This window comes from Ranitomeya imitator, chromosome 2, assembly GCF_032444005.1.
Source record: "Ranitomeya imitator isolate aRanImi1 chromosome 2, aRanImi1.pri, whole genome shotgun sequence".
Taxonomy (NCBI): domain Eukaryota; kingdom Metazoa; phylum Chordata; class Amphibia; order Anura; family Dendrobatidae; genus Ranitomeya; species Ranitomeya imitator.
The window spans coordinates 441,298,960-441,443,138 of NC_091283.1; the positions used below are offsets into that span (position 1 = coordinate 441,298,960).

At 44.3% G+C, this 144,179-nt stretch overlaps 3 protein-coding genes across 7 annotated transcripts in view; 2 read left to right on the forward strand and 1 right to left on the reverse strand.

Moving 5' to 3' along the window:
* The window catches only part of CASS4 (Cas scaffold protein family member 4), a 107,414-nt gene extending 52,628 nt beyond the window's left edge, over positions 1-54,786 (forward strand). Inside the window, exons 1-8 of one of the 2 annotated variants that reach the window (XM_069750937.1) lie at positions 18,689-18,805; positions 42,884-43,309; positions 49,540-49,650; positions 49,826-49,954; positions 50,061-51,398; positions 52,139-52,216; positions 53,296-53,364; positions 53,689-54,786. In XM_069750937.1, coding sequence (XP_069607038.1) covers positions 18,794-18,805; positions 42,884-43,309; positions 49,540-49,650; positions 49,826-49,954; positions 50,061-51,398; positions 52,139-52,216; positions 53,296-53,364; positions 53,689-54,105 — 2,580 coding nt within the window. In that variant the 5' untranslated portion in view covers positions 18,689-18,793 and the 3' untranslated portion in view covers positions 54,106-54,786. Of the gene's footprint in view, positions 1-18,688; positions 18,806-42,883; positions 43,310-49,539; positions 49,651-49,825; positions 49,955-50,060; positions 51,399-52,138; positions 52,217-53,295; positions 53,365-53,688 lie in introns of those variants that run through there. The other variant, XM_069750938.1, reaches the window with a different exon arrangement.
* Positions 54,787-60,324: 5,538 nt separating this feature from the next.
* RTF2 (replication termination factor 2) lies at positions 60,325-120,997 on the forward strand. 4 transcript variants are annotated; one of them, XM_069750939.1, is made up of 10 exons: positions 60,325-60,401; positions 70,652-70,884; positions 73,363-73,457; positions 73,845-73,938; positions 74,276-74,412; positions 85,088-85,166; positions 105,981-106,094; positions 107,602-107,659; positions 109,823-109,906; positions 120,404-120,997. In XM_069750939.1, the coding sequence occupies exons 2-10, from the start codon at positions 70,816-70,818 to the stop codon at positions 120,577-120,579; spliced, it is 906 nt and encodes a 301-aa protein (XP_069607040.1). In that variant the 5' UTR covers positions 60,325-60,401; positions 70,652-70,815; the 3' UTR covers positions 120,580-120,997. The 4 variants fall into 4 exon arrangements, with proteins under 4 accessions (XP_069607040.1, XP_069607043.1, XP_069607042.1 ...); XM_069750942.1 differs by lacking the exon at positions 60,325-60,401 and having other exon boundaries at positions 70,688-70,884; positions 109,829-109,906; positions 120,407-120,997; XM_069750941.1 differs by lacking the exon at positions 60,325-60,401 and having other exon boundaries at positions 70,689-70,884; positions 109,829-109,906.
* Positions 91,327-96,371, reverse strand: LOC138667466 (beta-1,3-galactosyl-O-glycosyl-glycoprotein beta-1,6-N-acetylglucosaminyltransferase 7-like). The gene is made up of 3 exons (XM_069755660.1): positions 95,354-96,371; positions 94,624-94,719; positions 91,327-91,953 (listed from the first exon to the last, which is right to left on the reverse strand). The coding sequence occupies exons 1-3, from the start codon at positions 96,318-96,320 to the stop codon at positions 91,733-91,735; spliced, it is 1,284 nt and encodes a 427-aa protein (XP_069611761.1). The 5' UTR covers positions 96,321-96,371; the 3' UTR covers positions 91,327-91,732.
* Positions 120,998-144,179: the final 23,182 nt, after the last annotated feature.

A 144,179-nucleotide genomic window follows, 5' to 3' on the forward strand; every position in this document is an offset into this window, starting at 1 on the left:
CAGGCACTAACTGCAGGGAGTAAGGAGCGGCCATTTTCTTCCGGACTGTGTCCGTCGCTGATTGGTCGCGGCAGCCATGACAGGCAGCTGCCGAGACCAATCAGCGAATGAATAACCGTGACAGAAGGACAGACAGACGGAAGTGACCCTTAGACAATTATATAGTAGATGGCTGCTATATACTACGTAAGCAGTGTTATATACTACGTGGCTGTGTTCTATACTGCGTGCTATATATTACGTGGCCAGTGTTACTACGTGGGCTATGTTATATACTGCGTGGCTGCTATATACTGCGTGGCTGCTATATACTGTGTGGGCTGTGTTATATACTACATGGGCTGTGTTATTTACTGCATGGCCTATATTAACGCATCGGGTATTCTACAATATGTATGTATATAGCAGCCACATGGTATATACCACAGGCCACGTAGTACTCCTATATACTACGTGGCCTGTGCCATATACTATGTGGCTGCTATATACATACATACATATTCTAGAATACCCGATGCGTTAGCATCGGGCCACCATCTAGTTGACAATAAGCTGCTTATCAGAGGAGGGAGGAACAAGGCTGGCCAGTGACTATCTCCTGGTCATAAAACCTTCATTGTAAGTAAAACAATAGCACACAGCCTAATAAATGAAACATCGCTGAAAACAGTGTCTCAGCCTCTACCTCATACTATATTCAAATTACATAGAAAAAGCCTGCTGACAGATTCCCTTTAAAGGGAAACATTTTAATAAATCTTGTACATAAATGATAAAAAGTACCTCAATGTCACTTGCCCGATATAAAACATGGCAACATTATAAATATATGTTCTGCAAATGACAAGCAAGACAGAAGGCACAAGACAGCTTCCATTCCTTACAAAGTATTGATGTCCATACAAAACCCAACATGACACCTTTATACAGTGCCGCCTCTTTATTTGGTGCCCAGTTTCCCACTGTAGAACATGAATAAATGATTAGATAAATCAGCCTTGGAAGAAAAAATGTTATCTTTCCTTGTACACAACAGCCGCAGCTTTATTATTAGCCTCTAACTTCCTGTGTGAGTCTGCATCCAACAGCAGCGGGCAACCGAGCAGATATCTCCAGGGTGCAAGCAAAAAACAGAATGTTCTGTGGGTGTCCACATACCCAAGGAAGGAAAAGAACAGATGAGCCACAGTAAAATACACAGCATTTAGTCTGATATAGAAGTTATATTCTTATACCTAGGGGGGCAGTATTATAGTAGTTATATTCTTGTATATAGGAGGCAGTATTATAGTAGTTATATTCTTGTACATAGGGGCAGTATTATAGTCGTTATATTCTTGTACATAGGGGCAGTATTATAGTCGTTATATTCTTGTACATAGAGAGTAGTATTATAGTAGTTATATTCTTGTACATAGGGGCAGTATTATAGTAGTTATATTCTTGTACATAGGGGCAGTATTATAGTAGTTATATTCTTGTACATAGGGGGCAGTATTATAGTAGTTATATTCTTGTACATAGGGGGCAGTATTATAGTAGTTATATTCTTATACCTAGGGGGGCAGTATTATAGTAGTTATATTCTTGTACATAGGGGGCAGTATTATAGTAGTTATATTCTTGTACATAGGGGGCAGTATTATAGTAGTTATATTCTTGTACATAGGGGCAGTATTATAGTAGTTATATTCTTGTACATAGGGGGCAGTATTATAGTGGTTATATTCTTGTACATAGGAGCAGTATTATAGTCGTTATATTCTTGTACATAGGAGCAGTATTATAGTAGTTATATTCTTGTACATAGGAGCAGTATTATAGTAGTTATATTCTTGTACATAGGGGGCAGTATTATAGTAGTTATATTCTTGTACATTGGGGCAGTATTATAGTCGTTATATTCTGGTACATAGGAGCAGTATGATAGTAGTTATATTCTTGTACATAGGGGCAGTATTATAGTAGTTATATTCTTGTACATAGGGGCAGTATTATAGTCGTTACATTCTTGTACATAGGAGCAGTATTATAGTAGTGATATTCTTCTACATTGGGGCATTATTGTAGTAGTTATATTTATGTTCAAGGGGCAGTATTACAGTACTTATATTCTCTTACATAACAGGCAGTGTAAGGCTATGTGCACACTTCTTTGAAATCCGCAGCAATTCCGCACTGATTTTTCCGCACCGTCTGCACATCTTTTTTTCCCCATTAACTAACATTGTACTATACATAACAGTGCGTTTCTGCGCGGTAAAATCCACTGCAGATGCAGCAAATCCGCTTGTGTGCACATACACTTAGTTATATTTTTTCTACACAGTGGCAATGTTATAGAAGGTACATCCATTTCTGGAAGGTAGAAATATACTCAGAGTTGTCACTTTCTCCGCTCTGCTTTGCATCATACACAGCATATTGCTTATCAGGGGTTGACGCTGGACAATGAAATATGCGCTTCCTCTGGAGGCACGATGGCAGGAACATTTAGAAACCCCTGCAAAGAAAACATTAGGAACTAGTTCTTATTATACTTTCCTTTTTAGAATTTATTTTTTTTACCTCTTCTGAGTTTCTTCATCCCCCAGTTGTACTCTCCTCCATGGGTTTGGGTCATAGAGTAGCCTACTGGTTGGAGTTTTGTGTCAGGGGACATTCCTGGAAGTGAGACCCTCCATTACCTCGCTTCCCCTCACTGCCAGGAATGCCTGTAACCTGTCAATCTGCAGCCATGTGTTTGTGCTTAGCTGGGAATTAGTGACCTGTGAGGAAGTTACCGAATATGATTACCCTGGTGATATTGTGAACACGAATCCTGGTGCTTGGAAACCAGCAAACAATCCACGATCACACAATCACCCTGTAATTTATTATTTAGATTTTATTATCACAGGTGACGTGTTATGTAATGTCAATGATTATGGGGAGCAGGCACACTTGGTCATTTCTGTTGTGTCCGTTCGGTCCGAGGGCTTCTTGCACGTGTGCTGTTTTCGGCTGCATCTGGTATTTTGTATCAACTTTATTTAGGCCTTAACAATGCCACTGAGAACAAAATGGTGGACTCCAGTTATTGCGCCTCCCGCGACTCTCTATGTCTGATAATCACTCATTGTGTACAGCATATATACGGTACTTCTTTGACAGATTATATGCTCATATTACCCCTGAGGAAGCCACAAAGGGTGGGGCGAAACGCGTGTGGTCCTCTAGTCTTCCGTCACCTATTTGTTTGACTGCGTGATCTCTCTTCAATCCCCTTGCGGCACATCTTTATGGGATGGTAACTTTTTTAGATGGCAGTTATAGGCTCTGGATTAGGATCTGTATTTTACTTACTTGTGCGCAGGAATTTACTTAAGGTACCGTCACACTAGACGATATCGCTAGCGATCCGTGACGTTGCAGCGTCCTCGCTAGCGATATCGTCCAGTGTGACAGGCAGCAGCGATCAGGCCCCTGCTGTGCTGTCGCTGGTCGGGGAAGAAAGTCCAGAACTTTATTTGGTCGCTGGACTCCCCGTAGACATCGCTGAATCGGCGTGTGTGACACCGATTCAGCGATGTCTTCGCTGGTAACCAGGGTAAACATCGGGTAACTAAGCGCGGGGCCGCGCTTAGTAACCCAATGTTTACCCTGGTTACCATCGTTAAAGTAAAAAAAACAACCGCTACATACTTACCTACCGCTGTCTGTCCTCGGCGCTCTGCTTCTCTGGTCTGGCTGTGAGCACAGCGGCCGGAAAGCAGAGCGGTGACGTCACCGCTCTGCTTTCCGGCTGCCCGGCGCTCACAGCCAGACCAGAGAAGCAGAGCGCCGAGGACAGACAGCGGTAGGTAAGTATGTAGCGGTTGTTTTTTTACTTTTTAGGATGGTAACCAGGGTAAACATCGGGTAACTAAGCGCGGCCCTGCGCTTAGTAACCCGATGTTTACCCTGGTTACCGGGGACCTCGGGATCGTTGGTCGCTGGAGAGCTGTCTGTGTGACAGCTCTCCAGCGACCAAACAGCGACGCTGCAGCGATCCGGATCGTTGTCGGTATCGCTGCAGCGTCGCTAAGTGTGACGGTACCTTTACTTATCTGATGCTCATTACCATTACCCTGTTGAGCCTAGCACCATCTCTTTACATCTTTAGCATTTTTTGCCTGTGCCACAAATGTATTTCACCTTGCCATTCCATTGGTAAAGATCCGCATTGCATGGTGCATTTGATTCTCATATAGATAGTTGGTGTTTATTATTAACTAGATGGTGGCCCGATTCTAACGCATTGGGTATTCTAGAATATGTATGTACGGTAGTATATTTATGAAGTTTTCAGAATAATGCAATTTATACACAGGATTCATCCGGCCGGCCGCGATCAATTAGCAAAGCGTGGTCAAATTCCGCGCCAATTCGCGGGCGGACTGCGCCTGTTGCTGAATGTTCGTGGCCGGGCGTGACCAATCAGTGAAGCCAGGGCGGGCTCCAGGTTTTTGAGGGTCCCGGGCAAAAAAGTGTCAGTGGGCCCCCATCTTTAACACATACCACGATTCATGATGCACAGATACAGCAGAGAAATATAGCACAGCCAAGCAGCGTATAACACAGCCCACGTAGTATATTGCACAGCCACGTAGTATATAACAGCCCACGTAGCATATAACACAGCCCACGTAGCATATAACACAGCCCACGTAGCATATAACACAGCCCACGTAGCATATAACACAGCCACGTAGCATATAACACAGCCACGTAGTATATTGCCCAGCCACGTAGTTTAACCTTCGTCCGGCTGAGTAGGTACAATTGTAACTATTCCTTTTTAAAATTGTAATAACTTTTTTTTTCGAAAAGCCGTAGGGGGCTGAAATTTTGTGACATCTTTGCTGTTTTGGTCCAGAATATATTGGCCAAATTTCAATAAAATATATATGAAGGTACAATTGTACCTCTGCAGCCTGTAAAATTATGCAGCCTGACGAAGGATATAGCACAGCCCACGTAGTATATTGCCCAGCCATGTAGTATATAGCACAGACACGTAGTATATAGAACAGACATGTAGTATATAACACAGCCACGTAGTATATAGCACAGACACGTAGTATATAGCACAGACACATAGTATATAGCACAGACACGTAGTATATAGCACAGACATGTAGTATATAGCATAGACACGTAGTATATAGCACAGACACGTAGTATATTGCACAGGCCACGTAGTATATTGCACAGGCCACGTAGTATATTGCCCAGCAACGTAATAAATACCACAGCCATGTAGTATATAGCAATGTGGGCACCATATCCCTGTTAAAAAAGAATTAAAATAAAAAAGTTATATGCTCACCCTCCGTCGGATCCCCGGATCCAGCCGAGGTGTTTACCGATGCTTCTCGCGACGCTCTGGTCCCAAGAGTGCATTGCGGCCTCGCGAGATGATGATGTAACGGTCTCGCGACACTGGTATGTCATCATCTCGCAAGACCGCAATGCATGGACCGGTCACCGGAGCGTCGCGAGGAGCATGAAAGGCCTCGGCTGGATCCGGGGGCCCACGGAAGGTGAGTATATAATGATTTTTTATTTTTTTTAATTATTTTTAACATTAGATCTTTTTACTGTTGGTGCTGCATAGGCAGCATCAATAGTAAAAAGTTGGTCACACAGGGTTAATAGCAGCGTTAACGGAGCGCGTTACACCGTAGCAAAACGCTGCCTTTAACCCTGTGTGAACGCTGACTGTGGGGGGGAGGGGGGTATGGAGCGGGCACTGACTGCAGGGAGTGGAGCGGCCATTTTGCCGCTGGACTGCGCCCATCACTGATTGGTCGTTGCCATTTTGCCGCGACCAATCAGCGACTTGGGATTTCCGTGACAGACAGAAAGACAGACAGAAGGACAGACAGAAAGATGGAAGTGACCCTGAGACAATTATATAGTAGATTGCCACCTTGCATTTTTATTACCACAATATGGGGGTCAATTTTGGACATTGTGCCTAGAATCAGAGACACATGTCTATGTGATTTATTCATTTTTGCATGGCTTGATTATCAGACTTTATCATATGACGGCTCTTATGTGTACCATTTAAAGGGAACCTGCCACCAGGTTTGGCTGATATGAGGTAGACCTTTCAGGCCTGATATACAGCATTCTATAATGAAAAAAAAAAGAGCTTTTATTATGCTCACCTGCGGGGTCCGGTCAGAGGGACGTCGCAGGTCTTGGTCCGGCGTCTCCCTCCTTCTTGCGATGACGCGTCCACAGTCCCCCCGGCACCGCGCTCCTGCTTAGGCGGACTTCTCTAACCTTACTAGGGCAGAGTGAAGCACAGAGTAAAGGTACCTTCACACATAACGATATCGTTAACGATATCGTTGCTTTTTGTGACGTAGCAACGATATCGTTAAGGAAATCGTTATGTGTGACAGCGACCAACGATCAGGCCCCTGCTGGGAGATCGTTGGTCGCTGAACAAAGTCCAGAACTTTATTTCGTCGCTGGATCTCCCGTGGACATCGCTGGATCGGCGTGTGTGACACCGATCCAGCGATGTCTTCACTGGTAACCAGGGTAAACATCGGGTAACTAAGCGCAGGGCCGCGCTTAGTAACCCGATGTTTACCCTGGTTACCAGCGTAAAAGTAAAAAAAAAAAAACAGTACATACTTACCTACCGCTGTCTGTCCCCGGCGCTGTGCTCTGCACTCCTCCTGCACTGGCTGTGAGCGTCGGTCAGCCGGAAAGCAGAGTGGTGACGTCACCGCTCTGCTTTCCGGCCGCTGTGCTCACAGCCAGTACAGGAGGAGTGCAGAGAAGCAGAGCGCCGGGGACAGACAGCGGTAGGTAAGTATGTAGTGTTTTTTTTTTTTTACTTTTACGCTGGTAACCAGGGTAAACATCGGGTTACTAAGCGCGGCCCTTCGCTTAGTTACCCGATGTTTACCCTGGTTACCGGGGACCTCGGGATCGTTGGTCGCTGGAGAGCTGTCTGTGTGACAGCTCTCCAGCGACCAAACAGCGACGCTGCAGCGATCCAGATCGTTGTCGGTATCGCTGCAGCGTCGCTTAATGTGAAGGGGCCTTAAGGCAAAGCACATCTCACACATCAGACCTTCTCTTCCATATTACTGGCAGGCGACAATCCTCTATCTATAGTAATGCACCCCCAGGACGGAGGGGGTGACAACTTTATTATTGCACACCTGTATACGGTAGTCACCATTCACCTTTATGCTTGTTTATTCGGGATAATTATAAGGGTCTGACATCTCCCCTGGCCCTGTGCATGGGGTAGTAGCAAACAGTGGTGGAAGTTCTTGTGTAGTGGGCAGGTTGTTTTAAAATGTTCGCCCCGCAGCTACACTTTTTGGTCTGGGGGAAGGTGTCAAGTCTTGTTGTCAAACCTAATTGCATTATTAGAAGAAACCATGAACATGGAGGACACAGGAAATACTGTTTTTCATGGCTTTAAGCCCCCTCCTCCATAGGCACTTAGCTTTCTAGAGTTCTGATTGGCCCGCTGATTAGGTACACAGTTAATAAATGCCATAAAAACCACTGCAGACGGTGCCATAGTCAGTCCGCTGCTTGACCACACATCTATCTTCAGTCTTGAATCTTCGTTGGATCGGTCATGATGGATGGTTATCAGCTTTCCCCAATACATATAAAATATATTAATAGGATTTCTATGGGAGTGTGATTATTTTTGCAATCGAACCCCTGCAGTACATAGAAGTTCTTATTGGAGGAGAAGAGCAATAATGCAGTATAAAGAACATGGATCCAAATTGTCTAATGCGGAACAGATATGGGCTGAGGATGACAGAAGATGGAGCAAGGGGCTGACTGTGTGGGGTGATTAGGTGTCTATCCCCCTATGTGTAGCTCATACACTGTGCACAGAAATATTGGGAGGCTCCTCTTACTCATTGAATTAAGGTATTTAGCTCAGTCCTGTTGCCCCCGTATATCACATCCAGCCCCTCACCATGTCGTCTGTCTTTACTGACATGTTACTGACATGGCTGGTGGTACAGAGCTCCCTGATACCAGCCCGGTCCTGTACTATGTGTAACACGTCAGCTCATGACATTTCTTCACTCCTAAATATTCCGCCATCAGCTGTGAGTGAAATTATTGAGAAGTGGAAGGAACCGCAGCAACTTGGCCACAAAGTGGAGAACACGTAACATTACAGAGCAGGGTCACCGAGTGTTGAGGAGCAGAGAAGTCACCAATGTCCTGCTGACTCCATAACTGTCCAAACTTTTACTAACATCAGCACAAAAACTGCCCCGTCGGGAGCTTCATGACGGAGCAGTTACGTGCAGCCTTACATCACCAAGCACAATGCCAAGCATCATATGAAATGAATCTTAGTGATGGTGGCTTAGTTATGCTGGCTAACAGATGTAAATCATTCAGCTGCAGCAAGAAAAACTAAAACTCCGAGCACTAAAAAATACTCGGAGATCCGCGAGCGTGCTCGAGAAATCTCGAGTAACGAGTATATTCGCTCATCACTAGAAATGATATAAAGCTGTCACCATGCTGTGGAGCATTGGGAACACATTCTGTTCAGTGATCTCATTTCTCTATATGGCATCTGATGGACGATTCTGGGTTTGATGAGTACCAGAAGAATCTTACCTGACTGCATTCTGTCAGCTAAATAGTTTGGTGGTGGAGAGATAATGATTTGGATTGGTTTTTCAAGGCCTCTTAGTTTCAGTGAAGGGGAATATTAATGCTTATAAGGCAAACTAGATGGTGGCCCGATTCTAACGCATCGGGTATTCTAGAATATGTATGTATGTATATAGCAGCCACATAGTATATAGCACAGGCCACGTAGTATATAAGAGTACTACGTGGCCTGTGGTATATACCGTGTGGCTGCTATATACATACATACATACATATTGTAGAATACCCAATGCGTTAATATAGGCCACATAGTATATAGCAGCCATGTAGTATATAACACAGCCCACGCAGTATAGAACACAGCCCACATAGTATCTAACACTGGCCAGGTAGTATTTAGCAGCCACGCGGTATCTAACACAGCCCACGTAGTATTTAGCAGTGTGGGCACCATATCCCTGTTAAAAAAAATAATTAAAATAAAAAATAGTTATATACTCACCCGCTGGGATCCAGCGTAGATCCAGCGAACCTCTGGCGATGCGCGTGCGGCTGCCGCCATCTTTCGTTCCCAGGATGCATTGCGAAATTACCCAGATCCCTTAGCGGTCTTCTGGGTAATTTTGCAATGCATCTCTGGGAACGGAAGCTGACGGCAGGCGTGAGCGCATCGTCAGACTACGGAAGGTTTTATTATTATTATTTTTAACATTAGATCTTTTCTGCATAGGCAGCATCATTAGTAAAAACTTGGTCACACAGGGTTAATAGCAGCGGTAACGGAGTGAGTTACCCGCGGCATAACGCGATCCGTTACCGCTGGCATTAACCCTGTGTGAGCGGTGACTGAAGGGGAGTATGCGGGCGGGGAGTATGGAGCAGGCGCCAGGCACTGACTGCAGGGGAGTAGGGAGGGACTAATCGGACTGTGGCCATCGCTGATTGGTCGCGGCAGCCATGACAGGCAGCTGGCGAGACCAATCAGCGACTTGCATTTCCATGACAGACAAAGGCCGCGACCAATGAATATCTGTGACAGACAGACAGAAGGACAGACAGAAAGACGGAAGTGACCCTTAGACAATTATATAGTAGATGTAGCTTCCAACTTTAAGGGAACAGTTTGGGAAGGCCCTTTTCTGCTCCCCATGACTTGCCACAGTGAGAAAGCAAAGTCCATAAAGACATGGTTGGATGAAGTTTGGTGGGAAGAACATGACCGACCGCATAGAGTTCGACCCAACCCAACACCTGTTGAAAAGATCTATAACCGAGATTGTGAGCCCGGCCTCTCATCCAACACCAGAGTCTGATCTCACAAATATTCTTCTGCATGAAAGGGCAAAAATATAAAAATCTTCTACAAATCCTTCCCAGAAGAGAGGAAGCTGTTATACCTGCTGTGGCTATAGAATGGGAGGCCTTAAAGCTCCGGTACGTGTAATGTGGAGGGGGCTCAATACATTTGTCCTTATAGTGTACATTGGTAAAGGATAATCGTGTTGGAAAATCTGTCATTCAGTTTTCTCTCCTGACAAATACACACATTATTTGCCTGCATGCACGTGTTTTCAATGGGGAGAGACACCTTTGGCGGTTGCCAACACATGCACGGCTCATACACATCAGTTCATCGGTCTTCACCGAAAATGGCTGGTGCAACCAACTTTAACTTTTCCACTAAGTTTGGAAGCCTTCACTGTTTATTTTTTCCTAACAGTCATTCTTGAACCCTTAGGCCACGTTCCCACGATGAGCTTCTGGTGAGTTTTTGATGTTGCAGAATTTCTTCTGGTTACTTGCATTTTTTAATTGTGCTTTTTTACATGCGTTTTTATCACGTTTTTGATGCTGTGTTTTTTTTTGTCCCTCATGTTTTAAATAAAGCTGCGTCGTTTGCCCTGTTTCTTATGTTTCACGAGTCCATTTAAGAAAAAAAAACAAAACACAAAACTTTTTGTCTACAAAGCTGGTATTTGGTTTTGATAAAACTTTTTCATACAGTCATGTGCGGATTACATGCATTTTTACACGGCGGAAACGCTCTACAAATGCATGTGGTTTTTTACCTGCAGATTTTCTGCAAGCCTAGTGGAAAATCTGCACAGAAAACTCAGCGTACCCACAAGGGAAATTGTCAGGTTACGGATTTGAAACGCGCGTCGCATGTCAGTTTACACGTAGTTAAAAAAAATATCACAGTGGGCAGAAGATTTCCAGAAATCCCATCCACTTTGCTATAAATGCAGTACACTACGTTTCTGGAACAGCGATAATACGGAGCATCAAAAAGTTATCGTGGGCGCACAGCCTCACTGTTGGAGCTTGCAATCTAATATAGTCCTGTTGCTATAATTGTGTACATTAATCAGACAGTCCTAAGATGGAAACATATTAGATTTACAGGGTTATGAGATGGCGGTTTGAAGGAATTGAAATAGGTCATGGCAACAAATCAAGCACGACAGCGCATCCGATATGCACAGTAGCGTAGCTACCCGAGGGGGCCATCGCCCCGGGCCCGGTGCTCAGAGGGGGTCCACCCGCAGCTACGCTACTGTAACTGAATCGATGTCCCTGCTCTGCCGCCCGCTATGGGGCCCCTGTGGTGGGCCCCCGCCCATCACCGCACTGATGAGGGAAGAAGCGCTGCGCTGGCAGAAGATAAGGCGGAGGTCGGAGCACCGCTGGAACAAGGAGGAAGAGAGGTGAGGATTTATTGTTTTTTTTCTGGGAGCTAGTTTATACTTCAGGATCTGCCTATAAGGCGTCTGACGTCATTGTCAGTTGCCGGCGAGTGCACGCTGCAGCTGCGTGGAGAGAGCAGGAGCGCGGCAGGTAAGCAGAACTTGTTGTTTTTTTTTTTTTTGAGAGCGGCGATCCGGGGGGGCCCAGGGCAGTAAAGCTGGACACAGGGAGGGCAGAAAGCTGGACCCAGGGAGGGCAGAAAGCTGGACACAGGGGGGGCAGAAAGCTGGACACAGGGAGGGCAGAAAGCTGGACACAGGGAGGGCAGAAAGCTGGACACAGGGGGGGCAGAAAGCTGGGCACAGGGGCAGAAAGCTGGACACAGGGGGGGGCAGAAAGCTGGACACGGGGGGGGCAGAAAGCTGGACACGGGGGGCAGAAAGCTGGGCACAGGGGGGGCAGAAAGCTGGGCACAGGGGGGGCAGAAAGCTGGACACAGGGAGGGCAGAAAGCTGGACACAGGGAGGGCAGAAAGCTGGACACAGGGAGGGCAGAAAGCTGGACACAGGGAGGGCAGAAAGCTGGGCACAGGGGCAGAAAGCTGGACACGGGGGGGCAGAAAGCTGCACACGGGGGGGCAGAAAGCTGGACACGGAGGGCAGAAAGCTGGACACAGGGAGGGCAGAAAGCTGGACACAGGGGGGGCAGAAAGCTGGGCACAGGGCCAGAAAGGTGGGCACAGGGGCAGAAAGCTGGACACGGGGGGGGGCAGAAAGCTGGACACGGGGGGGGAAGAAAGCTGGGCACAGGGGGGGGGCAGAAAGCTGGACACGGGGGGGCAGATAGCTGGACACGGAGGGCAGAAAGCTGGACACAGGGAGGGCAGAAAGCTGGACACAGGGGGGGCAGAAAGCTGGACACAGGGGGGGGCAGAAAGCTGGACACAGGGAGGGCAGAAAGCTGGGCACAGGGGCAGAAAGCTGGACACAGGGGGGGGCAGAAAGCTGGACACGGGGGGGGGGCAGAAAGCTGGACCCAGGGAGGGCAGATAGCTGGACACAGGGGGGGCAGAAAGCTGGACACAGGGAGGGCAGAAAGCTGGACACAGGGAGGGCAGAAAGCTGGACACAGGGAGGGCAGAAAGCTGGGCACAGGGGCAGAAAGCTGGACACGGGGGGCAGAAAGCTGCACACGGGGGGGCAGAAAGCTGGACACGGAGGGCAGAAAGCTGGACACAGGGAGGGCAGAAAGCTGGACACAGGGGGGGCAGAAAGCTGGGCACAGGGCCAGAAAGGTGGGCACAGGGGCAGAAAGCTGGACACGGGGGGGGCAGAAAGCTGGACACGGGGGGGGCAGAAAGCTGGGCACAGGGGGGGGCAGAAAGCTGGACACGGGGGGGCAGATAGCTGGACACGGAGGGCAGAAAGCTGGACACAGGGAGGGCAGAAAGCTGGACACAGGGAGGGCAGAAAGCTGGACACAGGGGGGGGGCAGAAAGCTGGACACAGGGAGGGCAGAAAGCTGGGCACAGGGGCAGAAAGCTGGACACGGGGGGGGGGGGGCAGAAAGCTGGACACGGGGGGGGGGGGCAGAAAGCTGGACCCAGGGAGGGCAGAAAGCTGGACACAGGGGGGGCAGAAAGCTGGACACAGGGAGGGCAGAAAGCTGGACACAGGGAGGGCAGAAAGCTGGACACAGGGGGGGCAGAAAGCTGGGCACAGGGCCAGAAAGGTGGGCACAGGGGCAGAAAGCTGGACACGGGGGGGGGGCAGAAAGCTGGACACGGGGGGGGCAGAAAGCTGGACACGGGGGGGCAGATAGCTGGACACGGAGGGCAGAAAGCTGGACACAGGGAGGGCAGAAAGCTGGACACGGGGGGCAGAAAGCTGGACACAGGGGGGGGCAGAAAGCTGGACACAGGGAGGGCAGAAAGCTGGACACGGGGGGCAGAAAGCTGGGCACAGGGGCAGAAAGCTGGGCACAGGGGCAGAAAGCTGGACACGGGGGGGGCAGAAAGCTGGACACGGGGGGGCAGAAAGCTGAGCACGGGGGGGGGGCAGAAAGCTGGACACAGGGAGGGCAGAAAGCTGCACACAGGGGCAGAACGCTGGACACAGGGGCAGAAAGCTGGACACGGGGGGGCAGAAAGCTGGACCCGGGGGGGGGCAGAAAGCTGGACACGGGGGGGCAGAAAGCTGGGCACAGGGGGGCAGAACGCTGGACACGGGCAGAACGCTGGACGCGGGCAGAACGCTGGACACGGGCAGAACGCTGGACACGGGCAGAAAGCTGCACACAGGGGCAGAACGCTGGACACGGGCAGAAAGCTGCACACAGGGGCAGAACGCTGGACACGGGCAGAACGCTGGACACGGGGGGGCAGAAAGCTGGACACGGGGGGGGGGGCAGAAAGCTGGACACGGGGGGCAGAAAGCTGGACACAGAGGGGGGGCAGAAAGCTGGGCACAGGGGGGGGCAGAAAGCTGGACACGGGCAGAACTGGACACGGGCGGGCAGAAAGCTGGGCACAGGGGGGCAGAACGCTGGACACGGGCAGAACGCTGGACACGGGCAGAACGCTGGACACAGGGGCAGAAAGCTGCACACGGGCAGAACGCTGGACACGGACAGAAAGCTGCACACGGGCAGATTGCTGGACACAGGAGCAGATTGCTGGACACAGGGGCAGATTGCTGGACACGGGCAGAATGGAGAAACGGGGCATGATTGGAGACACAGGGGGCAGGATGACAGACATGGCGGCATGACTGGAAACACTGGGGCAAGACTGGAGACAGATGGGGCAGAATTGAGACACAGGGGGCATGATTGGAGACGGGGCAGAATGGTGATACGGGCATGATTGGAGACACTGGAGGCAGGATTGGAGACAGATGGGGCAGGATCATGGGGCAGGATGGATACGATGGAGACAGATGGGGCAGGATGGGGAGATCATATGGGGCAGGATGGATACTCATTAGGGCAGGATGGGAGAACATGTGGCTGACGCCAGGAATGAGACACACGGGGGCTAGGATGGCGAATATTATTACCATAGGGGCTAATTAAGGGATGTTATTACTGCAGTGATGTATTTATTTTATTTTTTGAGTATACTGTTCTAAATGGGGGGGCGGTCCTATTACTGTGTAGAGTGATACTATGTCGCCTTCTTCATGTGGTGTAATGTAGAAGTTGGGAAAATTAAGTAATGTGTTCTGCAAGTGGAACTCGAGATAACGGTGTTATTTCCTGCAGAGACGAGTCCTGGCTGGATGAAGTGATGGCGGTCTGTGCTGGATGAAAGATGAAGGATTTCACCTAGAGACGTCACTGGTGAGTCAGTGTGTTACCTATACACTGACACTATACACTGTATACTATATACAGAGGTCCTGTGTATAATGTCACCAGTGATCACTGGATTACCTATACACTATATACAGAGCTCCTGTGTATAATGTCACTGGTGATCACTGTATTACCTGTACACAGACACTGCATACTAAGTACAGATCTCCTGTGTATAATGGCACTGATGGTGATAGTATTGTGTTTTTTTTTATTATTGATCAGTATTGTAGTATTCAGTCACTATGTGGTGGTGGTAATATGTGGTCTGGTCATGATGTTGTGGTATTTGTTCCTTGTATTTGATATTATTCGATCACTGTGGTGGTAATATGTCATCTGGTCATGGTGTGGCGGTATTTGTGCCTTGCAGATAGTATTATAGGTCACTGTGGTGATAATATGGTGTCTGGTCATGGTGTAGCGGTATTTGTTCCTTGTATGTGGTATTATAGGTCATTTTAAAAATTGAAAAATAAATAAAAATATACCTAAATTGTATTGCATATTTTAACATATATTTAATAGGTTACAGTAGAGTAGGGCCCGGCCAAAAGTGTCTACCTTGTCATTTTGGTGGCTTAAAAAATCTTTTGGCCAAAACCAAAGCTGCCGGCTATATGTGTGATCTGGTGATGGGAACTGTGAATGTGTGATAGGTGAGAAGTGGAGTTTTTCCAAGAAAGAGTGGTGGGACTGTGGACAGTTTGAGGGGTGGAGCGTGGAGGCGGGGCTGGGGTGGAGCCTGGGCGGAGTCTCAAGGGGGCCCCGGAAATTTTGCCAGTATGGGGCCCTGAAATTTCTAGTGGCAGCCCTGAGCATTATACTATATGGAGTCCTATGGGGAGTGCATTATACTATATGGAGGCTTATGGGGAGTGCATTATACTATAGGAAGACCTATGGGGAGTGCCTTATACTATATTTCGGATGATCTGGTGCATTATACTATATGGGTGCCTTCTAGTGGGCCATCATACAGTGTGGAGATTACAGTGAAGGGGCCATCATACAGTGTTGGAGCCATCAAACAGTTTGGGGGCTACTAAGGGGTCAGTATACTGTATGGATGGTACTATACAGTGAGGGGGCATTATACTGTATAGGGGAGCTGTACAGGGAGGAGACTCTGGACATTATTAAATGTAAAGTGGACACTTCTTGTTATAGGGGATCTCAGGTTACTGTCACTATGAAAGGGGCACACAGAGCAATATTACTTTCTAGGGAGAAAAATGTAGGCACTGTTTTCTAGGGCACTTGCACCCGGCATTACTATATAATAGAGGGGTTCTTTAGAATTTTAAAGGCACAGAGAACCACACAGTAGGTGCAATAATAGGGACACATACGGCAGCAGCGGCTCAGTATTGGGGTATCAGGTGCAGTAATAGGGACACATACGGCAGCAGCGGCTCAGTATTGGGGTATCAGGTGCAGTAATAGGGACACATACGGCAGCAGCGGCTCAGTATTGGGGTATCAGGGGCAGTAATAGGGACACATACGGCAGCAGAGGCTCAGTATTGGGATATCAGGTGCAGTAATAGGGACACATACGGCAGCAGCGGCTCAGTATTGGGGTATCAGGTGCAGTAATAGGGACACATACGGCAGCAGCGGCTCAGTATTGGGGTATCAGGTGCAGTAATAGGGACAAATACGGAAGCAGCGGCTCAGTATGGGGTATCAGGTGCAGTAATAGGGACACATACGGCAGCAGCGGCTCAGTATTGGGGTATCAGGGGCAGTAATAGGGACACATACGGCAGCAGAGGCTCAGTATTGGGATATCAGGTGCAGTAATAGGGACACATACGGCAGCAGCGGCTCAGTATTGGGGTATCAGGGGCAGTAATAGGGACACATACGGCAGGAGAGGCTCAGTATTGGGGTATCCGGTGCAGTAATAGGGACACATACGGCAGCAGCGGCTCAGTATTGGGGTATCAGGGGCAGTAATAGGGACACATACGGGAGCAGAGGCTCAGTATTGGGATATCAGGTGCAGTAATAGGGACACATACGGCAGCAGCGGCTCAGTATTGGGGTATCAGGTGCAGTAATAGGGACACATACGGCAGCAGCGGCTCAGTATTGGGGTATCAGGTGCAGTAATAGGGACAAATACGGAAGCAGCGGCTCAGTATTGGGGTATCAGGTGCAGTAATAGGGACAAATACGGCAGCAGCGGCTCAGTATTGGGGTATCAGGGGCAGTAATAGGGACACATACGGCAGCAGCGGCTCAGTATTGGGGTATCAGCAGGATGAGGAGTTTGTGCAGGTTGGGAATAGATGGTGATGGGGCTGGAATACGAGAAGTGAAATGTGTCTGTTGTATACTCTGCAAACAAGTACTGGCTGGAAGAAGTTGTCATGGCGGTCTGGGCCAGATGGAAATGACGTGAAAAGTGAACGATTCCATTAGAGAATATCAGCGGTAAGTCATTATCTGTAACTGTGCTGTGATCTCTTAGGGTACCGTCACACTATAACATTTCGATCGCTACGACGGTACGATTCGTGACGTTCCAGCGATATCGTTACGATATCGCTGTGTCTGACACGCAGCAGCGATCAGGGATCCTGCTGAGAATCGTACGTCGTAGCAGATAGTATGGAACTTTCTTTCATCGCTGGATCTCCCGCTGTCATCGCTAGATCGGTGTGTGTGACACCGATCTAGCGATCTAGCGATGCGATCCAGCGATGCGTTCGCTTGTAACCAGGGTAAACATCGGGTAACTAAGCGCAGGACCGCGCTTAGTTACCCGATGTTTACCGTGGTTACAAGCGTTAAACTAAAAAAAAACAAACAGCACATACTTACATTCTGGTGTCCGTCAGGTCCCTTGCCGTCTCTGCTTCCCGCACTGTGACTGCCGGCCGTAAAGTGAAAGCAGAGCACAGCGGCTGTGCTTTCACTTTCACTTTACGGCCGGCAGTCACTGAGTGCGGGAAGCAGACTGCAAGGGACCTGACGGACACCAGAATGTAAGTATGTGCTGTTTGTTTTTTTTTAGTTTAACGCTTGTAACCAGGGTAAACATCGGGTAACTAAGCGCGGTCCTGCGCTTAGTTACCCGATGTTTACCCTGGTTACCCAGGGACCTCGGCATCGTTGGTCGCTGGAGAGCTGTCTGTGTGACAGCTCCCCAGCGACCACACTACGATTTACCTACGATCACGGCCAGGTCATATCGCTGGTCGTGATCGTAGGTAAATCGTATAGTGTGACGGTACCCTTATATGTTCTGTAGGGCTGGTATCTACCACTGACCATATGGCGGTAATATCCATATTGGTCTTTATATAGAGATTATCTTCAGTAACAGCGCGGTCATCTGCTGAGGTTCTCCTCCACTATTAGGGTGCGTCACCGAGTTGTAATCAAGGTTACCTGGTTAGGGGCCCACTCAGAAGCTTCACCCCCCTGAACCAAAACCCTAGCTACACCTCTGGATATGCAGTTTAGTCTCAGCGCGTTTCGACGTTTCGCGTTTCAGACTTATTCAGGAGAACCATAAGGATTGAAGGAATTCACTTTTACATAATATTCTAGATCAGTTTTCCCCATCCAACTTGTGGCCCTTCAGCTCAGATGTAGACATATCAATAATGCAACCTGTAGCACAGGGGCCCAAGAGGTAAGGGGGCCGCATCCATCTCCAAAGCAGGTGGGATTGTGCATTATGATGAGCTATTGGATTGCAAAGGGCCCATGTTTTGTTCTTGTTTGTGTCCACCACTGCTTCAACCGTTATATCCTGGGAGTTGTAGTTGGCCATGTTTAGCAGTCATGGGCTACCTAGGATTGCAATGCTGTTCAGCTATATATGATCATTTAGCATTTAGAGCGCAGCATGGCATTGTGTGTCCACAGGCAGGGGCTTCCATCTACATCATAATACAGGGTCCTGGGCCAATGGCTGGCGGTGGGAGGGGGGATGCTGGAACTCTATCCCATTCATCTCTGAGTGAGTCTCAGTCAGGACAAAGCTGCAGCTCCAAACACTTCCCACAACCTCACACTATTACAATTAGATACAATTACCTCCCCTGGCATGGACTACTAAACCCCTGGGCAGAAGATGAAGGTTACAGTAAGTGCTGAACTTTCTGATTCATAGCGACATCAATAATTAATATCCTGGGGCCTCTAGAAAAAAAGGAACAAACAATAATCAGGACGGGGGTCTAATAGTTTGGGAGAATTTTTCCTTTAAGGTGGCAGAATTACATGCAAAGAAAGTTTATTTTATTGACTTTTGTGCATTGTAACATTTTTATATATATATTTTTGCAAATATTTACATTTGTACTTTAAATATTGTTTTTAGAAGTTTTTACTGATGTAATTTTTTTATGATGATGGCTTTTTTTACATTTACGTGACTCTTATTATTTATATATCTTATTTATTGTATTTATTATTATTTGGACTTTTGAAGCAATATCCACATTGATTTATTTTCTCCCTCTATAGTCTATATTTCCAAGTATATCCAGACAGTCAGAGCTTCCTGAGAGTTGTAGTTGCCTAACCGCCGGAGTCGCAGGTTACAGATTAATGATATATCAGTATCAGGTTGAAATGATATGAACCCGAGCGTTGATACACGAACCTTACATTGCGTATTCAGTACGGTCAATATAGTAAGACCAGACCAGAAGGTTTGGTGTAGGTTTTTTGGGAAGATTAGAATGACGGAAAAATTGGCACCAAGAATTAAGAAACAAATTTCCACTGGTTGCAATAATTATATTGTCACTATAGTGCAACTTTGTATCATCCACCTCAGTCTATTGCTACAAGGTGACTTGTAATGGCAAAGGGGTCCCTAAGGTACTTTGCCCCTATAACAGGGTAGCAGTACTATAAAAAATATGTAAAATTTGGATGTGAATTTACATAGGGATCAAGTTTTCCTTATGCTTCTTTTTTTTATTTTTTGCATTTTTATTTTTTTAATATATTTGCATTGCATGGTGCTGGCAAAGAAGGGTTAAAACAGATGGACTCGATCCCAAGTTCCATTTTCCTGCGAGAAAAAATGTGCTTTTTTTTTTTTTTCCTTTTCTGTTGCACAATGTTTGAAAATGAAGATTTCAGATTTTCTTGAAAAAAAAAAGGGAAAAGGTCATTTCAATACTTTATTTATGCAAGTGAAGCAGAAAGATCTTTATAGTTAGAGGAATGAGAGCGGTGACACATGCAGCTAGATCCTGGAGGAACTGCCACATACCTGACTGGTGAGTACAAAGGCTGACTCACTGGAGGGTGACGGTGCCACTGGGCACACTGAATAAATGTCACCGGCCAGCATAATGCATTTATATATCCTCTGAGCAATCGAAACCAATGCGTGGCAGTGACGTGTTCTGGTATATTTATGAATAATACCTGTAGGATAATCGTCACCCTCTATGCCTTTCTAAGTTCTTCATTGTGTTTTGGAGAAGATGGTGCAGTGGCCCTTTAAATGGTCACATGTTTTGTGTCAGGCATACTCTATAACAAACCATGTGTCACCCATGTACAGCTGTCATATTTAAAGGGCCGTGGTTTAGGTCAGATGATCTCACTCTCCTTGTGTCCGACCAGGTGGACGCGCAAAGTCTGCACAACAGGAAACCATTACTAGATGATTAAATGAAGAAATGTCCTTTTTTTTCCCCATGTTGTCCGGGTGCGGGTTGCAATATGAGTTCAAGGCATGACTGAGGATGGCAGGACCTTCATAAGGTGGAGTGATTTTTGTATGACTCATATTACCATAAGGGTTAATTCACATGATCTATATTAGTCCTATTACGGCCACAATTTCCGACCCGATCACCGGTTCGTTGACCTGAATTATCATGATCATATCCACTCATGGTCTGGTCAGTAGACCAAAATCAGATCCATCAGCTCAGAATGGCTGCCAACAGAGGTTTATGGGAGCAGAACAGTAAGGCACTGTGGACTTTATTGACCTGGCAGTGGGGTTGTTGTGTTGGGGGCCTCACAGGTTTGACAACTGGCAATGGAGTATTGTTGGGACAAGGGCTGACAACCAGTTTAGTACATGATGAGAGCATTAATATGGTAATGGCATCTATGCACTATGTACATATCACATATATGCACATATCCAAACCCTTTCCACTTCCTGCCGCCTCCAACTCAAAAATATTTCACGGATCCGCACATTCCTAAACCAAGAATCTGCAAAGACCCTAGTCCATGCCCTCATCATCTCCCGCCTTGACTACTGTAACCCCCTGCTCTGTGGCCTCCCCTCTAACACTCTTGCACCCCTCCAATCTATTCTAAACTCTGCTGCCTGACTAATCCACCCCGCTATTCCCCGGCCTCTCCCCTCTGTCAATCCCTGCACTGGCTCCCCATCACCCAGAGACTCCAGTACAAAAGCCTAACCATGACATACAAAGCCATCCACAACCTGTCTCCTCCATACATCTGTGACCTCATCTCCCGCTACTTTCCTGCACGTAACCTCCGATCCTCACAAGATCTCCTTCTCTACTCCCCTATTATCTCCTCTTCCCACAATCGCATACAAGATTTCTCTCCTGCATCCCCCCTACTCTGGAATTCTCTACCACAACATATCAGACTCTCGCCTATCATCGAAACCTTCAAAAAGAACCTGAAGACCCACCTCTTCCGACAAGCCTACAACCTGCAGTAACCACCGATTGACCAAACCGCTGCACGGCCAGCTCTACCCTCACCTACTGTATCCTCACCCATCCCTTGTAGATTGTGAGCCCTCGTGGGCAGGGTCCTCTCTCCTCCTGTACCAGTTGTGACTTGTATTATTCAAGATTATTGTACTTGTTTTATTATGTATACCCCTCCTCACATGTAAAGCGCCATGGAATAAATGGCGCTATAATAATAAATAATAATAATAATAATAATGTATACATTTGAAATGATCTGCACTTTGGGTGCTCCAGGAGGTCCATGCATGGTGACTTCTTGGAACAGGTAGTCACAATCACTACGGTATATGGAGCGCAGAATGAGGTACAAGCATTGCAGCCAATAAGTGTCTGTGTATAAGGATTTTAAGGGGTTGGCAATGGGACTGCAATTCAATACATGGTGCTATGGAGCTGATACTGGATTGTAAGAGGAGGCCAGTAATGTTTTTGTACATTGTGGCTAGATGGAAACGCTTTTGTGTGTCCTAGGCCAATATGCTAATATTAGGAATTCACAAATAACCTAATTGAGGCAGGAGGCACTTGATGGCCTCATACTTCTGTTCGCGGTTCTTCATACTTAATGATCATCGGTTCTCATTTTCTCGAGACTTTTTAGCTCTGTTTTCCAGCACATAATAGTGAAGTCCCCTCCCAAAGTATGAGGAAACCTCCACAATCCTTTCAATTGATCTCTGTGATCTTTAGGAGAGCTTCCTGGTCACCCCTGGGGCACCATAAATTGGGGCAGAAAGTTATTGTTTCCGACAGTAGCACAGCGCCTATGTGCTGGGATGGAGCACAGGTGTAATAAAGGGTACTTCATGCGAAAATCCCCAAATTCTCAGTGAGTCGTCCGCTTGCATAAAATTTTAAGAACATAGTTCCTATAAATGAAAATCGAGTGACAACCCACATAGCCTCACTGACTGATCCTACAGATGCATTTCAGCTTTCCTACTGTCCTGGAAGGGTAAAACATGGTTTTGTGGCAGTTTAGATTTTAGGAAATGTTCTTATGGCTCCTAGTACTTAAAATTGTGATAAAAACTGATACTGCATTTCTTGTTTTTGTTTTTTTTCCTTATATAAATTAGTTTGGCCATCTAATTTCTATGGGGGCCCAAGACCATTCTCTATCCGACATGTCCAATTTCGGACAGTTGATGTTTTGTGCTCTATTGCTGAGCTGCCACCAGAGATGTTTCGCAGAAGCTATCGCAAGGCGAGCACTCCTGGGTATGGGAGATTCGGATGTGAGCTTACGCGCCTGGGTCTGCCGAACCCATTCTTTGGCTGATAGCCATCTGAAGTGTATAGGGGGCTTTAGTCATCACACTGCAGAGATAAAGGTGACACCAGAGCTGTTAATGGCTACTCTGGTTGAGTGATGTTCCAATCTGTCCTGTGATGACCTCAGGTGACCAAGACTAGTTGCCACCAGCTTCTACAAGGGATTTGGGGGAAGGGAAAGGGTGAAGTGACTTCTGAAACAAAATGCCTTTATGACCTAAATGAGCTAATACTGAGTACAATGCATCTCCAAACATCCGGATATAAAAGCAATGAGGGCACATTGCAACAATTTTGGTAGGATCAGTCAACAATTTAATGGGTCTATGGGACCGGTCGGGGATGCGTGGATCTCAGAACCTGGAATTTTCATCAAAAGACCAGTTTCAAAAGTCACGATAATTCATAGTCTAATAAGTATGAACTATAATGTCCAGACTAGAGGTGGGTTTCAACACCCTCATAGGCATATATACTGAACAAAAATATCAACGCAACACTATTGTTTTTGCTCCCATTTTTCGCGAGCCGAACTCAAAAGATCTAAAGGTACCGTCACACTCAGCAACTTTGCAATGAGAACGACATCGATCCGTGACGTTGCAGCGTCCTGGATAGCGATCTCATTGTGTTTGACACGAAGCAGCGATCTGGATCCCGCTGTGCCATCGCTGGTCGGAGCTAGAAGGCCAGAACTTTATTTCGTCGCCAGGTCGGCGTGTATCGTCATGTTTGACATCAAAAGCAACGATGCCAGCAACGTTTTACATGGAGCTAACAACCAGCGAGAATGACAAGTGAGTCGCCGTTACGTCACTGGATCGCTCCTGCATCGTTCTGGAGCTGCTGTGTTTGACGTCTCTACAGCGACCTAAACAGCAACGCTCCAGCAACCGGCTCGTTGTCTATATTGCTGCAGCGATTTGCTGAGATAATCCGTCCACCTCCCAGGTGTGGCATATCCAGATTCTGAGTAGACAGCATGACTATTGCTCAGGTGTGCCTTAGGGTGGCCACTCAAAAAATGTGCAATTTACAGTATTGGGAAGGTGTGGGAGTAAGAGGGGGTCAGAAAACCAGCCAGTATCTGGTGTGACCACCATTTGCCTCACACATCTCCTTCGCATACAGTTGATCAGGTTGTTGATGGTGGCCTCTGCAATGTTGGTCCACTCCCCGTCAATGGCTGTGTGAAGTTGCTTGATAACGGCAGGAACTTGAACACACAGTCCTAAAAGGCGATCTAGAGCATCCCAAACATGCTGGCAATGCTAGACTTCGCACAGCCATTGAAGAGGAGTGGACCATACAGCACACATAGCTGGTTACTATGGTTTACACATGGTCAAAATTAATGGTTCGCTGGTTGCTGTGAGCTTCAAATTGTGTTACTTGCTATTGGTAAGTGATCACTAATGACTGTTTGCTATGTATTACAGAACCTGGATACTGATATATTACTATGGACATTTGCCCCCCATTAATCTGTGTTACCAATGTTATGCAGCAGGATGCAGCACATTTGTTAATATGGAGGCCTCCTCCTCTTCCTTATTAACTTTGCATTGGTGGCTGCAGCACTCAGGGCTTGGGGTCATGGAGAGATGGCCACATTCGTATGCAGATGGCCACTCTTGTAGATAGGGAATCTTCTATTGTTCCTCTCCATGTGGGGGCTGACTGGTGGTGATGGTGCTGATTACCATCTCAAACACAGATGTTCTACTTCCTCTCCCAGGACTCCATAAAAAAGTATAAAAATCTTTTTTTTTTTCAGGAGAAAGCTGAATGACAACCAATATGGCTGCCACATTCAAATGTATGGACATGAGGGCAAAACAATCTGGGAGAAATTTACTGCTTCAGATGTAATGGCTGCCATATTCTGGATCCAAAAGTAGTTTGTTGTTGTTTATGTAATAGGGCTAGTTTGACCCCAATATATATTAGACAAACGTCAGCCGAACCCAGCAATATTCACTGACAGGATAGAGCACACAGGAGCACTTGGCAGAGTCTGTGCTCCTCTCTCCACGGGAGAATCTGATGAGATAGCTGCCAGACAATCGATTGTATGGAGGCCGACTGCTACAACTCCCAATTTCTCCATACAGAGGAACGCTTTGCCAAGCACACTGTGGTCCCTTTGAGGTAGTACGCAGCATTACCTCTTTGAGCACTGATAATGTAGTAGGTATTTTACAAGTATTTCAGAAGATTACAGAATCTACCTACACAGATTACACAGTATGCCGAGGTAGGACTCCCATCTTTAATGCACTCCCCCACTCTTACCAAATACGACATTTTATTGCTCCTAATGTAAATACAGATGTAGTAATCTTTTAGCTTTTCAAATGGTATTACTTTATTAACTTAAGGTACCTTCACACTGAACAACTTAACAACGATATTGCTAGCGATCCGTGACGTTGCAGCGTCCTGGCTAGCGATATCGTTGTGTTTGACACGCAGCAGCGATCTGGATCCTGCTGTGACATCGTTGGTCGGAGCAGAAAGTCCAGAACTTTATTTCGTCGCTGGATCTCCTGCAGACATCGCTGAATCGGCGTGTGTGACGCCGATTCAGCGATGTCTTCACTGGTAACCAGGGTAAACATCGGGTTACTAAGCGCAGGGCCGCGCTTAGTAACCCGATGTTTACCCTGGTTACCAGTGTAAATGTAAAAAAAATCAAACACTACATACTTACATTCCGGTGTCTGTCGCGTCCACCAGCGTTCTGCTTCCCTGTACTGTGTCAGCGCCGGCCGGCCGTAAAGCAGAGCACAGCGGTGACGTCACTGCTCTGCTTTACGGCTGGCGCTTACACAGTGCAGGGAAGCAGAACGCCGGGGGACGCGACAGACACCAGAATGTAAGTATGTAGTGTTTGTTTTTTTTTACATTTACACTGGTAACCAGGGTAAACATTGGGTTACTAAGCGCGGCCCTGCGCTTAGTAACCCGATGTTTACCCTGGTTACCAGTGAAGACATCGCTGTTTTCTCTACTTTCTTCCCACTTCAAATTGTCTTTTCTCCAGTTTCCCCTCATACTATCGCTATCTCCATGTTGCCCCTCCTCAACACTGTGCCCATCTTCAGTGTCGTCCCATATTGCCCCTTCTTCATACTTTGCCCTCAAACTGCCCCCCCCATGCTGCTATTTCTCCATACTGTGCCCCCCCCCAGTTCACAATGCCTCTGCTTTATATTGTTCATCCTCTTCACAACCCCCCCCCCCCCATACTCTCCCTCCATACTGTGTCTTAACAATAATAAAAGTCCCTTGAATCTTCGACTCCACATGGATAATTTATCATTGCCATCGTTTTCGCTGCGGCACTGGAGCAATGTCAGCAGTGTGATGATGTGACAGCATCATGGCGCGGCATATTAGGATAGGGAGATTACTACGCTCTTCTACCCCTGGGGTGTCAAGGCTCATATCTACTATTGTATTCGCATCTTACATACGCAGATAATACTGAATGCAGAAACCGGCTAAGCAGGGTAGGCAAACCGTTCGGAACCTGCCAACCCCCCAACTTTGGGTTTGTCAAACATTGGTCTAACGTATGGGGGGGGGGGGGATGGGGGCGCTTTAACATTTTAGCAAGCTAGCACCCTCCAAATGCTACCTTGCCCTGTAATGATACTGTAGGACTACAAATACATCACCATATACCCAAATAGCATACATATGGCTTGTCAAAAACAGATCTACTCTTTACATTTTCGTGCCTCTATCTTACAAGTCTTCTCTCGTCCAATCAGGCTGCAGCTTTTATAACTCGTTAGGTTTTAATTTAGCAAATTGCGGGCAGATTAAGTCATTTTACAGATATAACTCTTTGTAGGGAGAGTAGTGACTGTGCATGACAATGAGATTAAAGGATAATTAATGTGAACAAATGCTCAGTAATGAGGCAGGGTGTAGGGACCGGGACCAGCACAAAGTCACTGATTGTCACATTTCATCAGGCCCGGAGGGCTGTGTGACCTGCTGAGTCCTAGGTGTTCATTATGCCGCGGACACATGTTTTCCACAAAGAGAATGTAATTACAGCTACCGTAATCGTGCGGTTCTATTAATCAGCTCAGATTCATGGCTGACTATATGGATACCAGTGGAGGAAATGGAATTTTGTGAGTTCCAATGCAAAATCTCCCAACAGGTCCCCCAACGATCACAGCCGGGTCTTTAATGGCATTGGTCTTTTTCAAATGAGCCAAAGTGACCTCTTGGGACCTCAAATCCGGCACCCAATATAGTTACACCCCTGCTGGCTATACATGGAATAAATGTGGAGAAAACAGTGATCTCTCCCCTGGCATGGGCACCCTGGGCATTTTTGGGCAGCACGGTGGCGCAGTGGTTAGCACAGCAGCCTTGCAGCGCTGGAGTCCTGGGTTCAAATCCCACCAAGGACAACATCTGCAAAGAGTTTGTTCTCTCCGTGTTTGCGTGGGTTTCCTCCGGGTTCTCCGGTTTCCTCCCACATTCCAAAGACATACAGATGGGGATTCTAGATTGTGAGCCCCAACAGGGACAGCGATGATAATGTGTGCAACCTGTAAAGCGCTGCGGAATATGTTAGCGCTATATAAAAATGAAGATTATTATTATAAATAAAGATTATTATTATATTTTTAGATTCTGAAAACCCGCTCTGACCCAAGACTGCTCACAGCTGAGGGTTTGGTACAGCTAGATTCTAGACAAAGCTCTGTGAGATACTGTGACAATCTTGAACTCCAGCCTGATACATATAAATCGCACTGATACAATGTAACAAGTGATCAGGACAGGAAAGAGACTCTGCTGCTGACCTGTTTAGCTCCAAGAGGATTGTATAAGCCCCTTTCACACATCAGTTTTTTTTGCTATCAGTCGCAATCCGTTGAATTTTGAAAAAAACGAATCCGGCGACTGATGCCACCGGATCCTTTTTTTTTCTCATAGACTTGTATTAGCGAGGGATGACCTCACGTTTCATCCGTCGTTCGCCGGATCCATCGAAAATTGTCCGGCGGCCGGAGACAACGGACAAAGTAATGTTTTTTGTGTACGTCGAAAAAACGGACAGCAACAGATCCGACGCCGTCTGTCGTTTGCTCGAATGGAAGCCTATGGGCGCCGGATCCGTCAAATGACAGCATCCGGCGACAGATTCTGTTTTTTTTAACTGAGCATCCTCCGATCTAATTGGCCAGATCCGCTAGTCGGATCCTTCCAAAAAAGGATCCATCGCATCAGTTTTTCACAATCTTTCACGGCAAAAAACTGATGTGTGAAAGGGGCCTAACCTGGATACAAATGTAACAAACTGATTTCAACTAGATCTGTTTTTTTTAACATTGAAGTCTATGGAAAACGGATCCATTGATAAGCCATCCATTTTTCTTTCGTTTGAAATGGACCCGTTTTTTTCTCTCACTGGATCAGTTTCAAATGGAAGAAAACTGATGGCAAATTAATGGATCGGTTTTCCATAGACTTCAATGTTAAAAAAAACAGATCTAGTTGAAATCAGTTTTTTTTTTAAGCTGGACAAAAAAGTAGTGTCTGCTGGATCTGTTCTGATGGATGATTACTGGACATGTGAACATAGCCTAAGACCGTTGATGGGTTCATCCGACCTTAATCCAGTGTGTATGGTCAGCTGAACAGTGGCTATCCTCTGCCCAGGAGTGGTGGGCAAATCCCCCCTTATATTTCATACGATAGACACGTTTTCAGTTTCTGGTTATGACACGTTTTGCAGCTGTGGGGCGCAGAGTCAGGATCTGCGGGACACTCTGACTGTGGGATTCTCAGAGTGAGCGGAGTTCCACACAAGACCCCGGGAACTTAATATTTGTGGTAAGAGGACACAGGAAGTAGCCGCGATTCTTCCCAGCCTCGGAGTCCTGTGAGAGCCGGGATATTTACACAAACACATGTGTTCTGGAGATGTCAGCTCCGCTCTGAGGACCACTCGCCATCTGATGATCCCCCAGCAGAAGCAAGAAATGTAATTTTTTATATATTTTTGGTGGTGGAGAATGCTTTTTTTTTTTTTTGTTAAGTAAAAGGAGAATTGCACATTAATAAGGTACAGTACAGACCAAAAGTTTGGACACACATTCTCATTTAAAGATTTTTCGGTATTTTCATGACTATGAAAATTGTAAATTCACACTGAAGGCCTCAAAACTATGAATTAACACCTGTGGAATTATATACTTAACAAAAAAGTGTGAAACAACTGAAAATATGTCTTATATTCTAGATTCTTCAAAGTAGCCACCTTTTGCTTTGATTACTGCTTTGCACACTCTTGGCATTCTCTTGATGAGCTTCAAGAGGTAGTCACTGGGAATGGTCTTCCAACAATCTTGAAGGAATTCCCAGAGATGCTTAGCACTTGTTGGCCCTTTTGCCTTCACTCTGCGGTCCAGCTCACCCCAAACCATCTCGATTGGGTTCAGGTCTGGTGACTGTGGAGGCCAGGTCATCTGGCGTAGCACCCCATCACTCTCCTTCTTGGTCAAATAGCCATTACACAGCCTGGAGGTGTGTTTGGGGTCATAGTCCTGTTGAAAAATAAATGATGCTCCAACTAAACGCAAACAGATGGAATAGCATGCCGCTGCAAGATGCTGTGGTAGCCATGCTGGTTCAGTATGCCTTCAATTATGAATAAATCCCCTACAGTGTCACCAGCAAAGCACCCCCACACCATCACACCTCCTCCTCCATGCTTCACGGTGGGAACCAGGCATGTAGAGTCCATCCGTTCACCTTTTCTGCATCGCACAAAGACACGGTGCTTGGAACCAAAGATCTCAAATTTGGACTCATCAGACCAAAGCACAGATTTCCACTGGTCTAATGTCCATTCCTTGTGTTCTTTAGCTCAAACAAGTCTCTTCTGCTTGTTGCCTGTCCTTAGCAGTGGTTTCCTAGCAGCTATTTTACCATGAAGGCCTGCTGCACAAAGTCTCCTCTTAACAGTTGTTGTAGAGATGTGTCTACTGCTAGAACTCTGTGTGGCATTGACCTGGTCTCTAATCTGAGCTGCTGTTAACCTGCGATTTCTGAGGCTGGTGATTCGGATAAACTTATCCTCAGAAGCAGAGGTGACTCTTGATCTTCCTTTCCTGGGGTGGTCCTCATGTGAGACAGTTTCATTGTAGCGCTTGATGGTTTTTGCAACTGCACTTGGGGACACTTTCAAAGTTTGCCCAATTTTTTGGACTGACTGACCTTCATTTCTTAAAGTAATGATGGCCAATTGTTTTTCTGTTTTTCTTTACTTAGCTGCTTTTTTCTTGCCATATTACAAATTCTAACAGTCTATTCAGTAGGACTATCAGCTGTGTATCCACCAGACTTCTGAACAACACAACTGATGGTCCCAACCCCATTTATAAGGCAAGACATCCCACTTATTAAACCTGACAGGGCACACCTGTGAAGTGAAAACCATTCCCGATGACTACCTCTTGAAGCTCATCAAGAGAATGCCAAGAGTGTGCAAAGCAGTCATCAAAGCAAAACGTGGCTACTTTGAAGAACCTAGAATATAAGACATAATTTCAGTTGTTTCACACTTTTTTGTTAAGTATATAATTCCACATGTGTTAATTAATAGTTTTGTACTGTATATGGGAAGGATCAAAAACAATATGGTGATAAATGTGTGATCGCTGACAGTGGTCACGCATGCGCAATAGTGCTCCGTTCACTGACTATAGGACAGGCAGAGATCTGAGCACTGGTTGGCCAGCTCCACCAGTCCCAGAGTCAGTACTACACCCGCACAACCACCGCTCCGCTCGAATAAAGGACACAGGCTCCACACTTGGTGGAGCATCAACATCAGACATTTACAATCGATGAACTTTGGAGAATCCCCAAAGTCTTTGAGGAAGTCGTAGTGACCAAAAAACAAGAACCACATTAAAGGATTTTGAGTATTTGACCTAGATTTATGGCATCTTGGTCCTGAAAATTAGGTCACAGTCGTCCTCCAATGTGTTCTTAAAAGTGAATAAATAATTAAAGGGCATCTGTCCGTAGGATCAGCCCAGCATGTAGGGCATAGGAAGCTGAATAAAATGACACCTTGATATCTGCGATCCGATGTCTTATTCCTAGAGAAATCCACATTTTTGTTAATATGTAAATTAGCTGTCCTGCCCATAGATCTTAACAGCTATTTTACATATTAAGAAAAATGTGGATTTTTCGTACATCAGATTGCAGATATCAAGATATAATATTATTCAACTTTTTATGACCTACATGTCCATTTAGATGGCTTAGGGGTGTTGATCCTACTGACAGGTTCCCTTTAAAAGTGGAGTTGCCCTTTTAAATCATTCTGACGATAAACTGATACTTCACAGTCTATGGCTCCTCTGCTGACAGTGCTGGTAACATAACCAGATCCCTTCTTGACATTTCCACTTTGTCCTGGGGTGGCCATTTCCATGGCCGGCACATGGGTTGTCACTTATACGAAATGGATATAACTCGGTATCTCTAGACTTAAAGGGCCGATGTCTCAAAACCTATTTTTATTATTGATTTCTTTTAGCACATCCATTTTTTTTTTCTTTACGGAAACCAAACAGGGAAAGTTTTATTATTGGCGGAGTTACCCTTTAAGGAGGAGGCGGAGGTAAAAATCCCAGTGTTGTGTTATGTCAGGCTACACTTCCAGTTTATGTATGAGACTAAAACATTTCTCTGACACGTCCAGAAGAATGTGACCCCGGGCCACAACAAGCAGGGGATGTTTAGATTGCAGAGGATTCTGGGATGGGACAGCCCCCCTGCTTGCCCTCTTTGTGGGTACAGCCAGAGGGTCTCTCCCCTCCATACTTGTGCCTAGCTCCCTCTTTGTACTCGTGTCCTTTTAGGTTTTCTTCAGCACAGTTTTCTATGGCGGCAGGCCATTGTATTCCTGCTCTGTTTACTAGAGGACAGGCGGAAAAAGTCCAAACTTTCCTTCTATTTCTTGGATCTGTGAAGTCTTAAGGCGGACTGTAGGAATTCAGAGAAAACCATCTGCCCCAGCGGAAAGATCTGGAGAAATTATTAATGGCAACAACTACTGTAGGCAACATCAAAGCCCCAGCAGGTTGTCACTCAGGTTATTGGACAGACGGATCATTTAGGACCTGAGTATGCCAGCTCTGCAGACAGTATCACACATGATGGGCTTAGATACACAGCTCTGCAGACAGTATCACACATGATGGGCTTAGATACACAGCTCTGCAGACAGTATCACACATGATGGGCTTAGATACCCAGCTCTGCAGACAGTATCACACATGATGGGCTTAGATACCCAGCTCTGCAGACAGTATCACACATGATGGGCTTAGATACCCAGCTCTGCAGACAGTATCACACATGATGGGCTTAGATACACAGCTCTGCAGACAGTATCACACATGATGGGCTTAGATACCCAGCTCTGCAGACAGTATCACACATGATGGGCTTAGATACACAGCTCTGCAGACAGTATCACACATGATGGGCTTAGATACCCAGCTCTGCAGACAGTATCACACATGATGGGCTTAGATACACAGCTCTGCAGACAGTATCACACATGATGGGCTTAGATACGCAGCTCTGCAGACAGTATCGCACATGATGGGCTTAGATACGCAGCTCTGCAGACAGTATCGCACATGATGGGCTTAGATACGCAGCTCTGCAGACAGTATCGCACATGATGGGCTTAGATACGCAGCTCTGCAGACAGTATCGCACATGATGGGCTTAGATACGCAGCTCTGCAGACAGTATCACACATGATGGGCTTAGATACCCAGCTCTGCAGACAGTATCACACATGATGGGCTTAGATACGCAGCTCTGCAGACAGTATCGCACATGATGGGCTTAGATACGCGGCTCTGCAGACAGTATCGCACATGATGGGCTTAGATACGCGGCTCTGCAGACAGTATCGCACATGATGGGCTTAGATACGCGGCTCTGCAGACAGTATCACACATGATGGGCTTAGATACGCGGCTCTGCAGACAGAATCACACATGATGGGCTTAGATACACAGCTATGCAGACAGTATCACACATGATGGGCTTAGATACGCAGCTCTGCAGACAGTATCACACATGATGGGTTTAGATACGCAGCTCTGCAGACAGTATCACACATGATGGGCTTAGATACGCAGCTCTGCAGACAGTATCACACATTATGGGCTTAGATATACAGCTCTGCAGACAGTATCACACATAATAGGCTTAGATACACAGCTCTGCAGACAGTATCACACAAGATGGGCTTAGATACACGGCTCTGCAGACTCACACATGATGGGCTTAGATACACAGCTCTGCAGACAGTATCACACATAATAGGCTTAGATACAGCTCTGCAGAGAGTATCACACATGGGCTTAGATACAGAGCTCTGCAGGTAGTATCACACATTATGGGCTTAGATACACAGCTCTGCAGACAGTATCACACAAGATGGGCTTAGATACACGGCTCTGCAGACTATATCACGTATAAAAGGCTTAGATACACAGCTCTGCAGACAGTATCACACATAATAGGCTTAGATACAGCTCTGCAGAGAGTATCACACATGGGCTTAGATACAGAGCTCTACAGGCAGTATCACATGATGGGCTTAGATACACAGCTCTGCAGACAGTATCACACATAATAGGCTTAGATACACAGCTCTGAAGACAGTATCACATATTATGGGCTTAGATACACAGCTCTGCAGGCAGTATCACACATGATGGGCTTACATACACAGCTCTGCAGACAGTATCACACATAAAAGGCTTAGATACACAGCTCTGCAGACAGTATCACACATGGTTGGCTTAGATACACAGCTCTGCAAACAGTATCACACATAATAGGCTTAGATACACAGCTCTGCAGACAGTACTGTATCACAATAATAGGCTTAGATACACAGCTGTGCAAACAGTATCACGCATGATAGGCTTAGATACACAGCTCTGCAGACAGTATAACGCATGATAGTCTTAGATACACGGCTCAGCAGACAGTATCACGCATGACAGGCTTAGAAACACGGCTCTGCAGACAGTATCACGCATTATGGACTTAGATACACAGCTCTGCAGATAGTATCACACATGATGGGCTTAGATACACGGCTCTGGACAGTATTACACATGATAGGTTTACATACACAGTTCTGCAGACAGTATCACACATGATGGGCTTAGATACACAGCTCTGCAGACAGTATCACGCATTATGGACTTAGATACACAGCTCTGCAGACAGTATCACACATGATGGGCTTAGATACACGGTTCTGGACAGTATTACACATGATAGGTTTGCATACACAGTTCTGCAGACAGTGTCATACATAATAGGTTTAGATTCACAGCCCTTCGGACAGTATTACGCATGATGGGCTTAGACACACAGCTCTGCGGACAGTATCTACTATATAATTGTCTAAGGGTCACTTCCGTCTTTCTGTCTGTCCTTCTGTCTGTCACGGATATTCATTGGTTGCGGCCTCTGTCTGTCATAGAATCCAAGTCGCTGTTGGTCTCGCCAGCTGCCTATCATGGCTGCCGCGACCAATCAGTGACAACCACAGTCCGATTAGTCCCTCCCTACTTCCCTGCAGTCAACGCCCGCTCCATACTTCCCGCAGTCACCGCTCACACAGGGTTAATGCCAGCGGTAACGGACTGCGTTATGCCACGGGTGACTCACTCCGTTACCGCCGCTATTAACCCTGTGTGACCAAGTTGTTACTATTGATGCTGCCTATGCAACGTCAATAGTAAAAACATCTAATGTTAAAAATAATAAAAAAAATAACAAATCATTATATACTCACCTTTCGCGACGCTCCGGTAACCTCCGGCAAGTTCCTGTGCCAAGGATGGTATGGGAGAAGGATCTGCCATGACGTCAGGGTTATGTGACCGCGACGTCATCACAGGCCCTGCGCGAGAAGGACCTGCCATGACTTCATGGTCATGTGACCGCGACGTCATCACAGGCCCTGCGCGAGAAGGACCTGCCATGACTTCATGGTCATGTGACCGCGACATCATCACAGGCCCTGCACGAGAAGGACCTGCCATGACTTCATGGTCATGTGACCGCGACGTCATCACAGTGCCTGCACGAGAAGGACCTGCCGTGACGTCACAGTCATGTGACCGCGACGTCATCACAGGCCCTGCGCGAGAAGGACCTGCCATGACTTCATGGTCATGTGACCGCGACGTCATCACAGGCCCTGCGCGAGAAGGACCTGCCATGACTTCATGGTCATGTGACCGCGACATCATCACAGGCCCTGCACGAGAAGGACCTGCCATGACTTCATGGTCATGTGACCGCGACGTCATCACAGTGCCTGCGCGAGAACGATCTGCCGTGACATCACGGTCATGTAACCGCGACGTCATCACAGGTCCTGCGCGAGAATGACCTGCCATGACGTCACGGTCATGTGACCGAACTACAATGGGCCCTCGGAAGGTGAGAATGTTTATTTTTTATTTTTTAACCTGTGACATACGTGGCTGGGCAATATACTACGTGACTGGCCAATATACTACGTGGCTGGGCAATATAGTACGTGGCTCTGTGCTGTATACTACGTCACTGGGCAATATACTACGTCACTGGGCAATATACTACGTCACTGGGCAATATACTACGTCACTGGGCATTATACTACGTCACTGGGCATTATACTACGCCACTGGGCATTATACTACGTAACTGGGCAATATACTACGTCACTGGGCAATATACTACGTGACTGGACAATATACTACGTGACTGGGCAATATACTACGTCACTGGGCATTATACTACGTGACTGGGCAATATACTACGTGACTGGGCAATATACTACGTAACTGGGCAATATACTACGTCACTGGGCAATATACTACGTGACTGGACAATATACTACGTGACTGGACAATATACTACGTGACTGGACAATATACTACGTGGCTGGGCAATATACTACGTGAGTGGGCAAAACACTACGTGACTGGGCAACATACTACGTGGCTGGGCAATATACTACATGACTGGGCAATATACTACGTCACTGGGCAATACACTACGTCACTGGGCAATATACTACGTCACTGGGCAATATACTACGTGACTGGGCATTATACTACGTCACTGGGCAATATACTACGTCACTGGGCAATATACTACGTGACTGGACAATATACTACGTGACTGGACAATATACTACGTGGCTGGGCAATATACTACGTCACTGGGCAATATACTATGTAACTGGGCAATAGCAATATACTACGTGGCTGGGCAATATACTACGTCACTGGGCAATAGCAATATAGTACGTGGCTGGGCAATATACTACCTGACTGGGCAATATACTATGTGGCTGGGCAATATACTACGTGACTGGGCAATATACTACGTGGCTGGGCAATATACTACGTGGCTGGGCAATATACTACGTAGCTGGGCAATATACAGTCATGGCCAAAAGTATTGACACCCCTGCAATTCTGTCAGATAATACTCAGCTTCTTCCTGAAAATGATTGCAAACACAAATTCTTTGGAATTATTATCTTCATTTAATTTGTCTTAAATGAAAAAACATAAAAGAGAATGAAGCAAAAAGCAAAACATTGATCATTTCACACAAAACTCCAAAAATGGGCCAGACAAAAGTATTGGCACCCTCAGCCTAATACTTGGTTGCACAACCTTTAAGGGTACCATCACACAGTGCCATTTCGATCGCTATGACGGTACGATTCGTGACGTTCCAGCGATATCGTTACGATATCGCTGTGTCTGACACGCAGCAGCGATCAGGGATCCTGCTGAGAATCGTACGTCGTAGCAGATCGTATGGAACTTTCTTTCGTCGCTGGATCTCCCGCTGTCATCGCTAGATCGGTGTGTGTGACACCGATCTAGCGATGCGATCTAGCGATGCGTTCGCTTGTAACCAGGGTAAACATCGGGTAACTAAGCGCAGGGCCGCGCTTAGTAACCCGATGTTTACCCTGGTTACCAGCGTAAATGTAAAAAAAAACAAACAGCACATACTTACATTCCGGTGTCCGTCAGGTCCCTTGCCGTCTGCTTCCTGCAGTCACTGACTGCCGGCCGTAAAGTGAAAGCAGAGCACAGCGGTGACGTCACCGCTGTGCTTTCACTTTACGGCCGGCAGTCACTGAGTGCAGGAAGCAGACGGCAAGGGACAGACACCGGAATGTAAGTATGTGCTGTTTGGTTTTTTTACGCTGGTAACCAGGGTAAACATCGGGTTACTAAGCGCGGTCCTGCGCTTAGTAACCCGATGTTTACCCTGGTTACCCGGGGACCTCGGCATCGTTGGTCGCTGGGGAGCTGTCTGTGTGACAGCTCCCCAGCGACCACACTACGATTTACCTACGATCACGGCCAGGTCGTATCGCTGGTCGTGATCGTAGGTAAATCGTATAGTGTGACGGTACCCTAACCAAAATATCTGCGACCAACCGCTTCCGGTAACCATCAATGAGTTTCTTACAATGTTCTGCTGGAATTTTAGACCATTCTTCTTTGGCAAACTGCTCCAGGTCCCTGATATTTGAAGGGTGCCTTCTCCAAACTGCCATTTTTAGATCTCTCCACAGGTGTTCTATGGGATTCAGGTCTGGACTCATTGCTGGCCACCTTAGAAGTCTCCAGTGCTTTCTTCCAAACCATTTTCTAGTGCTTTTTTAAGTGTTTTGGGTCATTGTCCTGCTGGAAGACCCATGACCTCTGAGGGAGACCCAGCTTTCTCACACTGGGCCCTACATTATGCTGCAAAATTTGTTGGTAGTCTTCAGACTTCATAAAGCCATGCACACGGTCAAGCAGTCCAGTGCCAGAGTCAGCAAAGCAACCCTAAAACATCAGGGAACCTCCGCCATGTTTGACTGTAGGGGCCGTGTTCTTTTCTTTGAATGCCTCTTTTTTCTCCTGTAAACTCTATGTTGATGCCTTTGCCCAAAAAGCTCTACTTTTGTCTCATCTGACCAGAGAACATTCTTCCAAAACGTTTTAGGCTTTTTCAGGTAAGTTTTGGCAAACTCCAGCCTGGCTTTATTATGTCTCGGGGTAAGAAGTGGGGTCTTCCTGGGTCTCCTACCATACAGTCCCTTTTCATTCAGACGCCGACGGATAGTACGGGTTGACACTGTTGTACCCTCGGACTGCAGGGCAGCTTGAACTTGTTTGGATGCTAGTCGAGGTTCTTTATCCAATATCCGCACAATCTTGCGTTGAAATCTCTTGTCAATTTTTCTTTTCCGTCCACATCTAGGGAGGTTAGCCACAGTGCCATGGGCTTTAAACTTCTTGATGACACTGCGCACGGTAGACACAGGAACATTCAGGTCTTTGGAGATGGACTTGTAGCCTTGACATTGCTCATGCTTCCTCACAATTTGGTTTCTCAAGTCCTCAGACAGTTCTTTGGTCTTCTTTCTTTTCTCCATGCTCAATGTGGTACAGACAAGGACACAGGACAGAGGTTGAGTCAACTTTAATCCATGTCAACTGGCTGCAAGTGTGATTTAGTTATTGCCAACACCTGTTAGGTGCCACAGGTAAGTTACAGGTGCTGTTAATTACACAAATTAGAGAAGCATCACATGATTTTTAGAACAGTGCCAATACTTTTGTCAACCACCTTTTTTATGTTTGATGTGGAATTATATCCAATTTGGCTTTAGGACAATTCTTTTTGTGTTTTTTCATTTAAGACAAATTAAATGAAGATAATAATACCAAATAATTTGTGTTTGCAATCATTTTCAGGAAGAAACTGAGTATTATCTGACAGAATTGCAGGGGTGTCAATACTTTTGGCCATGACTGTACTACGTCACTAGGCAATATACTACGTGGACATGCATATTCTAGGATACCCGATGCGTTAGAATCGGGCCACCATCTAGTCATACATAATAGGTTTAGATGCACAGCTCTACGGACAGTATCACACATGATAGGCTTAGATGCACAGCTCTGCAGACAGTATCATACATAATAGGTTTAGATGCACAGCTCTGCAGACAGTATCATACATAATAGGTTTAGATGCACAGCTCTGTGGACAGTATCATACATAATAGGTTTAGATGCACAGCTCTGCGGACAGTATCATACATAATAGGTTTAGATGCACAGCTTTGTGGACAGTATCATACATAATATGTTTAGATGCACAGCTCTGCAGACAGTATCATACATAATAGGTTTAGATGCACAGCTCTGTGGACAGTATCATACATAATAGGTTTAGATGCACAGCTCTGCGGACACTATCATACATAATAGGCTTAGATACACAGCTTTTCGGACAGTATTACACATGATGGACTTCGATACACAGCTTTGCAAACAGAACTACACATGATTGGACTTAGCTACACAGCTTGCACACAGTATTAGACATAACAGGCTTAGATACACAGCTCTGCAGACCGTATTACACATGATATGCCTGCTTGGCAGATATTAGTTTGCGTGATAAGCTTAGATAAGCAGCTCCGCTGGCAATATTACACTTGATGGACTTCGATATACAGCTTTGCAGATAGTATAAATTAGCAGATTATACATTCCGTTTGGCAAGCAGTTATTTGGCTTAGATACACTGGAAAAGCAAATAATCACACATAGTTTTTGAAATATATTGGTTTACCAAGAAGTAGATTACATAACAGTAGCACACATGAGAGGCTTGGATACAGCAGTCCAGGTGATAGTATCCCTCAAGATAGGGTTAGATGCACTGCTGAGACTGTATCACACATTATAAGCTTAGATACACAGGCCAGGCATCACTTAATCCTGGATACTATTTCCTGATTACATTAAGTAACATTACATGATGGGGGTTGTAGTAGTCAGTTCTTATAGTGTGGGTGTCAGGGCAGTACCCAGCACAGCGAGGGTCCTGCCAGTCATCACATCGGTGGCACTGTTGCTGTATGTGACAGCTGCGGCTATGGGACCTGTGCTGGCCCTGTGGCCTCTATGAAAGGCTCATTGTTCTCCCTGGGATGCACACACCATGTTATCAGCTGAGCTGACATGTCCATGTCCCTTTAAACCAGCTGCTCCTTCCAGCAAATGCTCAGGATATAAATACTCAGGCTCCAGTTACCTTCCGCGTGTCCGAAAACAACTTTCATTTTATTTTTGCTTTCGGTGACAGGAAGATGTCAACTGCCCAAATAGGAATTTATCAGCGGACTTTTATTAATGGCAGAGGAGCAGTTTGTAGCAAGTCCAAAACTTTTTCCCAACCGAATCCTGATAACGGGGAACAACAGATTGCAATTACCAATACTATAAAATTGAGAGGAGAATGTAGGGGTATTGTCCCTTTAATTAGCCCCTTTAATAAATGCAAAGTGCCCCCATTAAATGGAACACCCCAAACTGTCAACAAAAAGAAATGGGGGCTGTCAAAACAGCAGAATTATGGGACAAAAGATCTAAAATTCTGTGATGGATGTGCAGGATGTTATAGTATTCTTCCCATTTCTCCAGGCAATTTTTCCAAAAATATAATTACAGAATTGCTGCAGAGATCATATTCTAATAAAATTGCTCTTTCCCTTGGTATAAAAGCTAGATAAGTCGCTCTACTACAGTGGTAGCATTTTTCTATCATTAATCCACTTCTTTTACTAATTATAAGATAATATGGTAAGTCTTTCACAGCAGGCTGTAAAACGACATGGTCTGACTTTACTACTATACTGACCCCTAGTGGACAATATGAAAAATGCCAAATGTAATCACTATTTAATCTGCATATAATTTTTATTATCTCCCAGCTGCACTGTACTAAAGAGAGGAAAAGTCAAACCAACTTCTAGTAATTAATATTTCTAGTATTTATCCCAGCACAGGGCCCTCTAGGGGCTTGTGGTTGTCACTGCAGGTGAGTGAGATTTGACGATGACAATTCTTGCGTAACCTTTGAGATGGGATTGCTTTCCTCTCCATCTGTTAATAATTATTCATCTCTTCAGTGCATGAGACTGGTTTCAGTATTTCAGTAGGATGCTCACGTGTGTCCACACATTGTATGCCTGCTTTCATTTATCTTACCCTTTGGTCATGGAATTCATGGTTGGGGTCTTCCTATATTAATAACATAAGGCCATATCTTTGTTATATTCTTTTTCCTGCAGTGAGCTGTAACATATTCCTCTAGCGGTTATGTCAATGATTATAGAAGTGAGTTTACCAAGAAAGAGGTGGGGGAAGGGTTTCAGGTTATAGCAGGGATTCGTTTTTTTTTTTTAATTCTCAGCACTATCTTTGCATTCTGAGACATCCGTGATGAAAGGATAAAGTCAGATTACACCAAAAGTCTATTCTGTGCACAAAGTGAGCAACACCACGTACAACTATTAATCAGCAATAATGATTCATTGCATATTTGTAATAATAGGTCTTTATCAAATTCTTTAATTTTATATTAAATGTACCTGCCTTTTCCTAAGCTAATTGTCACTCCCTCTAAGTAATGTATTTTATATGTGCTGCTACTTTAAGAGCAGGAATATATTTACTATAATACTGCTCCCTGTGTTCAATAATATAACTACTATATACTGCCCCCATGTACAAGAATATAACTAGTATAATACTGACTCTATGTACAAGAATATAACTACTACTAGATGGTGGCGCGATTCTAACGTATCAGGTATTCTAGAATATGTAGGTAGTATATAGCACAGGCTACGTACTATATTGCACAGTGATGTAGTATATACAACAACCGACGTAGTATATAACATAGCTACGTAGTATATAAGAGAGCTATGTAGTATGTAACACAGCGTACGTAGTATATAGCAGAGCTATGTAGTATATAACACAGCCACGTAGTATATAACATAGCCACGTAGTGTATTGCACAGGTATGTAGTATATTGGTCAGCCACGTAGTATATAGCAGAGCCACGTAGTATATAACATAGGCACATAGTATATTGTAGAGCCACGTAGTATATTGCACAGGCACATAGTATACTGCACTGCCACGTAGTATATAACACAGTCACATAGTGTATTGCACAGCTACGTAGTGTATTGCACAGCTATGTAGTATATTGGTCAGCGACGTAGTATATAGCAGAGCCACGTAGTATATAACATAGCCACGTAGTATATTGTAGAGGCACGTAATATATTACATAGCTACGTAGTATATTGCACAGCCACGTCGTATATAACAGAGCCACGTAGTATATTGCACAGTCGACGTAGTATATAACAGAGCACGTAGTATATTGCACAGCCACGTTGTATATTGCACAGTCACATTGTATATTGCCCAGCTACATAGTCTATAGCACAGAGATGTAGTATATAACACTGCCCACGTAGTACATAGCAGCCATGTAGTATATAACGCAGGCCACGTAGTATGTAACACAGCCCACGTAGTATATAGCAATGTTCGCACTATATGCGTGGTTAAAAAGACTTAAAAAAAAAATAAACATATACTCACCTTCCGAAGGCCCCTTGCAGTCCTGGCGCCTGTGTGCGGTGCACGCGGCAGCTTCTGGTCCCAGGGTTGGTATGAGCGCAGGACCTGTGATGACGTCGCGGTCACATGACCGTGACGTCATGGCAGGTCCTTCTCGCATAGCATCCTTGGCACTGGAACCTGCCGCTTGCACTGCCGAGGACAGGGCGCGACGTCGGATGGTGAGAATAACCTTTTTTTTTTTATTATTATTATTTGTAACATTAGATCTTTTTACTATTGATGCTGTATACGCAGCATCAATAGTAAAAAGTTGGTCACACAGGGTTAATAGCTGCAGTAATGGAGTGCGTAACACCGCGGAGTCCAGGGGTGGGTATGCCTTCTTTTATTATTTTATCATCAAGACTTGATGCTGTTAAATTTAAAAACAGAGCAAAGAACTATATTATAATAAGTTTGGGACTAAATATTTTCTGGTCCACTGTGGTTTACAGTCACACATAGAGGACGAGCAATAGTAGGCTCAAAAGACTGCTGACCCTTTGTACTACCTTATAATAAGATGTCCTAATCTTCATGTCTTCTTTGTTTTGTAGAACATGTTGGCCAAAGCACTGTATGACAACAAGGCAGAATGCCCGGATGAGCTGGCCTTCCGAAAGGGTGACATCCTGACCGTGCTAGATCAGAATATCTTGGGTAGCGAGGGCTGGTGGAGGTGCTATCTACATGGACGACAAGGTCTTGCTCCGGCCAACCGGTTACAACTGTTGACCATACCCCAGAATGAGTCCCCAGTAGCACAGTTAAACTATAACTCCCTGGGCAGGAAACAATCTTCTCAGAACATCTACCAAGTGCCTACTGCACCCAAGACTGAGGTGGCATCCATGTACGAGAGGATGGAAAACCTATACCTCACTCCGGAGACACAGAAGCCTATATCTGGGGACATCTATCAGACTCCTACTTGTTCTCCTGCTCAAGTCTTCTATGAAAGGACGAACAGCTCCTCCAGCCAGGTAAATAATCATCGAGAACATGAGGATTCCCAGTCACTAGAAGTTCTTTAGTTACCCCTATTCTGTTCAGTCTCAGGATCGTTTTTTTTTTCTTTTAAATGTGGCCAACTGATATAACCACCCTGGAAATTTGCATTCACAGATTTTTCTATTTTTACCATTTCAGTTTGTGAAGGTTCTTTCTCAGAACCCTCCCCTCCCCCCATAAAAGTATGTAGGAATTGTGCAATTTCCTACAAATGTATAGAGCAGGCACTGGAGATATGTGTGAAGTTGTATGTAAGTATGTTGTCTTCTCCCCAACATTTTAAAAACAGTGAGAGAACCCTTATCAAATCCACAGAGCAGTATCGGTAATCAGACGGTCATGCTGTTGACATGCTTAAAAATTGTGATGATCATTATAAAGAGTTATTTTCAACAACTGTATGGAGAATTTTACAGAAGTCATTACCTTAAAGGGAATCTGTCAGTAAGATCAGGCCTCCTATGCTGCCTATGTGGGCATGCAGGTTATAGAAAGTTGAATAAAATGATACCTTGCTATCTGTGATCCAATGTTTTATTCCAAATAAATCCACATTTTTATTAATATGTAAATGAGCTGTTAAGATCCATGGGCAGGACAAAGATTTCCCTGAGAATCTGCCTCCAGATATTATTTTAAATGAAAAGGAGTGTTACCAACTCGAGACACGTAGATCAGGAGAGCAGACTGTCAGTCAGCACATGTCTCACACTGGTAATGCTGCCTTTTATTTAAAATAAGCTATGGAGGCAGATTCTCACTTGCAGTTAATCAAGGCTGTTAGACAGGGCAGGAGACAGATAAGACAGTCAAAGAAACCTATTCCCAGTACATTTGTATTGCATCAAATATTCAACATATGCATGTGTATAATTTATATCCTAGTTGCTGCAGTCACTCACATCCGCCGTTCTTGCACTAACTCTTTACACTTCATCTTTATCAGCCTCTCAGTCCTCTCCTCTCCTATATATAGCACTCACGCTCTTTTCACATTGCTAAACTGCACAGATCCATTCCGTCCCACCATCCAACACCAGAAACGCTCTCACAAATCACTTAACCATCTGCCCACTCTTTCTATCCTCCTTCTCCTAGTCGCAGGAGATATCTCTACCAATCCTGGCCCCTCAAGTTATAGTAAGTCGAACCCCTCAACTACTACACTCAGAAACCCCTCAAATTTCATTAATATTCCCTGCATGCCTTATGTCTCTTAATTGTGCCCTCTGGAATTCTCGCTCAGTGTGTAATAAACTCTCCTTCATCCATGACTTCTTCCTTTCTGATTCTCTTAACCTTCTGGCTCTTACTGAAACTTGGAGTCAGACACCACCGCTGCTGCTGCTCTTTCATATGGTGGACTACACTTCTCTCATACCCCAATATTGGACAACACAACAGGTGGAGGCGTTGGTCTGCTCCTATCACCCAAATGTACCTTTCAGGTTATCACCCAAGTACCCTCACTTATCTTCCCTTCTTTTGAGGTCCATGCTGTCAGACTCTACATCCCCTTCTCCATGCGAGTGGAGGTTGTGTATCGTTCTCCGGGCCCCTCCCGTCATTTCCTGGATCACTTTGCCACCTGGCATACACATTTTCTCTCCTGTGACATCCTCACCCTCATCATGGGAGACTTTAACATCCCCATTGCTTTTCCCCTCTCCCTATCTGCCACTCACCTTTTAGCTCTAACCTCTTCCTTCATCCTTTCGCAGCTTACTAACTCTCCTACGCATGAAGATGGAAAATCCCTCAACTTTGTCTTCTCCCGGATTTGCTCAGTGTATAATTTTTACCAACTCCTCTCTCCCGTGCTCTCCTTCCTTCATTCTCTGTCAAGAACTGTTATCCTGCTGAGGACACCCCCACTTTCCACACTTATAGAAATATACGGGCCATTAACACCCAGAAACTGCTGAAGAATTTACAGCCTTCATTGGCCCCAATCTCCTCCCTCTCATGTCCTGACTCTGCACTGAAACATTATAATGAACACCTGCAAAGTGCCCTGGATAAAGCTGCACCTCCTATACATAGAACAACTTGGCACAGATGGCAACAACCCTGGCACATGCTGCAAACACGTTTTCTACAGCGGTGCCCCAGGTGCGCCGAACGTCTGTGGAGAAAATCTAATTTGCCCGAAGATTTCATCCATTATAAGTTTATGCTTAAAACATACAACTCTGCCCTTCACCTCTCTAAACAAACCTATTTCAATACCCTCATCACCTCACTATCCAATAATCCTAAATATCTCTTTGACACTTTTTATTCCCTACTCAACGCAAGAGTGCAGGCCCCAACCACGGATCTCCGTGCTGACGATCTGGCCAATTATTTCAAAGAAAAAATTTACCATATCCGACAGGAAATTTTCTCCCAATCCCCTCACATCATGCGCTGTCCCCCTCCCCCACTGCATCTAGTTCACTCTCGGTCTTTGAACTAGTCACAGAAGAAGAAGTAATCAGGCTCCTTGCCTCTTCTCGCCCTACTACTTGCACCAGTGACCCTATTCTGTCACATCTACTCCAGTCACTTTCCCCTGCTGTCACCTTTCACCTAACAAAAATATTCAACTTCTCTATCCCGGTATCTATCCCTCTTGATTTAAGCATGCCATCATACACCATTACTTAAAAATACCATCCCTCGACCAAAACTGTGCTGCTAACTATAGACCTGTCTCTAATCTTCCCTTCATCTCTAAACTCCACTCCCGTCTAATCCGATAACTCTCTTTTTGACCCTTTTCATTCCGGTTTCCGCTCTTTACACTACTGAAACTGCCCTCATTAAAGTCTCTAATGATCTACAAACAGATAATTCTAATGGTCACTATTTCAAGCTAATTCTCCTGGATCTCTCTGCAGCATTCGACACTATGGATCAGCAGCTCCTCCTGACTATGCTCCGCTCCATCGGCCTCAAGGACCCCATTCTCTCCTGGTTCTGCTCCTACCTCTCTGATCGCTCCTTCACTGTATCTTTTGCTGGTTCCTCCTCCTCTCATCTTCCCCTTACTCTTGGGGTTCCTCATGGATCAGTTCTAGGCCCCCTCCTCTTCTCCTTGTATATTGTATGCCCCTATTGGCCAATCAGTAGATTTGGGTTCCAGTACCATCTCTATGCTGATGACACCCAGTTATACACTTCTGCTCCTGATATCACACCTGCATTATTACAAACCACCAGTGATTGTCTGACCGCTGTCTCCAACATCATGTCCTCCCTCTATCTGAAACTGGACCTGTCAAAAACTGAACTCCTTGTGTTTCCTCCCTCTACTAGCCTGCCTATGCCCGACATTGTCATTTCCATGTGTGGTTCTGCCATTACTCCCCAGCAACATCCCCGCTGTCTTGGGGTCATACTTGATTCAGAGCTTTCATTCACCCCTCCACAGCCGATCACTGGCTCATTCTTGTTAAAGCGACAACTTTATATTTTCTAGCTGTTGCTACATTCCTGATAAATTAATATTTAAATTCATATGCAAATGAGGCACAAAGTGCTTTGGGCGTAACAGAACAGTTGGACAAGTATCTGCCTCTTTAGGTTATTTCCTAGCCTAGGATCAGTCTCTTTAGCTTGATTGATAGATCACTGTCTGATTTCCTTGCCTTTCGCTTAATGTCACACAGACAGCTAATCTTGGAGGTGCTGGATGAGGAACAAACTCTGGAGGCAGTGGCATGTTAAGTGCTTTGACACGCCCAGAGAACTTAATGCATCATTTGGATATGATTACAAAAGCGAATTCCTAGGGAATGCAGCAACAGATAGAAGAAATAAAGTTGTCAATAGATTTACACTTCAAAAAGCTGCATGCCCATTTATGCAGTGTGGTGTGGGGGAGGGTAATCCTACTGACAGATTCCCTTTAAGAAGCCTGGTGAAAGGACAACTTCAAAAAGAAAAAAAAATAGAGCCCCATTTTTGATAACTACATCCTGAAAAATGACATCATGCCTGAAGTAGAATTATTTATATTAATTGAAAAGGGATTTAATAAAAGAACATTCAGCCTGGGCGCAGATTTAAAATTTTGGACCGCACTACGAAAGTGCTCTTACGGAGCCATATGCCCACGGTCAGTATTTGGTCAGTATTTTACATCGGTATTTGCAGCCAAAACCACTAGGGGGTGATAAATACAGAAGTGGTGACGTGTTTCTATTATACTCTTCCTCTGATTGGTCCACTTTTGATTTTTGCTTGCAAATACTGATGTAAAATACTGGTACTCACCGAATACTGAACGTATGACTGTGGCTTTAGGCTGACCTTGGGTTCCAGGTCCAAAAAGGTATTATTTTAATCAGTATAACGGCGCAGACCTGACACTGTCTGTAGGTCACTGTGCACAATCCTGCCGACAGGTTAATTTAATGCAGCACCTTCTGGTCTGGAACGTTTTTTTATCCAACATCCCTTGAAAAATCCTAATCATTTTTACCTGGAGCAACAGGTAATTCTGAATTTTCACGATTCAGACGCCTTGGTTGATGAAATCCGTCTTGTGGTTGTTGTGTATTCATGTGTATGGCTACTGCCAGGTCACTAATCCCTCAATGACCTGCCCCCTAGTTTACATAATGAATATTATATATACAAAGTAAAAAATATAAAAACCCTTCTGCAAGCAGGCGCTGGCCGTGGCACCTGCGCTGCAGCATAATCACACGAGTAACATGCATATAATTAATATGTTTGAGGTTATCCTAATATTTACAAAAAATAATCCATTTGAATATAGCGCCCGCCGCGCCTGCGCAGTAGCAGCTATCAGTGTATATAGAGAATTCAATAGCTGCTATTGCGCAAGCGCCAACGGCGCCATCTTGCTAGAGAAGAAAAAAAAATCCTCCAAGATGGCGCTGAAGGAGCATGTCCAGTAGCAGATATCGCCGATAGCTGCTACTGCGCAGGCTCGGTGGCGCCATCTTGGAGGAGGAATTTTTTTCTTCTCTAGCAAAATTGCACCTCTGAATACACCAATAGCTAGCGCACAGCCACCCCGTAGCATGAGCATATCATTAACTCAAAACTGAAAATAAAGATTAAACAACAACCACAAGACTGATTTCATCACCAGGTATCATTGTAATCAGTATAACAGCGCCGACCTAACACTGTCTGTAGTTATTGTGCACAATCCCGCTGACTGATCTCTGATGAGTTCTCTTCCTTATATTGTACAACACAAATGTTTAAACTCTCTACATAGTCAGCTGTTACCAGCAGCTGGTTGATGTCCCCGGCAGAGCGAAACAGGGGACAGTAGGCAGAGCGCTTCGCTTCATAGGTTGCATGTCCAGCTTGCATTCCAAGGACTGTCATGTTTTCTGTCAGTTAGCAAAATGTGGTATTTATAGATGTCTCGTGCATTTTTTTCTTATGTAAAAACTAATAGATCAGAAAAGAGAAGCTTTGTGTTATGTAGAAAATTACTGCAGTCCCTCAAAAAAACCCTGGTTACTTAAAGGGGAATTCCATTACAATTCTCCTCCAAACTCCAGAATGGATGATCACTTTAGAAGTCCAAGCCAACAAGATGAAGATGCATGAGTACCTCCTTACTCTTAGTCAGTAGTTATTCTTGTTCACTTCCATTAGTGGCCCAATCTTATTGCCTAAGGCTTCTTTCACACTAGCGTCGGAATCTCCCCGTCGCAATGCGTCGGGGAGAGATTCCGACGCTAGCGTTTAACGCTTTGCACAATGGGTGCAGCGGATGCATTTTTCCGGCGCATCCGCTGCCCCATTGTAAGGTGCGGGGAGGTGGGGGCGGAGTTCCGGCCGCGCATGCGCGGTCGGAAAAATCGGTCCGTCGGGAGAAAAAAACGTTACATGTAGGGTTTTTTTTTCCCGACGGTCCGCCAAAGCACGATGCATTCGTCGCAAGACGGATGCGAAGTGTGCAAATCCGTCGCAAATGCGTCGCCAATAGAAGTCTATGGGGAAAAAACGCATCCTGCAAGCACTTTTGCAGGATGCGTTTTTTCTGCAAAACGACGCATTGTGACGGATTTACAAAAAACGCTAGTGTGAAAGTACCCTTAGATGACTTCTTGGCCTACAGTTAGGTCATGTAGTTCAGACAGTAAGACCAAGGCACATAATTTTACATCAAACCTGAAACTGGCTATTTTAAATAGAAGACATAATATCTATGTAATTTGTCTTACAGCATCTCTTGACTCTCCCAAGAGCGTCACGTGCTTCGAACGTCACCAACATATCCCAACCAGAAGTCTACGACGTACCACCTTCTAATCTGAATGTTTCAGTTGTCTCCCAAGTGAGTACCTTCTAGATAATTTATCTTGACCTTACATTTTCCTTTCCAAAGTAAGACGTTTTCTGACAAGGCCCTACTATTGGTACATGTGTGGTCACAGGCTTTTTTGCTGATTGTACACCTTAACGTCCAGTTATTTTTATATTAACTTTTTTCGCATGTGTACGTTTTTTAGCGGGGTACCACACCATCTCCAGTCAATGGACGTTCTCCATATCTCACCCCGTCTGAACAGCAAATTTATGACATCCCATCAAGTCCAGACACTCCAGGAAGCAACGTCAAGACTCCTAAAGGTTCAAATGTACGTATGGTACCTTTCAACTATACAAAATATCCCATCTGCTGAGGGTCCATGTATCCATAATATCGTCTGTGTGACTTTGCTGACCACTTTGTACCTATTACAGGTATATGACATACCCCCAATGGGTACATTGGCTCACCAAAAGAACAGAAGTGAAACTCCACCTGCAAGTCCTCATTACAACACTTTACCAAACCCCCGGAAGTCAGACTGGATCTACGACTACCCACTATCCCCAGAGAGAAATCATTTAAAAGATGGATGTAGAAAGATATCCATAGACAGAGGTATGGTGTACGATGTGCCTCCAACACGGTATGGACCAGTTCATTCCCATTGTGCATCAGGTCAAATATATGATGTCCCACCACAGCAAAGTAAACCATCATCAATGGCTAATCAAACTCTCTACGATGTTCCTGCATCCAGAGATATTTCTGTTCCACATCAAAATGGAAGCTTAAGGAAAGTCTCATCCACTTTAGGAATGCAAGGGTTGAATCACGTAGATTCCAAGGAAAATGTTTACGACATCCCAAGAGGATCATCTGCTGGGTCTCCCCCAAAGTTTGAGATGAGTAGTATATCATACAATGAGAGGGTATATGATGTACCTCCACCACTTCCAAGGAATCATAAACCTACTCTACACAGACTTGACAAAGATAGGTTATCCGTCTCCAGCTCAGAAAGTCGAACCAGCACCTTGTCTACTTCATCCAGTGGTTCTAGTGAATCCTTTACGCTGTCTCTTCCAGATGAAAGCGCCGCCAAGGTGACTCTAGGACCAGAAGTGGTGATTAAGAGGATTACTGAACTTCAAGAACGGGTGTCGAGTTCCATAGCAAGCCTTATGATCTTTGTGAGCAGCAAATGGAGGCTTCAGGAAAATATGGAGGCCAATCTGGAGGACATTCACAGAGCTGTAGACAGTATTATTCTCTCGTTAGAACAGTTCATAGACTTTTCCCAGAGCATCAAGATCAATGCTTCTCACTTGACAGATACAAACATCCAAACGAGGATAAATACCCAGCTACAAACCCTTACAGACTCCTTCCAGACCCTCTCTCAAAATCAGGAAGCTATAAATCTGTGCAAATGGTCGCTTCAGGCTTTGGTCATTAACAAACCTCATACGACACCTGATGATCTTGACCAGTTTGTCATGGTGGCCAGGACAATTCCAGATGACATCAAGCGCTTTGTGTCTATTATTATAGCCAATGGAAAACTTTTGTTTAAAAAAACAGAGAATGAGAAGAAGCTGAAACCTGTGAAAGAACATGTGGTGAGCCGAAAGCCACAGGTTCTCCTCCGCAAAGAAACCAAAGTTCTTCAGGAGTCAGGTGTCAATAAAACCATTGAAAAACACAAGGATGAAAAACAACAGATCTTCAGGCAGAAAGCTATGGAAGATAATGGATATGTCTACCTTCAGGTAAATTTCTATAGTTAAGATCTTTAAATTTTATAGCTCCATAAGGTAACTTGTTCCTATTGAAGAGCTTGAATGTATTGTGTAAGAAGATTTAAAGGGGTTCAGTGTTAAAAGGGATGTACAGGATAAGAAAACAAGGTTGTTGTTTTTTCTTCCCATAAACAGGTTGTTTGTGCTATTGCATCATAGCTCTAGTCATTTCAATAGGGCTTAGGTGCAATATTAGATATAACCTATGACAGGTATGGCAGCCCTGTTTTTCTACTCCTGTCCATTCATTTTTCTAAATATTGTTGGTGCAGCAATCAGTTGATCACAATGGATCCAGCTTCTCTGACCCATGAGGACAAACTGTAGTTATTGAGCAAAGTGTCCGCTAGCCGCACAATGTAAATCTAGCATTATATGACACAAATAAGTCCTGAATGGGGATCGCCGTCTATGACATGCACATGCCCTGCCAGGCGATACGGACATGGGCTATGGTTAGCTGATACTGAAATTGTTCTCCCAACATTTACAGTAATAGGATCATCTTTAGGGATCAAATGACTGATTATAGCATACTAGAACTTATATTAAAGGAGTTTTCCACTTTGGGAAAACTGGACCCCAAACTCTTTTATAAACATAGCGTAACAAACAAACCAGATAATCACCCTTATGTATATTAAAGTGTTTGGAGTCCACTCTTCTTAAAGGGAAAACTTATTTAATGTAATATTTACCTTCTTCTACAGAAAAAAGAGGATTTTGAGAAAATGCAGCACTTATCTCCAATTCAACAGCTGGAAAATAAGACCAGTCCTGAAGAGAAGGTAAAGACCAGTTTCAACTTGTAGTTATTATATTCAAAATGAAGGGTCTTTCTTCACAGCGAAATCAAGCATACTTCCACCACTAAGTAATTTATTTTGCAAATCTTTGTAATTAAGGCTGCAGTACCACTAATATCCAGTTGGTGGTGATGTGTCCTTACATTAGTGTTATTTTGAGTCATGTGACATGTGACCACAATTGTACAGATAAGGTGTCACAACTCCACTGTCGGGTGACCCGGGACCAGGGGCTCCTTCCCTGTCCCTAACACTGGGGGGTGCCCTAGCTTGCCCTATTCCCCGGGATACTTCTGAAGGTAAAGATGCCAAGGCCGCCACCCTTGCCTTATCTCCTGATTCAGCCCTCCGTCTGTTCCCTTCCCCCACCCACAGAAAAGGGAGCTGCCGAGCACCGCAGTACACCAACCCGATGAACAAGGCAACATGAACAAATGTAAACTGAAATACCAAGCATACGAATATTCACTCACATATAACAGAGGAATGCACCCCGGAGGACCCTGAAAGATGGGGAAAATATCTAAATAAGAGGAGGGAAGGGATTTATCACACTTACAAACCCACACAACAGTCACAGATAACTCCTCCAAACTCCTTCTCATATAAACACCAAAACACCTCTCCTCCAAGCCATGCAGCATAAGCTAGCTCTGACATGTGTTTGAGTCAAGACCCAGATTATATAGGGGATAGGAGTGGCTAACCGAGCTCAGCTGGGACCTCAGACTCCCAGAGCTTCCAACATGGCCGATTTAACCCCTGTTCTACCAAAAGAAATAAACATTTAAAAAGAAGGTGAAGTGCTTCCTTTCAGGGCTGGAGTTAGGAGTAATCAGGCTCTGCAGTCTTCTGGCTCCTCTCTGTTGTGGTAACCCCTGTGACATATGGCTTATGTCAGTGATTCTCAGAAAAAAACGAAATCATTTTATACAAATTTTAATAAAACAGCTGCCCCTGGAATATAATATAGTGTAAAAATAGGATACAATTCACATCTTGATATTTTTGTCAGTTTTTAATGGAATAATTGATCTTGACAATGTTCTATTTTATTTTAGAGGAAAGGATGGCTGAAACCTGAATCCAGGATATATTCATGCAGTGACCCTGGCACAGGCCTCTTAACAGTAAGTGTGGTTTGCATAAGATCAGACAATATTCATTGAACAGCTAGCGGGAGATAGGATGTTTGCCAGTGTGATCATTCAATGACCGTGATTTTCCCTGGACTACCCCATTAAGATGTATGTTTAGTGGGCATACTGTTTCTATAGTGTAAATAAGGGCTTACAAGCAACTTCTATGGCGCAAATCTAGTTTTAGTTAGAACCATCAACATTTTGATGTCTATGTGCTCATCCTGAAGATCCTCATTCTTCAGGAGGACAGCATTTCTCTAATGTAGTTATGATACAAACAGAACATTGATTCCTTCTATTTATTTCCTTTAGGAGCCCACAGTCCTTACAACGAAACCAGAAGCCCCTAGATCAACAGAACCAGTCAAGAAGATTGCACTCTCTGAGAGCTGCTACCTTTACTTTGGCGCTCTCCAGAAGGCAATCCGTGTTTTTGACGACAGCCTCAACAAAAATGAGACGCCAGAAGTCTTCATCACTCACGGAAAACTGATCATTATGGTCGGACAGAAACTGGTGGACCTTCTCTGCCAAGACGTCAAGACCAAAGAAGCTCGCAATGACATTTTATTCAAGAGCAGTGAGCTTTGTGGTCTACTCAAAAACTTGGCCATAGCAACCAAGACGGCTGCCATTCAGTACCCAAACATGGCCACCATGCAGGAGCTTCAATGTAGGACAAATGAGCTGTCCAACTACACACAATTATTTCGGGCAATGATGGAATGAGAGTGGAAATGGTCAAAGAAATACAAAATGGATTGTCATATACTGTGAATAAAAAATGACCCACGGTCAAAGACAAGGATACCAGTGAAGCCAAAGATGTTGGAGAATCGTGCTACTGTTGATTAAGTGTCTCTTCGGCATCCTCTTATCTTCCTCTTCCAATACCCAGTGCTGGAGAGAACATCTTGGTATCTCTTATTTTGCTTTGTACTGGTGTGTCGCTTTTAAAGAAAAGAGTACGCATAGGGTAGATACCTTATTGCAGCATTCAAGATGATATTCTTCCTTTTGGAGGACTGCTCATTTACATACCTTTTTCCCAGGAAGTATTGTCTCATTTGTATAAATTACCAAGCTAGTCGGCGATCGACAAAAAAAAACCATTAACAAAATAGAACATGTTCCCATTATTAATGGGGTTTACTGTCGACAACCTCCAAGTCGAAAGGAACCTCATTTGCATGAAGATTTCAGTCTTTGGGCAAACGACTATCAATATACACAAGGGATCCACAGTATATGTTCTGCCTTCTCATTTTAGGCTGAACACAAAGGCGATGAGAACATCCTTATCCTGTAAATGTATTTCCAAATGGACATTTGTACAGACTTGCTAGTCTTTTTATGTGTATTTTGATAGAACTTGTATTTAATACAAAAGAATATTTAAATGACACTTTATTCTTCGTCCCTGGTTTCCTTTGATTTCTCAGAGTGTCAACATATTCTAAAATGCTGTTGTCATGATTTTCATCCGTCCCTTGTCCCCAAAGGAGCTCGCATTTTAATTTCCCTAGAAGGGTCATTTAACCAGTATGTTTTTGAAGAGCAGGAGAAAATCCTAGTGGACAAGAGAACATACAAACTGCATGCAGATGATGTCCTTGGTCAGATCCAAACCCAGTATACCATGGCTGAAGGACATCTACAATAAATAGAACATTCTATAGACTAGTCTACAATAATGCGAGCATTCTGTAGACTAATCTACAAGAAGGAGAGCATTATATAATCTACAATAAGGAGAACATAGACTAGTCTACAATAAAGAAAGCATTCCATAGATTAATCTACAATAATAAGTGCATTCTATAGACTAGACTACAATAAGTTATAACGACTCCAGAGCACATATTTAAACAAAAAAAAGGGCAATTTTACACTAAATAGTAGAAAAAAGCCACAACGCCTACACAAGAGGCAACCCACTCCATATTAACACTATAAACAGGAGAACCAGGAGTATAATAGGTATATAAATTTATTACAAATACAGAGTATAAATATACATACAGTAAGTGATGTAAGATGATAGTATATAAGCAGAGAACACAATATAAAGTGGGGGTCTTTTTATCCTGGTTCCGGTCCGGTGTGCGGTGTAGCCCTTCTTATCTGCGGTAAGCCCCAATATTTCACTATTAGTGACGATTTGTCACTTTATTATATGTACTACTGGCTTCCTGCAGCGCTGTGTATTTTCAGTCTGTTGTATCAGACTGTTTTGGATTTTTTTTTTTGTGCTCCCGCACACTGGGTGGATACTGGTTTCCCGTGTTTCTATCCTTTCTTGCACTTTATATTGTGTTCTCTTCTTATATACTATCATCTTACGTCACTTACTGTATGTATATTTATACTCTGTATTTGTAATAAATTTATATACCTATTATACTCCTGGTTCTCCTGTTTATAGTCTACAATAAGGAGAGCATTCTATGATCTACAATAAGGAGAGCATTCTATAGACCAATCTACAATAAGGAGAGCATTTCATAGACTAATCTACAATAACGAGAACATTCTATGATCAAAAATAATGAGCATTCTATAGACTAATCTCCAATAAGGAGAGCATTCTATAATCAACAATAAGGAGAGCATTCTATAATCAACAATAATGCGAGCATTCTATAGACTAATCTACAATACAGAGACTATTCTATAATCTACAATAAGAAGTGCATGCTGTAGACAAGTCTACAATAATGAGAGTACTCCACAGACTAATCTACAATAATGAGAGCATTCTATAGACTAATCTGCAATAAGGAGAACATTCTGTAATCAAAAATAATGAGAGCATTCTCTAGACTAATCTACAATACGGAGAGTATTCTATAATCTACAATAATGAGAGCATTTCATAGGCTAACCTTAGAATAATGAGAGCATTCTATAGACCAATCTACAATAATTAGAGCACTCTATAGACTAATATACAATAAGGAGAACATTCTATATTCTACAATAAGGAGAGCATTCTATAATCAACAATAGTGAGAGTGTTAGGTAGACTAATCTACAATAAGGAGAGCATTCTATAATCTATAGACAAGTCTACGGCTGGCCGCGACCAATCAACGATATTGGCGCAGGATTTAAACCCCGCTTCAGTCATTGGTCGCGGCCGGCCGTGAGCTACCAATCAGCGATATTGGCGTGGTATTTAAACACCGCTTCGGTCATTGGTCGTGCCCAGCCGGCCGCGACCAACCAGCGACAGGCGCAGTCCGGCCGCAAATTGGCGCCAGATTTGAACCACGCTTCGCTGATCGGCCAGCCGGGCGCGACCAATCAGCGATATTGGCGCAGAATTTAACCCCCACTCACAGCGCGATGTACATACATACATATTCTAGAATACCCGATGCGTTAGAATCGGGCCACCATCTAGTCTACAATAAGAATATGTAGACCAATCTACAAAGAGGATAGCAGTCTGTAGTTTAATCTACAAGTTGACTATTCTATAGACACATCTAAAGGGCTCTATCATGCTAGCAAAAAAAGAACACGATGCCGCAAATTAAGGCCTATCCCCGATTACCTTGGTCTCGGCTCAAAAAACAACCTTAATATACTGTAAAAAGGAAAATATCCAAGAACTAGACATTATATTTAACCAAATACCTTTTTGATGGCACATTTTAGATTTTAGGTGTCAGTGGAGACTTCCTTTAGTCTTTTATGTATGGACCATGACAGCACTGTAGTCCTTCTACTGGTGTATACTGCCCTCTAGTGTACACATGAATACAGTCAACATGTCATTTGTTACGCTGAGCAGTTGATGCTTACCCCTTTCGCTGTTAGGTGGTCGGGCTCAGTTTGTCGGTGGCTGGAGTGTCGCATGTCTACAATTTCACTGAAATAAAAGGACGTTGCGAATCAGAAACATCCACTCACCTGTGATCTTCATCCACCTGAGGTGCATAGTGGCAGCTATGGGTAGAAATTGATGTGGATGGTGACTAGGATAAAGTATAACAGTACTGCAAACAATCAAGAAGAAACATACTCAGGCTCTGGGCCTTTAAATTTCTGTATAGAATAACTTGAAAAAATATTTGACATCCATCTTGTCATTGGTGCTCAGAGCTTGTTTTGGGGATTTATAATCACCAGACTTCTGGTGTGAGGAAACCATCTACTCCCTACATTGTACTGGCTCAGTTACACTGCTAGGGGTGACTTCCAGCAAGCTTGCTGACTGTTTCAATTAACAATACGCAAAATAATAAGTTAGCTATGGAGTATACAGTAATACAGGATGTACAGTGGGTACGGAAAGCATTCAGACTACTATAAATTTTTCACACTTTGTTTCATTGCAGCCATTTGGTAAACTCCAAAAAGTTCATTTTTTTTCTCATTAATGTACACTCTGCACCCCATCTTGACTGAAAAAAACAAATGTAGATTTTTTTGCAAATTTATTAAAAAAGAAAAAGTGAAATATCACATGGTCATAAGTATTCAGACCCTTTGCTCAGTATTGAGTAGAAGCCCCCTTTTGAGCTAGTACAGCCATGAGTCTTCTTGGGAATGATGCAACAAGTTTTTCACACCTGGATTTGGGGATCCTCTGCCATTCTTCCTTGCAGATCCTCTCCAGTTCCATCAGGTTGGATGGTGAATGTTGGTAGACAGCCATTTTCAGGTCTCTTCAGAGATGCTCAATTGGGTTTAGGTCAGGGATCTGGCTGGCCGGTCAAGAATGGTCACAGTGTTGTTGTGAAGCCACTCCTTTGTTATTTTAGCTGTGTGCTTAGGGTCATTGTCTTATTGGAAGGTAAACCTTCAGCCAAGTCTGAGGTCCAGAGCACACTGGAAGAGGTTTCATCCAGGATATCTCTGTACTTGGCCGCATTCATGTTTCCTTCAACGGCAACCAGTCGTCCTGTCTCTGCAACTGATAAACACCCCCATAGCATGATGCTGCTACCACCATGTTTCACTGTTGGGATTGTATTGGGCAGGTGATGAGCAGTACCTGGTTTTCTCCACACATACTGCTTAGAATTATCACCAAAAAGGTCTATCTTCGTCTCATCAGATCAAAGAATCCTTTTTCTCATAGTCTGGGAGTCCTTCATGTGTTTTTTTAGCAAACTTTATGCAGGTTTTCATATGTCTTGCACTGAGGAGAGACTTCCGTCGTCCTACTCTGCCATAAAGGCCTGACTGGTGGAGGGCTGCAGTGATAGTTGATTTTGTGGAACTTTCTCCCATCTCCCTACTGCGTCTCTGGATCTCAGCCACAGTCATCTTGAGGTTCTTCTTTACCTCTCTCACCAAGGCTCTTCTCTCACGATTGCTCAGCTTGGCTGGACAGTCAGGTCTAGGAAGACTTCTGGTGGTCCGAAACTTCTTCCATTTATGGAGGCCACTGTGCTCTTAGGAACCTTGAGTACTGCAGAAATTCTGTTGTAACCTTGGCCAGATCTGTCCCTTGCCACAATTATGTCTCTGAGCTCCTTGGCCAGTTCCTTTGACCTCATGATTCTCATTTGGTCTGACATGCACTGTGAGCTGTGAGGTCTTATATAGACAGGTGTGTGCCTTTCCAAATCAAGTCCTATCAGTTTAATTAAGCATAGCTGGACTCCAATGAAGGAGTAGAAACATCTTAAGGAGGATCACAGGGAAATGGACAGCATGTGACTTAAATATGAGTGTCTGAGCAAAGGGTCTGAATACTTATGACCATGTGAGATTTCAGTTTTTCTTTTTTATTAAATTTGCAAACATTTCTACATTTGTTTTTTTTTCCCAGTTAGTCAAGATGGGGTACAGACTGTACATTAATGTGAAAAAAAATGAACTTTTTGGAATTTACCAAATGGCTACAATGAAATAGTGAAAATTTTAAAGGGGTCTGAATACTTTCCATACCCACTGTAACTCCGGATCAATAGAGGATAAGTAATGTAATGTGTGTACACAGTGACTGCACCAGCAGAATAGTAAGTGCAGCTCTGGAGTATAATACAGGATGTAACTCAGGATCAGTAATGTAATGTATGTACACAGTGACTCCACCAGCAGAATAGTGAGTGCAGCTCTGGAGTATAATACAGGATGTAACTCAGGATCAGTAATGTAATGTATGTACACAGTGACTCCACCAGCAGAATAGTGAGTGCAGCTCTGGAGTATAATACAGAATGTAACTCAGGATCAGTACAGGATAAGTAATGTAATGTATGTACATATGTAATACTATTGTAGGAACTCTAGCATTCTGGTAGCGTGGGGCAATGAACAGACAGAGACAGGTTTCTTTTATTGCAAATAGTGTATTTGTACCACAGCAATAACACTCAAAACAATATACTGATAACCCACAATAAAACAAGTCCCTTAACCATATACAGAAAATCAGAGTTCTTAGAGCAGAGTCCTTGGCAAGGTGAGTGTGACGGGTGACGTGGTGCAGAAAGAGTCAAATCCAGGTATGTAGTAAACACAGGGAAGTCCAGAACAAGTCCTCAGGTTAATCCCAGGTGTGGCATGGACACGGGTAAGTCCAGAAACAAGTTCTCAAGTTGATCTCAATTGTGGCATAAACACGGGTAAGTCCAGAACAAGTTCACATTAAAGTACGGTATTATACTGGTGTACATTCCAGGAGCTCCCACCGGGGGGAGTAAATGAAGGATTAAGCAGCAAAACACTGTCCAGCAACAAAGTTCCAAAAACACAGTTCTTACCAGGAGGAGTGAACCAAGGGTTAAGTCCAAAGCCAACAGACTGAGAGTGTAACTTACATAGGCAGAGAATGTCCAGAATCACAGGTAGAAGCACAGTAGAACAAGCACCTGAGCTGAAGGGTGAACGGAAACAGAATACTCCAGCACAGAGGCTGACACCTGACCCGGGTTTTAAACAAATGAACAGGAAGTAGGGCAGACAAAAACAGCAAACTCCATCTTAACAAAGGGCAAAATTATTCACAAGGTGACTTGGAAAACCCGGAATACTGACAACATAGTGACTCCACCAGCAGAATAGTGAGTGCAGCTCTGGAGTTTAATACAGGATGTAACTCCGGATCAGTACAGGATAAGTAATGTAATGTATGTACACAGTGACTCCACCAGCAGAATAGTGAGTGCAGCTCTGGGGTATAATACAGGGTGTAACTCAGGATCAATACAGGATAAGTAATGGAATGTATGTACATAGTGACTCCACCAGCAGAATAGTGAGTGCAGCTCTGGGGTATAATACAGGATGTAACTCAGGATCAGTACAGGATAAGTAATGTAATGTATGTACATAGTGACTCCACCAGCAGAATAGTGAGTGCAGCTCTGGGGTATAATACAGGGTGTAACTCAGGATCAATACAGGATAAGTAATGGAATGTATGTACATAGTGACTCCACCAGCAGAATAGTGAGTGCAGCTCTGGGGTATAATACAGGATGTAACTCAGGATCAGTACAGGATAAGTAATGTAATGTATGTACACAGTGATTGCAGCAGCAGAATAGTGAGTGCAGCTCTGGGGTATAATACAGGGTGTAACTCAGGATCAATACAGGATAAGTAATGTAATGTATGTACATAGTGACTCCACCAGCAGAATAGTGAGTGCAGCTCTGAGTATAATACAGGATGTAACTCAGGATCAGTACAGGATAAGTAATGTATGTACACAGTGACTCCACCAGCAGAATAGTGAGTGCAGCTCTGGGGTATAATACAGGATGTAACTCGGGATCAGTACAGGATAAGTAATGTAATGTATGTACATAGTGACTCCACCAGCAGAATAGTGAGTGCAGCTCTGGGGTATAATACAGGGTGTAACTCAGGATCAATACAGGATAAGTAATGGAATGTATGTACATAGTGACTCCACCAGCAGAATAGTGAGTGCAGCTCTGGGGTATAATACAGGATGTAACTCAGGATCAGTACAGGATAAGTAATGTAATGTATGTACACAGTGATTGCAGCAGCAGAATAGTGAGTGCAGCTCTGGGGTATAATACAGGGTGTAACTCAGGATCAATACAGGATAAGTAATGTAATGTATGTACATAGTGACTCCACCAGCAGAATAGTGAGTGCAGCTCTGAGTATAATACAGGATGTAACTCAGGATCAGTACAGGATAAGTAATGTATGTACACAGTGACTCCACCAGCAGAATAGTGAGTGCAGCTCTGGGGTATAATACAGGATGTAACTCGGGATCAGTACAGGATAAGTAATGTAATGTATGTACACAGTGACTGCACCAGCAGAATAGTAAGTGCAGCTCTGGAGTATAATACAGGATGTAACTCAGGATCAGTACAGGATAAGTAATGTAATGTATGTGCACAGTGACTCCACCTGCTGAATAGTGAGTGCAGCTCTGGAGTATAATACAGGATGTAACTCAGGATCAGTACAGGATAAGTAATGTAATGTATGTACACAGTGACTCCACCAGCAGAATAGTGAGTGCAGCTCTGGAGTATAATACAGGATGTAACTCAGGATCAGTACAGGATAAGTAATGTAATGTATGTACACAGTGACTCCACCAGCAGAATAGTGAGTGCAGCTCTGGAGTATAATACAGGATGTAACTCAGGGTCAGTACAGGATAAGTAATGCAATGTATGTACACAGTGACTCCACCAGCTGAATAGTGAGTGCAGCTCTGGAGTATAATACAGGATGTAACTCCGGATCAGTACAGGATAAGTAATGTAATGTATGTACACAGTGACTCCACCAGCAGAATAGTGAGTGCAGCTCTGGAGTATAATACAGGATGTAACTCAGGATCAGTACAGGATAAGTAATGTATGTACACAGTGACTCCACCAGCAGAATAGTGAGAACAGCTCTGGAGTATAATACAGGATGTAACTCAGGATCAGTACAGGATAGTAATGTAATGTATATACAAAGTGACTCCAGCAGAATAGTGAGTGCAGCTCTGGAGTATAATACAGGATGTAACTCAGGATCAGTACAGGATAACTAATGTAATAGTATTATTATTATTATAGCGCCATTTATGCCATGTCTCTTTACATGTGAGGAGGGGTATACATAATAAAAACAAGTACAATAATCTTAAACAATACAAGTCATAACTGGTACAGGAGGAGTGAGGACCCTGCCCGCGAAGGCTCACAATCTACAAGGGATGGGTGAGGATACAGTAGGTGAGGATAGAGCTGGTCGTGCAGCGGTTTGGTCGATCGGTGGTTACTGCAGGTTGTAGGCTTATCGGAAGAGGTGGGTTTTCAGGTTCTTTTTGAAGGTTTCGATGGTAGGCGAGAGTCTGATATGTTGTGGTAGAGGGTTCCAGAGTAGGGGGGATGCACGAGAGAAATCTTGTATGCGATTGTGGGAAGAGGAGATAAGAGGGGAGTAGAGAAGAAGATCTTGTGAGGATCGGAGGTTGCGTGTAGGTAAGTACCGGGAGACGAGGTCACAGATGTATGGAGGAGACAGGTTGTGGATGGCTTTGTATGTCATGGTTAGGCTTTTGTATTGGAGTCTCTGGGTAATGGGGAGCCAGTTTAGGGATTGACAGAAAGGAGAGGCCGGGGAATAGCGGGGGGACAGGTGGATTAGTTGGGCAGCTGAGTTTAGAATAGATTGGAGGGGTGTTAGAGGGGAGGCCACAGAGCAGGAGGTTACAGTAGTCGAGGCGGGAGATGAAGAGGGCATGGACTAGGATATTTGCAGATTCTTGGTTTAGGAATGTACGGATCCGTGAAATATTTTTGAGTTGAAGGCGGCAGAAAATGGAAAAGGCTTGGATATGCGGTTTGAAGGAGAGATCAGTGTCAAGGATTACCCCGAGGCAGCGAGCTTGTGGGACTGGGGAGAGTGGGCAGCCGTTTACTGTAATGGATAGGTTCGTTGGGGGGGTCACGTGAGATGGGGGTAAAACAATGATATATATGTATACAGTGACTCCACCAGCAGAATAGTGAGTGCAGCTCTGGAGGATAATACAGGATATAACTCAGGATTAGTACAGGATAATTAATTTATGTACACAGTGACTGCACCAGCAGAACAGTGAGTTCAGCTCTGGAATATAATAAAGGATACAATTCAGGATTAGTACAGGATAAGCCATTGTTGTACATGTTGTTTGTTTAGATTAGAGGTGCACAACATTTTTGGTTCAAGGGCCACATTGCCATATCAAACCAATCCCAAGGGCTGCAAAAAAAAAAAAAACAGAGGTACTTGAATACATCACTATACCCTCCATCAGTATGTTAGTACATCACCAGATTCAAATTCTGAGTATTTGAGGAGGATTTAGAGAGTTTCTGCTGCCAAAAATTCAGTGTGAACAGACATTAACTTAAACTAAGTTTTTGGAGCAGAAACTTAACAAATCCTCCTTAAATCTAATGTTAAATCTCAAATTGTATTTTTAACATAGCTGTGAATGTTATGGATTGCTTCATGTGTACAAGATCAAAACCACTCTCAGCGTATGAGTGAGCGCCAGAACCACTATTAATACATGAATGCAGGACCAGAAACACTGTCAGTACATAAATACAGCATCAGAACCACCATCAGTACATTAATGTGTAACGCTGCTGCAGGCGCTCCTGCATCGTGTCCGCTTCCCTCTCCATGCAGGGATGTTGGTATACTCACCAGCCCAGCACTGCGGTGTGGTCCCTAGCGTTCTGCTTTCCTCTCACTTCTATGTGTGTGCGCGCTGCAGTCCGGTGTCGCGCCTATTACCTGCATGACCGCAGGTAAGGGGCAGTGCGTGCGTTATGCTAAATGCTCTCAGCCTGTTGCTGAGAGGTATCTTGTATAAAAGACTTTCTCTACCCTAGGAAGTCACCAAGCAGCATATTGAATCATTAGTTAATAACGTGTGCTACTAGTGAGTTGTGAGGTCCCCTGGTCCCAGTGCGACCAGTGTCCTGAACCTGTATACCCTGGTCCAAGAGAGGCCAGTGCATGAACCTTGTCCCTTGGTCCCAGTGCAGCCAGTGCATGAGCAATATTCCCAGGTCCATTAGTGCCCAAACCCTGATCCAATATCCTAGAAAAGTGTGTCTGAACTAAGTCCTAAAACAGTGTCAACGTACCTGACCCCTTTGGTCAGCAGCTACAGTACCGTGTTCTGCACAGGAATGGTACCTGATGGCTACCTGGTGCACAAGCCTGACCTTACCATTAAAGACTCCAGGAAACACCAAGGTAGCAGCCCACTTACGCCCCTTCTTGGCTAGGCACGGCTCTGTGGCACATTGGATTCACAAATCTACATGTGCCATGGTTGGGCGTAACAGAATGCAGCATCAGAACACAGTCAGTGCATGAATGCAGGACCAGAATCACAGCCAGTACATTAATGTAGCACAAGAGCAAGCTTAGTACAGCGATCAATTTTAATGTCAGGTCAGCCCCATATACAATTTTATCGCATGAACCTACAACTCCTAGTAAGTCCATAACAATGGTAAGGAGATACTGACAGTTACCAGCCATAATCAGACTGCGGACCATACAGGAACCACACCACCGATGAGACGCAAGCAGTATTACAAATAAACATTTACACCCAGGTGACTTAAAGATGACATCTCTGATTGGAGTCATTTGCATCCCTTTTTTTTCCCATATAATACAGATGCCATGATGAAATTTCATGGCTAGAGCTGATCTCTGCAGATTTTCCTCTTACCAGTCTTCAGAAGCACTTCTCAACAAAGTGCCCTTAAAAAAAAAGTATTCTGCCCCTTAAACAAAAATATCTCCCATGCACAGGGTCGGAATGGGGTGTCTGGGGCCCACAGGGGAATGGACTCTAAGGGCCCACCCTACAGCTACATGCAAATACCTGTTAGCCGTTATCCCCGTTATAGTGGAGCATGAACACAGGGGGCTCCTGCACGTCTATGCCCACATTATACCTGGGATGTACAATTACAGTAGCTTGCATTAAAGAGTTCTTTGATGAAAACAAGTCATCACGGATCCACAGGTTAGGCAGGTGATAACTTATTGATTGGAGGAATCCGACCATTGGAAACCGCACTGATCAGAAGAACTGGGAACTTTTATCCTTGATAGGACTGACCACAGCTCCATTCATCCTCTTTAGGGCTTACAGAAAAAGCCAAGTGCAGCATTTGGCAGCCACTTAGAGAATGAATGGAAGGATCAGTGGTCGAGTCGAACATAAGCTCCATTTTAATGGGGATAAAAGTTCCACATTCTGCCAATCAGCCGGATACCAGCAGTCAGACCCCCACAAATCAATCTATGTATTACCTGTACACTGACACTATCTACACAACTGTGTATAATGTCACCGGTGATCATTGTATTAGATGTACACTAACTATACACTAAATACAGAGCTCCATTACATATAATTTACAGGTAATACAGTGATCACCGGTGACATTATACATACAGTAGGAGCTGCTACGCCGCTGCCGTTGCCACCTACTCATACTCACCTGTCTTCGGCGTTCCAGCACACCTCCTCTCCTGCGGCGTCCTCCTCTCCTGCGGCGTCCTCCTCTCTGTGCTCGCTCCCGGCTTCTGTTGCTTGTCACCTCTAACCTTACTGGTGGCGCTCCTTCCCTCCTCTCTTTCATCTTGGAGGATCTTCACCCGGAAGTGCCTTGCTGCATTTGTATGTAAGCTGCTTCCGTCCGCCCTTCTGTGCCTGAAGATCACTTGTGTTCTGCTAGTGCTCTTGGCCTCTCGTCTTTGCTGTATGCTTTGTTGTTTCTGGTTCTCCCTTTTCCTCTTTCCCTGCCGTCCCTGTGTTACCAGTCCTATATCACTGCAGTCCTCCTGCCGTCCCTGTGTTACCAGTCCTGTATCACCGCAGTCCTCCTGCCGTCCCTGTGTTACCAGTCCTGTATCACCGCAGTCCTCCTGCCGTCCCTGTGTTACAAGTCCTGTATCTTTGCAATCCTGTGTTTCACCCGCTCCCGTCAGTCTAGTGCCTTTTTTGTTTCCGCCGGTCCCACGTAACCTTTTGTCTGTTTCATCTTGCTTCCTCAGCTTCCGTGGTGATAGTCCCTCACGGGCCTGCCCCTAACTCTCCCTGTATAGGGTGCGGTCCACCTGGTCAGCTCGTCCGTGGGGGGATCGTCATCATGGTCCAGTGGGTCCACTTTCCATCTTTTCCCTGGTTAATCCTCACAGGAGCTCTGTATATAGTGTCAGCGAACAGGTAATACAGTGATCACCAGTGACATTATATATAGGAACTCTGTATATAGTGTCAGTGTACAGGCAATACACTGATCACCAGTGACATTATACACAGGAGCTCTGTATAGTGTCAGTGTACAGGTAATACAGTGATGACCAGTCACATTATACACAGGAGCTCTGTATATAGTGTCAGTGTATAGGTAATACAGTGATTACCGATGACATTATACACAGGAGCTCTGTATATAGTGTACAGGTAATACAGAGATCACCAGTGACATTATACACAGGAGCTCTATATATAGTGTCAGAGTACAGGTAATACAGTGATCACCAGTGACATTATGCACAGGAGCTCTGTATATAGTGTACAGGTAATACAGTGAGCACCATTGATATTATACACATGAGCTCTGTATATAGTGTCAGTGTACAGGTAATGCAGTGATTACCGATGACATTATACACAGGAGCTCTATGTACAGGTAATACAGAGATCACCAGTGACATTATACACAGGAGCTCTGTATATAGTGTCAGAGTACAGGTAATACAGTGATCACCAGTGACATTATGCACAGGAGCTCTGTATATAGTGTACAGGTAATACAGTGAGCACCATTGATATTATACACAGGAGCTCTGTCTATAATGTCAGTGTACAGGTAATACAGTGTTCACCAGTCACATTATAAACAGGAGCTCTGGTATATAGTGTCAGTGTACAGGTAATACAGTGATCACCAGTGACATACACATGAGATCCGTATATAGTGTATAGTGTACAGGAAATACAGTGATCACCAGTGACATTATACACAGAAGATCTGTATACAGTGTACAGGTAATACAGTGATCACCAGTGACATTATACACAGGAGCTCTGTATAGTGTCAGTGTACAGGTAATACAGTGATGACCAGTCACATTATACACAGGAGCTCTGTATATAGTGTCAGTGTACAGGTAATATTAGTGATTACCGATGACATTATACACAGGAGCTCTGTGTATAGTGTACAGGTAATACAGAGATCACCAGTGACATTATACACAGGAGCTCTGTATATAGTGTCAGAGTACAGGTAATACAGTGATCACCAGTGACATTATGCACAGGAGCTCTGTATATAGTGTACAGGTAATACAGTGAGCACCACTGATATTATACACAGGAGCTCTGTATATAGTGTCAGTGTACAGGTAATGCAGTGATTACCGATGACATTATACACAGGAGCTCTGTATATAATGTACAGGTAATACAGAGGTCACCAGTGACATTATACACAGGAGCTCTGTATATAGTGTCAGTGTACAGGTAATACAGTGATCACCAGTGACATACACATGAGATCCATATATAGTGTATAGTGTACAGGAAATACAGTGATCACAAGTGATATTATACACAGAAGATCTGTATATAGTGTACAGGTAATACAGTGATCACCAGTGACATTATACACAGGAGCTCTGTATATAGTAACACAGTAACATAGTTATTAAGGTTGAAGGAAGACTTTAAGTCCATCTAGTTCAACCCATAGCCTAACCTAACATGCCCTAACATGTTGATCCAGAGGAAGGCAAAAAAAACCATGTGGCAAACAGTAAACTTCAAATTGGGGAAAAAAATCAGGTAATACAGTGATCGCCAGTGACATTATACACAGCAGCTCTGTATATAGTGTCAGTGTATAGATAATACAGGGATCACCAGTGACAATATACACAGGAGCAGTGTAGATAGTATAGAGTGTGTAATGTACAGGTAATACAGCGACTCACCAGTGACGTCTCTAGTTGAAGTAATCCATCTTCGCTTTTCTTCTTCATTTAGCGTAGACCTCTATCACTACTTCCAGCCCAGACTCAATTCTGCAGAAAGTAACACACATCATCTATAGGTCATCACTTGTAGAGCACTTTCTCCAAACCCCCCCCCCCACACACACACACACACACCCTCGGCTACTACACTGCAACAAATGGAAAAAAAAAAACTACCTGGCCCCCATACAATTATGTAACCAATCCTGGCCCCCTTTATTTAATAATGTCACCAATCCTATGACCCTCTATTTACTAATATTTACTAATACCCCCATCCTGGGCCATTTAATAATGTCCCCCATCTTGGGCCCCTTTATTTAATAATGCTCCCTATCCTGGCCCTGTTTAATAATGTCCCATATCCTGGGCCCCTTTAATAATGCCCCCCCATCCTTGCCCTGTTTATTTAATAATGTCCCGCGTCCTGGGCCCCTTCATTTATTAATGTCATCCATCCTGGGCCCCTTTATTAAAGTTTATAGTAAATCCATTATCAAAGTACAAAGTTACACATAGGTGTACACCACCAAGAGACTTAGATTACAATATAGAAAAAGAAAAAAAGAATATGTGTTACTAAAATTTAACTTTTATTCATTGTATTAAAATGTTGTATATAAAAAACATTGTACATCCTGGGCCCTTTTATTTAATAATGTCCCCATCCTGGCTTCCTTTATTAATAATGTCCCCCTATCCTTGCCCACTTTGTTTAATAATGTCTGCCATCCTGGGCCCCTATGTAGCCCCATCCTTGGCTCCTATGTTGCCCCATCCTGGTGCACTATGTTGCCGCATCTTGGGCCCTATGTTGCCCCATCTTGGGCTTTATGTTGCCCCATCCTAGGCCACTATGTTGCCCCATCTTGAGCCTGATGTCGCCCCATCCTGGGACATTATGTTGCCCCATCTTAAGCCGTATGTTGCCCCATCCTGGGCCACTATGTTGCCCCATCTTGGGCCTTATGTCGCCCCATCCTGGGACACTAATGTCGCCCCATCTTAAAACGGTATGTTGCCTCATCCTGGGTCCCTATTTCCTCTGTCCTGTGCCCCTATTTTCACTATCCTGCGGCATCCACAGAAGAAAAAAAAATATTCTTCTTCCTGCACTCCCCTAGCGTCATGTTGCTGCTTCATATCTGGAGCGGAAGCTAAAATGGCCGCCGGCCTATAAGAGGTCGCATGCTGTCATCAGCATGTGCCGCAAGAAAGTGATGTCACTGCCATATGCCTGTTCCGTGCGCTGATGTCAGCTGCTGGTCTCTTATGAGGCGGCGGACATTTTTACTAGTGTAGTACTGGCGGGTCCCCTTTACCACCTGCTCAGGGGTCCACCAAGGACCCGGGGCCCACTGGAGCTTCATCCGGTGATTCACCTGGGCCAATCCGACCCTCCCCATGCTGCTGTGCAATGACAAAATATTTGCCCCTCGCTGTACTTCCTGTGGTCTGGGACCATGATAGTGATGACCCTTATGCTGGGTTTACACGGCAGAATTAGCAGCATTAAGTGACCACTGATCGGCTGTAAATTAGCTTATGAGTGGTCACGTAATTAAGCGAACAGGCTGGCCGCATTTAATATGCCCACAGAACTATCAGGGATAGATTGTTTAGTGTCCACAGACTGTCACTGTTGTCGGCAGCACAGGTGGACAATGTGCTGCCGAGAATGATGATTTTTAAAGTCTGCTTTAAAATCATTTCACCCGACGAACAAGAGTTTTGCTGGTGACTGACAGCCTGTTTACAGCGCATGATTATTGAGAAACAAATGCTGCTATTAAGGCTCTCGCCCCCACCAACAACAACATTTTTGATATATAAAAATTGGTTCATAAGAAGGGACAAAGTAAAAATATATTTTTGGTCATAAAATATGTAAAAAGCTGATGGACAGGTATTTCCATGTTTAAGTCACAAGCTTGGTTGCCACTTGTTTCTTTTGAGGATGTTTTCACCTCAGGAAACCTCACCAGCACCACCTCCTCTGAGAAACCCAACCTCAGCATCTCTAGCTCGGGTACTTGAAATTGACCAGAAGCGAAACTACAGTTACCATCATGCCTTGCCACATTCACGCTGTATAGGAGTCATAGCAGGGAGCAAGGAATGCCGGGATGTGTAGTTCACAGAAGCAGCTGCGCAGATAAGACAACTAATTTAATGCTTTTGTTACCAGACTTTGAATATTTTTGTAATGTCACAGTCACAAAATTCCCGCTTTTTTCATTAAATCAAGATAATCATTCTAAGATATTCGCTTCACAAACGTCATACGTAAGGTGGAGCAAGAAGGCTGATCCGGGAGGCACAGCATGAACGGGAAGTGACGTCATAGAACGCCGGAAGCGGAAGTAGTTCTGTTTTCGGTCAGAGTTTGTTGTGGTCGCTGAGAGTCGTGAGATGGGTTGTGACGGAGGAACCATTCCCAAGCGCCATGAACTGGTGAAAGGGCCGAAGAAGGTGGAGAAGGTGAGGACGGGGTGAAGGGCCTGGCTCCTGAGCTGTGGTGGCCCCTCCGCGTCGTGCGTCCCCCCTTGTGGCGGCCCCTCTGCGCCGTTCGTCCCCCCCCACTGGTGGCCCCTCTGCGCCGTTCGTCCCCCCCACTGGTGGCCCCTCTGCGCCGTTCGTCCCCCCCCCACTGGTGGCCCCTCTGCGCCGTTCGTCCCCCCCCCCACTGGTGACCCCTCTGCGCCGTTCGTCCCCCCCCCCCACTGGTGACCCCTCTGCGCCGTTCGTCCCCCCCCCACTGGTGACCCCTCTGCGCCGTTCGTCCCCCCCCACTGGTGGTCCCTCTGCGCCGTTCGTCCCCCCCCCCCACTGGTGACCCCTCTGCGCCGTTCGTCCCCCCCCCCACTGGTGACCCCTCTGCGCCGTTCGTCCCCCCCCACTGGTGACCCCTCTGCGCCGTTCGTCCCCCCCCCACTGGTGACCCCTCTGCGCCGTTCGTCCCCCCCCCACTGGTGACCCCTCTGCGCCGTTCGTCCCCCCCCCCACTGGTGGCCCCTCTGCGCCGTTCGTCCCCCCCCCACTGGTGGCCCCTCTGCGCCGTTCGTCCCCCCCCCACTGGTGGCCCCTCTGCGCCGTTCGTCCCCCCCCCACTGGTGGCCCCTCTGCGCCGTTCGTCCCCCCCCCCACTGGTGGCCCCTCTGCGCCGTTCGTCCCCCCCCACTGGTGGCCCCTCTGCGCCGTTCGTCCCCCCCCACTGGTGGCCCCTCTGCGCCGTTCGTCCCCCCCCCACTGGTGGCCCCTCTGCGCCGTTCGTCCCCCCCCCACTGGTGGCCCCTCTGCGCCGTTCGTCCCCCCCCCACTGGTGGCCCCTCTGCGCCGTTCGTCCCCCCCCCACTGGTGGCCCCTCTGCGCCGTTCGTCCCCCCCCCCCCAACGGTGGCCCCTCTGCGCCGTTTGTCCCCCCCCCACTGGTGACCCCTCTGCGCCGTTCGTCCCCCCCCCACTGGTGGCCCCTCTGCGCCGTTCGTCCCCCCCCACTGGTGGCCCCTCTGCGCCGTTCGTCCCCCCCCACTGGTGGCCCCTCTGCGCCGTTCGTCCCCCCCCACTGGTGGCCCCTCTGCGCCGTTTGTGTCCCCCCCACACACTGGTGGCCCCTCTGCGCCGTTCGTCCCCCCCCACTGGTGGCCCCTCTGCGCCGTTCGTCCCCCCCCCACTGGTGGCCCCTCTGCGCCGTTCGTCCCCCCCCCACTGGTGGCCCCTCTGCGCCGTTCGTCCCCCCCACTGGTGGCCCCTCTGCGCCGTTCGTCCCCCCCACTGGTGGCCCCTCTGCGCCGTTTGTCCCCCCCCACTGGTGGCCCCTCTGCGCCGTTCGTCCCCCCCCACTGGTGGCCCCTCTGCGCCGTTTGTCCCCCCCCCCCACACTGGTGGCCCCTCTGCGCCGTTCGTCCCCCCCCACTGGTGGCCCCTCTGCGCCGTTCGTCCCCCCCCACTGGTGGCCCCTCTGCGCCGTTCGTCCCCCCCACTGGTGGCCCCTCTGCGCCGTTCGTCCCCCCCACTGGTGGCCCCTCTGCGCCGTTCGTCCCCCCCACTGGTGGCCCCTCTGCGCCGTTCGTCCCCCCCCCACTGGTGGCCCCTCTGCGCCGTTCGTCCCCCCCACTGGTGGCCCCTCTGCGCCGTTCGTCCTTTCCCCCCTACTGGTGGCCCCTCTGCGCCGTTCGCCCCCCCCACTGGTGGCCCCTCTGCGCCGTTCGCCCCCCCCCCCCCCACTGGTGGCCCCTCTGCGCCGTTCGTCCCCCCCCCACTGGTGGCCCCTCTGCGCCGTTCGTCCCCCCCCCCACTGGTGGCCCCTCTGCGCCGTTCGTCCCCCCCCCACTGGTGGCCCCTCTGCGCCGTTCGTTCCCCCCCCCCCACTGGTGGCCCCTCTGCGCCGTTCGTCCCCCCCCCCCCACTGGTGGCCCCTCTGCGCCGTTCGTCCCCCCCCCCCCACTGGTGGCCCCTCTGCGCCGTTCGTCCCCCCCCCCCCACTGGTGGCCCCTCTGCGCCGTTCGTCCCCCCCCCCCACTGGTGGCCCCTCTGCGCTGTTCGTCCCCCCCCCCCCACTGGTGGCCCCTCTGCGCCGTTCGTCCTTTCCCCCCACTGGTGGCCCCTCTGCGCCGTTCGTCCCCCCCCCCACTGGTGGCCCCTCCGCGCCGTTTTTCCCCCCCGCTGGTGGCCCTTCCGTGCCGTACACTTAACCGCTTGTTGCCCCTCCTCAATGTGCGCTTAACCGCTGGTGGCCCCTCCGCGCCGTGCTTCTCCTTTTGGACTGCTGAATTGCTCCCCTGCCGCTATATGTGAGCGCTGGAGGTAATTTCTTTCTGTGGAGTGCAGGATTGCTTGTTGCGCACTCCATTATACAGCACATGTAGTAGTGGACATGTCAGTTCTCGGGACCTGAAGTAACTAAGCTTAATGAATGTTTAATCTGTTCAGATCTGATGTTCCTTCTTGTCTCTTGCAGATTGATAAGAACGCAGAGCTGGTCGCCCGCTGGTATTACTGCACCCTGAGCCAGGAGAAGCTGAAGAGGCCCATCGTGACCTGTGAGCTGGGAAGGTGCGGACGACCAACGCCTAACCCTTACATATTCGATCTTTTTGTTTCCATTCATTACTAGATCTCTGCTTTTCTGTTATTACTGGTCCCCACATAAGATAAAGACCAACTATAAAGATTGACTGTAGTCTTCTTTTCCTCCAGAGCCTTAGAAACCCATCCTGCCCTAAGTTCTGCTAGTTTGTCTCATACAATCACCTTTACCAGACCGTCTGGAAGATGGAGAGATTTTTTGTCTGCTAATTCTCATCTATGCTGCTAAATGTCTGGTCATCCTTTGGACTAGGGCCAGGCTCCCTAATGCCATAAGGAGTCGTGTTAGTGTATGTCCCGTCGCTATGGTAAACGGGTCAACAACAGGCACTCTATTTCCTTATCTCTCTTCAGGTTGTATAATAAAGACGCTGTAATTGAATTCTTACTGGACAAATCCACGGACAAACCGCACGCGGATTCTGCTGCTCACATCAAAAGCATCAAGGTACCACACCTGCTATTTATTGTACAGGTTCTGGTTACATGCATTGTGGGAGATGTTGGCTACTATCTTGTGCTATTGCCGCACACTTCTTTGTTCTTCTGATTTCGTCACACTGATTTTGTAACCTGCCACGGAGGCTCTCAGGCTTTGTTCACCACTGCTTTGCCGCCTCCGTCGCTGGTTACAAAATCAGTGTGACAAGATCAGAACAAAGAATCACTGTACAGCGTCTGACATGAGCTCTGCACCTCCTGCAATGCCAATCAGATCAGTGCAATTATATTACGGGGGAACGTTTAGGCTTTAGCTCATGTAATAATTTGTTGTTTCCTGATAGAACGTGATTGAGCTCAATCTCAGTGACAACCCAGCTTGGACAGGCGACAAAGGCAACACGAAAGGCGACAAATATGACGATCAGCGAGCACAGTTCATCTGCCCTGTTGTGGGTCTGGAAATGAACGGCAAACACCGGTACGTGATTTATGAAAACCATTGTGAAATATTTGTTTTATAATGCATAAAGCTGGATCCCGGTACAGTGATGCGTTCTGTAACCGTTTATACCGTGCATCCCAAGCACTCATTATTGTCATTTCTGTTTACATCAATTGGCTAAAATCCTATCCTGATCTAATATCTCTCCTTGATAAGAGTTTGCTGCAAAGTATCCAGCTAATCATCTTGGACTCTAGACTGATACATTGGTTCCTGTTATTTTTCCTAGAAATTTATGAATGAGTTGACAACGGGGTGTTACCATTTTCTTGTGTAAAGGGAGTGTGTCTACATTGTTTGCTATGGTTGTTTAGGAGAAATATCAGCAGAACGGCACCACACGGAGGACTAAGGAAAGATGTTCCAGATTTACTTAATTAGGAATACAAGTTTTTTACTTGACCCCTTACCGACATCTGCCATACATGCACGTCGCAAGTCAAAAGTGGGTTTATGGAGCAGGATCCTGCAATGAGGTAGAAACATACTCCTCAGGTAATGGCTGTGTATTACACCCAGGACCTGGCTTTTACAACCGCGGGTGATGCAACACCTGTTAAATGCTGCTGCCAAACTCTGACCCCAACGTTAACAGCACACTGACAGGGTACATCATTCTATGCCCTCATCGGTTTACCTGTGACACGATCGCAGGTCGCCGACGGGTTGCTGTGAGAGCCGAAGGTCTGTTGAAGACCCACCATGGTTGTCATTACAAAGCTTGCTTGAAACCCTGGTTGTGGCCGGGCTTCAAAGGAGACTTTTATGTACAGCAAATACTATGGCATCACTGCGTATAACACAAGCAATCAGTCACTGTTTAAATTCCCCTAAGGGGAGTAATGGGGGGAAAAAATATGAAGATAATAAAAGTTCAAATCACACACCCCCTCCCCCATTAAAAATAAGGATAATAAAAAAAAATGCACATATGTGGTATTACAAACACAAAACCCAGTTGCATTTTATATGCGTGAGGGGGCTAACACTCAGTGGTGGTCCACCCTCACCAATACTAACCCCAACTCCAAACGCAAGCAGAGTAGATTGGAGGACACAGAGTACATAGGTGCATAAAAATTCATAAATTTGTTTATCCATATCAAGCAATATACAGTTGTGGCCAAAAGTATTGACACCCCTGCAATTCTGTCAGATAATACTCAGTTTCTTCCTGAAAATGATTGCAATCACAAATTCTTTGGTATTATTATCTTCATTTAATTTGTCTTAAATGAAAAAACACAAAAGAGAATGAAGCAAAAAGCAAAACATTGATCATTTCACACAAAACTCCAAAAATGGACCAGACAAAAGTATGGGCACCCTCAGCCTAATACTTGGTTGCACAACCTTTAGCCAAAATAACTGCGACCAACCGCTTCCGGTAACCATCAATGAGTTTCTTACAATGCTCTGCTGGAATTTTAGACCATTCTTCTTTGGCAAACTGCTCCAGGTCCCTGATATTTGTAGGGTGCCTTCTCCAACAGTTTGGCCACAACTGTACACACAGTATAGAAGACACATTCAGGAATAGACCGAGGTTTGAGGTCACTGTCCTTATAATATTGCACTTATCGCACTGTACTGAAATCAAGTGGGTTTAACCCCTTCACCCCGAAGCCTGTTTTCACCTAAGTGACAGGGCCAATTTTAACAATTCTGACCACTGTCCCTTTATGAGGTTATAACTCTGAAACGCTTCAATGGATCCTGGCGATTCTGACATTGTTTTCTCGTGACATATTGTACTTCATGATAGTGGTAAAATTTATTTGATATTACCTTTGTTTATTTGTGAAAAAAATGGAAATTTGGCAAAAATTTTGAAAATTTTGCAATTTTTAAACTTTGAATTTTTATACCCTTGCATTAGAGACTCATATCGCACAAATTAGTTAATAAATAACATTTCCCACATGTCTACTTTACATCAGCAACATTTTGGAACCAATTTTTTTTTCGTTAGGGAGTTATAAGGGTTAAAAGTTAAACAGCGATTTCTCATTTTTTCATCAACTTTTATAAAACCATTTTTTGTAGGGACCACATCATATTTGAAGTCACTTTGAGAGGCTTATAGGATTTAAAATACCCAAAAGTGACACCATTCTAAAAACTACACCCCCCGAGGTACTCAAAACCACATTCAAGAAGTTTATTAACCCTTCAGGTGCTTCACAGGAATTAACGGAATGTGGAAGGAAAAAAATAACATTTAACTTTTTTTTCCACATAATGATCTTTTAGCAACATTTTTTTTATTTTCACAAGGGTAAAAGAAGAAAATGGACCACGAAAGTTGTTGTGCAATTCCTTCTGAATACACTGATGCCCCATATGTGGGGGAAAACCACTGTTTGGGCACACGGCAGGGCTCGGAAGGGAAGGAGCGCCATTTGACTTTTACAAACCAAAATTGGCTGGAATTGAGATCGGACACCATGTCCCATTTGGAGAGCCCCTGATGTGCCTAAACAGTGGAAAACCACCACAAGTGACCCCATTTTGGAAACTAGACCCTTCAAGGAACTTATCTAGCTATGTGGTGAGCACATTGAACCCCCAGGTGCTTCACAAAAGTTTAGAACGTAGAGGCGTAAAATTAAAAATTCACATTTTTTCCCCAAAAATGATCTTTTAACAACAATTTTTTTATCTTCACAAGTGTAAAAGGAGAAAATGGACCACTAAAGTTGTTGACCAATTTATCCTGAATACACTGACACCCCATATGTGGGGGAAAACCACTGCTTGGGCACACGGCAGGGCTCGGAAGGGAAAGAGCGCCATTTGACTTTTACAAACCAAAATTGGCTGGAATTGAGATCGGACACCATGTCCCGTTTGGAGAGCCCCTGATGTGCCTAAACAGTGGAAAACCGCCACAAGTGACCCCATTTTGGAAACTAGACCCTTCAAGGAACTTATCTAGCTATGTGGGGAGCACATTGAACCCCCAGGTGCTTCACAAAAGTTTAGAACGTAGAGGCGTAAAAATAAAAATTCACATTTTTTTCCCAAAAATGATCTTTTAACAACAATTTTTTTATCTTCACAAGTGTAAAAGGAGAAAATGGACCACTAAAGTTGTTGACCAATTTATCCTGAATACACTGACACCCCATATGTGGGGGAAAACCACTGCTTGGGCACACGGCAGGGCTCGGAAGGGAAGGAGCGCCATTTGACTTTTACAAACCAAAATTGGCTGGAATTGAGATCGGACACCATGTCCCGTTTGGAGAGCCCCTGATGTGCCTAAACAGTGGAAAACCGCCACAAGTGACCCCATTTTGGAAACTAGACCCTTCAAGGAACTTATCTAGCTATGTGGTGAGCACATTGAACCCCCAGGTGCTTCACAAAAGTTTAGAACGTAGAGGCGTAAAAATAAAAATTCACATTTTTTTCCCAAAAATGATCTTTTAACAACAATTTTTTTATCTTCACAAGTGTAAAAGGAGAAAATGGACCACTAAAGTTGTTGACCAATTTATCCTGAATACACTGATACCCCATATGTGGGGAAAAACCACTGTTTGTGCGCATGGCAGAGCTCGGAAGGGAAGGAGCACCATTTGGAATGCAGACTTAGATGGATTGGTCTGCAGGCGTCACGTTGCATTTGCAGAGCCCCTGATGTGCCTAAACAGTGGAAAACCGCCACAAGTGACCCCATTTTGAAAACTGGACCTCCCAAGGAATTTATTTAGATATGTGGTGAGCACCGTAAACCTCCAAGTGCCTCACTCCACAAGTGACCCCATTTTGAAAACTGGACCTCCCAAGGAATTTATTTAGATATGTGGTGAGCACCGTAAACCTCCAAGTGCCTCACTCCACAAGTGACACCATTTTGAAAACTGGACCTCCCAAGGAATTTATTTAGATATGTGGTGAGCACCGTAAACCTCCAAGTGCCTCACTCCACAAGTGACCCCATTTTGAAAACTGGACCTCCCAAGGAATTTATTTAGATATGTGGTGAGCACCGTAAACCTCCAAGTGCCTCACTCCACAAGTGACACCATTTTGAAAACTGGACCTCCCAAGGAATTTATTTAGATATGTGGTGAGCACCGTAAACCTCCAAGTGCCTCACTCCACAAGTGACCCTATTTTTAAAACTGGACCTCCCAAGGAATTTATTTAGATATGTGGTGAGCACCGTAAACCTCCAAGTGCCTCACTCCACAAGTGACCCTATTTTTAAAACTGGACCTCCCAAGGAATTTATTTAGATATGTGGTGAGCACCGTAAACCTCCAAGTGCCTCACTCCACAAGTGACCCTATTTTTAAAACTGGACCTCCCAAGGAATTTATTTAGATATGTGGTGAGCACCGTAAACCTCCAAGTGCCTCACTCCACAAGTGACCCTATTTTTAAAACTGGACCTCCCAAGGAATTTATTTAGATATGTGGTGAGCACCGTAAACCTGCAAGTGCCTCACTCCACAAGTGACCCCATGTTGGAAACTACACAGTGTGTTGTGTCAACAGGGTATAAACTAATTTTTATTAATTTGTGGACGTGTGGTATGCTTTGAAGCAATCCTTAATGCAAAGGCCAGGTTTCTCAGGGCAGGTTTCACAATGGTAAATTGTGTCCTTTCGGATTCCCCTCTTGGAACATACTCTGCACCATTTTTGTGATCGTCCTGTCCTCGCTGTTTGGGGAACCTGTCCTGGGAAATGTTGACCTTGGACAATACGGGCACTATCAGATTCAGAAGTACTGGGACCCTCACCTCCCTGAGTGCCAAACATTAGGGCCTTGATGACTACCTCCTGAAACTGAAGGAAGGTCCCCGTATTGCCTGCAGATCGGGACAGCACAAAAGCATTGTACAGTGCCATCTGTACAATGTGCACGGCCAATTTTTTGTACCATACGTAAGCTTTTCGCATGGCACTGTATGGTTGGAGAACCTGATCTGAGAGATCCACACCACCCATGTACCGATTGTAATCCAGGATACAATCTGGCTTTGGGACTTGTGTTGTGGTCCCACGAACAGTGACAAGGGTGCTGTTGTCACGGTGTATGGTGGTCAGGATAAGGACATCCCTTTTGTCCTTATACTTGACCACCAGCATGTTGTCGCTGCATTTGGCTCTGCTTTCCACTTTTCTTAGCGTTTGCCCAATTAGCGGCTTAGGGAGGCCTCGCTGATTTTTTCGCACGGTGCCACATGCAGCTGTACCTCTGGCAGAGAGGGCCTTGAAGAGTGGGATGCTGGTGTAAAAGTTGTCAATGTAGAGGTGATAACCCTTATCCAGCAGTGGGTGCAGCAATTCCCACACAATTTTACCACTCACCCCCAGGATGGGGGGGCATTCAGGGGGGTTAATCTGGGTGTCCTTACCCTCGTAGACCCTAAATCTGTGGGTGTACCCTGAGGTACTCTCGCACAGTTTGTACAACTTTGTTCCGTACCTGGACCTCTTACTGGGCAGGTACTGTCGGAATTTTAGCCTCCCTTTGAAATGAACGAGAGATTCATCAATAGCGATGTCCCTCTGGGGTGTGTACGCCTCAGCAAATTTTCTGCTGAAGTGTTCAACCACTGGACGAATTTTATATAGACGATCAAAGTTTGGATCGTCTCGGGGAGGACACTGCGCATTATCACTGAAATGCAAAAATTTTTGGATCGCTTCAAATCGTGTCCTTTTCATGGCCATGCGGAATACCGGTGTACTGTAGAGAATGTCAGTACTCCAGTATTGCCGAAGCTTTGGCTTTTTGATTAGGCCCATATGCAGCACAATTCCCCAAAATGTCATCATCTCTGCTGCATTTACGGGGGTCCATCTGGCATAAAATGACGTGGGATTTTGGGTGAAAAATTGTTGGGCATACAGGTTCGTCTGGGCCACCATAATATTTATTATTTCATCACTGAAAAAGAATTTGAAGAAATCAATTTCAGTGAGGCCAGTCGTGTCAAACTGGATTCCTGAGCTGCTGCTGAAATCCGGAATGACGGGCTGAAAATTTTCCGGGGGTGCAATCCATACGGGATCGATTGCTGCAGGAGTTGCCTGGGTCCTACGGCGCCTTATTAGGGGTCTTTCCTCACCAGATGAGGAGGAGGAGGAGGAGGAGGAATAGAGGAACGTGGGATCTTCCTCACTGGCTGAATCTGTGTCGGACGCAAGGATGGCGTAAGCCTCCTCTGGTGAATAGCGCCTTGTTGACGAATGGGCCATTTTTTTTTTCCCAAACGCACTAAAAATTAGACGACGCAACTAATTATTCTTTTTACAAAAGAAAAGCGAACGCCACTAACAGTGTGACGTACGCTCCCCTAATGCACTAGAGATTATCCGGCAATAGCAGATTTTTTTTATGCACAAGACGCTACCTCCCTACCTATAAAACTCAGTACGATTTTTTTTTTCTAAAAGATGATCGGTCGTCACTAACGCTGTGACGCCGGCTACACTAACACGCTACCACTAAACTACTCTGTACAATTTTTTTTTTTTCTCTAAAAAAAAAAAAAAGACCGGTCGTCACGAACGCTGTGACACCAGCTAATCTACGTCTAAGACTACACTGTACTAACTACTATTATATTTTTGTAAAAGAAAAAAAAAAAAATCGGACGTCGCTTAGACTGCGAAGTCCGTTACACTAACTAGCTAAAAAATAAAAGTCCTGTGGCGCAGTCTCTGATCAGCAGCGATACTGATCAGAGCACTGCGGACACAGGAAGAGCACGAATGCTCTGCGCGGGACGCCGCGCACAGGAAAAAAGCGCAAAAAAGTGCGCACAAAATTGAATTGGAGGGGGCTACTTGAACAGGGATGGAGGGACGTCACCAAACACTGACGCCGGCTACGCTACCTTGTTACGTCTAAAACTACACTGTACTAACTACAATTTTTTTTCTAAAAAAAAAAACGGACGTTGCTTAGACTGCAATGTCCGCTACACTAACTAACTAAAAAAAAAAAAGTCCTGTGGCGCAGTCTCTGATCAGCAGCGATACTGATCAGAGCGCTGCGGACACAGGAAGAGCACGAATGCTCTGCGCGGGACGCCGCGCACAGGAAAAAAAGCGCAAAAAAGTGCGCAAAAATTTCAATTGGAGGGTGGGGGAGGGAGGGGGTACTGGAACAGGGATGGGGGGATGGGAAAGGGGTGGGGGAGGTGCTGCTGCTGAGATGGCAGCAGAGAGCACACAGCACTGGAGCACAAGCTGGAGCACAAGCTGGAAGCAGGAGATCGCAGGGACGATCGCACTGGCCACCAATGGATTATTTGACTAAGGTGACAGAGGGGCTTAGACCACCGCTCTGCACGCCAAATCTGAGAGAATGATGGCGTGCAGGGCGGTGATCGGTATTTTAAATTAACCCCTTTGGCGCTGATTGGCTAGAAGCTATTGTTCAGCCAATCAGCGCCATAGGGGTTAATCAGGTGAGGTGACGTGGTGATCACCCCACCTACTGTGACGGCTGTGATTGGTGCGACATCACACAGCATCAATCACAGCCTGTCACATGCTTTTTTTTTTTTTTTTAAACTTTATTGTCAAATCGCTGTGATTGGCTGGTCAGGGGGGGCGGTGCAGGCACTCGGGGCTGCGTGCACGGATGGTCTGCTGTCAGGGACAGCAGACACCGGAACCCGATCACCGCGCGGTGACCGGAAAATGGCGGCGCCGTACTAGTACTGCGGCTGGCACTAATGCAGTGCCGGCAGCGCAGTACTAGTACGGCGCATGGCGCGAAGGGGTTAATAATGTTGTGGCAATGCACAACTATAGGTCAGGAGCCACTTATATCATAGCATTATAAATCTATACTTGTCACGCAAAGTGGGCGTTATTTTAAAACAAAGCGTGACTCATACCAGATAGAATTTAACCCACAAGAGGCATGAAAGTATTGAAGTCAGTGTGTGTAATAAAATTGCATATGCCCCACATAGTCCCAAAAGGGAAAAAAAAAGTGCTATAGTGCAGTAATATCAGGGAAGGACATCGTTTTACACAGAACCCACGTTATGTAGCTAGCAAATATATGTCAAGCCTATTTCTAGCAGGTCCTTACCAAGATGTAACGCAGTGATACCCTAAATCAGATCAGGTGAAGCAATCCCGACGCACGTTTCGCGGGCGTAACGCCCCGAAACCTCTATACTGTGAGTGTTTATATTGCTTGATATGGATAAATAAATTTATGAATTTTTATGCACCTATGTACTCCGTGTCGTCCTATCTACTGTGCATATGTGGTATTGCCACATTCACAAATGTTCGATTTATCAAAATATAAAATGGCTAACCAGATCAATGAACGCTATAAACAGGAAAAAAAAATCAAGATTTACAAAATATCTTTTTTTTTTTTTCCTGGTCGCTGAACTACCACAAAAATTGCTGTAACAAGCGCTCAAAATGTCATATCTATCCCAAAATGGTATCAATAAAAAATCGCCCTGTCATATAGCGTCATCGACTGAACAAAAGAAAAGATTACAGGTCACTAAAATTTGCCACACAAGCCAAAAACCCGACACAAGCTTCTCCCCCCCCCCCCTTTTTTATTTGTTTCTTTATTATTTTTTATAAAAAAAATCTTGTGTTTTTTTTTTCCCCCACCACTAATATAAATAAAAACTGGACATGTTTGCTATCACCGTAATCGTACTAATGGGCAGGATCATATTGCAAGGTCATTTTTACCACAAAATGTAAACTGTGAAAATAAAAAAACAAAAAACACAATTCTGACATTGTTTTTACAATCACACTTTGGAATTTTTCCCATTTTCCAGTACAGTATGTGATAAAGAGTGGTGTCATTCAAAAGTACAACTTGTTCAGTAAAAAACAAGCTCTCTTATGTCCACGTGGTCAGAAAAAAAAAAAAAAGTTATGGCTCTGGGAAGAAGGGGAGGAAAACATGAAAATGCAAAAAATGGAAATTGGCCATGTCGGGAAGGGGTTAAACATATCTGTAGAACCGGGTACAATTGTAGCAAAGTTAATTTTGGGAAGTGTGTCCCTCTGAATGGAAGCATGGATATTCTCATTCACTTTTATCATTCTTAAAGTGGAGTGGCCGTGCACACTGCGGGAATAGCTGGATGCCGCACTCTGGCCATAGGTAATGAATGGAGCCAAGCACAGCCACTGCTAATCCATTCTAACAGGGATAACGGTCCCCAGCAGACGGACCCCCACCCACCTAGCAGTTCTCATTTATCCTGTGAATAGGTGAGACATTTTCTTTAACCAGAATACCTCGAAGAATGGTATTATCACGGATAGCATAGTATATTAGAAAATGACCTCCTGTGCCATTTCTTTTACCATGGTTACCAGTGTGGGTGTAAATTGATTTGCAGGACCCAGGTGAGTAATCTATGGCTATTGCGGTCATACAGCCGTGTGTTCTGTCATGGAGGAAAATCAGTCCAATTCTGCTAATAACACTCAGATGAAACTCTGCTAGAGACTGAGCAGTGTCATCTCAGTGTGATCCAATTCTGTCATGCAAGCACAGGTGTAGAGAAGATGGAGACATGAATTTCTCCATCTTCTCCATTGTCTGAGTCCGATGATTTCCACAGACCCATAGACTTGTATGGGTGCTCATCGTCCAATTTAAGGATGCACTCGCGACATGCTGCAACTTTTTTTTTTTTGGTGCCGACTCCTGCGCTATTTGGCACTGCCCCTTAGGGTATGTTTCTACGTTCAGGAAACGCTGCGTTTTTGACGCTGCGTTTTGACGCAGCGTCCAGATGTTACTGCATAGTGGAGGGGATTTAATGAAATCCCGTCTCCACTATGCAGGAAAAAACGCATGCGGCATAGCCACGAAAACGCACATGCGGCGCGTCTTTTCAGAATGCAGCATGTCCTTACAATGAGCAAAACACGCAAGAACAACGCAGGTGACCTGCCAGTGACCTCAGGTGCAGATTTGGTCAGGATTTTACCTGCATCAAATCCTGACCAAATCCTGAAGCAAGCCTGAATATGGACACATACCCTTAGTATAACATTGGTCTGAGTGCTATCTGATAAAATGTCGCATTGCGCTCGGCCGTGCTATACACTCCTGTGACTGAGCCCTAAAATGGATTCTGGTTGCCAGCTGTGGTTGGCTTTCATAGAGAAGCATCGTCGGACAAGAGCACAGCATCCGTGACCTCTACAGGCCATAATGTGTAATTCCAGGCAATCACAGATCTGCATTTTTCTGATAAACCAGCAGTATAAATTGTGGCAAGCCTGTTCCTTACACACTTAGTAACGCTCAGCTCTGTTTCAGCCGCGTCTTATCTACATTAGAGGGTGATCAAAATATTATGCAAGGCATGAGACATATTGCTTTGCGTTCGTGTCCATCCCCCTACACTAGTGGGGTAACAGACGGCGCGGAGAGTAATGCTAAGCAGCCCATACATGGCATAGTTGTTGCAGTAATCTCTGACTGTTACTTCCATCTGGATGGTGTTTGTATAGATACGTGCACCTGATACAAACCTATTCACATATATTGGATGGAAGATGTACAGTGAATATAGCCTAGTGGAGCTCCAGAGCCTTATCAAGCCTGGCTGGTCACGTTTTCCTTAGGTGTAAGTGTTTCTGTAATGTGTCTTCTGTCTCCCAGGTTCTGCGTGCTGAGACAATGCGGCTGCGTCTTCTCTGAGAGAGCGTTAAAAGAGATCAAGACGGACATATGCCATAAGGTAGGCGTCTAATTGTAATGTCATAAATGTGGTGCACATCGGTAGGCATCAGCATGCTGTACTGTAGCAGCACAGAGTATTTCAGGTGATTAGTGTACTGCTCTAGCAGGCAGTTGCAGGATAGTGATTGTAGCAGGGCACTGCTCTTCCTTTACAGCCCTGTCACTTTGTACCAAGGTGCGATCATTATAGTAACACAAAGTGGTTTAGCCGCCGTGTAAACTATGGGACGTTCCCCTGGGGCCGTCGCTAAGGTTTCTTGTTACTAATCCTTTATTTGTGTTCTGTAAGATCATTAGCTATTTCTCCTCTGGGATCCCTCCCTGGCGGCGGAGGCATCATAGCCCTGCGCTGTTATTAGTCCAGGAGATTCTCTCATACGATTCACTTATGTTACTCTTAGGTGCACGCCGTCAGCGGGCACAGATTTACCCCCAGTCTGTAAATGTGGAACTAATGTTTACACTGAATGCACAATCATGGCTAAAAGTTCTAATTATAATACAAGCAATATTATATGGCAGCACCAAGTAATAGAAGGCCCATATGTTACATGAACCAGCTATATAATAACCATGAACAGTGGAGCCACTGTGTGCGTACATCATCATATTACTGACCCTGAGTTAAATCCTGTATTATACTCCAGAGCTGCACTCACTATTCTGCTGGTGCAGTCGCAGTGTACATACATTACTTATCTTGTACTGATCTTGAGTTACATCCTGTATTATACTCCAGAGCTGCACTCACTGTTCTGTTGGTGGAGTCCCTGTGTACATACATTACTTATCCTATACTGATCCTGAGTTACATCCTGTATTATACTCCAGAGCTGCACTCACTATTCTGCTGGTGGAGTCACTGTGTACATACATTACATTACTTATCCTGTACTGATCCTGAGTTCCATCCTGTATTATACTCCAGAGCTGCACTCACTATTCTTCTGGTGGAGTCACTGTGTACAGACATTACATTACTTATCCTGTACTGATCCTGAGTTACATCCTGTATTATACTCCAGAGCTGCACTCACTATGCTGGTGGAGTCATTGTGTACATACATTACATTACTTATCCTGTACTGATCCTGAGTTCCATCCTGTATTATACCCCAGAGCTGCACTCACTATTCTGCTGGTGGAGTCTTTGTGTACATACATTACATTACATATCCTGTACTGATCCTGAGTTCCATCCTTTATTATACCCCAGAGCTGCCCTCACTATTCTGCTGGTGGAGTCCCTGTGTACATACATTACATTACTGATCCTGAGTTCCATCCTGTATTATACTCCAGAGCTGCACTCACTATGCTGGTGGAGTCATTGTGTACATACATTACATTACTTATCCTGTACTGATCCTGAGTTCCATCCTGTATTATACCCCAGAGCTGCACTCACTATTCTGCTGGTGGAGTCACTGTGTACATACATTACTTATCCTGTACTGATCCTGAGTTCCATCCTGTATTATACCCCAGAGCTGCACTCACTATTCTGCTGGTGGAGTCCCTGTGTACATACATTACATTACTGATCCTGAGTTCCATCCTGTATTATACTCCAGAGCTGCACTCACTATGCTGGTGGAGTCATTGTGTACATACATTACATTACTTATCCTGTACTGATCCTGAGTTCCATCCTGTATTATACCCCAGAGCTGCACTCACTATTCTGCTGGTGGAGTCACTGTGTACATACATTACTTATCCTGTACTGATCCTGAGTTCCATCCTGTATTATACCCCAGAGCTGCACTCACTATTCTGCTGGTGGAGTCACTGTGTACATACATTACATTACTTATCCTGTACTGATCCTGAGTTCCATCCTGTATTATACTCCAGAGCTGCACTCACTACTCTGCTGGTGGAGTCCCTGTGTACATACATTACTTATCCTATACTGATCCTGAGTTACATCCTGTATTATACTCCAGAGCTGCACTCACTAGTCTGCTGGTGGAGTCACTGTGTACATACATTACATTACTTATCCTGTACTGATCCTGAGTTCCATCCTGTATTATACTCCAGAGCTGCACTCACTATTCTTCTGGTGGAGTCACTGTGTACATTCATTACATTACTTATCCTGTACTGATCCTGAGTTACATCCTGTATTATACCCCAGAGCTGCACTCACTATTCTGCTGGTGGAGTCTTTGTGTACATACATTACATTACATATCCTGTACTGATCCTGAGTTCCATCCTTTATTATACCCCCAGAGCTGCCCTCACTATTCTGCTGGTGGAGTCACTGTGTACATACATTACTTATCCTGTACTGATCCTGAGTTCCATCCTGTATTATACTCCAGAGCTGCACTCACTATTCTGCTGGTGGAGTCCCTGTGTACATACATTACATTACTGATCCTGAGTTCCATCCTTTATTATACCCCCAGAGCTGCCCTCACTATTCTGCTGGTGGAGTCACTGTGTACATACATTACTTATCCTGTACTGATCCTGAGTTACATCCTGTATTATACTCCAGAGCTGCACTCACTATTCTGCTGGTGGAGTCACTGTGTACATACATTACATATCCTGTACTGATCCTGAGTTACATCCTTTATTATACTCCAGAGCTGCATATTATACTCCAGAGCTGCTCTCACTATTCTGCTGGTGCAGTCACTGTGTACATACATTACATTACTTATCCTGTACTGATCCTGAGTTCCATCCTGTATTATACCCCAGAGCTGCACTCACTATTCTGACTATTCTGCTGGTGCAGTCACTGTGTACATACATTACATTACTTATCCTGTACTGATCCTGAGTTACATCCTGTATTATACTCCAGAGCTGCTCTCACTATTCTGCTGGTGGAGTCACTGTGTACATACATTACATTACTTATACTGTACTGATCCTGAGTTACATCCTGTATTATACTCCAGAGCTGCACTCACTATTCTGCTGGTGGAGTCCCTGTGTACATACATTACTTATCCTATACTGATCCTGAGTTACATCCTGTATTATACTCCAGAGCTGCACTCACTATTCTGCTGGTGGAGTCACTGTGTACATACATTACATTACTTATTCTGTACTGATCCTGAGTTCCATCCTGTATTATACTCCAGAGCTGCACTCACTATTCTTCTGGTGGAGTCACTGTGTACATTCATTACATTACTTATCCTGTACTGATCCTGAGTTACATCCTGTATTATACTCCAGAGCTGCACTCACTATGCTGGTGGAGTCATTGTGTACATACATTACATTACTTATCCTGTACTGATCCTGAGTTCCATCCTGTATTATACCCCAGAGCTGCACTCACTATTCTGCTGGTGGAGTCACTGTGTACATACATTACTTATCCTGTACTGATCCTGAGTTCCATCCTGTATTATACCCCAGAGCTGCACTCACTATTCTGCTGGTGGAGTCACTGTGTACATACATTACATTACTTATCCTGTACTGATCCTGAGTTCCATCCTGTATTATACTCCAGAGCTGCACTCACTATTCTTCTGGTGGAGTCACGGTGTACATTCATTACATTACTTATCCTGTACTGATCCTGAGTTACATCCTGTATTATACTGCAGAGCTGCACTCACTATTCTGCTGGTGGAGTCTTTGTGTACATACATTACATTACATATCCTGTACTGATCCTGAGTTCCATCCTTTATTATACCCCCAGAGCTGCCCTCACTAATCTGCTGGTGGAGTCACTGTGTACATACATTACTTATCCTGTACTGATCCTGAGTTCCATCCTGTATTATACTCCAGAGCTGCACTCACTATTCTGCTGGTGCAGTCACTGTGTGCATACATTACATTACTTATCCTGTACTGATCCTGAGTTACATCCTGTATTATAGTCCAGAGCAGCACTCACTATTCTGCTGGTGGAGTCACTGTGTACATACTTTACTTTGTTGTTGGTGCGACATAGAAAGGGCATTTAACATTTACAATATTTTTGTGCTGTAAAGACGCACTCAAGTTTGGACAACAGAAAATAGAGAAAAATATTAACACTATTGTGATGATGTAAAGATGTGGGGCTGGTGGTCTATGGTTGGTCTCGTTTCTTGGTTCTCTAGGGTAAAAACGTGGGGTAGTGGTCTATTCCAAAGGGGTATGACTGGAGGATCGTTGTTCCAAACAAAGGGCATTATGTACTGTCCCCAACAGGGACCTGACAAGGGGCCAATGCCTTTAACTTTTCTTGTTGTTTTGTACCAAGGGCCATAAAGGGCACAATGGTGTCTTATATGTGTAATGTTTTCTGTTTTTAAAAACCTACAATAATGTGTTTTAGCGATTTAGGCAGCAATGAAAACACCTAAGTGCTTTGTTTGAAGACAAATGTTCACCCTACAATTAAATATCCAGGACCTCTTTTGGGTGGTGCATACACAGGAGATGTTCATATAGTTCACAAACAAGAGGCCAAGAAATGGAGCGCTCACATGGTCCTTGCTGTTAAATTTTCTTTTACTCCATATTGCGATACCATCCACATCTTGATAAAGTGCGGTGTGCTGGTGGCAGGGGAGTAGGCAGGTGAGAGGTACTCCTTTCTCCTGCCTAATCACCTGCACTTCATCAAGATGTGGATGTTATCGTAATATGGATTAAAATTTGACAGCAAGGATCAGGTGAGTGCGCCATTTCTTGGCCTCTGGTTTGTGAACTATAAATGTGTTGAGATAAACACTGACAATGGATAAAAGACAAATGTTTAAAATAGGGGGAACATTAGAGGGTGACAAACACAGCAGGAGGAAATGGTGAATGGGAGTAAGTAGACTCCAATATGGATATACGAACAAAAAATAACAATATTAAATGAATGAAAAATGGAAAAGATGTCAACTGACCAGTTTGATAAAACATAAATGAGTAATCTGAAATCAAGGCTGAATAATCAGTCATATGCAGTAAAGTAAAGAAATAAGACTGAGGTCAGTAAATGGAGCCTCATATATAATATGTAAATAAATGTCAAAATTCATCTGTACCCATGTGTTCCTCCTATTAAAATTACGCCAGCCCCAACGCGTGTTTCGGCGCGAGCCTACGTCTTTGTCACACATAGACGCTGAATCGCATGTTGTGCTATTCACCTCTCCGGCTTCGCGTTCTGAGCACAGCGACTGTTTGAAAAATACCCGGGACTGGTCAAAACGTCAAAAACATTTCCTGTCGCTTTCTGTCCCCCTAACCAGCACCGCGGTGACTTTAAAATTTTAAGGTCTCCGTGTGAGTGCGGTTGATTTTTCATAATGCTATGAGACACACACAAAATTTTAGCAAGTTGTTAACTTGCTTAAAAGTGCTTCTTAGTCAGAAAAATATGGTAAATGTATTACCTACATTTCCATTTACTCATTTTGCATATATGATCATTGAAATCCCAAGTAAATAAATTATGGTTTATTGGAATAAATAAGTGATGGTTTACTACAGGGGTGCACACCCTTTTTTCGTTTTATGGGCCACATCTTCATACTGAACCAATATGGGGACAGCTATAAAAATGAAAGGGATATTCACATCTTTGACCTTTGTGGCATACAGCATAACTGTCGGATCAGTACATATTCAAGTTACAGGACTCTTCCATCCAAAAATCAGCACTTTAATAGTAAGTTCTCACTGAGTTTTTTGACAAGGATTTAGAAATAGATTCTGCTCCCAAATCCACATCAAAAAACGCCCAAATACTCTTAGAATAAGTTTCTGGCTGATTTTAATGGGAAAAGCTTGTTTTGTGTACACAGTACTGATTTTTTTCACGTTATTTTGAACATTTTTCACATTCCTTTCTGTAGTGCTAAGCGAGTTACGGGATCCCATTCTCCTGATGTAAGAGGCATCCAGAGATGTCTACACCGTGCACCATTAGTACTTTCCAGGCCCTGCTCTTCAGCTGCCACTACCTTTTTTTTGTGTGTAGCTACCCCCTTATAATTAACCTGTCAGGCATTTTCTGTCCATCTGGATGGGCGAGCCACATAGAATGGCATCTCGGGCCTCATGTGCCCCTGGTTTAAGAATGTGTATTTTCCTTGATTTTTGTGAGTCAAATTGCTGACTGGAATATGAGACTCGTGTCTCCTCCCTGGGTATACCCTTCAGCGAATACAACCCTTGGCACTCCTGTGCCAGCACCTGCGTCTTCTCTGAAGGGTCTTGCCAGTTGGCAATCCTGACAAGAAGGGTCTTAGAACTGAATCTTTGCTAAAAAAATGACTGACACCCGTTGACTGTGTAGTCTTGCATAGTAAATATCAAGCAGGAGCTCTGCTGCTGGACTTTGGTCTGAACTTGCTTGTTGGCTTTTTCAGGATGTTGGACCCTTCGTTACTCCTGACTCATTCTGTGTTTTCATCCTGCGTGGCTGATCCTTCGATAATTCCCCTGTCCATTCTGCTGTTTATAACAGATAACCCATCCAGGGTTAATAAAGTTGAGGATTTACAAGAACCCGGGACCTGAGTGGTAGGTTTGGTTTGCATGTATTCAAAGGACATATCTCGTTTCACCTCTTGGAAACGCTAGCCATCACTTTAAGGCCTTTGTCGAATACTCATCTTGCAAATACCAGCTCTGCTCCACTGGGACGTCCGCCCCATCCAGGACACGCCGTCTATAATGTGTTTCTAGGCAGTCTGTGACCAGGCCGTAGCGACTCGGATCAAACTTGTTTGCAAATAAGTGCGGAGAGTTGATCAACCAGCGCAGATCTCCGAGGCCGTACACGCAGATATCCCGGACATAGTGCCCTGAGAGAGGAATGGGACAAGTAGGTTACAATTGTATCCAGTCCTCTGAGCTAAATGTTACAATGTGTCAGTGCAGGTAAAATGTATTAGGGTATGTACACACGCTGCGGATTTTGCTGTGGATCCACAGCGGTTTTGACGCTGCGGATTCGCAGCTGTTTTTCATGAGTTCACAGTACCATGTAAACCTATAGAAAACAAAATCCGCAGTGCACATGCTTCGGAAAAAACGTGCGGAAAAGATGCGTTTATTCCGCAGCATGTCAGTTCTTTGTGTGGATTCCACTGCAGTTTACACCTGCTCCATAATAGGAATCCGCAGGTGGAATCCGCACAAAAACCGCTGTAAATCCGCAGTGCGGTTTACCTGCGGATTTACAAAAACGGGTGTGGGAAAATCCACAGGGGTTCCATCTACGTGTGTACATACCCTAAGGCAGGGGTTCCCAACCTGTAGCTCAGGAGCCACATGTGGCTCGCGGCCCCATGAATTGTGGCTCGCGGCTGTCTGCCAGCTTGGTGCATTAGCTCTAGTTCTAGCAAACAGGTATGAAGAGCACATCTGAATTTTGTGAGCAGCCCTGCACAGCAGAGCAGATCTGGATGCACATATACTAGTATTAGGGGTTTTGAGATGATTCAAGTATGGTACGCTGGAGACAAGATGACACCACCTGTCAGAGGAGGTGTTTGAAGCTGGATGTGACTTGGGAGTGCTTTATAGGAGAATACTGAATGGGGGTAATTGTAGGAACCCTTGGATCTTGTATACTGCTTTGGGGTGATTGATTTTTGTGGAAAACCTTTGGTTACCATTATGCCTGTAATGGGGGCTTTGGTTGCCACTGTGAGGGGGGCGGGAGCTGAATGTGGCTCGTGACCCTCTCTCAAGGCTAGATGTGGCTCGCGACCTTCTCTCAGAGCTGACTGTGGCTCTCAAGGCCAGAAACGTTGGGTACCCCTGCCCTAAGGGTATAATTCCACGGACCGGATTACATCCGGATTAGCTGCGGATTGGATGCTGTGTACAACCGCAGCGTTCAATCCGCAGCATCCAGGTTTACAGCATAGTGGAGGGGATTTTATGAAATCCTGTCTTCACTATGCGTGTTAACATGCATCCGGCGGCCCTGCGTTTACGGACATGCGGCGCGTCTTTTTAGACCACAGCATGTGTGTTTACCTTGCGGCGACGCTCCGTCTCTGCAAGGTAAGGGTGCGGCGATTGCGGATGTGTTCAATGAACACATCCGTAATCACCCTGCGTACAGAAGGGGGTGGTGTTTGGGCGGAGCAGGGTTTCCGCTCCGTCCAAGGCGCCAACAATACGGCCTGTGGAGACATACCCTTAAGGGTTGTCCAAACTGGATAAGACTGACAAAACCCTCAGCTAGGAACAGTATTGGATCCGGAGAGGTGGGGTGTAAATAATGATGGCTCCCACTCACTAGAAACAAGCAAGAGTTCTTAAAAATTGGGAAGAACTGAAGCACAAAGGGTCTTGTGTGTTAAATTTTTTTTCTTTGTAATCTTCTGGTTTTTGTTGATGTTTGTTGTGCCAAATTCTTCAAAATGGCTTACGCAGTTAGTTAATTTTTAGTAAAATCTAAAAGGCTCATAAAAATTGAAAAATAAAAACAAAGCCAGCCAAACGCATATAAAGTAGACTTTAAATAAGATGCAAATGAAAACAAGCGAAAGGGAAAAACTAGATAAAAAAGAAGATGCTAATGATGATTCAGTGAATCCCCATTTGTCACCCTATATGCTCATCCAGAGCAAAATGACCAGAGTTACACAAGAAAAATGAAGAATAAATTACAATTTTATTGAAAAATTCCAAGACAAACATACAAAAATAAAAGTAAATGCCTCAGTAGTGAGGAATGTGATTGGCTGGGGCCACCCAAAGAATATCAAGAAGGTTAAGCATAGACTAATTGATATAACCTGGTATTCCACAATCAATTAATCTGCTACATTTCCATTATAATAGGGCAGTTGCCTGTAGCAATTACGTTCAATACATATGGAATGTCCTTGCCAGCATACCTCAACCTCGACGCACGTTTTGTCCTCACTTCATCGTCCTGATGAAGTTAGTCTAGCACATAATAGTCTATGCATAACCTTCTTGATATTCTTTAGGTGTCCCCAGCCAATCACGTTCCTCGCTATTGAGGCATTTGCTTTTATTCTATTTTTGTACGTTTGTCTTGGAATTTTCAATAAAATTGTAATGTATTTTTCATTTTTCTCGTGCAACTATGGTCATTTTGCTCTAGATGAGCATATAGGGTGATAGATGGGGATTTGTTGTTAAGTTTTAAGCATGGGATACTTTATGGATCAAAAAATAGTTTATTTAAATCAACGATTCAGGCCTAAAGCGTACTAGAAAATTGCAGAAAGACTGCAGGTTGGGCCGAGTTCGATGAAACGTGAGAGAAGTTGTAGTGAGGCGCGTGTTATAGAAACACTCTAAGGGAGACCGATGCTCTGTGCTGTACCCACTGCAGGTACACTTGGATTCTCTTTGCCAGGCCTTGTACTAGGCACAGCACAGGATGTCTTTCCTTTAAACCAACCGTATGCCAGTCTAGCCTGGCCCTAACCTAAATATCGTTTTCCCCCCTTTTGTGGTCCAAGGCCAGAAGATTATGAAGTTACCGCTGCAGCCAGAGTGTGAGATGCCCTCCTGGTCCCTCCATTTCACAGCTCTGATGTTCCCCTCCCAGCCAGCGTGAGGGGTCGATCCCGGAAAATCTGAAATAATAAAAGCAGAACACACCGTTTAAGACAGTAACCCGTCTGGGGATTCTGTTTGAGTTGCCTCTTGCCTGCAAGTTAAATAGATATTTGCATATACGGTAGATGGTGAGATATTCAAAGAGGATTTTTTTTTTTTTAAGATTTATGGTTGTTTTCTTCCATATATAGCACTTCATTAGATTTGTAATCACAACCCATGGACAGGAGAGGAGCCAATTTTGGAAGAATGCAGGCACGGTTTTGTACTCCACGTCAGCCCCTTTATTGATATTTTGCATTTGTATTCATTACTGTTTTCAAGCGCTCTGTCAGTGGATGTAAACAGAGGCTTGCTTGTGCCGACCTGATGCTTCTCATAGCTGAGGGTGTATCCAGTTTTATATAATCTTCCGTAAACTTAATACATCATCATGTTTGCTGCAATGTGTCAGTGCAGGTAAAGTATCAATCTGGAGTCCTGGCCATTTGTTACACATTGAATACAATATAACAAACCCTCAGCTGTGAGAAGTCTTGGGTAGGGACAAGATTTGATCCCTATTGAGTGTGGACACCTCTGGTCCTGGTAGTAAAGGGGGAGCGCAATTAGGTCAGGAGATCGTTTTATGGCTGATGTGGAAAATCTCACCTTCAATCCTGTTGAGGGTCACCCAGTAGTGCTCGTCCGGACTATACGTGTCCATTGACCACTCCAGGAGATCCTTCGCCCTTTGGTCCATCAACACAAATTCTACAAAGTTCCTGGTGAGGGCGTAGTAGGCCGTCCCAAAGTAGAGGGTGATGTTGTGTGGTGGGCCGGCCTTCTCCTCTTTGGTGGGGTAGACGTAAGACTTCCCCATATGGACAAACTCCTTGTAAGTAGCTTGTGTGCGGTACCTCATGTGCGGCGGCTGGATCACGCCCGGCGTTAGATTCTTCCCGTTCCACCTGGTCTTGAGGTACTGGACTATCTCCCTGTTGGTTTTCATGGGAAAGTCCTGGCCACATAGGTTGATGACATGTCTCCATGGTAGGGCGGAGCGGACCAAGTCCTCCATGCAGTTAATGTCGGCGCGCAGCCGTGAAAACCCCGCGTAGACCACAGTCTCCTGTTGGGATGATAAGAACACGTTGTGGAAGCAGCTGGCGAGTCTCTGCACCGCCTGACTGTACGTCTTGGAAGACTTCTGGTCGATGTGGATGCAGTACACGTTCTGTGGGGCATAAATGGCGGCAAGCAACTTGATGAACATGTCCAGCTGTTTGTGTATAGTCACGATGTACGCCAAGGGATAGTCTGCCTCCTCCAGCGACAGTGGGGTTGTTATAAAGTGCAGCTCAGTTATCAGGTTGGTGCAGTTGGACTGCAGGGTGATCGAGACTTCTTCTCTGGATGGGGGCAGGGCTTCTTGACATATATTTCCCACCACCAGGGCGGCAGGCTTTCCATCGAATAACGCTTTACACAGTTCTCCCGGATAGAAGCCGCATTCCTTGATCTCCTCCTCGATGCTCTGCCCGTCCTCCAGTTGGTTAATGTTGTTAATGGCCAAAAGAATGATGGAAAGGCCAAGACATAACACGAATCCTGACTTGGTGCACCCAAGGAGGCTCATTGTTTGTTCTGCCAGTGTCTTGTCATTAGCATCATTGGGGCATTCCCTTCGTGACCCTACAGAAAAAGAAACATCATTCTACCAATATGGAAACCTTAGTTTTCTGTTAATACAAAATATCTAACTCTCTATTCAAAGCCAGAGCTGCATTCGCGATCCTCACTGGCTGTCACAGCCAGAGCTGCATTCGCGATCCTCACTGGCTGTCACAGCCAGAGCTGCATTCGCGATCCTCACTGGCTGTCACTGCCAGAGCTGCATTCGCGATCCTCACTGGCTGTCACAGCCAGAGCTGCATTCGCGATCCTCACTGGCTGTCACAGCCAGAGCTGCATTCGCGATCCTCACTGGCTGTCACAGCCAGAGCTGCATTCGCGATCCTCACTGGCTGTCACAGCCAGAGCTGCATTCGCGATCCTCACTGGCTGTCACAGCCAGAGCTGCATTCGCGATCCTCACTGGCTGTCACAGCCAGAGCTGCATTCGCGATCCTCACTGGCTGTCACAGCCAGAGCTGCATTCGCGATCCTCACTGGCTGTCACAGCCAGAGCTGCATTCGCGATCCTCACTGGCTGTCACAGCCAGAGCTGCATTCGCGATCCTCACTGGCTGTCACAGCCAGAGCTGCATTCGCGATCCTCACTGGCTGTCACAGCCAGAGCTGCATTCGCGATCCTCACTGGCTGTCACAGCCAGAGCTGCATTCGCGATCCTCACTGGCTGTCACAGCCAGAGCTGCATTCGCGATCCTCACTGGCTGTCACAGCCAGAGCTGCATTCGCGATCCTCACTGGCTGTCACAGCCAGAGCTGCATTCGCGATCCTCACTGGCTGTCACAGCCAGAGCTGCATTCGCGATCCTCACTGGCTGTCACAGCCAGAGCTGCATTCGCGATCCTCACTGGCTGTCACAGCCAGAGCTGCATTCGCGATCCTCACTGGCTGTCACAGCCAGAGCTGCATTCGCGATCCTCACTGGCTGTCACAGCCAGAGCTGCATTCGCGATCCTCACTGGCTGTCACAGCCAGAGCTGCATTCGCGATCCTCACTGGCTGTCACAGCCAGAGCTGCATTCGCGATCCTCACTGGCTGTCACAGCCAGAGCTGCATTCGCGATCCTCACTGGCTGTCACAGCCAGAGCTGCATTCGCGATCCTCACTGGCTGTCACAGCCAGAGCTGCATTCGCGATCCTCACTGGCTGTCACAGCCAGAGCTGCATTCGCGATCCTCACTGGCTGTCACTGCCAGAGCTGCATTCGCGATCCTCACTGGCTGTCAGTCAGAGCTGCATTCACAATCCTCATTGATCTCTGCAAACAGATTACATTTGTCTACATCATGTATATTTTTCTCCAGTCCTATCTGTAGTTGTATAAACCTTCTATTGGCTTCACTAGGAAACTGTCAGTCCTGAAAACAGACTACAGCGTCTCTATACAGATACATAATGTTCAATGTGAAGTAGAGTGCAGATAATGGGTGTTAGGAATTGGTGTGGACATTGAATTACTTCTTTAAACATAGATACATATTTTATCATCATCCCATACAGGATATGGACAAAAATATAGTATTTTCTACATCCACAGTCATGAATACGGAGTCTGTCCTTTTGCAGCTATACCAGCTGCCACTCTTCTGGGAAGGATTTCTATAACATTTTGGCGGTGTCTGTTTTTTCCCCCTTTCATCCAGAAGAGCACACACTGATGTTGGAGGAGAGGCCAGGCTCACAATCTCCATTCTAGTTAATCCCAAAGGTGCTGGATAAGGTTGAGGCCGGTCATGTTCTTCCCACCAAACTCCCCAACCATGTCTTCATGGACCTTAATTCATATCTATAATTGTCCAAAGTATCTTATATGCTGAAATGTTAAAGGGAACCTGTCATGTCCACAAACACTATTCAGCTGCAGATATGGGGTTAATCTGCAGGATGAAAGCGTCCTAAAGCTCTGCGGCACTGAAAGCACGGCTACAACGAGAAAATGAATTTTATTCTGACTATTACTTTCAGTCATAGAGGCTCCGCCAGTGCAGCTTCAGTCATCGTTCAGTATAATATTTAGCGGCGGCTGTATACACACCCTGACATGGGGATGTCACATAGAAAAGTGAGATCCATCACTGCACAGAACACATCTCCACAGTATGGTGATGGCGACTTTACACCACTCCATCTGATGCTGGCATTGTGCTTGGGGATGTAAGGCTGCATGCAGTTGCTCGGCCATGATGTTCCCTATACATAGTTTTTATGGTGATGATAATACAAGACAAGGATTGAACTTGGCAGTTATGGAATTGGCAGAGCGTTGGTGACTTCTATGTCTTCTGCTCCTCAGCACTCTGTAACTTGACGTCATCTAGTTGCTATAAGTAAAGAAGCTGCGGAGACACCATCACTTGTTTCTCGACGCAAGCAGTGAATAGCCAGGCCTTTCCCCGGGAAGGAACAACCACGGGAAGGGCAGCATCCTATGAAGGAAAGCCACCTATGCCAAGCATGGTATCCATCCACAGACAGCTGTTTCGGGGTTTTTGCCCCTCATCGGTGTGGAGTAGGAATCTGGCTATTAGGAGCAGTGCCTAGTAAAAAGGCTATAAAGGCACAGATGATTGGCCTCGGGGAGACCAAAACATCCAACACCGCGGAGACACCATCACGTGTTTCTCAACGCAGTGATTCCAGAACACTGCCCCCATCCCTTATGGGAAATATGCAGATGCAAGTAAAGAAGCTGCGGAGACACCATCACGTGTTTCTCGACGCAAGCAGTGAATAGCCAGGCCTTTCCCCGGGAAGGAACAACCACGGGAAGGGCAGCATCCTATGAAGGAAAGCCACCTATGCCAAGCATGGTATCCATCCACAGACAGCTGTTTCGGAGTTTTTGCCCCTCATCAGTGTGGAGTAGGAATCTGGCTATTAGGAGCAGTGCCTAGTAAAAAGGCTATAAAGGCACAGATGATTGGCCTCGGGGAGACCAAAACATCCAACACCGCGGAGACACCATCACGTGTTTCTCAACGCAGTGATTCCAGAACACTGCCCCCATCCCTTATGGGAAATATGCAGATGCAAGTAAAGAAGCTGCGGAGACACCATCACGTGTTTCTCGACGCAAGCAGTGAATAGCCAGGCCTTTCCCCGGGAAGGAACAACCACGGGAAGGGCAGCATCCTATGAAGGAAAGCCACCTATGCCAAGCATGGTATCCATCCACAGACAGCTGTTTCGGGGTTTTTGCCCCTCATCAGTGTGGAGTAGGAATCTGGCTATTAGGAGCAGTGCCTAGTAAAAAGGCTATAAAGGCACAGATGATTGGCCTCGGGGAGACCAAAACATCCAACACCGCGGAGACACCATCACGTGTTTCTCAACGCAGTGATTCCAGAACACTGCCCCCATCCCTTATGGGAAATATGCAGATGCAAGTAAAGAAGCTGCGGAGACACCATCACGTGTTTCTCGACGCAAGCAGTGAATAGCCAGGCCTTTCCCCGGGAAGGAACAACCACGGGAAGGGCAGCATCCTATGAAGGAAAGCCACCTATGCCAAGCATGGTATCCATCCACAGACAGCTGTTTCGGGGTTTTTGCCCCTCATCAGTGTGGAGTAGGAATCTGGCTATTAGGAGCAGTGCCTAGTAAAAAGGCTATAAAGGCACAGATGATTGGCCTCGGGGAGACCAAAACATCCAACACCGCGGAGACACCATCACGTGTTTCTCAACGCAGTGATTCCAGAACACTGCCCCCATCCCTTATGGGAAATATGCAGATGCAAGTAAAGAAGCTGCGGAGACACCATCACGTGTTTCTCGACGCAAGCAGTGAATAGCCAGGCCTTTCCCCGGGAAGGAACAACCACGGGAAGGGCAGCATCCTATGAAGGAAAGCCACCTATGCCAAGCATGGTATCCATCCACAGACAGCTGTTTCGGGGTTTTTGCCCCTCATCAGTGTGGAGTAGGAATCTGGCTATTAGGAGCAGTGCCTAGTAAAAAGGCTATAAAGGCACAGATGATTGGCCTCGGGGAGACCAAAACATCCAACACCGCGGAGACACCATCACGTGTTTCTCAACGCAGTGATTCCAGAACACTGCCCCCATCCCTTATGGGAAATATGCAGATGCAAGTAAAGAAGCTGCGGAGACACCATCACGTGTTTCTCGACGCAAGCAGTGAATAGCCAGGCCTTTCCCCGGGAAGGAACAACCACGGGAAGGGCAGCATCCTATGAAGGAAAGCCACCTATGCCAAGCATGGTATCCATCCACAGACAGCTGTTTCGGGGTTTTTGCCCCTCATCAGTGTGGAGTAGGAATCTGGCTATTAGGAGCAGTGCCTAGTAAAAAGGCTATAAAGGCACAGATGATTGGCCTCGGGGAGACCAAAACATCCAACACCGCGGAGACACCATCACGTGTTTCTCAACGCAGTGATTCCAGAACACTGCCCCCATCCCTTATGGGAAATATGCAGATGCAAGTAAAGAAGCTGCGGAGACACCATCACGTGTTTCTCGACGCAAGCAGTGAATAGCCAGGCCTTTCCCCGTGGTTGTTCCTTCCCGGGGAAAGGCCTGGCTATTCACTGCTTGCGTCGAGAAACACGTGATGGTGTCTCCGCAGCTTCTTTACTTGCATCTGCATATTTCCCATAAGAGATGGGGGCAGTGTTCTGGAATCACTGCGTTGAGAAACACGTGATGGTGTCTCCGCGGTGTTGGATGTTTTGGTCTCCCCGAGGCCAATCATCTGTGCCTTTATAGCCTTTTTACTAGGCACTGCTCCTAATAGCCAGATTCCTACTCCACACTGATGAGGGGCAAAAACCCCGAAACAGCTGTCTGTGGATGGATACCATGCTTGGCATAGGTGGCTTTCCTTCATAGGATGCTGCCCTTCCCGTGGTTGTTCCTTCCCGGGGAAAGGCCTGGCTATTCACTGCTTGCGTCGAGAAACACGTGATGGTGTCTCCGCAGCTTCTTTACTTGCATCTGCATATTTCCCATAAGGGATGGGGGCAGTGTTCTGGAATCACTGCGTTGAGAAACACGTGATGGTGTCTCCGCGGTGTTGGATGTTTTGGTCTCCCCGAGGCCAATCATCTGTGCCTTTATATCTAGTTGCTATAGTCCCATCCTGGCAGTCTCCATGGTGGACCACATTTCTCTGCATGTCTGAACACAATGAACGCTGCCAGGGCCGAGGCCAGTCAGTGCCGAGCATCAGTTTCACTCCATCTATAATATAACGCTGGGAGCGTCACTTTGTCCGAAGCCTTTATAGACTGCGCAAGCGCCGGCGCAGTCTATACCCCACAGAGTGACGCTCCCAGGAGATCGCGGTATGCGTAAACACTGAACGCACACGCGATCTCCACCGGAGAGGCAGGGACGTGCCAGGAGGGTAAGTATATTCACCTGTCCCCCGTTCCAGCTCTGCGTGCGGCTCCGTCTCTGTGTCCCGGTCCTCTGCCTGTGACGTTCAGAGGGCGCGATGATGCGCTTAATCCGCGCCGCCCTCTGACTGAACAGTCACAGCCAGAGGAGCCGGAAGAAGTGGCGGGCAGCGCTGGAACGGGACAAACAGGTGAGTATAGCAAATGCTGGGGGGCCTGAGCTGGCGGCGATACCGGCACCTGACCCCCACAGCGCGCCAGTGTCCCCGCCTGCTCAGGCCCCCCAGCACTCGGCGCCCAGCGACGATAGGTGAGTATGGTATTTTTTTTTTTTTATATCGCAGCAGCATACGGGGCATATATTATGGAGCATCTTATGGGGGCCATCAACCATAATGGAGCAGTGTACGGGGACATATATTATGGAGCATCTTATGGGGGCCATAAACCATAAAGGAGCAGTGTACGGGGGCATATAATACCATGGAGCATCTTATGGGGCCATCAACCATAATGGAGCAGTGTACGGGGGCATATAATACCATGGAGCATCTTATGGGGGCCATCAACCATAATGGAGCAGTGTACGGGAGCATATAATATGGAGTATCTTATGGGGGCCATAAACCATAATGGAGCAGTGTACGGGGGCATATAATATGGAGCATCTTATGGAGGCCATCAACCATAATGGAGCAGTGTACGGGGGCATATACTATGGAGCATCTTATGGGGGACATCAACCATAATGGAGCAGTGTACGGGGGCATATACTATGGAGCATCTTATGGGGCCATCAACCATAATGGAGCAGTGTACGGGGGCATATACTATGGAGCATCTTATGGGGGCCATAAACCTTTATGGAGCAGTGTATGGGGCATATGGATGGGAGCAGCAAATTACAGAACGGTGGCGCAGGATGGGATCAGCACATGACAGAACGGGGGTGCAGGATGGGAGCAGCACATGACAGAACGGGGGTGCAGGATGGGAGCAGCACATGACAGAACGGGGGCGCAGGGTGGCAGCAGCACATGTCAGAATGGGGGCGCAGGGTGGCAGCAGCACATGTCAGAATGGGGGCGCAGGATGGGAGCAGCACATGTCAGAATGGGGGTGCAGGATGGGAGCAGCACATGTCAGAAAGGGGGCGCAGGATGGGAGCAGCACATGACAGAATGGGGGCGCAGGATGGGAGCAGCACGTCAGAATGGGGGCGCAGGATGGGAGCAGCACATGACAGGATGGGGGTGCAGGATGGAAGCAGCACATGACAGGATGGGGACGCAGGATGGAGCAGCACATGACAGGATGGGGACGCAGGATGGAGCAGCACATACCAGGATGGAGACCATATACCAATATAAATGCTCGCCACCCGGGCGTAGAACGGGTTCAATAGCTAGTTAGAATCCCTCTCCTCCTCTTATATTCTAACGCAAACCCTGATGTAGCGCTCATGGGAGAGCACTGTGTGGACCAAGTCTTAAGTTGTCTTTTATTATCTCTATTTATCTCCACACTCTCAGCCATTATTTAATGGTAAATGAGTTTCCCCAGAATCATCATTTCTGAGACGTTCTCTGCCTGGTGCACACAGGATTGTTCTCAGCCATGGATGATGTGGACAGATGCACATTACTGAAGACATCCCTCCCCGTGGTGTATATCCGTGACCCCACTAGGCTATGGTGACCGGAGCTCTCAGGGCATCACTTACCCGCACAGATTTCCTCGCCCTCGCCACCAGAGTCTTCCTTGCCGCAGACGCTTCTGATGAGCAATGGTGGTTGTTGTCAGGTATCAGCAGCTGAGAGTGTTTCCAAGCGAGCTTTACTTTATCCTCTCTGCCGGCTCCTGAGGCCCCCGGGACCACACCTGCGTCCTTTTGGGTTTCATTAAATGGAAAGTAATGCCACAGCAATCTTCAGATCTCAAGATGCTGCACATTAACGAGCATTTACTGTACTGAATCCTCTGAATTACTTATATCCATATTTTCTGTGCAGCAACAGCTTACCCCCATGTACTGAGCTTCCTGGTTCATTAGTAGAATGCCAGTATTCCAGTAAAGACTGACACTTGAAGACCGTATGTATATCATTTGCCAAACTATGCAACTATGTCTTCAGTAGCGATAGCAAGAGGATGGTGAGACTCAAGTCACCCACATAGGAGACAAGCTGATTACAAAAGTTAAATGTGAAATTTAACAGTTAAATGTCACATAGGAGGGCAATTTAAGAAGTTTTCTAGCATTTTGGTCTAGATGGCAGTGTCTTACCCTGTATGTGTGTGTGCTGCTGTCGTCCTCCACATCGGTATCTTTCACCTGCTCCGTGGTTGCAGGTTTTTGTTAATAGGGTTTTGAATATTTTACCTATGCAAAACTGTCCAGCTTCACAAATGTAAAATCATCTGCACAAATCCACTGTGCTGCTTGTTCAGCATGACATCCAGAAGGGAGGACCTGGGCTGTGACAGATTGCGAATAAAAATGCAAAAAAAATTATGCTAAAATGTCTAAACGTTACTTGCTTGTCCCCTCCATTCATACCTACCCTAATCTGCAATCCACAGCCGGTCCCCTCCATACATACCTACCCTAAACTGCAATCCACAGCCTGTCCCCGCCATACATACCTAATCTTCAATCCATAGCCTGTCCCCTCCATATATATCCCTACCATAATCTGCAATCCACAGCCTGTTCCCTCCATACATACCTACCCTAAACTGCAATCCACAGCCTGTTCCCTCCATGCATACCTACCCTAAACTGCAATCTACAGCCTGTCCCCTCCATACATACCTACCCCAATCTGCAATCCTTAGCCTGTCCCCTCCATTCATACCTACCCTAATCTGCAAGCCACAGCCTGTCCCCTCCATACATCCCTACCCTAATCTGCAATCCACAGCCTGTCCCCTCCATACATACCTACCCTAATCTGCAAACCTTAGCCTATCCCCTCCATACATACCTACCCTAATCTGCAAGCCACAGCCTGTCCCCTCCATACATACCTACCCTAATCTGCAAATTTTAGCCTATCCCCTCCATACATACCTACCCTAATCTGCAATCTACAGCCTGTCCCCTCCATACATACCTACCCCAATCTGCAATCCTTAGCCTATCCCCTCCACACATACCTACCCTAATCTGCAATCTACAGCCTGTCCCCTCCATACATACCTACCCTAATCTGCAATCTACAGCCTGTCCCCTCCATACATACCTACCCTAATCTGCAATCTACAGCCTGTCCCCTCCATACATACCTACCCCAATCTGCAATCCTTAGCCTGTCCCCTCCATTCATACCTACCCTAATCTGCAAGCCACGGCCTGTCCCCTCCATACATCTTTACCCTAATCTGCAATCCACAGCCTTTCCCCTCCATACATCCCTACCCTAATTTGCAATCCACGGCCTGTCCCCTCCATACATCCCTGACCTCATCTATCAACAGCTTGTCGGCTGCATATACTACTTCCCCAAACTTTAATCTTGATTGTGTTTTGTCCATTTATAGTTGACCTAATCTCAGACCTGGGCAAAGTGTGGTCGGCAGACCACATCTGGCCCTTTGGCTGTTCCAGTCCACTCCATAGACTGAGGCAGCCTGAAGCACTGACCTGATTCTACTCCTCCCGGCCTCCTGATTCCACCGCTATGTGTCTCCTTCCACCATTCAGTGTGTGCCACTGAGACAGCAGACGAGATGATCACTGACCTGTCATTAGCCATATAGATGAATATGTGAGCAGCGCACCACATGAAGACCCCCCACAGGCCCCCCCAGGAGCATAAGAATCTCATTACCTGAAAACTACGAATAAAGTATTGTTCTGATGCTTCTTGATCCCCTCTGGCCTACGTTTAATGACTTAGTACACAGAAAATAGCTGAAAATCCTCACTAGTGGCGGAGGCTGCTTAGTGATTGGTCGTGCAGGCATTTCCATCCATGTCCGGTGTATCAGGGACCCATGAATTTTGTACCCCTTAATGTACTTACTAAAGTCTCTTAGAGCCCAACGTTAGCAGGAAGCAGCTGAAGTTTGAATGCTGCTCTTGGTATAAGAGCAGTATGAGACTCAATAATGCTAATGCAGTATTTGCAAGGTTGCACAGGTGATGGAGCTGCGGCTTGTCTGTTTTGGTCCATCTTTATCGGGGAAGGAGGGAGGATGTACATTGATTAATTTTTTTTTTTCTATCTCCTCATCTTTAGTGTGGAGCGAATTTCACGGATGACGATGTCATTCTGTTAAATGGAGATAAAGACGAAGTAGAATTACTGAGGAGGAAGATGGAAGAGCGACGGCTAAGAGCCAAGATGGAGAAGGTGATGAGGTGCTGGATGAATCTCTGGGCTGTACCCACTATAGACTGTTCTTCACACCTTCTTCAGGCCATGTGCACACGTTCAGGTTTTTTCGCACTAAAAACGCTATAAAAACTCATTAAAAACGCATACATTATGCATTCTATCATTTAGAATGCATTCTGCATGTTTTCTGCACATGGATGCGTTTTTTTCCCGTGAAAAAAACGCATCGCGGTAAAAAAAATGAGCATGTTCATTATTTTTGTGGATTTTCTGCGTTTTTCCTGCAATTCTATGCATTTGGGAAAAACGCACCAAAAACGCGTGAAAATCGCGGTAAAAACGCATGAGGATTTCTGGCAGAAATGTCCGGTTTTTGTCAGGAAAATTTCTGCAAGAAATCCTGACGTGTGCACATACCCTTAAAATTTGAGAGAGAAGTGCTCAATTTAGAAAGCTAAAATTTTACAATAGCCATACGCCTCTAACATCGTTCTCTGCTCTTCATTCTGGGATGAGTAGCTATGTTTTGGCCATAAAGTGACATAAAGAAGATTGTTATAGGATGTTGATAACAGAAAAGGACGTAACAATATATAATCAACCAATTATACCAATGGGGAGAAAATGATCATCATTTTCAGATGTAGATTGAAACAGTCATTAACTGTAACAGAAACAGCTGTGTAGGAGACTTAAAACTGGGTGAGGAACAGACAAACTCAGCTGCAAAGGTGAGGATGTGGAAGACAGTTTCATGTCACAGGTCAAACACCATGAGAAATCTGAGCACACTAACAAGGTAGTTACACTGCATCAGCAAGGCCTTTGCCAAACCTAGAATTCAGACTGGGGTTTTAACATGTGCTGTGCAAGTTCTTTTGAAGAATCAAATGGTCAAGGAAATTTACCACAGCAGAAGAAAGACACGATACTTACTTCACATGATGCCATGCCTTCATCATAGAAGGGAGCCCAAGTGACTCAGCTATGCATAAAAACATAGAATCTGAGGTGAAGAAAAATGCAGCAGCTCCAAATTTATTCTGCAGCAGAACAACAACCCCAAACATACAGCCAATGTCATTAAGAACAAGGAGTCCTGGAAGTGATGATACGACCCCACAGAGCCCTGACCTCACATCATCCAGTCTGTCTGGGATTACATGAGGAGACAGAAGGATTTACACAAGCGACATCCACAGAAGATCTGTGGTTACTTCTCCAAGATGTTTGGAACAACCTCCCTGCTGAGTTCATCAAAAAAATTGTGTGCAAGTCACAAGTGCATCTAGAGCAGCTAAAAGCAAAGAGCAGTCACACCAAATATTGATGTGATTTTAGATTTCTCTTTTGTGCATTCACTTTGCATATTAACACTTTTTTTATTTTTTTTTAAATTATGGTACTTTTTCCTCACCTGCTTAAAACCTTTGCATAGTTTTGTGTGTGTGTCTATTATATCATATTTATATTATATATTTTTTTCATTTGTATATAATGCTGAAATACTCTGTACTTCTAGAAATCCAAGAAGACCAAACCCGCTGAGAACACAAGTGTGCATGGACAAATGCAAGAAGGTAAGATGCCATGGGCGTGCTACCGTAACCAATATTTAAGGACTGAACCATCAGATAGCTGATCCTCACCATAATCATCCAGGGAGTCCTAAGGGTATGTGCACACGTCAGGATTTCTTGCAGAAATTTTCCTGACAAAAACTGGACATTTCTGCCAGAAATCTGCATGCGTTTTTTTCGCGTTTTTTGTGCGTTTTTTTCCCAAATGCATAGAATTGCGGGAAGAATGCAGAAAATCCGCAAAAATAAAGAGCATGCTCATTTTTTTTTACCACGATGCATTTTTTTGCGGAAAAAAAACGCATCCATGTGCACAAAACATGCAGAATGCATTCTAAATGATAGAATGCATAATGTATGCGTTTTTAATGAGTTTTTATAGTGTTTTTAGCGCGAAAAAAAAAACGCGAAAAAACCTGAACGTGTGCACATGGCCTTAGAGCTGTGAAGGGCCGATGTTAATGGAAGATATTAAAAGGTTCGTCCTCTACATTGTTATTGATGACCTAATTATTGGATAGGTCATCAGTATCTGATTGCTGAAGATCCGACCCTGGTAACTCCTTTGTAATGTAAACTGTATGGAGCAGATATATGTAAAGCAGGATACAATCCACAAAAATAAATATATACGGTAGATAGCACGGGACCTAAAACTTAACTTTTATTAAACTACACAAACAACAAAGTGATAAACTCAAACCACCAAGTGAGGGGAATTGTATAGACACATAAGGGAATATTTAAAAGAAATGCTGAGTGACAATACAGTCCCATATAGGTACTTTAATAGTCTTAGTATTGTATATTGCTCGTCTCTTGGTTATATAGAAGATGTGGCAATACAGATATAACATGCCAGCACTAGTTTACCATAGAGTCAAAATTTATAGACCCCCAAACGAAACGTACAACGTTATCTAGCCACAGAGTCCTCAAAATAAACGGGAAAATTGGCAGCGGTCAATTTGTAGCAAGCCACAATCATCGGTGGTTATATCAATACCATCCTTGGCTATTTGCTACCACATTCGTCTGCCACACTTATATCCCCAACATTCCCAAGGCGAGTTTATCTTATACTCAGCATGTATATTGCAGCATAAAAACGGAGACCCCAAATAAATGATGATGCATAGTTTTATCACACTTCAGACTCTTACTTGCATGATGGGTTTATACTCTCCCAAACAGATCTTTTAGAGATATCTGGTGTATTGCTATAAGCAAGGCATCATCTTGGTCCTAGAATGGATGCTTTAACACTGGTATTAATGTGACACATCAAATACACTCAAGCACCCATAATACCATGAATCCAATCCGTTTGACACGGGAACCAAAAGCACATTATCTTAATGCCATGCAAATGGTTTGTTCTCACCCATCTTCTACAGCCTAACCATGCTGTTCTAATCAAAGGAAGATCGGGTAACGGGCCTCTATTGCGGAGTAGCATCTCCCAATAGAGTGTACAATTTTCCCGTGTTTATTTTGAGGACTCTGTGGCTAGATAACGTTGTACGTTTCGTTTGAGGGTCTATGAATTTTGACTCTATGGCAAACTAGTGCTGGCATGTTATATCTGTATTGCCACAGGTTCACAAGTTCTATATAACCAAGAGACGAGCAATATACAATACTAAGACTATTAAATACCTATACGAGACTGTATTGTAACTCAGCATTTCTTTTAAATATTCCCTTATGTGTCTATACAATTCCCCTCACTTGGTGGTTTGAGTTTATCACTTTGTTGTTCGTGTAGTTTAATAAAAGTTAAGTTTTCGGTCCCGTGCTATCTGTATGGAGCAGAACAGCATGGCTCCATGTACTGTGTAGTGGCCGCTCCCCAGTGCTGCAGCTCTACTACTATACGAGTCAAGAGACGCCGATCAGCCACTACATAGTATACGGATTTGTGCTGTTCTCTTGAGGTATACTCCAGATACGCTAAAAGTAGTGGACAACCCACTTAAAGGGATTTTTCGTTTTTGTTCGTTTATAAAAGCAGGAAATAATTATTTGCACCAAAGGGGAAATTAAGCATAGTACAGTTTGTCAGTACACCGACTCCCGTGGTGCCTAACATTGTAATCCTGTATGCACCTCTCCAGTGGTTAACCTCCTCTAAGTTCTTTTATTTTTCTTTTTTCCCGGTAGCTGCAGGACCCTCAGGGATAACAAATGGAAGCAAAATCAACTCAAGGGACAAAATCAGTTTTGTGTCCAGTACTGAATCCACCGGTAAGTTTAAAAACTAAACTAGTTTCATTACCCAGAATTTCTGATACGCCACCACCTAAAGTTGTCAGACTAACTAGGCTGAATTCTTCCGGTGATTGCTGCTTGTTCAGGGTTTGTAGAAACTACTGTAGCATCCCAAATTAAGAAGGGTTCCAGTAATCCCACAAGACTAAGTAACAGTAAAAAATGGGAACTCAAACTTAACATTAATATCATTAAAATTATATATTAAAACTTAATGTATATGTAGTGGCAGCATAGGAACATAAATCATGAGCATCTGCTGCTTATTTGCTCTATGGTGATTAACATTGACATTATATCTGCCTAACAGCCTGTTGCAGCCTAGAGTGAGGTTTACAGACTGACTTTATTTATTCTCTTATTGCAGATTTCTATTGATTGCCTTATGATATTGTGACCGACATTGAGATAACTGCATTTATTTAGCAATCTATTATGTTTTGATTGCGCATTTACACAGATTAATGAACAGCTTGTGATTGGTTTCATTGTATGATCTACCCTTTTTGAATGAATTCACACATTTAATTTACTCTGTCCTGTTTACATGTTTCACATGCAGACCTCACCAGGTGACCACTTTTTAATCATGTATATTAAATGTTAAGTTTTAGTTCCCATTATTTGCTGTTACTTTGTTCTGGGTTTGCTCTTCTCATTTGTATTCCGTAGATCAGGTATTCCTACATCAGTCATCTGTTATAGAAAAAACTATCTAACCCCCCCTCTCCCTTCCCCCCCCGCAGAATTATTGTAGCATAGCTAAAGGTACCTTCACACTGAGCAACTTTACAACGAGAACGACAACGATCCGTGACGTTGCAGCGTCCTGGATAGCGATCTCGTTGTGTTTGACACGCAGCAGTGATCTGGATCCCGCTGTGACATCGCTGGTCGTATCTGAAAGTCCAGAACTTTATTTGGTCATCAGGTCGGCGTGATTCGTCATGTTTGACAGCAAAAGCAACGATGCCTGAAATGTTTTTTCACAGAGCTAACAACCAGCGAGAACGTTAAGTACGTCACTGGATCTCTCCTGCATCATTCTGGAGTTGCTGTGTTTGACATCTCTACAGCGACCTAACAGCGACGCTCCAGCGATCTAGTTTAGGTCGGCTCGTTGTCTATATCGCTGGAGCGTCGCTAAATGTGATGGTACCTTAAGATGTGAGTGAGTGTCTGGCTTCAAACTTGCTGACTTTCAGCCAGCAGAATAGCGAGTACAGCTCTGGAGTATAAGGGTACATGCACACTTTAAGTTGTTCCTTTTTTTTCAAGACTTATGCCCTTCGCCCTGGCAGCTGGATATCTGCTTCTGGGCACAATCCTGAGGGATGACCACCCATTCTTGTCTCATCAGTGCTTGGAGTTTATCACAATTTTTGTGTTATGTTTGTCATCAAACTTTTTTAGGATTGATCACCAGTTCGCAATGAGATTGAGATCTGGGGAGTTTCCTGCTCATGGACCCAAGTTCAATGTTTTGATCACCGAGACACTTAAAGTTATCACTTTTGCCTGGTGAGAAGGTCTCCATCTTGCTGGAAGAGAAGTTTCTCTTTCAGGATGTTAGGTCCCATTCTTTATTCATGGCCGTGTTCTTAAGCAAAACTGAGATTGAGCCCCCTTCGTGGATGAAAAGCCCCCACACATGAATGGTCTCAGGATGCTTTACTGTTGGCATGGCTCTGGACTCATGTTAGCGCTCACCTTTTCTTCTCTGGACAATTATTCTTCCAGATGTCCCAAACAGTCTGAAAGGGGCTTCATGAGGAAAAATAACCTTTACCCCAGTCGTGTGCAGTCCAATTTCTGTACTGTTTGCAAACTTGTTTTCTCTGAGTTTTTCTCACGGTGCTAGCGGGGATCTCACCAAGGTAACGGCAGTTCAGCTCGATTCGGAACGCAGCCTCCGTGACCAGAGGTAACCTCAATGACGTCACCGCCGGTCACTGAGGCTGTGCTCGCAGTAGTTCAGTTATCAGTGGTTCTCAGCCTGGATGGTCGCATCTTGGCACTGTCCAGGTTGAAAACTGTTTTTCTCCTTCGCCTCATTGGGGGACACAGACCGTGGGTGTTATGCTGCTGCTGCCACTAGGAGACTGACAGTAAGTTAAAACAAAAAGAGTTAGCTCCTCCTCTGCTGGCTCCGAGAGAACCAGTTCTTGCTTAGTGTCCGTAGGAGGCACACGGACGGGTCTGCTATTCAGACCCAAAAACTCTTTATTATTTTACTTTTCAATTTTGACTTTTTACCTTTTTGATTTTTATTTTTTCCACGGATGAATGGGGCGACGGATCCTTTCAAGGTTCCAATCTCCCCGAACCATCAGTAGGCGAGCACGGAGTGTCGCCTCTCCGTATCCTCTCCTGCGACGTGGGATGCCACACCTGAGCTGATTCTTAGGGGCGACGGGTGCCTTCAAGGGCACCGATCTCCCCACACCTTCAACGGATGAACACATGGAGTGTCGCCTGCATATACCCTCTTCCGCAGCCAGGCCTATTGCCGGACATTCAGCTCTGTCCCATCCTAGGTGATTAACCCTTTGGATGTACAGAGGCCCACCTCGTGGCGTCTGAGCAGCCCCCACTGCACCACCACTGTTAAAGCGGATGGTACAAGGAGGCGGACGGTCCCTCTCCACCTCCCTATTAAAGGGATGGTGGATTGAGGGTGATCCCTTTATCCCTGCACTGTCCAAGACCAGCAGCGGCAGCAAGGGGACTTCAGTACCTGCCGCATGCTGTGTTACCTGCCACCCTGCGGCTTTTCCGGGTAAGTGGAGGGCTCTGGACAGGCGGTCTGGGGTGGCGCTGACGAGGGGGCTCATTCTGGCAGCGAGGGCACACTTCTGGATCCCTTTTTCCATCGGCACCAAAAAATTTAGCTCCGGCTTTGGCCGATGTGTAGGCCGCATCCCGAAAGCCGCGCCTGCACTATGGCGCACTAAGGAGGCTCCGTTCACTTTTCTGGCGCTTCTCGCTTGGGATAGGAGCACTCGCTTTTCTCGCCATCCCCCCCCCCCAACGCCGCTTCACTCTACCCCTGGTAAGGCTCCCGCTGGCTGCAGAAATTTAGGCCCCGGCTTGGGCCTATTCATGGACGTCCTGAGGCCCCGCCCACTAAATGACATTGTGGCTCCGCCCCCGTATTGGCGCCTCTCGCTTTATGCGAGACTTTACCGCCTCTGCAATTCCTGGTGGCCATCTTGGTCCACCCGGCCGGCTCACACAGGGGCGACGGCTTTGCATTACAGGGGCACAACCACTCCGCACAGGACCTGGCAGGCGACTCTTAGCACAAAAACATTGCGCTAATCCAATGCGGACTCCAGGAACATCAGTACCTGGGTAAGGAAGCACTGCTGTTTCCCCCTGTAGTATTTCCCGGTCTTAAAGGCGCCATGACACCTTGTCACGGTCCAAGCTCCCATAGGGTCTAATAAGACTATTAGTCTTACTTAATTTGCAAAACCCGCGACCTAAAATGTGTTCAGGAGCCCTCTGCCACCCAAATCCCAGTGTACCTAGTTCCCCTAAGTGGGCTGCGTCACTGTAGCAATCCATGGCTTCTCTGGCCAAAGAGATTGAATCCCTCCGTGATTCCTCTGTGGATCGGAGCGTGAGTAGGTCTGATATAAATGGATCCTCTCCTACATGGGAGTCATCGGCTAGCAGTGGCCTCAAGCATTCTAGAAACGTACAGGCGTCTAGAAATCAGATCCGTGGTACGAATACCCGAGTAATCTCGGCCCTTGGTATACATGAGCTCTGATTCTCGCTCTCCCTCGAGATTTGCAGAACAAGACTGAGTTTCAATTGGATGTTTTCCCGGATCTGCACTCCCCAGAGTTCCTTGAAAATGGGGGACTCGCTTATTGAGGCCGTCAATCAGACTCTAAAGGTTGACGAGGATTCCGGTTCTGTCCCGGAACACACAGTGCCATTCAAGAGGACTAATCGCCCTCATACAGCGTTTACCATTCACCTGGTGGTCCTGGTTATGCTTAACCAGCGCTGAGAGCGACCTGATAAATGCCTCACAGGTCAGAAGCCTCTCGTGCGAGGTACCCCCTGTTTCAACTGATCTGCAGAAAGATTGTGCTGAATCTCCTGCTGTGAACCCGACAGTATTTTGTCCGGTATTCAGAATCCTTCTATCCTAGCCGGATGGATCTTCACCCACGGACCGTCAGAGAATCTGACTCGCTCTGTCTTTAAGGCCTCGGGTTCAGCACTATCTATTGTTTGCCGCGGCGGGTGTAGCTAAAGCCATGGTCTCCTGGACGCCTCTTTGGATGCGGCTAGCTGCCCTGCACTATCAGCAGCAAATGCCAGAAGGACATTATGGCTCAGTGAATAGAAAATGGACTGTGTGCAAAAAGTCTCTATCTCTTCCTTACTAGAGTGGCCGTTTATTTAGAGTGAAGCTGGTTCAGCTTCTCTCTGATGCTGTGGGAGGAAAGCAAATTTCCTCCGCAGCAAGGCTTAGATGTCCTTTTTTTGGCTTCAACAACAAATCCTTTCTCAGACACCACAGATTCACGAAAAGCTCAGAGTTTCTACTCGAACCTGTTTGAAGTTTGGTTATTACTTTGGCTGCATGTGGTCCTGGGATCAAAATCCCACCATAGTTTCTCGGATCTGCAGCACCCTTGGACAACAGTCCTGGGTAAGTGCCCTGACCCTGAGGCCCCATTAGTTTCCCTGCAAAGGATGCATGGGATTAACGAGTTATGTGGTATTCTGTGGTACAGCCTCATTTTGCTGGGGCTGGGACCCCCGGACTGGTTTTCGTCACTGTCGCAGGCCATGGCGTCACTGGTCACAGCAATACAGTCCCTTCATGATCTTTCCTCTATCAGTCCGGGTCTTTGCCAGGCTGACTCGGATGATTCCTCCATCTCTAACGCAGGGGAAATCCTTTCTCAGCACGTTGATTCAGTGGTTAGCACTACAGCCTTGCAGCGCTGGAATCTTGGGATCAGATCCTACCAAGGATAATGCAAACTCGTCAGTAAAAGAGGGGCGTTTCTAGCATCCATCGACAACGGGATGCTATCCTCCATATTCCGAATTTCCCCTCTCTAGACATTCCTGTTCTTCGCCATTCCCGAACAGCATTTTCAGTTCACACAGTGCTCTCAAAGGTCATGATGGCCGTCTCGTCCATCTTGCTCTCTCGGGGCGTGATCGTTGTGCCCTACTCAGATGACCTTCTCATCAGGGGCCGTCTTTCCAGGACTGCGCAAAGTGCCTTCGCTTCACTGGCGATACTCTTCCTCACCTGAGCTCACTGATAAACGTATACAGGTCTTCCCTCGTTCCAGCCCAGTGGATATCCTTTTTAGGAATGACCCTGGATACCTCCGTGGGTTAGTGATTCTCCCTAGGACAAGGTCCGAGCCCTTCAACAGGGAGCCCGCGCACTTAGCCACTCATCCCATCATTCTATGGGCACTGGGGAAAAATGGTGTCAGCAATTAAAGCGGTCTTTTTTCGTTCAGCTGCATCTCCATCCCCTGCAGCATGAACCCGTTCTCCCTTGATCGCTAGTGCCGCTTGCCCCGTCGAGTCAGGCAATCTCTCAAGTGGTGGACATTGAGGTCTTCTCTCTTCCAGGGAAAATTCTTTCTCCCGGTTTAATGGCTAGTTAGTGGTGTCTACCGATGCCAGTCTCCTTGGCTGGGGAGTAGTCTTCGTCACCTCACGGCTCGGGCGCTGGTCAACTCGGGAGTCGTGCTTTCCAATTAATGTCTGGGAAATCCGAGCAATCAGGATAGCTCTGCACCAGTTCCATTATCTCCTGGCGGGTCACCCCATCCGAATTCAATAGGACAAAGCCATGGCTGTCGCATGTATCGATCATTAAAGGGGGGTAACCCGCAGCAGGGTTGCCATGCACGAGGTAGCCCATATTCTCCGATGGGCAGAGAGGAACCACTTGATATTATCAGCAGTCCATATCCCAGTCATAAAAAAAAAACAAACAAAAAAAAAACTGGGCGGCAGACTTTCCTAGCCATCAAAGTCTCGCCTCAGGACAGTGGGAGGTCTTTTGACAGCTATGTATTCGTTTAAGGACTTTGGACGTGGATCTGAAGGCTTCAAGATTTAACGCCAAGATACTCCGCTTCAGATCTCGGTCTCGGGATCCCTAGACAGTCGAGGTGCATGCACGGATCTCTCCGTGGCTTCAGTTTCGATTTCCATACGTGTTTTTTCCCCACTTTCTTTACTTCCGAGGGTCATCAGGAAGATCTTAGCGGAGGGACTCCGGTAATCTTTGTCGCCCAGGCTTGGCCACGCTGGGCGTGATATACAGATCTAGTGCAGATAGTCGCCGATGTCCCGTGGCGACTGCTGGATCATCCAGATCTTCTCTGCTATTGTCCATTTTTTGAGAACTCTGGGACCCTGTGTTTAATAGCTTGGCCGTTAACGCCTACGAGTGATTTCAAGCTAGGTTCTGTCATCAGGGGTTTCCCACCCACCATGATTAGCGTGGGAAGCCTGCATCAGCTAGCATCTATCATCACTCCTGATAACTTTTTTCCCATGGTGCAGGCACCGCGGACATCCTCATGTCTGATCTGTTCCTTCCATTTTGGGAATATCTCCAGACTGGTCTGGAATCAGGTTTGGCTCTCAGCTCTTTATCTGTTTTATTCCAGCGCAGTATTATTTCCATCCTGTAAGTGAGTATTTTCTTTCAGGGAGTCTCCCATGTGGTATTCCCCTATAGTATGCCGTTAGAGGCCTGGGACCTTAAATTGGTCCCGGGTGCTCTTTAGCAGACGCCTTTCGAACCGTTGCAGGATGCCTCTGAAAGTCGTTTTTTCTAGTCGCAGTGATGTCTATCAGACAAGTCTCAGAGCTAGCCACTCTGTCCGGTTGAGTTCCTTTCCTGATTTTCACCCAGGACAAGGTGGCCATCGAATCGTCTACGTTCTCTGTTTTCCCAGGTGGTCTTGTCTTTCCACCTTAATGAGGACTTTGTCTTTCTCTTTTTGTCCAGCAGCGGTACTTCGGGTGGAATGAGCTCCCTGGACGTAGTAAGGGCTCTCAGAATGTGCATCTCAAAGATGGTGCCCTTCAGTAAGTCGGACGCCCTATTTGTGCTTCCTGAGGGTCTCGGTAGGGTTTAGCCGCTTCAGGACCACAATACCAAATGGATTCACTTGGTTTTTCAGAAGTCCTACTGCGTCAGAGACCAGCTTATCCCAGTGGGGATTAAGGCACACTCTGCTCAGTCGGTGGACGTTCTTTTTGTGCCATACGGCATCAAACGTCGGCAGAACAGGTCTGCAAGGCTGCAACTTGACACAGCCTATGCTCTCAGACTTCTGCACATGCGGCCCCTTGCAGACGTATTCTGCAAGCGGCGGTAGCGCAACTTTAGTCAGTTGGTACATGGGGTTCGATCTGTGATTTGATTCCCCACCCAGGGACTGCTTTTGGACGTCCCACGGTCTGTGTCCCCCAATGAGGCGAAGGAGAAATGGGGATTTTTGTGTACTCACCGTAAAATTCTTTTCTCCGAGCCAATCATTGGGGGACACAGCACCCACCCTGTTAATCTTTTGGCTTGCGTTTGTTTTTTTTCTTTAATTTGATGTGTTGTACTCTATGATGTTAATGATCTCCTACTGCTTTTGCACTGAACTGGTTCTCTGGGAGCCAGCAGGAGGGTGTATAGTGCAGAGTAGGAGCTAACTTTTTGTTTCAACTTTGTGTCAGCCTCCTAGTGGCAGCAGCATAACACCCACGGTCTGTGTCCCCCAATGATTGGCTCGGAGAAAAGGATTTTACAGTGAGTACACAAAAATCCCTATTTCCCCCAGACATGGATTACGGCGTGGGACAGACAGGTGAGGGAAATTGTTGTTTTTTATTTTTGCTTTATTACAGAAGATGAGCTTCGGTGGATTAGGCGTTTGGCGAGTATATCTGTTTGTTATCTTTAAATAAAAAAGATAAAGTGTGTTTTGTTTTATTTCTAATAAAATATATTTTATTTTGGCTGTGTCTTTATTTACAATACAACTATAGGATTAGTGATGGATTACTAATCCGTGGGCTTGATGTCACCTGACAATATAAAGGTGACAGCAACCCCACTATTATGGACCCCACTTGCCATCGCTACAGGGCAAGTTGGAAGAGCTGAACAAAGCGCTAGAATTTGCCCTTTTCTGGGCAGCTGCGGGCTACTATTTTTAGGCTGGGGGATTGCAATATCCTTGGCCCTTACCCACTTGAGAATACCAGCCCCCAGCTGTCTGCTTTAGCAAGGCTGGTTGTCACAAATGAGGGGGACCTCACGCTGTTTTTTAAAATTATTTAAATAATTTAAAAAATATGGCATGGGGACCCCACTATTCTTGATAATCAGCCTTGTTGAAGCTGACAGCTGAGGGTTGTAGCCCCCAGCTGTGAGTTTTGCCTGGCTGGTTATCAAAAATACAGGGGAGCCCACGCCGGGTTTTTCTTTAATTATTTATTTACAGCGCAAGAGCCGGCTAATGAATACAACCATCAGCCACCCCTGCTCTCGCTCTTATTAGAGGCAGCAGGTGTTGGATGATGAGAGCTGTAGTCCCATCCACTGACACCAGTGATCGGAGGTAAAATTTATACCTCCGATCACAGCTGAGCACTCATGCTGTCTTTTGACAGCGTGGGAACCGTGGCTCTCTGACCGGCGGGGATGGTTTCACTGCCGATCAGAAGCTGTTTGCCGCACTGTCATGCACATGACAGCGCGACAAACACCCGGTGTTCGGGCAGCCAAACTCGAACAGTAACACGGAATTACTCACGAAGTGCGTGTTCTGTGTCCGTGCCCGAACAGTAGGTGTTCAGTGCGGACGCCAAACTTTACTGTTTGGGTTCTCCCATCTCTATTTATGATGATTAAGTGGAGCAATGAACAAAACTTTGAATTTTGGATCTATGGCCAGAAAACTGGGCAGATTTCAATCCCATTGACTGAAGCCACAGAAATTGTGATAAGCTCCAAGCACTGATCGCACAACATCAATCAGGATTTGGCCTGGAAGCTGGTATCCAGCTACCAGAGGAAAGGGCAGAAAAATAAGGGACAACACTAAATATTGAGTCTTTATTGATGATGAATTCATCAATAAAAATGTGAAAATTTGTGAAAAAATCATACTTAAGTAACCAGAGATACTTCCAGCTAAAAAGCGAAAACACTGAAGCAGCAAAGTGTGAAAACCAAAATTTGGATCAATTTCAAACCTTTTGGCCACAACTGTTCAGTGACTCCACCAGCTAAATAGTGAGTGCAGCTCTGGAGTATAATACAGGATGTAACTCAGGATCAGTACAGGTTAAATAATGTAATGCATGTACACAGTGATTCCACCAGCAGAATAGTGAGTGCAGCTCTGGAGTATAATACAGGATGTAACCCAGGATCAGTACAGGATAAGTAATGTAATGTACACAGTGATTCCACCAGCAGGATAGTGAGTGCAGCTCTGGAGTATAATACAGGATGTAACTCAGGATCAGTACAGGTTAAATAATGTAATGCATGTACACAGTGATTCCACCAGCAGGATAGTGAGTGCAGCTCTGGAGTGTAATATAGGATGTAACACAGGATAAGTAATGTATGTACACAGTGACTGCACCAGCAGAATAGTGAGTGCAGCTCTGGAGTATAATACAGGATGTAACTCAGGATCAGCACAGGATAAGTAATGTAATGTATATACACAGTGACTGCACCAGCAGAATAGTGAGTGCAGCTCTGGAGTATAATACAGGATGTAACTCAGGATCAGTACAGGATAAGTAATGTAATGTATGTACACAGTGACTCCACCAGCAGAATAGTGAGTGCAGCTCTGGAGTATAATACAGGATGTAACTCAGGATCAGTACAGGATAAGTAATGTAATGTATGTACACAGTGACCCCACCAGCAGAATAGTGAGTGCAGCTCTGGAGTATAATACAGGATGTAACTCAGGATCAGTACAGGATAAGTAATGTAATGTATGTACACAGTGACTCCATCAGCAGAATAGTGAGTGCAGCTCTGGAGTATAATACAGGATGTAACTCAGGATCAGTACAGGATAAGTAATGTAATGTATGTACACAGTGACTGCACCAGCAGAATAGTGAGTGCAGCTCTGGAGTATAATACAGGATGTAACTCAGGATCAGTACAGGATAAGTAATGTAATGTATGTACACAGTGACTGCACCAGCAGAATAGTGAGTGCAGCTCTGGAGTGTAATACAGGATGTAAGTCAATATCAGTACAGGATAAGTAATATTACATTACTAATTATGTAAGTACAGTGAATTCACCAGCAGAATAGTGGTTTTATCTCTGGAGGGTAATGCAGGATTAGTAATTACATGTATCCTTATGGTCGGTGATCGGGTATTCTTTATGACGTCTATAACTGTTTTGCTTCTTTTTTCAGCAGAGTCCGGATCATCGGAGAAGGCTGTATCATCATCTTGTGCCGCTAAGAGACCATTTTCCAGCACAGATAAGAAATCTGAAGCTTATAAATCCATCTTCACATCTCACAGCTCTGCCAAACGCACAAAGGATCAATCCTCCAACTGGGTCACCCACACGGCATATTACTTCTAACAAATCTTACACAACCTTGCCTCTGCCACCCTGAGAATGGACATGTGTGTAAAGTGTGGGACCGTTATTGTGCTTTTCTTCTTATAGAACTCCCATTATTGAAGGGGCGATGGCCTCATGGCCACTTCTAATCTCTCGTACCTCATCAGTTCTTTTTGCACACCACTGTCTGCCATACACAGATATGGAAATGCCTACATCTATACCCTCTGACACAATACTCTTCTTAATTAAAACCATAATTTCAATGACAATTTGACCCATCCCAAAGATTTTGTTACACTGAACGCTGCTGCCTCTTTACTAGATTCAGAGGTCACCTTGCCTCATAAATACCAGAGATCTATGCTGGTTGAAGATGGGAAGTGGGGTTCCCCTTTAAGGGAATATAATTAAAGATGTGGCTCCTGTAATCCCATTACCTGGTTCTGTTGCCTGTTATTACTGAGCATTTCAAAAGACTGACCGTCACATCCAAACATAGACTAAGTGTGAACAGGTGCTGAACCTAGAGTCGCCAACTCGTATATAGTTAAGTAAATAAGGCAGCACACTGCAGCGCTAAAACATGCAAACATGAAACACAAAAATTGAACTTCATTACTGCACTAGAAATATGAAAAATGAGAGCGTTTAGCGCATAAAAATGGCCAATTTTATGTGTAGCCACTTTACGGCATCTCTCTTATACCAGGTCCTAAACTTGCCTTTCCTCGCTGAGAATAAACGTCTCCATCTGAATGGGTACATGTGAAACCTCTTCTTAGACTAAAATTCGCTCTATGGAGGGGTAATGGAACTGCTGTAATTAAAACACCTGTGACTAGGAGGCGGAGTGCTCAGTCAGAAGGCTAAAGAATACATTTCAAAAGACTGACCGTCACATCCAAACATAGACTAAGTGTGAACAGGTGCAGTAATGCAGTTCAATTTTCGTGTTTCATGTTTGCATGTTTTAGCGCTGCAGTGTGCTGCCTTATTTACTTGTTATTACTGAGCAACACATGATAGGGTTAGATACACCGCTCAGCAGACACCTCCATGTACACAGTATCACACATGGTAGGCTTAGTTACAGTGGTTAAGGGGGCAGTATCGCATGATGGCCTCTCATGATTAGAGTATTGTGTTAGATCAAATGCCAGAGAAGTGACGCTGTGTTGCATTGTTGTAGTACATCATTTTGGACACTAGGTGGGGCATTGATGTTTACTTTTATACAGCTTTCCTGTATATTCGGGTCTGCATTGGTAATTACCAGGTCTCCCGCTGTTGCAGAGCTACACCTCTCAGCATGCTGTAACAGAGGCAGGTTGTGAGTGCATGCCAGGACTTAAAGTTTTGTAAAAGCTAAACCCCATTACTTTATTCTTATTGAAAAATGACCAAGTATAGGATTGATAAGGTTACGTTTAAGTGGATTCGTAACTGGCTCACTGATCGTACTCCGAGTGGTTGCACATCCAATTAGAAGAGTGTTGCAAGTGGGTACCACGAGGCTCTGTCCCGGCCCCAGTGTTTAACATTTTTATAAATGATCAAGGTAAGGGATATGACGGTAAACTAACCAAATTTGCAGACGATGCAAAGCTGGGAAGGATAGCTAATGGAGAAGTCAGAAAAAGGATTCAGAAGCATCTAGATAAGCTTGAACAATGGGCGGCGACTAATAGAATGTTTTTTTTAACAGAGAAATGCAAGATTCTACATCTGGGTAAGAAAAACAATAACTTTACATCTACAGAATGGGAGAAATAGAACTAGGCAAAAGAACATGTGAAAAAGACTCGTGTATACTAATAGATCACAGACTACACACGAGTCTACAGTGTGATGCAGCAGAAAAAAAGGCAAACAGTTCTAAGATATATAAAGAGAAGCATAGTCTACGCCTCCTTGGTCAGGCCTCATCTGGAATACGGTGTCCAGTTCTTGGAACACATTTAAAAAAAAAAACATTGAAAAACTGGAGCAAGTTCGGAGAAGAGCTACCAGGATGGTGGGTGGACTGCAAAATATGTCCTATGAGGACCGATTAAAGGATCTGGGAATGTTTAGCTTGGAAAAAAGAAGGCTAAGAGACTTATTAGCTGTCTACATATATCTGAAAGGGCTGTCACAATGGAGAAGGATCATCCTTATTCTGAGGAAAGACTAGAAGCAATGGAATGAAACTGAAAGGGAGAAGATACAGAGTAGATATTAGAAAAAACTTTTTGACCGGGTGAGTGGAACAGACTGTCACGCGAGGTGGTGAATTCTCCTTCCAGTGGAAGCCTTCAAACAGATAATGGACAGACATCTGTCTGAGATGGTTTAGATCAGGGGTCTCAAACTGCATTCCTCAGGGGCCGCAAACAGGTCATGTTTTCCAGATTTCCTTGTATTTCAAAGATGATAATTTAATCACCTGCACAGATAATGATTCCAGCACCTTGTGCAGTGCTAAGGAAATCTTGAAGACACGCATGGTTTGTGACCCCTGGTTTAGATGATCCTTCGCTGTATTGAGCAGGGGGTTAGATATGATGACCCAACTCTAACATTCTATGATCTATGCACTGATACCATTCATGATGGGGATAGAAAGTCGTGTGTTCTTTGATGGTCACACACTAATATTCAAGTTGATAAAAGAAAAAATGTGTCCACCCCTAATTGTAGAATCTATAACACACTGGTACTCCTATTGAAAAACTACAACTCCTAGCCTGTCCTGCAAGCTTTAATGAGATGTGAGTCAGCACTTCCTCCTATAACCACTGGATGGCAGCATAACACTATATATTGCTATCCACTCTGCCCTCATTATCTGGCACTTTTGGGGAACGCTGCTTTCCAGTTTTTGGTTTATTTTTTCCCTGATATGACCCTATTGCATAGCTGACAACACACACACCCGCCATATGCGTTATTTATTTCTACATAATTTCCCATTATCGGCTGCGGATGATTCATCCAATGACTGGAATCATTATTGACACAACACACAGGAACTGTCTCCAGAAGCCACTGACTCAAGGAGACGTCTGAGCAGCGGCCATTCCTTCCGCTGTCTAACGAGGTATTACTCAGGGCTTTATGCAACAAGGTGCAGACGACTGACTCACTCTCGCAGGTGATCTGGGTTAGGACATTACTAAAGAAAATGAGGCCTCAAGAAGTACCGCAGCAGCTGTAGTTGTAGGGCTCAGACTACAGGTTGACGATATTTTCATAGCATTTTAATCTATATGTTTATGACCTTGTGTCTCTTTAGCTGGCAGCCTCCATATAGGACTATGTGACCCGGGATTATGGCTCTTACCCTGAACTTCCAAGATTGGGCCTGAGCTGCTGCTATATAGACTTAGATACACCGACGTAGACAGTATCACACGCTAAGCTTGGATACACAGCTCAGCAGAAAGTGATGACTACATGCTGTGTGTCAGGAGGTGTGTGCCTGCGCTAGGGGCCCATTGTAAAAAAAAAAAAAAAAAAAATCTGCAGAACTTTTAATTTAATTATTCTTCAGTCATTAATGATTACAGTAATACATACAATTTATTATTAATTTTAGTAACTTCTTGGGAAAAAATAAATCATGCACTTTAAAAAAAAAATATGTACGAGAGTCTCTGCCGCATAACCAATGTGTTACCCTAATACTAAAGCGCATTGGCGCATTATGATTATAGCGATACCATTTTTGTGTGTCTTACTGCTTTCTAGCCCCATCTTCATCATTACTTTTGTTGATTTTGGGGAATATACAATTTTTTGTTTACTTTTTATTAAATTTTTGGAGGGGGGGGGGAATTCCCTCCCTCTCTCTAACCGCATAGATGGTACACTTGCAACTGACTCAGCATCTAAGGGTATGTGTCCACGTTCAGGATTGCATCAGGATTTTTCATCAGTATTTGGAAGCCAAAACCAGGAGTGGAACAATTAGAGGAAAAGTATTGTATAATAGAAACATATGCACCACTTCTGTATTTATCACCCACTCCTGGTTTTGGCTTACAAATACTGATGTAAAATACTGACCAAATACTGATGCAATCCTGAACGTGGACACATACCCTAAGGCATTAAATGTCCAGAATCAGAGGTTTCCCCATGGATCCTGGATGTTACAGTAGGAGTCAATTGCCACTGGGATCCCAAGGTGACCGTAAGCTGTGCCTTGTGCAATCACCATGATGGACAGTTGTGCTATGCTTGTCTTAAAGGGTTAAGCCCATCTTCATAGATGAATATTGTTGTAAAAAAACAAGCAATTTTGTAATTTACTACTTACTAAAATTCGCAGCCGTTCTTGAGATATTAACACGCTTGTTTGCAACTCGTTGCCTGGGAGACCGACCACTGTTGCTGTCAAGCTTTTAAGCACTGCGCTGAAACTGGCCAGGACTGAGAGGTATCTGCATGCTCCAGAGATCTTTCCCAGCTTCAAAACAGTGCTTACAAGCTCAAAAGAAAAGAGCTTGTAAGCGCTGTGCATGTTCGGCTTTATAGCAACAGTGGTTGGTTTCCAAGGCAACAAGCCGTAAACAAAAGAGAAAAATTTTAATATCTCAAGAACGTCTGCAAATTTTTAATAAGCAGTAAATTGTAAAATTGCTCGCATTTACAAGTACTATGCGACAATATTCATTTATGAAGGAGGTAAATAATCGGTATGAAATGTATACTGACCAAATGGAGGGTCAAAGTACACTATTTAGGCCTCTGCCGAATGGGGGCCTTTAGGAACGTTAAGGTATATGCCAGGAGCTTTTCCCAGCATGTATGTACTGCTAAATACAAAAACACAGTGTGCACTTAGTCTTAGATACATCAGCTCAGCAGACAGTATCACTTGTTAATGACTTGGATAAATGAGCTCAGTGGACAGTATCAAATACTAGGATTAAAGACACTGGGTCAGAAGAGAGGATCTCGCATAATAGGTTTAGATACATTGATGAGAAAAAGGGTTGCACAGAATAAGCTCAGATACATAGATCCCCAGAAGGTATGACACAGGACAGGCTTAGATACATGGATCAGCAGTAACTATGACACAGGATAGGCTTAGATACATGGATCTGCAAAAGGTATGACACAGGATAGGATTAGATACTGTACATGGATCCGCAGAAAGTATGACCCAGACTAGGCTTAAATATATGGATTAGCAGTAAGTATGACACAGGATAGGCTTAGATACATGGATCAGCAGTATGACAGGATAGGCTTAGATGCATGGATCCGCAAAAGGCATGACAGGATAGGCTTAGATACATGGATCCGCAGAAGGTATGACACAGGATAGGCTTAGATACATGGATCCGCAGAAGGTATGACAGGATAGGCTTAGATACATGGATCCGCAGAAGGTATGACAGGATAGGCTTAGATACATGGATCCGCAGAAGGTATGACATAGGATAGGCTTAGATACATGGATCCGCAGAAGGTATGACAGGATAGGCTTAGATGCATGGATCAACAGTAAGTATGACCGGATAGGCTTAGATACAAGGATCAGCAGACAGTATCACAGTGGACAGGCTTAGATACAGCAGCACTGTAGACTTCTATGGATCTTTTGGCAGCAGTGTGCGCCCGGCTCAGTGCTGGTGTTAGCTGCGGCCATTGTTCCTCTGTTCCTTTCTGTGGAGCTCTTCTCCCATCATCACCTCGGATGGTGGCGTTGTCGGCCCCGGGGCGCTCCATTGTCAGCAGCCGTGTTTATCTTCACAGTAACACTTAAACTTGTTTGTGTAACTCGTTATTATCATTTTATGTTCAGTTTTTTTTCTCCGCCTTCTCAATGTAACCTGCAATTATAAAAATAACTACGCTCCTTTCAAGGAAGGCACAAGCTACTCGCGTTCGCACTGAAAGAAATATTTGGAAAATAGTTTATTAAAGTTTTTTTTATACATGTGACCCTCATTTATCTTTAACCCATTCACACCTTAGCCAAATTTAGTTTTCCCCATTGGGTTTTTTCCTTCCCTTTTTCCAAAACCCATAAGAATTTTTGGGACAAAATGTACGGTAGTTTAGAATTACACCATTTTTTATTACCATGTGATGCGCTGGAAAAAAGGGAGGAAAATTCCAAGTTGGTTAAAAAAAAAACAGCAATTCTGCAATTGTTTTTTTTACTTTTGTCTTTACACTGTTCAATGAAAATGAGCTGGTAACATGATTGTCCCCTGGGAAGTAAGATTACTTTACTTGTAAAGTTTTTTCTTATTTAATACAAATTGAACATTTAAATGAACATTTAGAAATTCCTATTGGAGGACTAATGTTTTCATTTTTGCCATTTTAGGGAAAATATATTTTGAATGTCACTTGTTGCATTTTTTGGCAACAATGGCAATGTTGTTTTTGTTTTTGCTTGATCGCTTTTACTGTATATGTTAAAGGAGTTTCCTTATTTATGGATTTGATTTTTATGGACTCTGCAATTTTTTTGTATTTATTTATTTTCAACTATGCAATTATGGAAAAGGGTGATTCAAATGTTTTTGTTTTTTTTAAATTAGTATACATATTTATAAATTTGCATTAAATTTAACTTCTTAGCAAACATTGGAGATTTTAACCCATATTCAGAATAGCTAAATTTAGATGTACGGGGTACCAGCAGACAGTACATAATCCTATAACTACAGCCAAATATCATATAATATAGTTTACAAAAAATGAAGCTGCACGTGAAACGCGCATCGAGGTAAGGGGCAGTGTTAGGGCCATATATATTAAGGGTCTGGTTACATCATTACTTATTATAGGTGCTGTATAGATTCCTTGCTCCTATAAATTGTGTGAACTATAGTTCTATGCCTTCATTATTTTGTTATGGGTGATTTTTTTGTATATTTTCATGCTATTAAATATCACAGCACACTGCCCGTTTTCTGTCTATCTGGGTTTTTTTTTTTTTTTTTACTTTTTTTGCCTTTCGTAATTGTGTTTAAAAAAAATGTTATGAATCAAGTTTTTATATTATTTGTAAAAGGATCTTATTGTACTTTATTATATGCGATAGGGTAGTTATAGGGTTATCCATGAGGAATTTTTTTTATTCTGCCATACCTCAGTTTGGCAGTTTATAGGGAACCTGACTGTCTCCTATGACACCCGGCCTGTGACTTGGCTTTACAGTAGCACCAACATGGCAGTCCTAGCAATCCATCGGCCAAGGGTATTCGGGCAGGATCACTTGCCTTAAATGCCACTGTCAGAGATTGTCAGCAGCACTTAAGGGGTTAAACACTACAGATCAGAGAAAACTCTGGTCGCTGCTGTTAACCAGCATCTGCCTTGTGTGCTGCAGACTCATCTCCTGAGCCTGCTGCATTCACGCACATCTGAGTACATCTTGCATTGGGAAGGTGGTCATATCTAATATATAATTGCCTAGAATACTACTTCCTGCAATCTGTGCCAACTTCCGTGGCTTTGTCCGGAGCTAATGTCCGGAGCTAATGTCCGGAGCTAATGTCCGGAGATTAATTGCCTAGAATACTACTTCCTGCAATTTGTGCCAACTTCCGTGGCTTTGTGCGGAGCTAATGTCCGGAGCTAATGTCCGGAGCTAATGTCCGGAGATAAGTGACGTCAACAGTGTCCAGTGTCTGATTGGTTGCCGCCTGCTGCGAGCGACCAATCAGAAACGTGCCGTACTGTGACACACTCCGCCCGCCATTTTGGTGTGATTTTTGAATTTTTACCTCTCAGCAAGTTTCTACTGCGTGGAGACGGGCCCAGTGACGTTGCTCTTCAATCTCCTGCCGAATTTCGTCAAAAAAATGATACCATTTACCAAAACTATATATATTTAGTTGTGAAGTGGTTCAGTGACATTTTCACACCAATTTTGAACTTTTGTTTGGTGTTTTCTCCATATACTCCCTATTATTTTTGTTCTTTCTTACTATTATTTATTAATTGTATTATTCTTACATTTGAATAAATAAAGTATATATGGATTCTAGACTCCCGATTCTTTAGAATCGGGCTGCCATCTAGTACTTTTATAAGAATGAGGGTGCCCCAATATACACCATGTTCCAAATTATTATAGAAATGATATTTTTCTCGGATTTTCCTAAATGGTCGGTGCAAATGACAGTCAGTCTAATAAAAGTCATCACCCGTTAGATTATATATCAAATTTTATTGAAAAAGAAACCTCCCAATGATAACAGTATAATCTCCAAAATGAATAAAACCTCAAAATGCACTGTTCCAAATTATTAGGCACAGTAGAATTTCTAAACATTTGATATGTTTTAAAGAACTGAAAATGCTCATTTGTGGAATTTGCAGCATTAGGAGGTCACATTCACTGAACAAAAAAGCTATTTAACTCCAAAACATCGTAACAGCCCAAGTTACATTAACATAGGAACACTTCTTTGATATCACCTTCACAATTCTTGCATCCATTGAACTTGTGGGTTTTTGGAGAGTTTCTGCTTGTATTTCTTTGCATGAAGTCAGAATAGTCTCCCAGAGCTGCTGTTTTGATGTGAACTGCCTCCCACCCTCATAGATCTTGTGCTGGATGATACTCTCCAAAGGTTCTCTATAGGGTTGAGGTCAGGGGAAGATGGTGGCCACACCATGAGTTTGTCTCCTTTTATGCCCATAGCAGCCAATGACTCAGAGGTATTATTTCCAGCATGAGATGGAGCATTGTCATGCATGAAGATGATTTTGCTCCTGAAGGCACGTTTTTGCTTTTTAACCATGGAAGAAAGTTGTCAGTCAGAAACCCTATATACTTTACAGAGGTCATTTTCACACCTTCAGGAACCTTAAAGGGCCCTACCAGCTGTTTCCCCATGATTCCAGCCCAAAACATGACTCCTCCACCTCCTTGCTGACATCACAGCCTTGTTAGGACATGGTGGCCATCCACCAACCATCCACTACTCCAGTGTTCCCCAACTCTGGTCCTCAAGAGCCACCAACAGGTCATGTTTTGAGGATTTCCTTAGTATTGCACAGGTCATTGAATGCTTGCCTGTCCAGGTGATGCAATTATCACCTGTGCAATCCTGATCCTGAAAACATGACCTGTTGGTGGCTCTTGAGGACCGGACTTGGGGAACACTGCACTACTCCATCCATCTGGACCATCCAGGGTTGCTCGACACTCATCAGTAAACAAGACTGTTTGAAAATTAGTTTTCATGTATGTCTGGGCCCACTGCAACCGTTTCTGCTTGTGAGCACTGTTTAGGGGTGGCTGAATAGTAGGTTTATGCACCACAGCAAGCCTTTGAAGGATCCTTCACCTTGCGGTTCAAGGGACTCCAGAGGCACCAGCAGCTTCAAATATCTGTTTGCTGATTTCTAATGGTATTTTGGCAACTGCTCTCTTTTCCTTTTCAATGATCTTTTTATTGAAAGTATTATAGGTACAGAAACAAGAAAAACAATAGAATGCAACAGATTATAATTACCTTACAAGCAGCAAATATCCCACCCTGTTTTAATCCGAGCACAGCCGCACAAGGTTGTACTACAGGATGGAATAATAAACAGTATTTTATCTAACCCCACAAGTCAACAGCATTAATATGCAACAGTTTTATGTAGGAGTATGAAGACTTGAATTGCAGCTACTTTTAATCCAATGAATTTGTCTGGCAGAAACCTTCCTCATTATGCCTTTATCTGCATGAACTCTATCTGTGTTCTGTTTCAGTCTCAAATCTCTTCACAGTATGATAATCACTCTTAAGTTTTCGTGAAATATCTAATGTTTTCATACCTTGTCCAAGGCATTGCACTATTTAAAGCTTTTCAGCAGCAGAGAGATCCATATTTCCCATATAGCTTGAAACCTGTGGGCTGCTTAATAATGTGGAACATCATTTTTAAGTAGTTTTCCTTTAATTAGAATCACCTGGAAAACTAATTATCACATGTGTTTAAGATTGATTTCAATGATCCATTGATCTCTGAGACACAATACCATCCATGATTTTATTTGAAAAACAAAACAATTAAATCCTATGGCTTCCATTGAAAACAAAGGGAGACACAGTAGTCTGCATTCACTAGATCACTGGCGGACCAAGACAGAAAAGGGCCCATGTGCAAGAACAATAAATAGGCCCTTTAAAAATAAGTTTGAATTTAAGGTAATACTTGTACCTTGAAGGGTACTATTGACTTTGCACCTTATATTTTTAAGGTTTTTTTTGTAATATGTTTCATTGTGTATTGTCTTCATTTTTTAAGCAATATTTACAGAAGAAAACAATGTTAAAGGAAAATGCAATACACTTGCAATATGTTTTCCCATTTTTTTTTTTCTTTTGTCAATTTATTTCCTTGAAGTATCAAATTATTATACATTTTAGAAATTGCAGATTTTTATAAATTTTTTTTTACCTCAGTTGCCCCTAAATAAGACTGAAAACATGAAAGTGAGACAGCAGAAAACAGTAACACGCACAGAGATCTATGAGTGTATCTGTCTCCCTTCTTATTAATATTATTTTTGCATGTTTCTATCCTTAAAATAATTTTTAAAAGAAAAGAAAAATGGTGGAGAAATAAAATGGGTGCACCCCGCAGCCATGAATTAGAGTGCGGGGACTTCAAAGACAAAACTTTATATTAAACATCATTCATTGTTCTTGGCTTCATCAATAACTCGTTGTTAGTGACGGCTTAATTTAATATTAGCTGTAGGCTGAAAACACACATGCAGGTTTTGATGCAGTTTTTTGAGCCAAAGCCAAAAAGAAGATTCAAAAGGAAGGAGTTTTTTCTTTTTAATTCGCATTCCTTTAAAATCAACCTTTGATTATTGCCCAAAAAAGTATATAAAAGCTGCCATAAAAAAAATTAAAATATTTGAGCCCATAGAACCAGTAATGCTCCTATCAAGAAGTTATATATGGTATCAAAACAATCAGGTTTGACAAATGCGGATTTATCCAGTTGAATACAAAATTTAGCAAAACAACTCATTGAGAATTTTTTTTTTAAATGTTTGATGTAGGTAATATTTTTTTTGTCTATGGCCTGTTTTCATTAAGACTCGTCCACATTGTAACATTGCTAAAAATTTTCCCTGGAATCTGCTAGAAGTTTTCATTTTTAGTAATAAATAAATAAGGTGTATATATGTATATATATATATATATATATATATATATATATATATATATATATATATATATATATATATATTAAAATATGAATAAAATTTAATGTCAGAATTACAGGTTGAAAGCAGCTATAATTTGTTTGCAATAATATAATTAAAGATATATGTAGATTAAGTATTGCATAGTAAAGTTGCCATCAGGTGGCGCTGTTTTAATGCTCTCTGTGACTGCAATGGCATTTTTACAAGGAAATTCAAAACCTAAAACGATTCTTTAATTTGAAAAATATTTTTTTTTTAAAAACCCTGTTTTTTCTTTTCATATATTTTACCACTTTTGAAATACTGGTGTCAGCTATCTACGGCATGTTTATCTGTTGTTTAGTCTTAGTTAATTCATCCTACTGTCTGGATGCGGATTTAAAGACTTAGGGTACCGTCACACTATACGATTTACCTACGATCACGACCAGCGATACGACCTGGCCGTGATCGTAGGTATGTCGTAGTGTGGTCGCTGGAGAGCTGTCACACAGACAGCTCTCCAGCGACCAACGATGCCGAGGTCCCCGGGTAACCAGGGTAAACATCGGGTTACTAAGCGCAGGGCCGCGCTTAGTAACCCGATGTCTACCCTGGTTACCAGCGTAAAAAAAACAAACAGTACATACTTACATTCCGGTGTCTGTCCCTTGCCGTCTGCTTCCCGCACTCACTGACTGCCGGCCCTAAAGTGAAAGCACAGCACAGCGGTGACGTCACCGCTGTGCTCTGCTTTCACTTTACGGCCGGCAGTCACTGAGTGCGGGAAGCAGACGGCAAGGGACCTGACGGACACCGGAATGTAAGTATGTACTGTTTGTTTTTTTTTACATTTACGCTGGTAACCAGGGTAAACATCGGGTTACTAAGCGCGGTCCTGCGCTTAGTAACCCGATGTTTACCCTGGTTACAAGCGAACGCATCGCTAGATCGGTGTCACACACACCGATCTAGCGATGACAGCGGGAGATCCAGCGACGAAAGAAAGTTCCAAACGATCTGCTACGACGTACGATTCTCAGCAGGATCCCTGATCGCTGCTGCGTGTCAGACACAGCGATATCGTATGGATATCGCTGGAACGTCACGAATCGTACCGTCGTAGCGACAAAAGTGCCACTGTGTGACGGTACCCTAACTGTGTTGCACATTTACAGTAATAGTAGTATTAGTAGTAGTGTATTTTATTTTAATATATATTTTTTGCAATTGCAGAACAGTTTATTTTCTACAAATTTTTGGAAAAATTTGAACCTTTCGATATCTTGGGGGCCATGAAGTCCTTGCTGTAAAGTGACAAAGTTGAGAAGTTTGTCTGGGTGTCTTAATGGCAGCTGTGGGTGGGGTAGATTAGATAACATTAATAACGCTGCTTTACAGATCACTGGATAAACCTTGCCTGGAGCAGAGCTGCTAAATATATCAGTAGCTTCTAAAATTCCACATTTTATGTAAAAATCTATTCCATTAGTAATTACAGTATTCTGTTACATTTACTTTACTTTCACTGCTCAGTAGTGAACTTTATCCCTGGCAGATTGCATTTATATGGAAATCCTAAATTTATTAATTTCTCAGATTTGTTTTGCCTACATTTTCTCCAAATGGCAACCTCACAATATTTGATGGAACTGTTTTAATGGGAAACTGTCATTAAGGAGTTACCCTTATGACCCTTTGTGTCTGGTCAAGATCTTTGTAAAGGTTTAACCAGTAGTCAGTTGTAGTACCACATACTTTATAAAAAGTTCTTTGAAAGAGAGCTTAATTTGTACTGTATGCAGTTGAAAGACCAGGGTGGGCCTAGACTTTTAAGGGCCCCATGCACAATAAATAGGTGTCAGACGTTAGATGGTTTGACCAATCCTTCGACTGGCGGCTATCTTCCCACAACCACTCCTGAGTTTCTCCCCTATCTACTACTGTATTCCTCCCCCATCTACTACTGTATTCCTCCCCCAACTACCTCCTGTGTATCTCCCCAACTACTCCTGTATTCCCCCCCTCAACTACTACTGTATTCCTCACCCAACTAGTCCTGTGTTCTTCACCCAACTACTCCTGTTTTCCTCCCCCATCTACTCCTGGGTTCCTCCCCCATCTACTCCTGGGTTCCACCCCCATCTACTCCTGGGTTCCTCCCTTCTCCTGCGTTCCTCCCTTCTACTCCTGGGTTCCTCCCCAATTACTTTTGTGTTCTCACCCAATTACCTCCGGTGTTCCTCCACAAACTACTCCTGTATTCCCCCCCTTAACTACTACTGTATTTCTCATCCAACTAGTCCTGTGTTCCTCACCCAACTACTGTGTTCCTCCATCTACTCCTGTGTTCCTCCCCAATTACTTCTGTGTTTTCACTCAACTACCTCCTGTGTTCCTCCCCCAACTACTCCTGTACTCCTCCCGACTACTCCTGTATTCCTCACCTAACTACTATTTTCCTCCCCATCTACTCCTGTGTTCCTCCCCAATTACTCCTGTGTTTCTCCCCCAACTACCTCCTGTGTTTCTCCCCCAACTACTCCTGTATTTCCCCCCTCAGCTACTACTGTATGCCTCACCAAACTACTCCTGTGTTTCTCCCCCATCTACTCCTCTGGTGGCTATTTATTTCATTTTGAACAAAAGGAACAGCCATCCGAAAAATGAACCTGCTAGATCCTTCTGTTCTCTGAATCTGCCACAGGAGAGTCAAGAGACTTTATACACATTAAGCTGTTAACTGAGCCCGTCAATATCATGGATTCAGCCAACATTAGTCTAGTGTGTTTGGGGGTCTTAAAAGTTCCAATTATCTATGGTCACCACCACTGGTATATTGATTAATGTGGATGGCGTCTACAATGTTTTGCACAGGCTGCAGGAAGATTGCGGCAAGCTAAAAAAAAGTACACACTGTTTTTGGTCTGTACATGCATTAGCCCTGATAACCCATAGGCGAACTGAGCACTGGCGCATGCGCATACCAAGATTGATTGCTCTGTCTACACAAGATGTGACTACCTTAGGGTCCGGTGGCACTAAACAAACACTGCTTGGTAAACCTTAACCTATTGACGGTGGTATAATAATCTGCTTACCTGGCCAGACTGAAGTAAATGATGTGCACTGAAAGATCTGTAATAGTGTCAATGAGAAAATCCAGGGAAAGGTTATATAACTTTTTCTAAACTGCATTTCACCTTATAAAGGTAATTTATGTGACATTTTGCATACTAATGTATTTTACGGATATCTTAAAATTAATGAATTAAGGTCATCACTATTCTTGGGATCACCTTTGATCTTAGGTATACATGGCACCCACCAAATATTTTAATTTTTTTTTACAAAATTTAGGTCACAGACTCTTTGGTATAATGCTTCTGTGGTGGTCAAACAAGGTCAGATTCTATTTCCTTGAGATTGAAGCCAAAGGTTAGTCCTTTATTTTGAGCAATGGTCTTCAATTACATTTTATTGAATTGGGCTAAAGATGGAAAATATATATCCCAACTAAGTCATAGATGTTGGTTCTAATAGTAGAGTTTAATATTTCTTTTGGCCCACATGGGAATTTGTCAGTCATTTTTTGTGTTGACATCATAGAGGGTATGATTGCAAATATTTCTCCATCCAGTGGAACAAATGTCCATCAGATGGCCACAAGAGACAGAACGTAAGGCTCCTGGACCTTGAAAGGAAAATCTGTACCAAAGAAACACATACCATGTTCCACTTAGAATGCTGGGCTCTTGGGTAGAAGAGGTACATTTGGGCTTTGTGGAAATACTTCTAATATCCTAGCCCTAGTAGTTTTGGTACCTGTGATCCACATAGCATCAGTTCTGAAGAAATGGCTACAAGATGTTCCTTACATGTACATCTAGGGTAGCAACAAGATATCTTAAACATGTTTCCACCAAAAATTTTAAGTAATATTTTTGATGACATCTGAGGTTGTACAAGAACCAAGCAGCTACTGAGGACACGACGAAACGATGGGTTCAGGCTCAGTAAATGTGCATTTAGCTCCCTTCCTCCATTATTAGTTGGGAACACCAAACTTCTGGGATGGTGAGGATGATCACATGACTCCATGATGGTTTTGCTAAGGGACTTCCTATCTTGGGATCGTTATGAGGTCTTTTATGACTGATACCTGCCCATCACTTCAAATTTTCAGTAATAAACCTGCAGTGGGCAGTGGATAATTTTACCCGCTGAGGAACTCTCTGGTCAATTCACATCTCAACCCACATTCAACTGACATGGCCAAAAACAGGGAGTGATGACTATTATTCACGCACATAGATAGAATACATTGCATTGGTTGTGGCACTAAACAGGGACTGCCATCCTTTGGGCCATGATAGATGCAACCCAACTTAATTTTTTTTATTTATTTATTTTTTTAGATTTTTTTTCTTCTTTTTACACACAGGACTGTGAGAGCCATTGGCATGAATATATCACAGAAGTCCCGCGGGCAGACATATTTCTACTTTATATCTCTCCGGAGTCAGGAATGTAACCCGTCCTGCAGGCCAGCTCCTGTGTTTTGCTTGAAGTTTGCATACAGTTACTCAGGTGACATAACTTTTGATAATTTGTAGCACCTGGCTGTCAGCAACAAAAAAAAAAACCCCCAAAGAAAGAAAACAAATTACCATTATTAGCAGCAATGGCATACTACAGAAATTAGGAAGAAAAAAAAAAGATTGTAGAAAAATGCAGCAATTATGGTTGCTTGAGGGCTGATTTGGAAGAAGCAAAATATTTCTTTTTTTTTTTTATTATTTTACCAAGCAGAACAAAATATAAAAGACTCAGGATGTTTTTAGATAAGAACAATTACAATATTTTGACAGTAAAGCTATTTACAAGTTCGGATTTTGCCTTATTTTGAATGTGATACTTGACATAATTTCCTGTCAATTAGACCAAATTTGCATTAGATATAAATCAAGTCTACCTACATAAAAAAAAAGGTCTAAATGCTGAAAAAACAACATAAAAATACAACAGAAACTCAAAAACTATATTCGGGATTTAGATTCATTATACTGCTGTAACCTAATACCAAGGCAGAGACTCATGCCGGTATCCCTACCATAGGACCCTACACCCTCTTCGCATCCCTGATGTAGCCTCCACCACCAGCTATGGTGCTGAGTAATGCAGCATCAGTTATGTAGAAAAACTTTTTTCATGAATGCATGATGTGAAAAAAAACAAAGAAGATGGAATGAAAGAAGAAGGAAGGAAGAAAGAAAGAAAAAAGAAAGACAGAAAAGAAATTTAAAAAAAAGAAAGAAGAGGGAATAAGAGAAGAAAAAGAAAGTAAAGAAAGAAAAAAGATAGAAAAGTAAGAAAAAGGAAGATAGAAGAAAAGTAAGAAAAAAGAAAAAGACAGAAAGAAAGAGAAAGACAGAAAGAAAGAAGATGGAATAAAAGAAGAAAAAAAGAATGTAAGAAAGAAAGAAAAAAGGAAAAAGAAAAGAAAGGAAGAAAAAAGGAAGAAAGAAAAAAGTAAAAAAAGAAAGAGGGAGGAAGAAAGAAAGAAAGAAAGAAAGAAAAGAAAGAAAAAGCAGCACCCTTCCATGCAAAACTGGCAGCAAAGCCCCCAAGTTTATCACCAAATCCAGTTGTGTACAAATCCAAAAACCAAAGCCTCACTCCAAAATTAGCTGGTGAGAAATACATATTTATACATGTATATACTAGGAGGGAGATAGACTCTGATGTTAATTGTACTGGAAATAAAAGAAAAAAGATAAGTTAAGAGAAAAATATAAAGAAAAAAGTAAAAAAAATGAATGTAGAATAAATTAGCAAAAAAAATCTGAAACAATTCACAGAATTTAAATTCATGTGAGAGCGGTATAATTCGCTGCCAGTAAGTAGATCATTTTACCTGTAATTTTTTTTGCAGAAATTCCTTGTGGGCAGGGTAATAAATGTGTCATCCTGCTTGCAAAGGCAAGAAGAATTGACAACAGTAAAAACGTTACCTTACATAGTTTTCATATTTATTTATTTTTTTTTATTTATTGTGAGAACTTTATCCCACCCCCCTTCTCCTCACCTCTTTCACCTGGAATCATATTTAGAAAAAAAGTTTTTATTTCAGGCACATTATAGGTTTCTTATGGTAAAAAAAAAAATCGCAATCCAAATCTAATTATATGTATAGTGAAGATTATTAAAATGAACCAATGTTATTAAGAAAATTAGGAAAGCAAATTAAAGTATATAATACATTGATATTACATCACTAACAGCAATGGTATGAATAATAGAAATATTGGGAATGTTAAAAAATAATATATATATATATATTTATGAATACATATATATATATATTTATATCTAAAATACATATATATATAAATATATATATATATAATATGTGTATATATTTATATATATATAATATATATAGTCTAACAGTGCATAAAAATACTTAATAAAAAGCTAAATAATAAAATGGGATAAACAATAATAATAATAAACAGCATCCCCATCATCTATCCAATGATCAGAAAGTTCTTCTGCAAAGAATAAAAGGAGAGGATTACAAGACTATAGATAGACTTTGCTGGAAGCCAGGAAAACCTTTCCTCCAGGTATTACTTAGAGCTTTGAACGTTGATTGTTTGTCATCTATGAGGTTTGGATTAATAAAAAAAAACAGTGGCATTTCACGAAAGTAGAAAACAAGAAGATCCACGCCTGCTTTATTTCAGAGTTCAACCAGAGGCTGCAATTTCTCGGCTTCACACCTTTCCAGTATTATGGCTCTAGGTGAAAAACTCACAAGCTTAAAAGTTTGTTTAAAACTTGTAAACTTTTTTTTTTTCACTTGTACTTGGCCTTTAGCTAGAGATGAATGAACGCAGTGCGACTGAAAGCCAATTTTATTTCACTTTCATAATTATGTCTATTGTCTACGCTATATTTTTACGCTGTCATATTTGTAATTTAGATTTATAGGCATTTTTGTAATATATATGTTTGCATATTATTACAAAACATTCTTGTCTGATTCTTTTAATATAAACTGTTCGTTTTCATTTGTGTTTAATTGCATAAGTTAGGGTTAGTGTTTTTGTAGGATTTACTTTAGATTTTTCAACAACGTATATTTATGGTTTTGTAATATACTTTATTAGATTGTATTTGTGTTTAAATGTATAAATTAGGGTTAGTGGTTATTTTTGAGGATTTTTTTTAATAGTTTTCAACTGCATAATTTTATATTTTTATGATTTATTTATTTTTATTAGTTTTTAATTGTGTCGCAATGTATAGATTAGGGTTAGTGGGTTATTTCAGGATTTTGTTTATATCGTTCAGCTACATGTTTTTATATTTATATGTCGTACTTTTTTTTATTTGTATATTTACAATTCTAGAAGAATTATTTTTTTGCCATTCCACAGATTAGATGTTAAAGCCCTCCAACCATGCTAATTCCCAGATTAATATAAATTATAATCTATGGTGGGGGAAGGGGTGTACATGTTGACATGAAATCCCTAAATGCTACCCTGTAATCTCATAAAAATAACTTTATTACCATTTCTAATGTTGGCGTATTTCCATGTTTCCAATCATTTAATTTAATAGACTTGCGGCTGGGTGTAACCTTGATGAGCGGAGATTGGGTAACGAGTCTGTTTGTCAACAATGGTGTCAGTGCAGGTAGCCACACGTTGGTGAATGTTTGAGACGTTTGGAGTCACTGGGACATCTCAAGCCTTCGCTTGCTGTCAGGGAAATACAGCCTTGGGACTAGGGGCCAGAAACGACTCAACCGTCCCCCAAGCAATGCATAACAAACAGATCTCAGAACATACCCACCGCCATTCTCTATTGTCACAGCACAAGTCATAACCAAAGGTAAAGTTCTTCACTCCAAGAACAATCAGGGGCCCTGACTCATAGCAATTCAACTTCTAAAGGCCCCGTCACACATAGCGACGCTTAAGCGATCCCGACAACGATACGACCTGTCAGGGATCGTTGCTGCGTCGCTATGTGGTCGCTGGTGAGATGTCACACAGTGCGATCTCCCCAATGACGCAGCAGCGATGCGGCGACCTGTAGCGACCTGTACAACGATGCTATTTCATGATGATTCAATGGGACGTCCTGTCAACGAGGTCGTTGGTAAGGTGTCAAACACAGCGATGTGTGCTACCCAGCGGGACCTCAACGATCAAAAAACAGTCCAGGCCATTCCGACACGACCAGCGATCTCACAGCAGGGGCCTGGTCGCTGGTACGTGTCACACATAGCGAGATCACTACTGAGGTCGCTGTTGCATCACAAAACTTGTGACTCAGCAGCGATCTCGCTAGCGATCTCGCTATGTGTGACGGGGGCTTAACAGGACAAGACGCTTGGTAACTGTTTTCATGTCTCGAATACAGTATTTGTAAGTCTTCCACCCCCTAAAAAAATGAATAGAAGGAATAAGGTGAAGATTAAGACCAACAACCTGATGGCTTTACACTATCAAGATAACGGTGGAGAAGACCCAGGTGGACCTATCTAGGCTTGTACAAGGTCAATCTTCCTACAGAACGTTCATCCACCAATTCACGATGTCTCAAGATTAAGCTGAAGACCGTTACAAAGAAAATTAAAAAAGTACAATTTTTCGGAAAAAAGTTAACGCCATCCAATTATTATCAACTATTTTCTAGGTTGCTGTAAGGCTATCCTAACACGGAATTAAGGTTTACATAGACGCTGCTTACATGATAAGTTCTGGTGATGTTTTCGCAATTTGGACAAAGAAAAATGTAAAAAAAAAAACACAACACCATCATTCGTTTAATTAGATTCACTTTTTTTTTTACCCAATTCCCATTGGTCTTTGCCTCCTGGAACCAATTGTTGACACACTGAAAATGGCCACTCCACCAATCCCTGCCATTGTTCTATAGGGATTGTTCTACAGGAATAGTAGCATGTAAAGCCTTGTAGGTTGTAAGTGAGCCTGCCCCGAACCTGAAAGATATTGGCAGCGTTACACAGCTGGCTTCTGCCTGTGACAGCAGCGCTCAGTTAGCTCTGATCACTGCTGTTTAATCATTTAAATGCCGCTGTCAATGAATGACTGCGGCATTTAAATGACCATAGGTTGTTATGGCAGCAAGGAGTCTCCTGAAGACCTTCAAAACTGCACAGATGGTCCTCTACTGAAGCCCAGTTATGGCTGAGCTTCATAGGAGTATGTTATTTTGACTATATAGTGGAATACATTAACATTGTTGTATGTAGGCCAAGCAATCAAATCATAACTGGTGTAAATACCCTAAGGGGACTAAAAAGGAAACTAAAGAATTAAAAAAAACAAAAAACAAAACAAAAATTCCCATAAAAAGTTAAACATGTAAAACTTTTATTCACCTTTCTGTTCCCAGTTTAAAAAATAAAAGTGAACATATTTGATATCGCTGCGTCCGCAACAGTCCGATCTACCAAGATATAAAATTTACCCGTGCAGTCAACACTGTAAAGAGAAAAAAAATGAGATGCCAGAATTACAGTTTTTGAAAAAAAAAATGGAAATCAAAACATTGCATGTAGCCAAAAATTATATCAATAAAAACGTAATTTGCCACACAAAAAAACAAGCCCTAGCATAGCTCAATTGGTAGAAAAAAATAAATAAATAAAAGTTACGGCTCTCAGAAGGTGGCAACACAAGCCAATGTTTATTGTTAAAATTTTCCAAAATTTTAAATCACCACTTGAATAATAATAAAAAAAAACTAATACAAGTTTTGTGTCGCCGTAATTGTGTTCAAGTGGGGAAATCATATTGCAGTGACATTTGGACTGCACAATGAACACCATAAAAGTCCAAAAAAACACAAAAACAAAAACAAAAACGGAATTGGGTTTCTTTCACAATTTCACATTGCTTGGATTTTTTTTTCCCCATTTTCAAATATATTATAGGGTATAATGTAAGGTGTCATAAAACTAAGGCTCAACCAGCAAAAAATAAAAAATGCAAGGCCTCCTTTGGCTATGTTGCTGGAAAAAAATAAAAAAAGTTATGGCTTTTGCATGGAGGTAAAAATAAATTGGCCGTTGCGGGGTTAAAATAGCCCTACATTAGTAATCACTAAATGCGTTTGGTTAAGAGATATTTTTTAGTGCAATTCTGCACAAGTGGTTTTTAATCCCTTGAAAAGTTGCCAAAATGTTGAAACTGAATCCCTTGAAATCCCAGTTTGGCCCGTACAATCCCACCAAGAAGTCGGACCTGCTACACTATGTTTTTATTTTCTTTAAAAGGACAGGTAGAGAAAACAAAACCCCAACATTTCTATGTTAATGAAGGTTTTCTTTTGAGGTGGACGGTCATTTACATGCCAATATCCAGAGCTCTTTTATGTGATTAATCTGTTGATAAGTGTCTAAACTAAAATTACTTAGGACAACAAAGGAAAAACCATTGTTTGTGTACAAAGATGCAGCGTGACATCACTTTGTGATGGACAGTCCAGGTGAATTAGCCCCCAAGTTAGATGACAGAATGGAATGTGCGCTTTCAACACCCATCGTCCAGTTTGGGAGTTTAACTGTAAAAAACAATCCTGTTAGTAACCAATAATTTCTCTAATAGGTTTTTGTAGCTTTTATAGGATGGGCCAGCAAGTCACATTTCAGGATGACTCAATTACATTAAACATCAGAAAAAAAACTATTAAAAAAAAAAAGGAATGAAAGAAAGATGAGAAAGAAAGAGGGAAGAAAAGAAAGATAGAAACAAAGAATTACAGGAAGAAAAAAAGAAGGAAAGAAGAGAAAGAAAAAAAAAAAGAAAGAAAGAAAGAAAGAAAAAAAAAAAAAAAGGAAAGAAAAGAATGACAGACGGAAAGAAAAAAAGAAGGAAAGAAGAGAAAGAAAGAAGAGAAAGAATGAAAGAAAGAAAGCAATATGTACTGGTTAAAAAAAAACCTAAGTAGAGTGACAAAAATTCTGAAAGAAATATATATTGTTTTATCACGGAATGGTTCACTATTAATAGTTATCACATTTTGTACATAAAATTACATTTTAATAAAAAGAAGGCTAAATAATGATAAAAGAAAAATATTGAACGCTAAAAAGAAAAGGTAAAAAAGTAAACATAATGAATGCTAAAACATCTGTTTGTTCTTGTTTTGTTTTGTGTTTGCAGTAAGTAACCTACAAGAACAAGAACAAACTGAAATAACTCAGCTGAACTGGATGTGACCAGGGATGACTTGCAATCACAATAAGCCAGGAGCTATAGTCACTTTCCCAGGGGCAGCCACTCTTTTTTTTATATATAATATCTGAAAACCACGTGGCTATCTGCCAACTGGACATTGCTGTGCTGCCCATCTAAATAGGCATCCATGATATTCCCAACTTAGAACTCACTTGTGTCTCTATATTGGAAGGGGAAGGGCTCGGCCACATGTCCCGTTTTCTCAGAAAAGTGCTACCTGTGGTTTTCACAGACACCACTCATACTTATGATTTTGTATGGACCAAGGGTTCCCAGGAAAATATCGGAAACATGTCCTATTTTGATCTGGGCGCCAGATCAAAATCAGCAATGCAAGTCTATGGGTCTGGGAAAAAAACAAACATATCAGACCGCACTCAGATGACATCCAAGTGCAGTCATGGACTGTCAGAAAGGAGAATTTGGAGCAACTGATGACAATTGGACCCCACCAAACGCTGACCAAAGTCTGATCAGAATAATCAGTACATTTTTCTCGTAGGTGGAAAACACTGACGTCTGAATGAGCCCCAACGCATTTTTGTTCAGCTAAAAACAAAATAAGCAGCAAAACTTGGAAGTCAAAAATCCCAAACACCCTACCACAGATATTAATATATTAACGATTGTTCAGTTTGGGACAAAAATGTTTCATATTGGAACAATATCAATTCTTGTAAAAGAAAACAAACAAACAAAACAAGTGATTTTAACTTCTTACTGACTCCATTTTCAGGTCTTTGTCAATCTAAAAAAAAAAATCCTCAAACCCGAAATCTTCAAATGTTGATACAAGCGATAATTTGTCATTTTGAAATTTCATAACATTTGTAATTCGAAATGATTTATTGTATAACGGTTAAAATTAATAAAGTGGAAAACACAAAAATCTATGTGATATATGGAGTCATTGTCTAAACCTGTGCACCTATGGAAAAGGATCGTGTGATTTATGGCTTGTGTTTTATAGTTTCGGAGCGAGGGTTTTTAAAAAGTGCTTTTGATATCTGACCTCTGAGAACCCAAAGTCTTCTTGGCCGATGACACTCTGGGGTTAATCTGTTAAACTGGAGAGGTCAGGGGGAAGGGATCAGAGGTCAACAGTACAAACCTTTGCCCCAGGTGATTGCATCATAACTTATCATACACATCTTGTCTTTACAGGTGTTCAT

What these genes read in the sequence shown, in the direction of transcription:
- RTF2 (XM_069750939.1), top strand. Translation starts at nt 70,816, where the DNA reads ATGGGTTGTGACGGAGGAACCATTCCCAAGCGCCATGAACTGGTGAAA. An exon ending in GGCCGAAGAAGGTGGAGAAG is followed by an intron (nt 70,885 to 73,362) that starts GTGAGGACGGGG and finishes TGTCTCTTGCAG; the next exon opens with ATTGATAAGAACGCAGAGCT. An exon ending in AGACGGACATATGCCATAAG is followed by an intron (nt 85,167 to 105,980) that starts GTAGGCGTCTAA and finishes CCTCATCTTTAG; the next exon opens with TGTGGAGCGAATTTCACGGA.
- LOC138667466 (XM_069755660.1), bottom strand. Translation starts at nt 96,320, where the DNA reads ATGAGCCTCCTTGGGTGCACCAAGTCAGGATTCGTGTTATGTCTTGGC. An exon ending in GACCCTCAACAGGATTGAAG is followed by an intron (nt 94,720 to 95,353) that starts GTGAGATTTTCC and finishes TTATTATTTCAG; the next exon opens with ATTTTCCGGGATCGACCCCT. An exon ending in CTCACACTCTGGCTGCAGCG is followed by an intron (nt 91,954 to 94,623) that starts GTAACTTCATAA and finishes TTCCTCTCTCAG; the next exon opens with GGCACTATGTCCGGGATATC.